Here is a 143,770-nt window from a genome sequence, read left to right as displayed (position 1 = left end):
CCATGGCACTGCTCGCACAGAGGCACAGAGACTGGGGCTGCTTGCTTGTCTTGCCCCCTCAAACTTCAAACGTATCTTATGGGGTCCGTGCCAGGCTCCTCCGGCAGCCCTGCTTCAAAAATGCGAACGTCTGCAGATATCTGGCAGCCAGAAACAGCTATCCTGGAAAGCTGTTGCTCAGCCTCATCTGCCCATGGCACTGCTTGCACAGAGGCACAGAGACTGGGGCTGCTTGCTTGTCTTGCCACATCAAACTTCACATTTATCTTAGGTGGTCCGTGCCAGGCGCCTCCGTGAGCCCTGTTGCGAAAATGAGAACGTCTGCAGATATCTCGCAGCCAGAAAGAGCTAGCCTGGAAAGCTGTTGCTCAGCCTCATCTGCCCATGGCACTGCTCGCACAGAGGCACAGAGACTGGGGCTGCTTGCTTGTCTTGCCCCCTCAAACTTGAAACGTATCTTAGGTGGTCCTAGCCAGGCTCCTCCGTTAGCCCTGTTGATAAAATGCGAACGCCTGCAGATAGCTCGCAGCCAGAAAGAGCTAGCCTGGAAAGCTGTTGCTCAGCCTCATCTGCCCATGGCACTGCTCACACAGAGGCACAGAGACTGAGGCTGCTTGCTTGTCTGGCCACCTCAAACTTCAAACGTAGCTGAGGGGGTCCGTGACGGATGCCTCCAGCAGCGCTGCTCTGAAAATGCGAACGTCTGCAGATAGCTCGCAGCCAGAAAGAGCTAGCCTCGAAAGCTGTTGCTCAGCCTCATCTGCCCATGGCACTGCTCGCACAGAGGCACAGAGACTGGGGCTGCTTGCTTGTCTTGACCCCTCAATCTTCAAATGTAGCTGAGGGGGTCCGTGCCGGGCGCCTCCGGCAGCCCTGCTCTGAAAATGCGAACGTCTGCAGATAGCTCGCAGCCAGAAAGAGCTAGCCTGGAAAGCTCTTGCTCTGCCTCATCTGCCCATGGCACTACTCACACAGAGGCACAGAGACTGGGGCTGCTTTCTTGTCTTGCCATCTCAAACTTCAAAAGTAGCTTTGGGTTCTGTGCTGGGCTCCACCGGCAGCCCGACTGTGAAAATGCGAATGTCTGCAGATATCTCGCAGCCAGAAACAGCTAGCCTGGAATGCTGTTGCTCAGCCTCATCTGCCCATGGCACTGCTCGCACAGAGGCACAGAGACTGGGGCTGCTTGCTTGTCTTGCCACATCAAACTTCACACTTAGCTTAGGTGGTCCGTGCCAGGAGCCTCCGTGAGCCCTGTTGATAAAATGCGAACGCCTGCAGATAGCTGGCAGCCAGAAAGAGCTAGCCTGGAAAGCTGTTGCTCAGCCTCATCTGCCCATGGCACTGCTCGCACAGAGGCACAGAGACTGGGGCTGCTTGCTTGTCTGGCCACCTCAAACTTCAAACGTAGATGAGGGGGTCCGTGACGGATGCCTCCAGCAGCGCTGCTCTGAAAATGCGAATGCCTGCAGATAGCTCGCAGCCAGAAAGATCTATCCTGGAAAGCTGTTGCTCAGCCTCATCTGCCCATGGCACTGCTCGCACAGAGGCACAGAGACTGGGGCTGCTTACTTGTCTTGCCACCTCAAACTTCAAACGTAGCTTTGGGTTCTGTGCTGGGCTCCTCCGGCAGCCCGACTGTGAAAATGCGAATGTCTGCAGATATTTCGCAGCCAGAAATAGCTAGCCTAGAAAGCTCTTGCTCAGCCTCATGTGCCCATGGCACTGCTCGCACAGAGGCACAGAGACTGGGGCTGCTTGCTTGTCTTGCCACTTCAAACTTCAAACGTGTCTGAGGGGGTCCGTGCCAGGCTCCTCCGGCAGCCTTGCTCTGAAAATGCGAACGTATGCAGATAGCCTACAGACAGAAATAGCTATCCTGGAAAGCTGTTGCTCAGACTCATCTGCCCATGGCACTACTCGCACAGAGGCACAGAAAGTGGGACTGCTTGCCTGTGTGGTCACCTCAAACTTCAAAAGTATATTTGGGGGTCCGTGCAGGTGCCTCCGACAGCACTGCTCTGAAAATGCGAACGTCTGCAGATAGCACACAGCCAGAAATAGCTAGCCCGGAAAGCTGTTGCTCAGCCTTATCTGCCCATGGCACTGCTCGCACAGAGGCACAGAGACTGGGGCTTCTTGCTTGTCTTGCCCCCTCAAACTTTAAACGTTTCTTACGTGGTCCGTGACGAGCGCATCCGGCAGCCTTGCTGAGAAAATGCGAACGTCTGCAGATAGCTCGCAGGCAGAAAGAGCTATCCTGGAAAGCTGTTGCTCAGCCTCATCTGCCCATGGCACTGCTCGCACAGAGGCACAGAGACTGGGGCTGCTTGCTTGTCTTGCCACATCAAACTTCAAATGTAGCTTAGGTGGTTCGTGCCGCGTGCCTCTGGTAGCCCTGCTCTGAAAATGCGAAGGTCTGCAGATAGCTGGCAGCCAGAAACAGCTATCCTGGAAAGCTGTTGCTCAGCCTCATCTGCCCATGGCACTGCTCGCACAGAGGCACAGAGACTGGGGCTGCTTGCTTGTCTTGCCACATCAAACTTCAAATGTAGCTTAGGTGGTCCGTGCCAGGCACCTCCGTGAGCCCTGTTGCGAAAATGAGAACGTCTGCAGATATCTCGCAGCCAGAAAGAGCTAGGCTGGAAAGCTGTTGCTCAGCCTCATCTGCCCATGGCACTGCTCGCACAGAGGCACAGAGACTGGGGCTGCTTGCCTGTTTTCCCAACTCAAACTTCAAACGTAGCTGAGGGGGTCCGTGGCAGGCGCATCCGCCAGCCCTGCTCTGAAAATGCGCACGTCTGCAGATAACCTGCAGGCAGAAAGAGCTATCCTGGAAAGCTGTTGCTCAGCCTCATCTGCCCATGGCACTGCTCGCACAGAGGCACAGAGACTGGGGCTGCTTGCTTGTTTTGCCACTTCAAACTTCAAACGTATCTGCGGGGGTCCATGCCAGGCTCCTCCGGCAGCCTTGCTCTGAAAATGCGAACGTATGCAGATAGCCTACAGGCAGAAAAATCTATCCTGGAAAGTTGTTGCTCAGACTCATCTGCCCATGGCACTGCTCGCACAGAAGCACAGAAAGTGGGACTGCTTGTCTGTCTGGTCACCTCAAACTTCAAAAGTATATTTGGGGGTCCGTGCAGGGGCGTCCGACAGCACTGCTCTTAAAATGCGAACGTCTGCAGATAGCTGGCAGCCAGAAAGAGCTACCCCGGAAAGCTGTTCCTCAGCCTCAGCTGCCCATGGCACTGCTCGCACAGAGGCACAGAGACTTCGGCTGCTTGCTTGTCTTGCCACCTCAAACTTCAAATGTAGTTTAGGTGGATCGTGCCGGGCGCCTCTGGTAGCCCTGCTCTGAAAATGCGAACGTCTGCAGATAGGTCGCAGCCAGAAAGAGCTAGGCTGGAAAGCTGTTGCTCAGGGTCATCTGCCCACGGCACTGCTCGCACAGAGGCACAGACAATGGGGCTGCTTGCTTGTCTGGCCACCTCAAACTTCAAACGTAGCTTTGGGTTCTGTGCTGGGCTCCTTCGGCAGCCAGACTGTGAAAATGCGAATGTCTGCAGATATCTCGCAGCCAGAAATAACTAGCCTGGAAAGCTGTTGCTCAGCCTCATGTGCCCATGGCACTGCTCGCACAGAGGCACAGAGACTGGGGCTGCTTGCTTGTCTTGCCCCCTCAAACTTCAAACGTATCTTAGGTGGTCCGTGCCAGGAACGTCCGTCAGCCCTTTTGATGAAATGTGAATGTCTGCAGATAGCTCGCAGCCAGAAAGAGCTAGCCTGGAAAGCTGTTGCTCAGCCTCATCTGCCCATGGCACTGCTCGCACAGAGGCACAGAGACTGGGGCTGCTTGCCTGTCTTCCAACCTCAAACTTCAAACGTAGCTGAGGGGGTCCGTGCCAGGCGGCTACGACAGCCCTGCTCTGAAAATGCGAACGTCTGCAGATAGCCTGCAGGCAGAAAGAGCTACCCTGCAAAGCTGTTGCTCAGCCTCATCTGCCCATGGCACTACTGGCACAGAGGCACAGAGGCTGGGGCTGCTTTCTTGTCTTGCAACCTCAATCTTGAAACGTAGTTTAGGTGGTCCGTGTCTGATGCCTCCGGCAGTCCTGCTCTGAAAATGCGAACGTCTGCAGATAGCACGCAGCCAGAAATAGCTAGCCCGGAAAACTGTTGCTCAGCCTTATCTGCCCATGACACTGCTCGCACAGAGGCACAGAGACTGGGGCTTCTTGCTTGTCTTGCCCCCTCAAACTTTAAACGTTTCTTACGTGGTCCGTGACGGGCGCATCCGGCAGCCTTGCTGAGAAAATGCGAACGTCTGCAGATAGCTCGCAGGCAGAAAGAGCTATCCTGGAAAGCTGTTGCTCAGCCTCATCTGCCCATGGCACTGCTCGCACAGAGGCACAGAGACTGGGGCTGCTTGCTTGTCTTGACCCCTCAAACTTCACACTTAGCTTAGGTGGTCCGTGCCAGGCGCCTCCGTGAGCCCTGCTCTGAAAATGCGAATGTCTGCAGATATCTCGCAGCCAGAAAGAGCTAGCCTGGAAAGCTGTTGCTCAGCCTCATCTGCCCATGGCACTGCTCGCACAGAGGCACAGAGACTGGGGCTGCTTGCTTGTCTTGACACCTCAAACTTGAAACGTATCTTATGGGGTCCGTGTCAGGCTCCTCCGGCAGCCCTGCTCTGAAAATGCGAACGTCTGCAGATATCTGGCAGCCAGAAACAGCTATCCTGGAAAGCTGTTGCTCAGCCTCATCTGCCCATGGCACTGCTCGCACAGAGGCACAGAGACTGGGGCTGCTTGCTTGTCTTGCCACCTCAAACTTCAAATGTAGTTTAGGTGGATCGTGCCGGGCGCCTCTGGTAGCCCTGTTGATAAAATGCGAACGTCTGCAGATATCTCGCAGCCAGAAAGAGCTAGCCTGGAAAGCTGTTGCTCAGCCTCATCTGCCCATGGCACTGCTCGCACAGAGGCACAGAGACTGGGGCTGCTTGCTTGTCTTGCCCCCTCAAACTTCAAACGTATCTTATGGGGTCCGTGTCAGGCTCCTCCGGCAGCCCTGCTTCCAAAATGCGAACGTCTGCAGATATCTGGCAGCCAGAAACAGCTATCCTGGAAAGCTGTTGCTCAGCCTCATCTGCCCATGGCACTGCTTGCACAGAGGCACAGAGACTGGGGCTGCTTGCTTGTCTTGCCACATCAAACTTCACATTTAGCTTAGGTGGTCCGTGCCAGGCGCCTCCGTGAGCCCTGTTGCGAAAATGCGAACGTCTGCAGATATCTCGCAGCCAGAAAGAGCTAGGCTGGAAAGCTGTTGCTCAGCCTCATCTGCCCATGGCACTGCTCGCACAGAGGCACAGAGACTGGGGCTGCTTGCTTGTCTTGCCCCCTCAAACTTGAAACGTATCTTAGGTGGTCCGAGCCAGGCGCCTCCGTTAGCCCTGTTGATAAAATGCGAATGCCTGCAGATAGCTCGCAGCCAGAAAGAGCTAGCCTGGAAAGCTGTTGCTCAGCCTCATCTGCCCATGGCACTGCTCGCACAGAGGCACAGAGACTGATTCTGCTTGCTTGTCTGGCCACCTCAAACTTCAAACGTAGCTGAGGGGGTCCGTGACGGATGCCTCCAGCAGCGCTGCTCTGAAAATGCGAACGTCTGCAGATAGCTCGCAGCCAGAAAGAGCTAGCCTCGAAAGCTGTTGCTCAGCCTCATCTGCCCATGGCACTACTCGCACAGAGGCACAGAGACTGGGGCTGCTTGCTTGTCTTGACCCCTCAATCTTCAAATGTAGCTGAGGGGGTCCGTGCCGGGCGCCTCCGGCAGCCCTGCTCTGAAAATGCGAACGTCTGCAGATAGCTCGCAGCCAGAAAGAGCTAGCCTGGAAAGCTCTTGCTCTGCCTCATCTGCCCATGGCACTACTCGCACAGAGGCACAGAGACTGGGGCTGCTTTCTTGTCTTGCCATCTCAAACTTCAAAAGTAGCTTTGGGTTCTGTGCTGGGCTCCTCCGGCAGCCCGACTGTGAAAATGCGAACGTCTGCAGATATCTCGCAGCCAGAAAGAGCTAGCCTGGAAAGCTGTTGCTCAGCCTCATCTGCCCATGGCACTGCTCGCACAGAGGCACAGAGACTGGGGCTGCTTGCTTGTCTTGCCACATCAAACTTCACACTTAGCTTAGGTGGTCCGTGTCAGGCTCCTCCGGCAGCCCTGCTTCCAAAATGCGAACGTCTGCAGATATCTGGCAGCCAGAAAGAGCTAGCCTGGAAAGCTGTTGCTCAGCCTCATCTGCCCATGGCACTGCTCGCACAGAGGCACAGAGACTGGGGCTGCTTGCTTGTCTGGCCACCTAAAACTTCAAACGTAGCTGAGGGGGTCCGTGACGGATGCCTCCAGCAGCGCTGCTCTGAAAATGCGAACGTCTGCAGATAGCTCGCAGCCAGAAAGAGCTAGCCTGGAAAGCTGTTGCTCAGACTCATCTGCCCATGGCACTGCTCGCACAGAGGCACAGAGACTGGGGCTGCTTGCTTGTCTTGCCCCCTCAAACTTGAAACGTATCTTAGGTGGTCCGAGCCAGGCGCCTCCGTTAGCCCTGTTGATAAAATGCGAATGCCTGCAGATAGCTCGCAGCCAGAAAGAGCTAGCCTGGAAAGCTGTTGCTCAGCCTCATCTGCCCATGGCACTGCTCGCACAGAGGCACAGAGACTGATTCTGCTTGCTTGTCTGGCCACCTCAAACTTCAAACGTAGCTGAGCGGGTCCGTGACGGATGCCTCCAGCAGCGCTGCTCTGAAAATGCGAACGTCTGCAGATAGCTCGCAGCCAGAAAGAGCTAGCCTCGAAAGCTGTTGCTCAGCCTCATCTGCCCATGGCACTACTCGCACAGAGGCACAGAGACTGGGGCTGCTTGCTTGTCTTGACCCCTCAATCTTCAAATGTAGCTGAGGGGGTCCGTGCCGGGCGCCTCCGGCAGCCCTGCTCTGAAAATGCGAACGTCTGCAGATAGCTCGCAGCCAGAAAGAGCTAGCCTGGAAAGCTCTTGCTCTGCCTCATCTGCCCATGGCACTACTCGCACAGAGGCACAGAGACTGGGGCTGCTTTCTTGTCTTGCCATCTCAAACTTCAAAAGTAGCTTTGGGTTCTGTGCTGGGCTCCTCCGGCAGCCCGACTGTGAAAATGCGAACGTCTGCAGATATCTCGCAGCCAGAAAGAGCTAGCCTGGAAAGCTGTTGCTCAGCCTCATCTGCCCATGGCACTGCTCGCACAGAGGCACAGAGACTGGGGCTGCTTGCTTGTCTTGCCACATCAAACTTCACACTTAGCTTAGGTGGTCCGTGTCAGGCTCCTCCGGCAGCCCTGCTTCCAAAATGCGAACGTCTGCAGATATCTGGCAGCCAGAAAGAGCTAGCCTGGAAAGCTGTTGCTCAGCCTCATCTGCCCATGGCACTGCTCGCACAGAGGCACAGAGACTGGGGCTGCTTGCTTGTCTGGCCACCTAAAACTTCAAACGTAGCTGAGGGGGTCCGTGACGGATGCCTCCAGCAGCGCTGCTCTGAAAATGCGAACGTCTGCAGATAGCTCGCAGCCAGAAAGAGCTAGCCTGGAAAGCTGTTGCTCAGACTCATCTGCCCATGGCACTGCTCGCACAGAGGCACAGAGACTGGGGCTGCTTGCTTGTCTTGCCACCTCAAACTTCAAACGTAGCTTTGGGTTCTGTGCTGGGCTCCTCCGGCAGCCCGACTGTGAAAATGCGAATGTCTGCAGATATTTCGCAGCCAGAAATAGCTAGCCTAGAAAGCTCTTGCTCAGCCTCATGTGCCCATGGCACTGCTCGCACAGAGGCACAGAGACTGGGGCTGCTTGCTTGTCTTGCCACTTCAAACTTCAAACGTATCTGAGGGGGTCCGTGCCAGGCTCCTCCGGCAGCCTTGCTCTGAAAATGCGAACGTATGCAGATAGCCTACAGACAGAAATAGCTATCCTGGAAAGCTGTTGCTCAGACTCATCTGCCCATGGCACTACTCGCACAGAGGCACAGAAAGTGGGACTGCTTGCCTGTGTGGTCACCTCAAACTTCAAAAGTATATTTGGGGGTCCGTGCAGGTGCCTCCGACAGCACTGCTCTGAAAATGCGAACGTCTGCAGATAGCACGCAGCCAGAAATAGCTAGCCCGGAAAGCTGTTGCTCAGCCTTATCTGCCCATGGCACTGCTCGCACAGAGGCACAGAGACTGGGGCTTCTTGCTTGTCTTGCCCCCTCAAACTTTAAACGTTTCTTACGTGGTCCGTGACGGGCGCATCCGGCAGCCTTGCTGAGAAAATGCGAACGTCTGCAGATAGCTCGCAGGCAGAAAGAGCTATCCTGGAAAGCTGTTGCTCAGCCTCATCTGCCCATGGCACTGCTCGCACAGAGGCACAGAGACTGGGGCTGCTTGCTTGTCTTGCCACCTCAAACTTCAAATGTAGCTTATTTGGTTCGTGCCGGGTGCCTCTGGTAGCCCTGCTCTGAAAATGCGAAGGTCTGCAGATAGCTGGCAGCCAGAAACAGCTATCCTGGAAAGCTGTTGCTCAGCCTCATCTGCCCATGGCACTGCTCGCACAGAGGCACAGAGACTGGGGCTGCTTGCCTGTTTTCCCAACTCAAACTTCAAACGTAGCTGAGGGGGTCCGTGGCAGGCGCATCCGCCAGCCCTGCTCTGAAAATGCGCACGTCTGCAGATAACCTGCAGGCAGAAAGAGCTATCCTGGAAAGCTGTTGCTCAGCCTCATCTGCCCATGGCACTGCTCGCACAGAGGCACAGAGACTGGGGCTGCTTGCTTGTTTTGCCACTTCAAACTTCAAACGTATCTGAGTTGGTCCATGCCAGGCTCCTCCGGCAGCCTTGCTCTGAAAATGCGAACGTATGCAGATAGCCTACAGGCAGAAAAATCTATCCTGGAAAGTTGTTGCTCAGACTCATCTGCCCATGGCACTGCTCGCACAGAAGCACAGAAAGTGGGACTGCTTGTCTGTCTGGTCACCTCAAACTTCAAAAGTATATTTGGGGGTCCGTGCAGGGGCGTCCGACAGCACTGCTCTTAAAATGCGAACGTCTGCAGATAGCTGGCAGCCAGAAAGAGCTACCCCGGAAAGCTGTTCCTCAGCCTCAGCTGCCCATGGCACTGCTCGCACAGAGGCACAGAGACTTCGGCTGCTTGCTTGTCTTGCCACCTCAAACTTCAAATGTAGTTTAGGTGGATCGTGCCGGGCGCCTCTGGTAGCCCTGCTCCGAAAATGCGAACGTCTGCAGATAGGTCGCAGCCAGAAAGAGCTAGGCTGGAAAGCTGTTGCTCAGGGTCATCTGCCCACGGCACTGCTCGCACAGAGGCACAGACAATGGGGCTGCTTGCTTGTCTGGCCACCTCAAACTTCAAACGTAGCTTTGGGTTCTGTGCTGGGCTCCTTCGGCAGCCAGACTGTGAAAATGCGAATGTCTGCAGATATCTCGCAGCCAGAAATAACTAGCATGGAAAGCTGTTGCTCAGCCTCATGTGCCCATGGCACTGCTCGCACAGAGGCACAGAGACTGGGGCTGCTTGCTTGTCTTGCCCCCTCAAACTTCAAACGTATCTTAGGTGGTCCGTGTCAGGCTCCTCCGGCAGCCCTGCTTCCAAAATGCGAACGTCTGCAGATATCTGGCAGCCAGAAACAGCTATCCTGGAAAGCTGTTGCTCAGCCTCATCTGCCCATGGCACTGCTTGCACAGAGGCACAGAGACTGGGGCTGCTTGCTTGTCTTGCCACATCAAACTTCACATTTAGCTTAGGTGGTCCGTGCCAGGCGCCTCCGTGAGCCCTGTTGCGAAAATGAGAACGTCTGCAGATATCTCGCAGCCAGAAAGAGCTAGGCTGGAAAGCTGTTGCTCAGCCTCATCTGCCCATGGCACTGCTCGCACAGAGGCACAGAGACTGGGGCTGCTTGCTTGTCTTGCCCCCTCAAACTTGAAACGTAGCTGAGGGGGTCCGTGCCGGGCGCCTCCGGCAGCCCTGCTCTGAAAATGCGAACGTCTGCAGATAGCTCGCAGCCAGAAAGAGCTAGCCTGGAAAGCTCTTGCTCTGCCTCATCTGCCCATGGCACTACTCGCACAGAGGCACAGAGACTGGGGCTGCTTTCTTGTCTTGCCATCTCAAACTTCAAAAGTAGCTTTGGGTTCTGTGCTGGGCTCCTCCGGCAGCCCGACTGTGAAAATGCGAACGTCTGCAGATATCTCGCAGCCAGAAAGAGCTAGCCTGGAAAGCTGTTGCTCAGCCTCATCTGCCCATGGCACTGCTCGCACAGAGGCACAGAGACTGGGGCTGCTTGCTTGTCTTGCCACATCAAACTTCACACTTAGCTTAGGTGGTCCGTGTCAGGCTCCTCCGGCAGCCCTGCTTCCAAAATGCGAACGTCTGCAGATATCTGGCAGCCAGAAAGAGCTAGCCTGGAAAGCTGTTGCTCAGCCTCATCTGCCCATGGCACTGCTCGCACAGAGGCACAGAGACTGGGGCTGCTTGCTTGTCTGGCCACCTAAAACTTCAAACGTAGCTGAGGGGGTCCGTGACGGATGCCTCCAGCAGCGCTGCTCTGAAAATGCGAACGTCTGCAGATAGCTCGCAGCCAGAAAGAGCTAGCCTGGAAAGCTGTTGCTCAGACTCATCTGCCCATGGCACTGCTCGCACAGAGGCACAGAGACTGGGGCTGCTTGCTTGTCTTGCCACCTCAAACTTCAAACGTAGCTTTGGGTTCTGTGCTGGGCTCCTCCGGCAGCCCGACTGTGAAAATGCGAATGTCTGCAGATATTTCGCAGCCAGAAATAGCTAGCCTAGAAAGCTCTTGCTCAGCCTCATGTGCCCATGGCACTGCTCGCACAGAGGCACAGAGACTGGGGCTGCTTGCTTGTCTTGCCACTTCAAACTTCAAACGTATCTGAGGGGGTCCGTGCCAGGCTCCTCCGGCAGCCTTGCTCTGAAAATGCGAACGTATGCAGATAGCCTACAGACAGAAATAGCTATCCTGGAAAGCTGTTGCTCAGACTCATCTGCCCATGGCACTACTCGCACAGAGGCACAGAAAGTGGGACTGCTTGCCTGTGTGGTCACCTCAAACTTCAAAAGTATATTTGGGGGTCCGTGCAGGTGCCTCCGACAGCACTGCTCTGAAAATGCGAACGTCTGCAGATAGCACGCAGCCAGAAATAGCTAGCCCGGAAAGCTGTTGCTCAGCCTTATCTGCCCATGGCACTGCTCGCACAGAGGCACAGAGACTGGGGCTTCTTGCTTGTCTTGCCCCCTCAAACTTTAAACGTTTCTTACGTGGTCCGTGACGGGCGCATCCGGCAGCCTTGCTGAGAAAATGCGAACGTCTGCAGATAGCTCGCAGGCAGAAAGAGCTATCCTGGAAAGCTGTTGCTCAGCCTCATCTGCCCATGGCACTGCTCGCACAGAGGCACAGAGACTGGGGCTGCTTGCTTGTCTTGCCACCTCAAACTTCAAATGTAGCTTAGGTGGTTCGTGCCGGGTGCCTCTGGTAGCCCTGCTCTGAAAATGCGAAGGTCTGCAGATAGCTGGCAGCCAGAAACAGCTATCCTGGAAAGCTGTTGCTCAGCCTCATCTGCCCATGGCACTGCTCGCACAGAGGCACAGAGACTGGGGCTGCTTGCCTGTTTTCCCAACTCAAACTTCAAACGTAGCTGAGGGGGTCCGTGGCAGGCGCATCCGCCAGCCCTGCTCTGAAAATGCGCACGTCTGCAGATAACCTGCAGGCAGAAAGAGCTATCCTGGAAAGCTGTTGCTCAGCCTCATCTGCCCATGGCACTGCTCGCACAGAGGCACAGAGACTGGGGCTGCTTGCTTGTTTTGCCACTTCAAACTTCAAACGTATCTGAGTTGGTCCATGCCAGGCTCCTCCGGCAGCCTTGCTCTGAAAATGCGAACGTATGCAGATAGCCTACAGGCAGAAAAATCTATCCTGGAAAGTTGTTGCTCAGACTCATCTGCCCATGGCACTGCTCGCACAGAAGCACAGAAAGTGGGACTGCTTGTCTGTCTGGTCACCTCAAACTTCAAAAGTATATTTGGGGGTCCGTGCAGGGGCGTCCGACAGCACTGCTCTTAAAATGCGAACGTCTGCAGATAGCTGGCAGCCAGAAAGAGCTACCCCGGAAAGCTGTTCCTCAGCCTCAGCTGCCCATGGCACTGCTCGCACAGAGGCACAGAGACTTCGGCTGCTTGCTTGTCTTGCCACCTCAAACTTCAAATGTAGTTTAGGTGGATCGTGCCGGGCGCCTCTGGTAGCCCTGCTCCGAAAATGCGAACGTCTGCAGATAGGTCGCAGCCAGAAAGAGCTAGGCTGGAAAGCTGTTGCTCAGGGTCATCTGCCCACGGCACTGCTCGCACAGAGGCACAGACAATGGGGCTGCTTGCTTGTCTGGCCACCTCAAACTTCAAACGTAGCTTTGGGTTCTGTGCTGGGCTCCTTCGGCAGCCAGACTGTGAAAATGCGAATGTCTGCAGATATCTCGCAGCCAGAAATAACTAGCATGGAAAGCTGTTGCTCAGCCTCATGTGCCCATGGCACTGCTCGCACAGAGGCACAGAGACTGGGGCTGCTTGCTTGTCTTGCCCCCTCAAACTTCAAACGTATCTTAGGTGGTCCGTGTCAGGCTCCTCCGGCAGCCCTGCTTCCAAAATGCGAACGTCTGCAGATATCTGGCAGCCAGAAACAGCTATCCTGGAAAGCTGTTGCTCAGCCTCATCTGCCCATGGCACTGCTTGCACAGAGGCACAGAGACTGGGGCTGCTTGCTTGTCTTGCCACATCAAACTTCACATTTAGCTTAGGTGGTCCGTGCCAGGCGCCTCCGTGAGCCCTGTTGCGAAAATGAGAACGTCTGCAGATATCTCGCAGCCAGAAAGAGCTAGGCTGGAAAGCTGTTGCTCAGCCTCATCTGCCCATGGCACTGCTCGCACAGAGGCACAGAGACTGGGGCTGCTTGCTTGTCTTGCCCCCTCAAACTTGAAACGTAGCTGAGGGGGTCCGTGACGGATGCCTCCAGCAGCGCTGCTCTGAAAATGCGAACGTCTGCAGATAGCTCGCAGCCAGAAAGAGCTAGCCTCGAAAGCTGTTGCTCAGCCTCATCTGCCCATGGCACTACTCGCACAGAGGCACAGAGACTGGGGCTGCTTTCTTGTCTTGCCATCTCAAACTTCAAAAGTAGCTTTGGGTTCTGTGCTGGGCTCCTCCGGCATCCCGACTGTGAAAATGCGAACGTCTGCAGATATCTCGCAGCCAGAAAGAGCTAGCCTGGAAAGCTGTTGCTCAGCCTCATCTGCCCATGGCACTGCTCGCACAGAGGCACAGAGACTGGGGCTGCTTGCTTGTCTTGCCACATCAAACTTCACACTTAGCTTAGGTGGTCCGTGTCAGGCTCCTCCGGCAGCCCTGCTTCCAAAATGCGAACGTCTGCAGATATCTGGCAGCCAGAAAGAGCTAGCCTGGAAAGCTGTTGCTCAGCCTCATCTGCCCATGGCACTGCTCGCACAGAGGCACAGAGACTGGGGCTGCTTGCTTGTCTGGCCATCTAAAACTTCAAACGTAGCTGAGGGGGTCCGTGACGGATGCCTCCAGCAGCGCTGCTCTGAAAATGCGAACGTCTGCAGATAGCTCGCAGCCAGAAAGAGCTAGCCTGGAAAGCTGTTGCTCAGACTCATCTGCCCATGGCACTGCTCGCACAGAGGCACAGAGACTGGGGCTGCTTGCTTGTCTTGCCACCTCAAACTTCAAACGTAGCTTTGGGTTCTGTGCTGGGCTCCTCCGGCAGCCCGACTGTGAAAATGCGAATGTCTGCAGATATTTCGCAGCCAGAAATAGCTAGCCTAGAAAGCTCTTGCTCAGCCTCATGTGCCCATGGCACTGCTCGCACAGAGGCACAGAGACTGGGGCTGCTTGCTTGTCTTGCCACTTCAAACTTCAAACGTATCTGAGGGGGTCCGTGCCAGGCTCCTCCGGCAGCCTTGCTCTGAAAATGCGAACGTATGCAGATAGCCTACAGACAGAAATAGCTATCCTGGAAAGCTGTTGCTCAGACTCATCTGTCCATGGCACTACTCGCACAGAGGCACAGAAAGTGGGACTGCTTGCCTGTGTGGTCACCTCAAACTTCAAAAGTATATTTGGGGGTCCGTGCAGGTGCCTCCGACAGCACTGCTCTGAAAATGCGAACGTCTGCAGATAGCACGCAGCCAGAAATAGCTAGCCCGGAAAGCTGTTGCTCAGCCTTATCTGCCCATGGCACTGCTCGCACAGAGGCACAGAGACTGGGGCTTCTTGCTTGTCTTGCCCCCTCAAACTTTAAACATTTCTTACGTGGTCCGTGACGGGCGCATCCGGCAGCCTTGCTGAGAAAATGCGAACGTCTGCAGATAGCTCGCAGCCAGAAAGAGCTAGCCAGGAAAGCTGTTGCTCAGCCTCATCTGCCCATGGCACTGCTCGCACAGAGGCACAGAGACTGGGGCTGCTTGCTTGTCTTGCCACCTCAAACTTCAAATGTAGCTTAGGTGGTTCGTGCCGGGTGCCTCTGGTAGCCCTGCTCTGAAAATGCGAAGGTCTGCAGATAGCTGGCAGCCAGAAACAGCTATCCTGGAAAGCTGTTGCTCAGCCTCATCTGCCCATGGCACTGCTCGCACAGAGGCACAGAGACTGGGGCTGCTTGCCTGTTTTCCCAACTCAAACTTCAAACGTAGCTGAGGGGGTCCGTGGCAGGCGCATCCGCCAGCCCTGCTCTGAAAATGCGCACGTCTGCAGATAACCTGCAGGCAGAAAGAGCTATCCTGGAAAGCTGTTGCTCAGCCTCATCTGCCCATGGCACTGCTCGCACAGAGGCACAGAGACTGGGGCTGCTTGCTTGTTTTGCCACTTCAAACTTCAAACGTATCTGAGGGGGTCCATGCCAGGCTCCTCCGGCAGCCTTGCTCTGAAAATGCGAACGTATGCAGATAGCCTACAGGCAGAAAGAGCTATCCTGGAAAGTTGTTGCTCAGACTCATCTGCCCATGGCACTGCTCGCACAGAAGCACAGAAAGTGGGACTGCTTGTCTGTCTGGTCACCTCAAACTTCAAAAGTATATTTGGGGGTCCGTGCAGGGGCGTCCGACAGCACTGCTCTTAAAATGCGAACGTCTGCAGATAGCTGGCAGCCAGAAAGAGCTACCCCGGAAAGCTGTTCCTCAGCCTCAGCTGCCCATGGCACTGCTCGCACAGAGGCACAGAGACTTCGGCTGCTTGCTTGTCTTGCCACCTCAAACTTCAAATGTAGTTTAGGTGGATCGTGCCGGGCGCCTCTGGTAGCCCTGCTCCGAAAATGCGAACGTCTGCAGATAGGTCGCAGCCAGAAAGAGCTAGGCTGGAAAGCTGTTGCTCAGGGTCATCTGCCCACGGCACTGCTCGCACAGAGGCACAGACAATGGGGCTGCTTGCTTGTCTGGCCACCTCAAACTTCAAACGTAGCTTTGGGTTCTGTGCTGGGCTCCTTCGGCAGCCAGACTGTGAAAATGCGAATGTCTGCAGATATCTCGCAGCCAGAAATAACTAGCCTGGAAAGCTGTTGCTCAGCCTCATGTGCCCATGGCACTGCTCGCACAGAGGCACAGAGACTGGGGCTGCTTGCTTGTCTTGCCCCCTCAAACTTCAAACGTATCTTAGGTGGTCCGTGCCAGGCACGTCCGTCAGCCCTTTTGATGAAATGTGAATGTCTGCAGATAGCTCGCAGCCAGAAAGAGCTAGCCTGGAAAGCTGTTGCTCAGCCTCATCTGCCCATGGCACTGCTCGCACAGAGGCACAGAGACTGGGGCTGCTTGCCTGTCTTCCAACCTCAAACTTCAAACGTAGCTGAGGGGGTCCGTGCCAGGCGGCTACGACAGCCCTGCTCTGAAAATGCGAACGTCTGCAGATAGCCTGCAGGCAGAAAGAGCTACCCTGCAAAGCTGTTGCTCAGCCTCATCTGCCCATGGCACTACTGGCACAGAGGCACAGAGGCTGGGGCTGCTTTCTTGTCTTGCAACCTCAATCTTGAAACGTAGTTTGGGTGGTCCGTGTCTGATGCCTCCGGCAGTACTGCTCTGAAAATGCGAACGTCTGCAGATAGCACGCAGCCAGAAATAGCTAGCCCGGAAAACTGTTGCTCAGCCTTATCTGCCCATGACACTGCTCGCACAGAGGCACAGAGACTGGGGCTTCTTGCTTGTCTTGCCCCCTCAAACTTTAAACGTTTCTTACATGGTCCGTGACGGGCGCATCCGGCAGCCTTGCTGAGAAAATGCGAACATCTGCAGATAGCTCGCAGGCAGAAAGAGCTATCCTGGAAAGCTGTTGCTCAGCCTCATCTGCCCATGGCACTGCTCGCACAGAGGCACAGAGACTGGGGCTGCTTGCTTGTCTTGCCACATCAAACTTCACACTTAGCTTAGGTGGTCCGTGCCAGGCGCCTCCGTGAGCCCTGTTGCGAAAATGAGAACGTCTGCAGATAGCTGGCAGCCAGAAACAGCTAGGATGGAAAGCTGTTGCTCAGCCTCATCTGCCCATGGCACTGCTCGCACAGAGGCACAGAGACTGGGGCTGCTTGCTTATCTTGCCACCTCAAACTTCAAACGTATCTTATGGGGTCCGTGTCAGGCTCCTCCGGCAGCCCTGCTCTGAAAATGCGAATGTCTGCAGATATCTCGCAGCCAGAAAGAGCTAGCCTGGAAAGCTGTTGCTCAGCCTCATCTGCCCATGGCACTGCTCGCACAGAGGCACAGAGACTGGGGCTGCTTGCTTGTCTTGACACCTCAAACTTGAAACGTATCTTATGGGGTCCGTGTCAGGCTCCTCCGGCAGTCCTGCTCTGAAAATGCGAACGTCTGCAGATAGCTGGCAGCCAGAAACAGCTATCCTGGAAAGCTGTTGCTCAGCCTCATCTGCCCATGGCACTGCTCGCACAGAGGCACAGAGACTGGGGCTGCTTGCTTGTCTTGCCACCTCAAACTTCAAACGTATCTTAGGTGGTCCGTGCCAGGCGCCTCCGTGAGCCCTGTTGATAAAATGCGAATGCCTGCAGATAGCTGGCAGCCAGAAAGAGCTAGCCTGGAAAGCTGTTGCTCAGCCTCATCTGCCCATGGCACTGCTCGCACAGAGGCACAGAGACTGGGGCTGCTTGCTTGTCTTGCCACCTCAAACTTCAAACGTATCTTTGGGTTCTGTGCTGGGCTCCTCCGGCAGCCAGACTGTGAAAAAGCGAATGTCTGCAGATATCTCGCAGGCAGAAAGATCTAGCCTCGAAAGCTATTGCTCAGCCTCATGTGCCCATGGCACTGCTCGCACAGAGGCACAGAGACTGGGGCTGCTTGCTTGTCTTGCCACTTCAAACTTCAAACGTATCTGAGGGGGTCCGTGCCAGGCTCCTCCGGCAGCCTTGCTCTGAAAATGCGAACGTATGCAGATAGCCTACAGGCAGAAAGAGCTATCCTGGAAAGCTGTTGCTCAGACTCATCTGCCCATGGCACTGCTCGCACAGAAGCACAGAAAGTGGGACTGCTTGCCTGTCTGGTCACCTCAAACTTCAAAAGTATATTTGGGGGTCCGTGCAGGCGCCTCCGACAGCACAGCTCTGAAAATGCGAACGTCTGCAGATAGCACGCAGCCAGAAATAGCTAGCCCGGAAAGCTGTTGCTCAGCCTCATCTGCCCATGGCACTGCTCAGACAGAGGCACAGAGACTGGGGCTGCTTGCTTGTCTTGCCCCCTCAAACTTCAAACGTTTCTTAGGTTGTCCGTGACGGGCGCATCCGGCAGCCTTGCTCCGAAATTGCGAACGTCTGCAGATAGTTCGCAGACAGAAAGAGCTATCCTGAAAAGCTGTTGCTCAGCCTCATCTGCCCATGGCACTGCTCGCACAGAGGCACAGAGACTGGGGCTACTTGCTTGTCTTGCCCCCTCAAACTTCAAACGTATCTTTGGGGGTCCATGCCGGGCACTTCCTGAAGCCCAGCTCCCAAAATACGAACATCTGCAGATAACTTGCAGTCAGAAATAGCTAGCCTGGAAAGCTGTTGCTCAGCCTCATCTGCCCATGGCACTGCTCGCACAGAGGCACAGAGACTGGGGCTGCTTGCTTGTCTTGCCACCTCAAACTTCAAACGTATCTTATGGGGTCCGTGCCAGGCTCCTCCGTCAGCCCTGCTCTGAAAATACGAACGTCTGCAGATATCTGGCAGCCAGAAACAGCTATCCTGGAAAGCTGTTGCTCAGCCTCATCTGCTCATGGCACTGCTCACACAGAGGCACAGAGACTGGGGCTGCTTGCTTGTCTTGCCACATCAAAGTTCACACTTAGCTTAGGTGGTCCGTGCCAGGCGCCTCCGTGAGCCCTGTTGCGAAAATGGGAACATCTGCAGATAGTTCGCAGCCAGAAAGAGCTAGGCTGGAAAGCTGTTGCTCAGCCTCATCTGCCCATGGCACTGCTCGCACACAGGCACAGAGACTGGGGCTGCTTGCTTGTCTTGCCCCCTCAAAATTGAAACGTATCTTAGGTGGTCCGTGCCAGGTGCCTCCGTTAGCCCTGTTGATAAAATGCGAACGCCTGCAGATAGCTGGCAGCCAGAAAGAGCTATCCTGGAAAGCTGTTGCTCAGCCTCATCTGCGCATGGCACTGCTCGCACAGAGGCACAGAGACTGAGGCTGCTTGCTTGTCTGGCTACCTCAAACTTCAAACGTAGCTGAGGGGGTCCGTGACGGATGCCTCCAGCAGCGCTGCTCTGAAAATGCGAACGTCTGCAGATAGCTCGCAGCCAGAAAGAGCTAGCCTCGAAAGCTGTTACTCAGCCCCATCTGCCCATGGCACTGCTCGCACAGAGGCACAGAGACTGGGGCTGCTTGCTTGTCTTGACCCCTCAATCTTCAAACGTAGCTGAGGGGGTCCGTGCCGGGCGCCTGCGGCAGCCCTGCTCTGAAAATGCGAACGTCTGCAGATAGCTTGCAGCCAGAAAGAGCTAGCCTGGAAAGCTCTTGCTCTGCCTCATCTGCCCATGGCACTACTCGCACAGAGGCAAAGAGTCTGGGGCTGCTTGCTTGTCTTGCCATCTCAAACTTCAAACATAGCTTTGGGTTCTGTGCTGGGCTCCTCCGGCAGCCCGACTGTGAAAATGCGAATGTCTGCAGATATCTCGCAGCCAGAAAGAGCTAGCCTGGAAAGCTGTTGCTCAGCCTCATCTGCCCATGGCACTGCTCGCACAGAGGCACAGAGACTGGGGCTGCTTGCTTGTCTTGCCACATCAAACTTCACACTTAGCTTAGGTGGTCCGTGCCAGGCGCCTCCGTGAGCCCTGTTGATAAAATGCGAACCCCTGCAGATAGCTGGCAGCCAGAAAGAGCTAGCCTGGAAAGCTGTTGCTCAGCCTCATCTGCCCATGGCACTGCTCGCACAGAGGCACAGAGACTGGGGCTGCTTGCTTGTCTGGCCACCTCAAACTTCAAACGTAGCTGAGGGGGTCCGTGCCGGGCGCCTGCGGCAGCCCTGCTCTGAAAATGCGAACGTCTGCAGATAGCTTGCAGCCAGAAAGAGCTAGCCTGGAAAGCTCTTGCTCTGCCTCATCTGCCCATGGCACTACTCGCACAGAGGCAAAGAGTCTGGGGCTGCTTGCTTGTCTTGCCATCTCAAACTTGAAACGTAGCTTTGGGTTCTGTGCTGGGCTCCTCCGGCAGCCCGACTGTGAAAATGCGAATGTCTGCAGATATCTCGCAGCCAGAAAGAGCTAGCCTAGAAAGCTGTTGCTCAGCCTCATCTGCCCATGGCACTGCTCGCACAGAGGCACAGAGACTGGGGCTGCTTGCTTGTCTTGCCCCCTCAAAATTGAAACGTATCTTAGGTGGTCCGTGCCAGGCGCCTCCGTTAGCCCTGTTGATAAAATGCGAACGCCTGCAGATAGCTGGCAGCCAGAAAGAGCTATCCTGGAAAGCTGTTGCTCAGCCTCATCTGCCCATGGCACTGCTCGCACAGAGGCACAGAGACTGAGGCTGCTTGCTTGTCTGGCTACCTCAAACTTCAAACGTAGATGAGGGGGTCCGTGACGGATGCCTCCAGCAGCGCTGCTCTGAAAATGCGAACGTCTGCAGATAGCTCGCAGCCAGAAAGAGCTAGCCTCGAAAGCTGTTACTCAGCCCCATCTGCCCATGGCACTGCTCGCACAGAGGCACAGAGACTGGGGCTGCTTGCTTGTCTTGACCCCTCAATCTTCAAACGTAGCTGAGGGGGTCCGTGCCGGGCGCCTGCGGCAGCCCTGCTCTGAAAATGCGAACGTCTGCAGATAGCTTGCAGCCAGAAAGAGCTAGCCTGGAAAGCTCTTGCTCTGCCTCATCTGCCCACGGCACTACTCGCACAGAGGCAAAGAGTCTGGGGCTGCTTGCTTGTCTTGCCCCCTCAAACTTCAAACGTAGCTTTGGGTTCTGTGCTGGGCTCCTCCGGCAGCCCGACTGTGAAAATGCGAACGTCTGCAGATATCTCGCAGCCAGAAAGAGCTAGCCTGGAAAGCTGTTGCTCAGCCTCATCTGCCCATGGCACTGCTCGCACAGAGGCACAGAGACTGGGGCTGCTTGCTTGTCTTGCCACATCAAACTTCACACTTAGCTTAGGTGGTCCGTGCCAGGCGCCTCCGTGAGCCCTGTTGATAAAATGCGAACGCCTGCAGATAGCTGGCAGCCAGAAAGAGCTAGCCTGGAAAGCTGTTGCTCAGCCTCATCTGCCCATGGCACTGCTCGCACAGAGGCACAGAGACTGGGGCTGCTTGCTTGTCTGGCCACCTCAAACTTCAAACGTAGCTGAGGGGGTCCGTGCCGGGCGCCTGCATCAGCCCTGCTTTGAAAATGCGAACGTCTGCAGATAGCTTGCAGCCAGAAAGAGCTAGCCTGGAAAGCTCTTGCTCTGCCTCATCTGCCCATGGCACTACTCGCACAGAGGCAAAGAGTCTGGGGCTGCTTGCTTGTCTTGCCCCCTCAAACTTCAAACGTAGCTTTGGGTTCTGTGCTGGGCTCCTCCGGCAGCCCGACTGTGAAAATGCGAATGTCTGCAGATATCTCGCAGCCAGAAAGAGCTAGCCTGGAAAGCTGTTGCTCAGCCTCATCTGCCCATGGCACTGCTCGCACAGAGGCACAGAGACTGGGGCTGCTTGCTTGTCTTGCCACATCAAACTTCACACTTAGCTTAGGTGGTCCGTGCCAGGCGCCTCCGTGAGCCCTGTTGATAAAATGAGAACGCCTGCAGATAGCTGGCAGCCAGAAAGAGCTAGCCTGGAAAGCTGTTGCTCAGCCTCATCTGCCCATGGCACTGCTCGCACAGAGGCACAGAGACTGAGGCTGCTTGCTTGTCTTGCCACATCAAACTTCACACTTAGCTTAGGTGGTCCGTGCCAGGCGCCTCCGTGAGCCCTGTTGATAAAATGCGCACGCCTGCAGATAGCTGGCAGCCAGAAAGAGCTAGCCTGGAAAGCTGTTGCTCAGCCTCATCTGCCCATGGCACTGCTCGCACAGAGGCACAGAGACTGGGGCTGCTTGCTTGTTTTGCCACCTCAAACTTCAAACGTAGCTGAGGGGGTCCGTGCCGGGCGCCTGCGGCAGCCCTGCTCTGAAAATGCGAACGTCTGCAGATAGCTTGCAGCCAGAAAGAGCTAGCCTGGAAAGCTCTTGCTCTGCCTCATCTGCCCATGGCACTACTCGCACAGAGGCAAAGAGTCTGGGGCTGCTTGCTTGTCTTGCCCCCTCAAACTTCAAACGTAGCTTTGGGTTCTGTGCTGGGCTCCTCCGGCAGCCCGACTGTGAAAATGCGAATGTCTGCAGATATCTCGCAGCCAGAAAGAGCTAGCCTGGAAAGCTGTTGCTCAGACTCATCTGCCCATGGCACTGCTCGCACAGAGGCACAGAGACTGGGGCTGCTTGCTTGTCTTGCCACTTCAAACTTCAAACGTATCTGAGGGGGTCCGTGCCAGGCTCCTCCGGCAGCCTTGCTCTGAAAATGCGAACGTATGCAGATAGCCTACAGACAGAAATAGCTATCCTGGAAAGCTGTTGCTCAGACTCATCTGTTCATGGCACTACTCGCACAGAGGCACAGAAAGTGGGACTGCTTGCCTGTGTGGTCACCTCAACTTCAAAAGTATATTTGGGGGTCCGTGCAGGTTCCTCCGACAGCACTGCTCTGAAAATGCGAACGTCTGCAGATAGCACGCAGCCAGAAATAGCTAGCCCGGAAAGCTGTTGCTCAGCCTTATCTGCCCATGGCACTGCTCGCACAGAGGCACAGAGACTGGGGCTTCTTGCTTGTCTTGCCCCCTCAAACTTTAAACGTTTCTTACGTGGTCCGTGACGAGCGCATCCGGCAGCCTTGCTGAGAAAATGCGAACGTCTGCAGATAGCTCGCAGGCAGAAAGAGCTATCCTGGAAAGCTGTTGCTCAGCCTCATCTGCCCATGGCACTGCTCGCACAGAGGCACAGAGACTGGGGCTGCTTGCTTGTCTTGCCACCTCAAACTTCAAATGTAGCTTAGGTGGTTCGTGCCGGGTGCCTCTGGTAGCCCTGCTCTGAAAATGCGAAGGTCTGCAGATAGCTGGCAGCCAGAAACAGCTATCCTGGAAAGCTGTTGCTCAGCCTCATCTGCCCATGGCACTGCTCGCACAGAGGCACAGAGACTGGGGCTGCTTGCTTGTCTTGCCACATCAAACTTCAAATGTAGCTTAGGTGGTCCGTGCCAGGCACCTCCGTGAGCCCTGTTGCGAAAATGAGAACGTCTGCAGATAGCTCGCAGCCAGAAAGAGCTAGGCTGGAAAGCTGTTGCTCAGCCTCATCTGCCCATGGCACTGCTCACACCGAGGCACAGAGACTGGGGCTGCTTGCCTGTTTTCCCAACTCAAACTTCAAACGTAGCTGAGGGGGTCCCTGGCAGGCTCATCCGCCAGCCCTGCTCTGAAAATGCGCACGTCTGCAGATAACCTGCAGGCAGAAAGAGCTATCCTGGAAAGCTGTTGCTCAGCCTCATCTGCCCATGGCACTGCTCGCACAGAGGCACAGAGACTGGGGCTGCTTGCTTGTTTTGCCACTTCAAACTTCAAACGTATCTGAGGGGGTCCATGCCAGGCTCCTCCGGCAGCCTTGCTCTGAAAATGCGAACGTATGCAGATAGCCTACAGGCAGAAAAATCTATCCTGGAAAGTTGTTGCTCAGACTCATCTGCCCATGGCACTGCTCGCACAGAAGCACAGAAAGTGGGACTGCTTGTCTGTCTGGTCACCTCAAACTTCAAAAGTATATTTGGGGGTCCGTGCAGGGGCGTCCGACAGCACTGCTCTTAAAATGCGAACGTCTGCAGATAGCTGGCAGCCAGAAAGAGCTACCCCGGAAAGCTGTTCCTCAGCCTCAGCTGCCCATGGCACTGCTCGCACAGAGGCACAGAGACTTCGGCTGCTTGCTTGTCTTGCCACCTCAAACTTCAAATGTAGTTTAGGTGGATCGTGCCGGGCGCCTCTGGTAGCCCTGCTCTGAAAATGCGAACGTCTGCAGATAGGTCGCAGACAGAAAGAGCTAGGCTGGAAAGCTGTTGCTCAGGGTCATCTGCCCACGGCACTGCTCGCACAGAGGCACAGACAATGGGGCTGCTTGCTTGTCTGGCCACCTCAAACTTCAAACGTAGCTTTGGGTTCTGTGCTGGGCTCCTTCGGCAGCCAGACTGTGAAAATGCGAATGTCTGCAGATATCTCGCAGCCAGAAATAACTAGCCTGGAAAGCTGTTGCTCAGCCTCATGTGCCCATGGCACTGCTCGCACAGAGGCACAGAGACTGGGGCTGCTTGCTTGTCTTGCCCCCTCAAACTTCAAACGTATCTTAGGTGGTCCGTGCCAGGCACGTCCGTCAGCCCTTTTGATGAAATGTGAATGTCTGCAGATAGCTCGCAGCCAGAAAGAGCTAGCCTGGAAAGCTGTTGCTCAGCCTCATCTGCCCATGGCACTGCTCGCACAGAGGCACAGAGACTGGGGCTGCTTGCCTGTCTTCCAACCTCAAACTTCAAACGTAGCTGAGGGGGTCCGTGCCAGGCGGCTACGACAGCCCTGCTCTGAAAATGCGAACGTCTGCAGATAGCCTGCAGGCAGAAAGAGCTACCCTGCAAAGCTGTTGCTCAGCCTCATCTGCCCATGGCACTACTCGCACAGAGGCACAGAGGCTGGGGCTGCTTTCTTGTCTTGCAACCTCAATCTTGAAACGTAGTTTAGGTGGTCCGTGTCTGATGCCTCCGGCAGTCCTGCTCTGAAAATGCGAACGTCTGCAGATAGCACACAGCCAGAAATAGCTAGCCCGGAAAACTGTTGCTCAGCCTTATCTGCCCATGACACTGCTCGCACAGAGGCACAGAGACTGGGGCTTCTTGCTTGTCTTGCCCCCTCAAACTTTAAACGTTTCTTACGTGGTCCGTGACGGGCGCATCCGGCAGCCTTGCTGAGAAAATGCGAACGTCTGCAGATAGCTCGCAGGCAGAAAGAGCTATCCTGGAAAGCTGTTGCTCAGCCTCATCTGCCCATGGCACTGCTCGCACAGAGGCACAGAGACTGGGGCTGCTTGCTTGTCTTGCCACATCAAACTTCACACTTAGCTTAGGTGGTCCGTGCCAGGCGCCTCCGTGAGCCCTGTTGCGAAAATGAGAACGTCTGCAGATAGCTGGCAGCCAGAAACAGCTAGGCTGGAAAGCTGTTGCTCAGCCTCATCTGCCCATGGCACTGCTCGCACAGAGGCACAGAGACTGGGGCTGCTTGCTTGTCTTGCCACCTCAAACTTCAAACGTAGCTTTGGGTTCTGTGCTGGGCTCCTCCGGCAGCCAGACTGTGAAAAAGCGAATGTCTGCAGATATCTCGCAGGCAGAAAGATCTAGCCTGCAAAGCTGTTGCTCAGCCTCATGTGCCCATGGCACTGCTCGCACAGAGGCACAGAGACTGGGGCTGCTTGCTTGTCTTGCCACTTCAAACTTCAAACGTATCTGAGGGGGTCCGTGCCAGGCTCCTCCGGCAGCCTTGCTCTGAAAATGCGAACGTATGCAGATAGCCTACAGGCAGAAAGAGCTCTCCTGGAAAGCTGTTGCTCAGACTCATCTGCCCATGGCACTGCTCGCACAGAAGCACAGAAAGTGGAACTGCTTGCCTGTTTGGTCACCTCAAACTTCAAAAGTATATTTGGGGGTCCGTGCAGGGGCCTCCGACAGCACAGCTCTGAAAATGCGAACGTCTGCAGATAGCACGCAGCCAGAAATAGCTAGCCCGGAAAGCTGTTGCTCAGCTCATCTGCCCATGGCACTGCTCACACAGAGGCACAGAGACTGGGGCTGCTTGCTTGTCTTGCCCCCTCAAACTTCAAACGTTTCTTAGGTTGTCCGTGACGGGCGCATCCGGCAGCCTTGCTCCGAAAATGCGAACGTCTGCAGATAGTTCGCAGAAAGAAAGAGCTATCCTGAAAAGCTGTTGCTCAGCCTCATCTGCCCATGGCACTGCTCGCACAGAGGCACAGAGACTGAGGCTACTTGCTTGTCTTGCCCCCTCAAACTTCAAACGTATCTTTGGGGGTCCATGCCGGGCACTTCCTGAAGCCCAGCTCCCAAAATACGAACATCTGCAGATAACTTGCAGTCAGAAAGAGCTAGCCTGGAAAGCTGTTGCTCAGCCTCATCTGCCCATGGCACTGCTCGCACAGAGGCACAGAGACTGGGGCTGCCTGCTTGTCTTGCCACCGCAAACTTCAAACATATCTTTGCGGTACGTGCCCGGGGCTTCATGCAGGTGTGCTCCGAAAATGCAAACGTCTGCAGATAACTCGCAGCCAGAAAGAGCTAGCCTGGAAAGTTGTTGCTCAGCCTCATCTGCCCATGGTACTGCTCGCACAGAGGCACAGAGACTGGGGCTGCTTGCTTGTCTTGTCCCCTCAAACTTCAAATGTATCTTTGTGAGTCCCTGCAGGGGGCCTGTGCGAGCCCTGCTCCGAAAACGTGAACATCTGCAGATAGCTCGCAGCCAGAAAGACCTAGCCTAGAAAGCTGTTGCTCAGCCTTATCTCCCTATGGCACTAATCGCACAGAGGCACGGAGACTGGGACTGCTTGCTTGTCTTGCCACCTCAAACTTCAAACGTAGCTTTGGGGGTCTGTGCCAGGCCCTTCCGGCAGCCCTTCTCTGAAAATGCGAACGTCTGCAGATAGCTGGTGGCCAGAAAGCGCTTGCCTGGAAAGCTGTTGCTCAGCATCATCTGGCCATGGCACTACTCGCACAGAGGCACAGAGACTGGGGCTGCTAACTTGTCTTGCCATCTCAAACTTAAAAGATAACTTAGGTGGTCTGTGCCGGGCACCTCCGGCAGCCCTGCTCTGAAATGCGAACGTCTGCAGAAGGCTCGCAGCCAGAAAGAGCTAGCCTGGAAAGCTGTTGCTCAGCCTCATCTGCCCATGGCACTGCTCGCACAGAGGCACAGAGACTGGGGCTGCTTGCTTGTCTTGCCACCTCAAACTTCAAATGTAGCTTAGGTGGTTCGTGCCGGGTGCCTCTGGTAGCCCTGCTCTGAAAATGCGAACGTCTGCAGATAGCTGGCAGCCAGAAACAGCTATCCTGGAAAGCTGTTGCTCAGCCTCATCTGCCCATGGCACTGCTCGCACAGAGGCACAGAGACTGGGGCTGCTTGCTTGTCTTGCCACATCAAACTTCAAATGTAGCTTAGGTGGTCCGTGCCAAGCAACTCCGTGAGCCCTGTTGCGAAAATGAGAACGTCTGCAGATAGCTCGCAGCCAGAAAGAGCTAGGCTGGAAAGCTGTTGCTCAGCCTCATCTGCCCATGGCACTGCTCGCACAGAGGCACAGAGACTGGGGCTGCTTGCGTGTTTTCCCAACTCAAACTTCAAACGTAGCTGAGGGGGTCCGTGGCAGGCGCCTCCGCCAGCCCTGCTCTGAAAATGCGAATGTCTGCAGATAACCTGCAGGCAGAAAGAGCTATCCTGGAAAGCTGTTACTCAGCCTCATCTGCCCATGGCACTACTTGCACAGAGGCACAGAGACTGGGGCTGCTTGCCTGTTTTCCCAACTCAAACTTCAAACGTAGCTGAGGGGGTCCGTGGCAGGCGCCTCCGCCAGCCCTGCTCTAAAAATGCGCACGTCTGCAGATAACCTGCAGGCAGAAAGAGCTATCCTGGAAAGCTGTTGCTCAGCCTCATCTGCCCATGGCACTGCTCGCACAGAGGCACAGAGACTGGGGCTGCTTGCTTGTCTTGCCACCTCAAACTTCAAACGTATCTTATGGGGTCCGTGCCAGGCTCCTCCGGCAGCCCTGTTCTGAAAATGCGAACATCTGCAGATATCTGGCAGCCAGAAACAGCTATCCTGGAAAGCTGTTGCTCAGCCTCATCTGCTCATGGCACTGCTCACACAGAGGCACAGAGACTGGGGCTGCTTGCTTGTCTTGCCCCCTCAAACTTGAAACGTATCTTAGGTGGTCCGTGCCAGGCGCCTCCGTTAGCCCTGTTGATAAAATGCGAACGCCTGCAGATAGCTGGCAGCCAGAAAGAGCTATCCTGGAAAGCTGTTGCTCAGCCTCATCTGCCCATGGCACTGCTCGCACAGATGCACAGAGACTGAGGCTGCTTGCTTGTCTGGCTACCTCAAACTTCAAACGTAGCTGAGGGGGTCCGTGACGGATGCCTCCAGCAGCGCTGCTCTGAAAATGCGAACGTCTGCAGATAGCTCGCAGCCAGAAAGAGCTAGCCTCGAAAGCTGTTACTCAGCCCCATCTGCCCATGGCACTGCTCGCACAGAGGCACAGAGTCTGGGGCTGCTTGCTTGGCTTGCCATCTCAAACTTCAAACGTAGCTTTGGGTTCTGTGCTGGGCTCCTCCGGCAGCCCGACTGTGAAAATGCGAATGTCTGCAGATATCTCGCAGCCAGAAAGAGCTAGCCTGGAAAGCTGTTGCTCAGCCTCATCTGCCCATGGCACTGCTCGCACAGAGGCACAGAGACTGGGGCTGCTTGCTTGTCTTGCCACCTCAAACTTCAAACGTATCTTATGGGGTCCGTGTCAGTCTCCTCCGGCAGCCCTGCTCTGAAAATGCGAACGTCTGAAGATAGCTGGCAGCCAGAAACAGCTATCCTGGAAAGCTGTTGCTCAGCCTCATCTGCCCATGGCACTACTCGCACAGAGGCACAGAGACTGGGGCTGCTTGCTTGTCTTGCCACATCAAACTTCAAATGTAGCTTAGGTGGTCCGTGCCAAGCAACTCCGTGAGCCCTGTTGCGAAAATGAGAACGTCTGCAGATAGCTCGCAGCCAGAAAGAGCTAGGCTGGAAAGCTGTTGCTCAGCCTCATCTGCCCATGGCACTGCTCGCACAGAGGCACAGAGACTGGGGCTGCTTGCGTGTTTTCCCAACTCAAACTTCAAACGTAGCTGAGGGGGTCCGTGGCAGGCGCCTCCGCCAGCCCTGCTCTGAAAATGCGCACGTCTGCAGATAACCTGCAGGCAGAAAGAGCTATCCTGGAAAGCTGTTACTCAGCCTCATCTGCCCATGGCACTACTTGCACAGAGGCACAGAGACTGGGGCTGCTTGCCTGTTTTCCCAACTCAAACTTCAAACGTAGCTGAGGGGGTCCGTGGCAGGCGCCTCCGCCAGCCCTGCTCTAAAAATGCGCACGTCTGCAGATAACCTGCAGGCAGAAAGAGCTATCCTGGAAAGCTGTTGCTCAGCCTCATCTGCCCATGGCACTGCTCGCACAGAGGCACAGAGACTGAGGCTGCTTGCTTGTCTGGCTACCTCAAACTTCAAACGTAGCTGAGGGGGTCCGTGACGGATGCCTCCGGCAGCCCTGCTCTGAAAATGCGAACGTCTGCAGATAGCTCGCAGCCAGAAAGAGCTAGCCTGGAAAGCTCTTGCTCTGCCTCATCTGCCCATGGCACTACTCGCACAGAGGCACAGAGTCTGGGGCTGCTTGCTTGGCTTGCCATCTCAAACTTCAAACGTAGCTTTGGGTTCTGTGCTGGGCTCCTCCGGCAGCCCGACTGTGAAAATGCGAATGTCTGCAGATATCTCGCAGCCAGAAAGAGCTAGCCTGGAAAGCTGTTGCTCAGCCTCATCTGCCCATGGCACTGCTCGCACAGAGGCACAGAGACTGGGGCTGCTTGCTTGTCTTGCCACCTCAAACTTCAAACGTATCTTATGGGGTCCGTGTCAGTCTCCTCCGGCAGCCCTGCTCTGAAAATGCGAACGTCTGCAGATAGCTGGCAGCCAGAAACAGCTATCCTGGAAAGCTGTTGCTCAGCCTCATCTGCCCATGGCACTGCTCGCACAGAGGCACAGAGACTGGGGCTGCTTGCTTGTCTTGCCGCATCAAACTTCACACTTAGATTGGGTCGTCCGTGCCAGGCGCCTCCGTGAGCCCTGTTGTGAAAATGAGAACGTCTGCAGATAGGTCGCAGCCAGAAAGAGCTAGCCTGGAAAGCTGTTGCTCAGCCTCATCTGCCCATGGCACTGCTCGCACAGAGGCACAGAGACAGGGGCTGGTTGCTTGTCTTGCCCTCTCAAACTTGAAACGTTTCTTACGTGTTCCGTGACGGGCGCATCCGGCAGACTTGCTGAGAAAATGCGAACGTCTGCAGATAGCTCGCAGGCAGAAAGAGCTATCCTGGAAAGCTGTTGCTCAGCCTCATCTGCCCATGGCACTGCTCGCACAGAGGCACAGAGACTGGGGCTGCTTGCTTGTCTTGCCACCTCAAACTTCAAATGTAGCTTAGGTGGTTCGTGCCGGGTGCCTCTGGTAGCCCTGCTATGAAAATGCGAAGGTCTGCAGATAGCTGGCAGCCAGAAACAGCTATGCTGGAAAGCTGTTGCTCAGCCTCATCTGCCCATGGCACTGATCGCACAGAGGCACAGAGATAGGGCTGCTTGCTTGTCTTGCCACATCAAACTTCACACTTAGCTTTGGTGGTCCGTGCCAGGTGCCTCCGTGAGCCCTGTTGCGAAAATGAGAACGTCTGCAGATAGGTCGCAGCCAGAAAGAGCTAGGCTGGAAAGCTGTTGCTCAGCCTCATCTGCCCATGGCACTGCTCGCACAGAGGCACAGATAATAGTGCTGCTTGCTTGTCTGGCTACCTGAAACTTCAAACGTAGCTTTGGGTTCTGTGCTGGGCTCCTTCGGCAGCCAGACTGTGAAAATGCGAATGTCTGCAGATAGCTCGCAGCCAGAAAGAGCTAGCCTGGAAAGCTGTTGCTCAGCCTCATCTGCCCATGGCACTGCTTGCACAGTGGCACAGATACTGGGGCTGCTTGCTTGTTTTGCCACTTCAAACTTCAAACGTATCTGAGGGGGTCCATGCCAGGCTCCTCCGGCAGCCTTGCTCTGAAAATGCGAACGTATGCAGATAGCCTACAGGCAGAAAAATCTATCCTGGAAAGTTGTTGCTCAGACTCATCTGCCCATGGCACTGCTCGCACAGAAGCACAGAAAGTGGGACTGCTTGTCTGTCTGGTCACCTCAAACTTCAAAAGTATATGTGGGGGTCCGTGCAGGGGCATCCGACAGCACTGCTCTTAAAATGCGAACGTCTGCAGATAGCTAGCAGCCAGAAAGAGCTAGCCTGGAAAGCTGTTGCTCAGCCTCATCTGCCCATGGCACTGCTCGCACAGAGGCACAGAGATTTGGGCTGCTTGCTTGTCTTGCCCCCTCAAACTTCAAACGTATCTTTGGGGGTCCATGCCGGGCACTTCCTGAAGCCCAGCTCCCAAAATACGAACATCTGCAGATAACTTGCAGTCAGAAAGAGCTAGCCTGGAAAGCTGTTGCTCAGCCTCATCTGCCCATGGCACTGCTCGCACAGAGGCACAGAGACTGGGGCTGCTTGCTTGTCTTGCCACCGCAAACTTCAAACATATTTTTGCGGTACGTGCCCGGGGCCACATGCAGGTGTGCTCCGAAAATGCAAACGTCTGCAGATAACTCGCAGCCAGAAAGAGCTAGCCTGGAAAGTTGTTGCTCAGCCTCATCTGCCCATGGTACTGCTCGCACAGAGGCACAGAGACTGGGGCTGCTTGCTTGTCTTGTCCCCTCAAACTTCAAATGTATCTTTGTGAGTCCCTGCAGGGGGCCTGTGCGAGCCCTGCTCCGAAAACGTGAACATCTGCAGATAGCTCGCAGCCAGAAAGACCTAGCCTAGAAAGCTGTTGCTCAGCCTTATCTCCCTATGGCACTAATCGCACAGAGGCACGAAGACTGGGGCTGCTTGCTTGTCTTGCCACCTCAAACTTCAAACGTATCTTTGGGGGTCTGTGCCAGGCCCTTCCGGCAGCCCTTCTCTGAAAATGCGAACGTCTGCAGATAGCTGGTGGCCAGAAAGCATTTGCCTGGAAAGCTGTTGCTCAGCCTCATCTGCCCATGGCACTACTCGCACAGAGGCACAGAGACTGGGGCTGCTAACTTGTCTTGCCATCTCAAACTTAAAAGATAGCTTAGGTGGTCCGTGCCGGGCACCTCCGGCAGCCCTGCTCTGAAATGCGAACGTCTGCAGAAGGCTGGCAGCCAGAAACAGCTATCCTGGAAAGCTGTTGCTCAGCCTCATCTGCCCATGGCACTGCTCGCACAGAGGCACAGAGACTGGGGCTGCTTGCCTGTTTTCCCAACCCAAACTTCAAACGTAGCTGAGGGGGTCCGTGGCAGGCGCCTCCGCCAGCCCTGCTCTGAAAATGCGCACGTCTGCAGATAACCTGCCGGCAGAAAGAGCTATCCTGGAAAGCTGTTGCTCAGCCTCATCTGCCCATGGCACTGCTCGCACAGAGGCACAGAGACTGGGGCTGCTTGCCTGTTTTCCCAACTCAAACTTCAAACGTAGCTGAGGGGGTCCGTGGCAGGCGCCTCCGCCAGCCTTGCTCTGAAAATGCGAACGTATGCAGATAGCCTACAGGCAGAAAAATCTATCCTGGAAAGTTGTTGCTCAGACTCATCTGCCCATGGCACTGCTCGCACAGAAGCACAGAAAGTGGGACTGCTTGTCTGTCTGGTCACCTCAAACTTCAAAAGTATATTTGGGGGTCCGTGCAGGGGCGTCCGACAGCACTGCTCTTAAAAAGCGAACGTCTGCAGATAGCTGGCAGCCAGAAAGAGCTACCCCGGAAAGCTGTTCCTCAGCCTCATCTGCCCATGGCACTGCTCGCACAGAGGCACAGAGACTGGGGCTGCTTGCTTGTGTTGCCACCTCAAACTTCAAATGTAGTTTAGGTGGATCGTGCCGGGCGCTTCCGGCAGCCCTGCTCTGAAAATGCGAACGTCTGCAGATCGCTGGTGGCCAGAAAGAGCTAGGCTGGAAAGCTGTTGCTCAGGGTCATCTGCCCACGGCACTGCTCGCACGGAGGCACAGACAATGGGGCTGCTTGCTTGTCTGGCCACCTCAAACTTCAAACGTAGCTTTGGATTCTGTGCTGGGCTCCTTCGGAAACCAGACTGTGAAAATGCGAATGTCTGCAGATAGCTCGCAGCCAGAAATAACTAGCCTGGAAAGCTGTTGCTCAGCCTCATGTGCCCATGGCACTGCTCGCACAGAGGCACAGAGACTGGGGCTGCTTGCTTGTCTTGCCCCTTCAAACTTCAAACGTATCTTAGGTGGTCCGTGCCAGGCACGTCCGTCAGCCCTTTTGATGAAATGTGAATGTCTGCAGATAGCTCGCAGCCAGAAAGAGCTAGCCTGGAAAGCTGTTGCTCAGCCTCATCTGCCCATGGCACTGCTCGCACAGAGGCACAGAGACTGGGGCTGCTTGCCTGTCTTCCAACCTCAAACTTCAAACGTAGCTGAGGGGGTCCGTGCCAGGCGGCTACGACAGCCCTGCTCTGAAAATGCGAACGTCTGCAGATAGCCTGCAGGCAGAAAGAGCTACCCTGCAAAGCTGTTGCTCAGCCTCATCTGCCCATGGCACTACTCGCACAGAGGCACAGAGACTGGGACTGCTTTCTTGTCTTGCCACCTCAATCTTGAAACATAGTTTAGGTGGTCCGTGTCTGATGCCTCCGGCAGTCCTGCTCTGAAAATGCGAACGTCTGCAGATAGCACACAGCCAGAAATAGCTAGCCCGGAAAACTGTTGCTCAGCCTTATCTGCCCATGACACTGCTTGCACAGAGGCACAGAGACAGGGGCTTCTTGCTTGTCTTGCCCTCTCAAACTTTAAACGTTTCTTACGTGGTCCGTGACGGGCGCATCCGGCAGCCTTGCTGAGAAAATGCGAACGTCTGCAGATAGGTCGCAGCCAGAAAGAGCTAGGCTGGAAAGCTGTTGCTCAGCCTCATCTGCCCATGGCACTGCTCGCACAGAGGCACAGAGACTGGGGCTGCTTGCTTGTCTTGCCACCTCAAACTTCAAACGTATCTTAGGTGGTCCGTGCCAGGCGCCTCCGTTAGCCCTGTTGATAAAATGCGAACGCCTGCAGATAGCTGGCAGCCAGAAAGAGCTAGCCTCGAAAGCTGTTGCTCAGCCCCATCTGCCCATGGCACTGCTCGCACAGAGGCACAGAGACTGGGGCTGCTTGCTTGTCTTGACCCCTCAATCTTCAAACGTAGCTGAGGGGGTCCGTGCTGGGCGCCTCCGGCAACCCTGCTCTGAAAATGCGAACGTCTGCAGATAGCTCGCAGCCAGAAAGAGCTAGCCTGGAAAGCTCTTGCTCTGCCTCATCTGCCCATGGCACTACTCGCACAGAGGCACAGAGTCTGGGGCTGCTTGCTTGTCTTGCCATCTCAAACTTCAAACGTAGCTTTGGGTTCTGTGCTGGGCTCCTCCGGCAGCCTGACTGTGAAAATGCGAATGTCTGCAGATATATCGCAGCCAGAAAGAGCTAGCCTGGAAAGCTGTTGCTCAGCCTCATCTGCCCATGGCACTGCTCGCACAGAGGCACAGAGACTGGGGCTGCTTGCTTGTCTTGCCACCTCAAACTTCAAACGTATCTTATGGGGTCCGTGTCAGTCTCCTCCGGCAGCCCTGCTGTGAATATGCGAACGTCTGCAGATAGCTGGCAGCCAGAAACAGCTATCCTGGAAAGCTGTTGCTCAGCCTCATCTGCCCATGGCACTGCTCGCACAGAGGCACAGAGACTGGGGCTGCTTGCTTGTCTTGCCACATCAAACTTCACACTTAGATTAGGTGGTCCTTGCCACGCGCCTCCGTGAGCCCTGTTGCGAAAATGAGAACGTCTGCAGATAGCTCGCAGCCAGAAAGAGCTAGGCTGGAAAGCTGTTGCTCAGCCTCATCTGCCCATGGCACTGCTCGCACAGAGGCACAGAGACAGGGGCTGGTTGCTTGTCTTGCCCTCTCAAACTTGAAACGTTTCTTACGTGGTCCGTGACGGGCGCATCCGGCAGCCTTGCTGAGAAAATGCGAATGTCTGCAGATAGCTCGCAGGCAGAAAGAGCTATCCTGGAAAGCTGTTGCTCAGCCTCATCTGCCCATGGCACTGCTCGCACAGAGGCACAGAGACTGGGGCTGCTTGCTTGTCTTGCCCCCTCAAACTTCAAATGTAGCTTAGGTGGTTCGTGCCGTGTGCCTCTGGTAGCCCTGCTCTGAAAATGCGAACGTCTGCAGATAGCTGGCAGCCAGAAACAGCTATCCTGGAAAGCTGTTGCTCAGCCTCATCTGCCCATGGCACTGCTCGCACAGAGGCACAGAGACTGGGGCTGCTTGCTTGTCTTGCCACATCAAACTTCACACTTAGCTTAGGTGGTCCGTGCCAGGCGCCTCCGTGAGCCCTGTTGCGAAAATGAGAACGTCTGCAGATAGGTCGCAGCCAGAAAGAGCTAGGCTGGAAAGCTGTTGCTCAGCCTCATCTGCCCATGGCACTGCTCGCACAGAGGCACAGACAATAGGGCTGCTTGCTTGTCTGGCCACCTCAAACTTCAAACGTAGCTTTGGGTTCTGTACTGGACTCCTTTGGCAGCCAGACTGTGAAAACGCGAACGTCTGCAGATAGCTCGCAGCCAGAAAGAGCTAGCCTGGAAAGCTGTTGCTCAGCCTCATCTGCCCATGGCACTGCTCGCACAGAGGCACAGAGACTGGGGCTGCTTGCTTGTCTTGACCCCTCAAACTTCAAACGTAGCCTTCAGGGTCCGTGCCGGGCGCCTCCAGCAGCCCTGATCCGAAAATGCGAACTTCTGCAGATAGCTCGCAGCCAGAAAGAGCTAGCCTGGAAAGCTGTTGCTCAGACTCATCTGCCCATGGCACTGATCGCACAGAGGCACAGAGACTGGGGCTGCTTGCTTGTCTTGCCCCCTCAAACTTCAAACGTATCTTAGGTGGTCCATGCAGTTCACATTCCGCAGCCCTGCTCTGAAAGTGCAAACGTCTGCAGATAGCTCGCAACCAGAAAGAGCTAGCCTGGAAAGCTGTTGTTCAGCCTCATCTGCCCATGGCACTGCTCGCACAGAGGCACAGAGACTGGGGCTGCTTGCTTGTCTTGCCACCTCAAACTTCAAACGTAGCTTAAGTGGTCCGTGCCGGGGGCCTCCGGCAGCCCTGCTCTGAATATGCGAACGTCTGCAGATAGCTCACAGCTTAACAGGAAGAATGATGCAGGGAGTTGGAAACGTAAGAATGAGTCATTCCTTCCTTTTCCCCACCGTTGTGTGAGCAGGAGCGGAGTGTATTTCCGCAGGCATTTGTGACCAGCTGCCGTTCGCTTAACGCACTTTCCATGGGACTCGCACCACAGATGGGGAAGATACTGCGGAAACGTCACCTGCTGTGCTTACACGTGACAGGCAGTGATGGTCTGGGGCTGTGACAGCCCTGAGGTGGCGGTCCTCGCTGCTGCAGAAAGCCAGCAGCAGGCAGTTAATACAGAGTTGTTGCAAAGTGTTTCCTCCTCATCCCTCTCAAATGAATAGAGACAGTGTTTATTAGGGAACTCGGTCACCAAGACGTGTGGGTTTTTTATTCTTTCAACCCTCAGACTTACGGCAAGAGCTAGCAGTACGGGAGAGGCAACAAGAAGTCACCCTAAATTCAGCGCCCAGTTCTCCGACTGTAGACTGTGAAAAGATGGATTCGGCTGCCCAGGCATCTCTCTCCTTGTCAGCTACACCTGTTGGAAAAGGATTGGAAAATAGTTTTCCTTCCCCAAAAGGTATAATTTGTAGAAACTGTGTCTAGTTGTTAGGCAGTACCTGCATCTTGTTAACAAACAATTTCAGGCCAGGTGCTTGTTGGTGAACTTGAAGTAAGTGTAGGTAGGTGTGGATCCCACCTGCATTGGATCAGGTGTGTTTAAATCCTGGGGCAGCATCAGGTGCATTTAAGGAGTATAATCAGTAAAGAGCATGGAGAAGCAGGACGGTGAAGCTTAGATACTGCTTTTACCGGGGCAAGGGTTTGTGCTCTGCAGTGGATGCCTGCAGCAGAGCTCTGAAGACCTTTGAGATCGCAGGGAAGTGCAGTGGCTGATATTTCTGCTTAAATGTGGAGCAGCAGTGGTGAGTAAATGGTGGGCAGTAATTCAAACAGTCTAGACTGCCCCTGTTACAACACATACTTTTTGGGGGTCTTGTTTTCTCTATGAGGCAGCAGGGTGTTAGTCCAGTCCGCTTCCCTGTCTGGAAGGCTCTGGACAACTGCAAGGATTAATACGTTATTTTTCAAATTAGAAAGAATAGATTCCAGGGGAAGCTCTGGCTGGATTAGATGGATTGCGGGCAATAGCCTTGCAGATGGAGAGTGCGAGAACTCTGTGTGTAGTTCTAATGGGAAAGAGGGCAGTGGACAGGAATTAAGCTTTTTCGTTTTTCCATGGCTAGTGATCATGTAGTCTGCGTGTTATTGTGGGGTAATTTTGTGAATAGCCTGCAGTAGGATTTTAGATTTACTTTTTTACGTTGGAGTTGATTTATTGAAATTGAAACAAACAAAAAAAAAACCAAATAAAAAAACCTGTGGAGAAGTGCAGCAGGTAATAAAATGTGTCTGTGTTTGCAGCTATACCAAATGGAATTGGTACCAGCCCCCTTACTCCTTTGGCTAGAATATCTGCGCTCAACATTGTGGGAGATCTGTTGCGGAAAGTGGGGGTGAGTGCTCTGAACTGAAGTATTCCTGTCTCGGTGGGGTTGTCACTGAGCTTTCATCCTTGTGCACAATCACAAGGTCTTGGCCTGTGCTGTAGTTTCCAAAGCATCCATATTCAGTGTTTAGTATGTGATAATGTATTTTTTTTAATGATCTTGATTTGTAAAGCATATTACTAAGGTTCTGATTCCAACTTTGGGTGATGAAATTCATATTTGGAGTAAGAAGTTTCTCAAGCACTTTGGTGTATGGGGTTAGACACTGTCAGCCACTTGTTCTTACCTCAGGTGTGGCCTGTGGCTTCCTCTCTAGTGAGACCCAGATGCAGAACTGGCACTCAGACTCTGGGTGCCTGCTGCACAGTAACTGTGTGTCATGGGAGGGGAGCTGAGATCATGCCTGGGGAGATCTGCAACAGGTGCTGAAAACAGAAAAAAAAGTAGAAGCCTGTGATAAGAAAGTGAGAAAATAAATCAGGAGAAAGCCAAATGTTCCCATCTGTAGTTGATGGGGAAGTGAAATGCGTGAGCCTTTAAAGGGATTACCACAATAAGCAAGGAAGAAGTGGTTTAAACATCTGTTACAGTGTTGTTTAGGATGCATGGCTTTCCAGTTGAATGAAGGCGACTCTTGAGTTATGAGAAGCTTGTTGACGTGCCTCAGTGGCTGCTGTTCTGAGTGGAAGCATGGGTAGCCTCCGTGTCTCGCCGCCGGTGCTGGCTTTCCTCTGTCTCTTGTGGTTAGCACTGAGAACAGCAATAGCTGCAGTACAGACAGTTGTTTTAGCAAAGTTTGAAATTAAAAATTAACTCATTGTTCATGTTTGGAGTCGGTGAGCTCGTAGCTGGTTTGAAAGGGCAGCAGGATAACTCGGGGTTATGGAGTGACATGTTTAAAATGGGATCATTGTGAGTAAGAGTCTGCAGGGGATTTTGAGAGCTTAAGCACAATCCCGTGTGATTACTCTGCAAGGACAGGAAATGCCAAATAAGCATGCTTGTTCCCAGCCTGCTCCGAGACACACGCTCTGCCACTGGTACAAAATTCCAGCTCATGCATTTGTTCATTAATGATTAGAGGATGTTTAGGATTTCTGTGGCTTTGGCTACTCATAAGATGCCTCATCCTGAGCCTCAGACTCCATTTCTCTGCAAGAAGTTTCCCCTCAGCTTTCTTGCATGCAGCTGAGATAGAGTCACTTGGCACAGATCACACAGGCTATTTCCAGCTGATAGGTGCTTTGAGACCAAGAGGTAGGTAGTTATCTATATCTCACAGGGTCACAGAATGGTGGGGGTTGGAAGGGACCTCTGTGGGTCACCCGGTCCAGCCCCCTGCCGAAGCAGGGTCACCCAGAGCAGGCTGCACAGGACCTTGTCCAGGAGGGTTTGAGTATCTCTAGAGAAGGAGACTCCACAGCCTCTCTGGGTAGCCTGTTCTAGTGCTCTGTCACCCTCAGAGTGAAGAAGTTGTTCTTCATGTTCAGCTGGAACTTCGTATTCTTCAATTTGTGCCTGTTGCCCCTTGTCGCTGGGCACCACTGAAAAGAATCTGGCCCCATCCTCTTGACACCGACCCTGAAGATGTTTCTAGGCAGTTATAAGGTCCCCTCTCTGCCTTCTCTTCTCCAGGCTGAACAAGCCCAGCTCCCTTAGCCTTTCCTCGTAGGAGAGATGCTCCAGTCCCCTCACCATCTTAGCAGCCCTCCGCTGGACTCTCTCCAGTAGCTCCTCATCTTTCTTGAACTGGGGAGCCCAGAACTGGACAGAGTACTGCAGATGGGGCCTCACTAGGACCAAGTAGAGGGGAAGGAGAACCTCCCTCGACCTGCTGACCACAATATATCTGCCTATATAGCCACCGAGTAAGCTTGCATGGATTTCTAGAACACTGTGTAGTGTTCACTTACTTGTGATAGCATGCCAGTGTCTTATCAGTGGAATATTTTTCTACGTGGAATGGGACCAAGCCCCGTGTTTGGGGAGATGAGGTTTTGTCTCCTCTGTATGCATTTGCAAGTGTATGAATGCTCCCATGCGCAGGGTGGATGTAATAAATTGTTGCAAGGACTTTCTGCTAGACCGGACTGCCATTGAAGCAAAGCCTCAGTTTGTGACAGACAGCAGAAAGGGCAGGGGGTGTGCTGCAGTGAAGGAGAGAATCAGGATTTTGGCCTCCCTTCTGGCAAGAGTCAGCAGATGAGGCAGAGACTGTCACCTTGTACAGGGGAACAAGATCTCACCAGGCTTGCTGCGCAGTAGTACAGATGAGGTACAGACCACAGAGACAGGCTTAGTTGCTGCCTTGGGTTCCTCATCTGATGCTGTAGCACTTCTTGTTCTGAAGCATACCAATGGCACTTAAGAAACTGGCTTTGTTTTGCAGGCCAAGATTGAGAAAGAAATGCTAGAAGGCATTGCCCTGGAGAAAAAAATTCGAATTTCCAAATACAAAGTCCCAAATACAAAGTCCCTGGCAAAACTTGAGGATTCTGCTTTAGGCTCTGTCTTAGACTTCTGATTAGCTTATGCCAGCCTTACTGCAGCTGCTGAAGCAGGAAGTTTTGGTAACTTCTGCTAGGAATTGGCTTCCTTATTTTAGGTAATTAATTGAGTGTTGATATGTTGTAAAATCTGAGCCCTGATGGAACTGAGTCACGCGTGGCAGTCTGCGTCAGCGTCTCGTTGTGTGGGTTTCCTTTGTGGTTGGATGACAGAGAAAATGACAGCTTTGTTCCCATTCAGTTCAGCTTTCGCCAAAGGTGATCACACTGGGTTCCTGATCGTGGTGATCTTGGGGTCATGACAAAGCCTGAACTTGAGCAGCAAAATACTTCCTCTTAATGGTATTACTTTTTTGACATCATTTTTTTTTTCCCCTTTCACAGGCCTTAGAATCCAAATTAGCTGCTTGCAGAAATTTTGCAAAGGACCAGGCATCACGGAAATCCTACATTTCAGGGAATGTTAACAGCGGCGTGATGAACAGCAATGGCACGAAGTACCCTCATCCGGGACATACTTCTTTCTTTGACAAAGGGTAAGTAACGATATGCTTTTATCCTGAAAGGGAGTGTGTTTCAGGATGCTACTTGGAGCAGAAGTTATTCTTGGTTTGTCTTTAGCCCACCACAGCTTTCATCCTATAGGACAAATAAATTGTGGAGCCAGTCTCAAGGGGATGGGGAGGGTGACAGTGCTGATTTCTGTAAAGCAAAGAGCAAAGCAAGCGTGATATTCTCGTAGCTGGCAGGGTGTCAGTGCCTGTCCTGTCCCTCTGCTGCCGAATCTCTTGGCAGCTGCATCTCAGGTAATAAAAAAATCAACCGAGGCAGCAAACCTGCTGGTGAAGTGAACGTGCCCTTTGAAAGGATCTCAAGTAAGTAGCGGTGGAGTTGCCATAGCTACTGGTGTGCTCACACGGGGGAAGTACGTGATGGCAAATCTGGAGGTTCCCTTGGTGAGAACAGCTGAGTGCAGGCAGCAAATGCTCGCTTGGAGGGTGGTGCCCTGTTTGCTGTACTTCCCCCTCTATGAGGGGAAAAAGAAAACGTCATTAAGGGCATAGTTCTGGCTGATCGAGGGAGCAACTGCTTCCCTGCTGTCTGTGCTGTGCGTCAGCCGTGAAGCCAGAAACTGCTTTCACAGGAGAAACGACCCCGTGTGTCTCCCGTGACTCGCCCGTGGTCAGGACTTTCCGCACATCCTCAATACAGAATTTATTTTGGAGAAGTAAATGAGCAGTTGCCGACCTGAAGAGTGCCGTATACAGAGCAGACAAGCTGAGCTTCCTACAATCATCCTCGTTTGAGCTGAATTGTGTTGCTACGTGGGTAGCGGGACAAGTTGCATCTTAGAAACTGGTATTCAGAGTTTTTTTAGAGTCACTGTTGTTTGCTGGTTTTGGAAAAGAAGAGTTTGGAGACATAACAAAGTCAGTGTCCTGTGCAAATCGGACAGACTTTTGGGTCGTCTGGGCACTGCAAGGCTGGCTGGGGTCTGTGCATCACCACGGCAGCTCACACTTGCAGGGCACGGGCGATATTTGAGGTACAAGCTGTCAGGGTAGTTGCTAGGGAGAGATTATAGCTGTTCTTAGGAGGCAGCATGGCTATATCGTTGTGGTGTGACAAATAAGCTGATTGCTGTGTGGGGTGGGGTCACTTTTAATTATCTGGGTTGTCATCACACTTGCTATCTGGGCTGGCTGCCTGTAGTTACCAGCAGGTTGTAGCTGAAAAAGGTTTAGAAACCCACCCTCCTGAAAACTAACATCTACAGCAGAGCTGGAGGATGTTAGTGGGCTAGAAAAGGGGGTGGAAATGACTGACGTCCTTATCGGCAGGTTGTTAGAGATCCCTGCTGCCCTGTCCTCCTCCTCTGCGCGCCCACATTCTGTTGACAGCGGATGGCCCGTGCCTCTTCCCCGCATCGGCTCCTGCTCAATCTTGCTGCCCCTGTGGAGGTCTCTGAGTGCTGGGGCTGATCGCAGTGTCTGTGCTGGGCACGCGTCTCCGTGGCTGCCGTGTAAAACCTGTACAACTTTGCACGTGTAAGCTGAACCGAGCTCTGAACCGCAATGTGGTCAGCCCCATCACGTCCGCACGCTGCAGCAGCCGCCCAGCTCCAGCCGCGCTGGCAGGAGTCGGACTTGGAGCATGCGGCGGTGGCTGGGTACGAGGGGCTGAGGCAAGGCATGCCTTGCTTATCCCCTCTCCTCCTCTCTCCCCAGCCCCTGTACTCTCCTCCCTGCCCCTCATTGTTGCTGGAGCCTGAAACAGCCACATGTGATTGTAGATGCCATCCCATCTGCAGCCGCTGCCTAAAGAGCAGCCTGTTGTTGGGTGGTGGGAATGGGACAGAGGTAACTCAGCTGCAGCATTACATTTCCACTTACTTTCCTTCCTCTGCCATTTTGTTGGTTAAAGTGTTTGGCCAGTCTCCATCTCCTGTCAAACATCTGCTCTTTGCTTGCTGAGCGGAGCTGAGCAGGCAGCCAAAGACAGCGATGGGCAGGAGCTGACATAGGGGAGCGTCACTTTAGCAGAGGCCTGGAGGACAGCTGGGCCCGCAGCGAGGCTTTGCTGGGGAATTGGAAGAGTCAGGACTTGCCTACATTTTCAAAACTCAGTGTCTGCTGTGAGATTAGATTCCTGCAGACTTGTTCCTTCAGGAATGTGCTGTTACTGTTCGGATGCCCAGGCATGGCAGAACAGCACCTGAGGATGTTCTCGAATAGATACTTGTTTTTTTTGGTGTTGTACTATTTCTTAATTGGTTATTAACTTCGATCCAGTTGGGGAACAAAATGGCTCTGACTTTGATGGGCTCTGCAGAGCCTTGGCACTTGAGCAGCAGAGCTGAGGCAGCATGTGAGCCAGCATGTAGTGTTTGTTGCTTGAGGCATGAACTCCGTGTTCACTGCTCCCCCACTCCCCTGCCTGCACTCTTATCAAAGTCCTTGTAGATGGTGTTTATGCTTAGGTTATTTTGGTCAATCTGCTGGGCTTTGTTTTATTCAAACAAGCTCAGATTTGAATGTGAGAAACACCTCTGCTTGCACACTTGTAGCAGTCCCGTGAAGCACGTAGGGATATTTACACAGTGCACACAGTTACCCCAACCCTGATCATAATACATCAGGCAGTGAAAGCAGGGCGGTCTTCCCGTTCCCTAGTCCTCCTTATGAAAAAGTTTTCCTGGAAAGAGGGACGTGTGGGTACCTCGGATGCAGGTGAGTAATCCCATGTCCTGTAACGTGCTTTGCAATGCTCCAGGGTTTTATCTGGGTCACGCGCTTGCGGCCGTGGAGTATGGTGGGAGTGCTGGTTGTCGCTGAAATAGGACCCCTCGTCTGCCCGGGCAGAGGTGGAAGGGGAGAGGTCTGGTGAGGTTCAGCTGAACACCTTTGCTTTGCCCCATTCCTTGCGTCCAGGGTTATGGCCAAGAACGTCTTTATCGTGTGCATAAACTGTTTCAATTTTTCTCCACTAGGCGTGAAAAGGTCGTATTCCCCACCTTGGTCATGGGTAAATGAATTCATTTGCAATGATAAGCTGCATGCCTTTTAACTCGGTGCTTGGAGGTGCCGAGTCGGTGGTTGTGCTAACTGCATGGGGTAGTTCTCTCAGTGTTACAAACTAATGGTCCATGATCAAAGCCTGAGGCCGCAATCCCTCTCTTTCTCCTTACTTTAGATAAACTCCTCTGCTGCTGTGACCTGTTGCAAACATAAGATTGAGTGCTGCTTGCTTTCTTGATCTAATCAATAGTTCTTCAAATACATGCATGGTTCTGATTGAATCAGTCACATCAGAGATACAGGATGAAGTATCCCTGCTGTTAATTTAGTGAATTTTGAAAGTTAGTTTGCCCTTTGGTTGTGTTTTTCCTGAGACGTTTCGTTGCTGTCGTCTTGTAGTTGCTCGGTTGCCGTGGTTCTGGCCGATGGGAAAGCCAACAAAGGCACAAATGTGCTGGGAGCCGGCCAGGGTTGCAGAGCAGAGGCGGAGGACGGTGTGATCAGCAGCGTGCGCGTCGAGACAGCAGTGCTCCAGCTCGGTGCCACCGTCCCTGCCCGCCACAGCCATGCCAGCTGGAAGCAGCCTGCGCAGACCCCGGGGTCCCGGGCTCTGTGGGGGGATCCTGGGCACAGGGGCTCGGTGCAGGCACCACCTCCAGCATGCAAGGGTCTGGCTCGTCTCCCTCATCTGCCTCTCGAGGGAGCGCGGAGGGTTCCCTGTGCTGTCGAAAGGTGCAGGTCCCTGTCAGCTTCATCTGCCACAGCCTTGTCCCCATCTTCCTCCTTGCATCTCCGTGCTGGGCGTTCCTCTGCCTCCTTGTGCTGTTACTGCTGCTTGGGTGTGTTTCAAAGCACTGCCCTGCCTGAAAACTCCCTTTTCCTCTTGTTTTATTGGGGGGCTGCTCTCCAAGCATGCTTTGAGCCCATCCATTTACTCCTCAGCCTGGGCTATTCAGCAACAGGAGAATTTTCTGCTGAGGCTTTGTTGGATACTTAGACTTGAGAGAGTCTTGGAGATAAGGTGCCAAGCACAAAATACAGCTTGGAATAAAGATTAATATGTAAAAATCTGTCTTTAGCAATCACAGGGCAGAGAGAGCAGTTGGAAACGGGCACAAGGTCCACGCCACTGCAGGGGCAGGCAGTCAGGAGCATCCATCAGAAACCACTGCTGGGGCTGTTCCCAGCAGGGACTGGGGCTTCGGCTCCCTGTGAAGCACCCCTGAGCCCAGTTTCTTAGGAAGCCCAGAGCAAGGGCGCAGCGCAGGCCCCACAGAGTGGGTCGGGTCTGAGGGATGGCGAAATGAGGCAGAAGCAGCAGGCAAGTGATCTGGCTGGGATTAATGGCTGCGGGCAGGTCTCCAGGCTGTTGGGCAGCGTCAGCTCCGTGCAGGAGCCCCGCACCTGTGTCAGGCCTGGGCAGAGCGGTTGAAGGCTGGAGGGATGCGTGTGCTCCTCCCGGCACTGTCGGAGACCTTGGAGACCGGGCGCAAGGACTTCTCTTCCCCGCTCTCCTCTGGGAGGTTAGCCAGGAGTCATCCAGCATACTTTATTTGTTATTTTTCTCAGTTCCTCTGTTTAATGTATTTTAATTTCACAGAATCACAGAATGGTAGGGGTTGCAAGGGACCTCTGTGGGTCTCCAGCCCAACCCCCTGCCCAAGCAGGGTCACCCAGAGCAGGCTGCACAGCACCGCATCCAGGCGGGTCTGGAATATCTCCAGAGAAGGAGACTCCACAGCCTCCCTGGGCAGCCTGGGCCAGGGCTCCGTCACCCTCAGAGGGAAGAAGTTCGTCCTCGTGTTCAGCTGGAGCTTCCTCTGCTTCAGTCTGTGCCCGTTGCCCCTTGTCCTGTCGCTGGGCACCTACTTACTGCAGGGGGTTGGGCTAGATGGCCTCTGAAGGTCCCTTCCAACCCAAACCATTCTGTGAAAGAGCAGCCCGGAGTTTAGTGCAGGAAACGTGACAGAGCTGTAGAGCTGGGCTTGAACGCATCTCATCAGACCTGAGCACACCCAGGCTGCTGACGTGCAATGCCACTTTTCTCTGATCCTTTCAGAAGGGAGCAAAGTACCACGTTTTAATCCAGTTTGGGTTGGTTTTTTTTTGTTGTTGTTTGGTTTTTTTTCCCCCCCCGTCCTACTTGTCAGAGGTGCTTCCGAGCTGTTAACTAATTTGCAGAGTCGTGTCAGGATCAGGTTGGCTTCATGGCCCATCATCCAAATGGAGACAGTGAGATACGTCTGCCCCTGAGCTTCTTCCAGCAGCTTTTTACTGCGTGCAGCCAGGGAGGCACCTCCCTGTATCAAGGCAATGTTCAAATGGGAGTTGAAGTTTCCAGCTCAATGGGGAGGAGGTGGGAAAGGTGGTTTCTCCCTGCTCTGAGCCAGGCTGTGCTAGTGTGGGTGTTTAACAGCGAGGCTTTCGACACGGTTTCCCATAACATCCTTCTAGGGAAGCTCAGGAAGTGTGGACTGGAGGAGTGCTCGGTGCGGTGGATTGAGAACTGACTGAATGGCAGAGCTCAGCGGGTTGTCATCAGTGGTGCTGAGTCTAGTTGGAGGCTGGTAACTAGTGGTGTCCCCCAGGGGTCAGTATTGGGCCCAGCCTTGTTCAACTTCTTCATCAATGACCTGTATGAAGAGACTGAGTGTGCCCTCAGCAAGTTTGCTGATGACAACAAACTGGGAGGTGTGATAGACACACCGGAAGGCTGTGCTGCCATTCAGCGTGACCTGGACAGGCTGGAGAGCTGGGCAGAGAGGAACCTGATGAGGTTCAACAAGGGCAAGTGCAGGGTCCTGCACCTGGGGAGGAACAACCCCAGGCACCAGTACAGGCTGGGGCGGACCTGCTGGAGAGCAGCTCTGTAGAGAGGGACCTGGGTGTCCTGGTGGATGACAGGGTGACCATGAGCCAGCAGTGTGCCCTGGGTGCCAAGAAGGCCAATGGGATCCTGGGGTGCATCAAGAGGAGTGTGGGCAGCAGGGCGAGGGAAGTTCTCCTTCCCCTCTACTCTGCCCTGGTGAGGCCCCATCTGGAGTACTGTGTCCAGTTCTGAGCACCCCAGTTCAAGAAAGATGAAGAGCTACTGGAGAGAGTCCAGCGGAGGGCTACGAGGATGGTGAGGGGACTGGAGCCTCTCTCCTACGAGGAGAGGCTGAGGGAGCTGGGCTTGTTCAGCCTGAAGAAGAGAAGGCTGCGAGGGGACCTTATAAATGCCTACAAATATCTGCAGGGTGGGTGTCAGGAGGACGGGGCCAGACTCTTTCCAGTGGTGCCCAGCGACAGGACAAGGGGCAACGGGCACAAACTGAAGCAGAGGAAGTTCCAGCTGAACACGAGGAAGAACTTCTTCCCTCTGAGGGTGACGGAGCCCTGGCCCAGGCTGCACAGGGAGGCTGTAGAGTCTCCTTCTCCGGAGATATTCCAGCCCCGCCTGGACGCGGTGCTCTGTAGCCTGCTCTGGGTGACCCTGCTTGGGCAGGGGGTTGGACTGGGTGGCCCACAGAGGTCCCTTCCAACCCCCACCATTCTGAGATTCTATGGGGAAAGAAAACAGCCTGACTCCCTGCTGCAGTGAGCTGCGTTACCATGGGAATCTGTTCTTGCTAGCGACTGTCGGGATTTTAGCTCTTCATGGAAGGAGCTTGTGACTGCCCAGTGCAACGGCAGCAGCCTCTGGGGTTGCTGGCGGGGTTTTTTCATCCCTGACGCAGGAGCTGCAAGGTCACCGGTGAATGTGCGCAGCACAGGAACGGGAGTGCGGAAACTGCGCTGCTCTGCCCGGGGATGCAGTCGTGAGCCACCGCGCGTGGGCTGGTGGCATCTCGGTCCCGTGGGCAGTGACGGCAGCGAGCGGGATGTGCTCCGTGGAGTGGACGCAGCCTGGGACCCCGGAGCTGCCGGTTCCTGGCTTGGCTACGAGCTCGTCAGGAGAGCCCTCGGCTTCTCTTCCTTCTTGCTTCTACTCACCGCAGCTGTGGGCAGCAGAGGCTGTCTCCTCAGGTGTCCCCTCTCCCAAACGTAGCTCTGCCAGGAGGGATCTCAATGGCATCTTCTGGGGTGCCGGTGGTTCGGGCGAAGCTGGTGAAGGGCTGCAGAGGCAGCACTTGGGACCCAGCAGACGTCGAGGTAGGGACCTTGCAGGGCTGGGGGAGTTCTCCCTCGCCTTTGTTATTACAAACCCGACTGTGAGGGCAGGGTGCTGGTTCTGGGACAACAGTGGGGGTGGACGTGTTGTCCTGATATGGGGATGCCATCGCTTCTGGTTGTCAAGGCTGTGGTGGTGGTGATGATCAGCAGATGGTGAGCCTGGGCAGACGCTGTGTGTTGAGCCTGATCACAGAAGATCTGCCAAAGCCAGAACAGAGTAGAGATGGAAAAGCTGTCAGACCCATGTTCTCCTCTCGCAGCCCACCAGCACCCGTGAAGAGGGGAGGGGAGCTGGCCGTGGGGAGCGAGCCTGCAGCGCTGCTGTGCCTGGCCCCTCAGCTGCCCAGAGCCCGGCGTGGGGGCCTGGGGTCTGCGCAGGAGCTCTTTGTCCTCCTGGGTTGGTCATCAGGCAGCACCCACCACCTCCAGGCAGCGGGGTGAGCACCCACCTGTGCCTGTCCCTGGCTGCGGGTGGGCGCAACCATGGGAGCCCTGTTGTGGTCACAGTGGCCTTGCAGCCATCGTACAGCCAGGGTGAGGTGAGAGAGGAGGAGAGGGGTCTGTTCTCCAGCTGCTGGGGCCGGGAGGGGTGAGCGGTGCCATCTCCTGGGGCTCATCACTTACCGGCCTGTCTCTTCTTGCTCCTCAGGGCAGTAAACGGCTTTGATCAAGGTCCCCTCGGACTGGGAGCCTCTCGACCGTCCTCGGCGCCTGGCATGCTCCCCCTGAGCATATGAGCCCACAGGAGGTCGTGTTCGGACTTGCGGATGCTTTTCTCAGCCCACCACGAGAAGAACTGCTCCCGATTTCTGCCCATTCCTGCCCCGCTGGAACATGACCTGCACCCTGCTGCCCGAGGAGACCCTGAGCTCATGGCCCTCCATGTCACATTAATACAGTTTGTTTTCTCCTGTCGCTGTAGCGGACGTTCTCTGCCTTGGCCCCACACCCCGCGCTGCTCAAGCTGCCACCTGCAGTGCTCCGTTTCACGGGCTGCAGGAGTCTTTCTCGGCCTGGCGGTCCTCAGCCCCTCACCGTATCTCTTCTCTAACTTAGGTTTGGCAGCGTTTCTCCCTGCCTGCTCCAGCATCCTGCTGCTCAGGACAGGCAGCTGCTGCCCTCCCGGTAAGGCTCAGACCTCAGACCCCTGGCTGAGGCTGCGCCGCGGCTCTTTGGACAGGAATCAGGTCCATGACTCAGTTACCGCAGCTTAATAAATCACTGCGGGGCCAGTGCGTGGCCGTGTGTTGGAGTGGGCATGGGAGGCTGAGCTGCGCGGCCCTACGGGGGGGAGGGACGGAGGGGCTGGGGGCACGGGGTGACGGTCCCGTGCTCAGCACTCGTCAGTCAGAACATCGCCTGCCTTGCTGGGTGCTGGCGTGGCTGAGCCGTGCTGAAGCGGCCCCTCGGCGCTCCCCCACCCGTGCAGCAACGCAGCGAGCGGCTGGAGCGTGCTCCCGGTGCCTTCGTCAGGCAAGCATTCACGCACTGCCACACCGGGAACTCCGCCGGAGCGTTAGGAAGCCACAAATCCACAAAGCCCGCTCCTGGGACTCCGCCACCACCCCACCCCTGTTCCGATCCGTGTAATATAGGACTGGATCTCACAGCGTCACCTGCGCGCTTCTGCGACAGTGTTGGGCGACTGCGTGTACCTCGTGGGTCTTTCGAGCAACGTGTTTGTGAGAGTTCTCTGTCCGTGTGCCTCGGAGTCGGTGGATTTTATACAAAGAACCAGCAAACCCAGCCGGGGTTTGATCTGTGGGTTTAGAAATCTTCATTCCCGCTCGGGGCCGTCGCGTTCACTTGGCTCTGCAGCTCCAAGCTGGTTTATTTACAAGTGCTGAGAAAAAAACCATCGGCCCCAGCAGAGGGGAGGCGGGAAGCCCCCCCCTTGCCGTCAGGGTTTGTATGGTCGTCCTTTCCTGTGCATCCTCTGCTGCATTTGACTGTTTACATTTGTTTTATTGTACATAGGTTTGTAAACATAATTATCTTTGCCGAAGATCTTTGTACATAACTTGGGCTTTGTAGCTTTATTTATTCGAAATCTATATGGCATGTTGCAGTAGGACAGTGTACCATACCACCGTGGTGACACAGATCGTGAAGGGGTTTTCAAAAAAAACCCAAACCCAAATTACCGCCATCTTCCAAAAATATAGGTCTTTTAATGTGAAATCAGTGGATTTTGCAGAACTGGTGGCAGTGGCCGTGGTTTTGTCACGTAGCGATGCTGCTGTGCGTCGCTGCGAAGCGCTTGCTGCCTTTCCCTTGCAGTGTTACCTCCCCCTTCCCTCTGCGCAGAGAGGGGAGCGGCGGCTGAGCAAGTGCCTTCCCTCCATGGCACCGACTGTCTTGGACCTCAAGATGTGATTTTTGGGAAGAGCCTGCAAAGCGACGGAGGCCTCCAGCTCCCGCCAGAGCCCCAGTGCCATGCAGGGGGAGGCCACACAGCTCCCCCCACCCTGGGACCAGCTCCCTCCTTGGGGGAGCAGGAACACCCTCCCCTTAAAAAATCCCCAGTAAGAGGATGCTGTTCTTGCACAGAGCCTGGGCCTTCTGCATGTTCATGGAACCATAGGATGGTCTGGGTTGGAAGGGACCTTACAGGTCATCCAGGTCCAGCCCCCCATGTCATGGGCAGGGGTCCCTTCCACCAGCCTGGGGTGCTCCAAGCCCCCTCCAACCTGGCCTTGAACCCTGCCAGGGAGGAGGCAGCCACAGCTTCTCTGGGCAGCCTGGGCCAGGGCCTCACAACCCACAGAGTGGAGAATTTCTTTCTCACGTTCAATCAAACCCTCCCTTCTTGCAGCTTGAAGCCATCACTCCTTGACCTATCACTCCATGCCCTTGTCACAAGACCCTCTCCAGCTCTCTCGCAGGTCCCTTCAGGCGGCTCTAAGGTGTCCCCGGAGCCTTCCCTTCCCCAGGCTAAACAGCCCCAGCTCTCCCAGCCTTTCCTCCCAGCAGAGGGGTTCCAGCCCTCAGATCATTGCTGGGGCCTCCTCTGGCCCCGCTCCACCAGCTCCAGGTCTGTCCTGTGCCGAGGGCTCCAGAGCTGGATGCAGGGCTCCCACGGAATCACAGAGTGGTCGGGGTTGGAAGGGACCTCTGTGGGTCATCTGGTCCAACCCCCCCCCCCCCCGCCGAAGCAGGGTCTGTAGCCATCCATGACAGCATGCCAGTCATGCGAGCTGTCCCACCACATTTCTGTGATGACGACCTAGCTGTCCTGCTGTACAATGGCTTCCAGCTCCTCCTGTTTATTGCCCATGCTACGTGCATTAGTGTAGATGCGCTTGAGCTGGGCTGTCGATCTCCCCCTGACCCTGCCATGACACACCTGAGCTCATCCCTAGTGATGTGATCCCCCTTGGAACCTTGTTTAAAGCCCTCTCAGTGAAATCCTTTTTCCCCTTTGAGACAGCTGTACTCCGTCTGTCCCCAGCAGGCCCGGTGCTGTGTGCACCTCCCCATGATCAAAGAAGCCAAAATTCAACCGATGGCACCAGTCCCTGAGCCACCTGTTAACCGGGTGAGCTTTCCTCCCCTTTCAATGCTGTTCCCTGCCACTGATGGGATGGAGGAAAACACCACCTGTGCCCCCGATCCCTCGACCAGTGCCCTGAAGTCCCCTTTGATGGCCTTGGGACTTCTCTCCGCGATCTTTTCCCCGCCAACCTGCATTACCAAGAGGGGGTAACAGTCAGAGGACCACACCAGACCAGGGAGTTTCCAAGCAACATCCCTGACTCGGGCCCCAGGGAGGCAGCAGACTTCCCTTGGGATGGGTCCTGTCAGCAGATCGGGCCCTCTGTTCCCCTCCGCAGGGAATCGCCTGTGACAGTTACCCTCCATTTTTTTCTTAGCTGAGGCAGCCGTAATGCATGGGGCTGACCGACTCATGCTGGGCAACCTCCTGGTTGGAGCTTCACCCGCGTCCTCATCAGCCGGGCCCTCACATTCCCAAGCCCCATACCCCTGGGGGGTCTCACCAGCGTGGGGCAGAGAGGCAGAATCCCCCCCTTGCCCTGTGAGCACACACGGCTGGGTCGTGTCCAGCTTCTCACCCAGCAGCACCCCAAGCCTTTCTCCTCAGGGCTGCTCTCGCTCCCATTCTCTGCCCAGCCTGTGTTTGTGCCTGGTAGTGGCCCAACCCCTGCCCTGAGGTATGGAAGCCATGAGAGAGGCAGGGAAAAGCCCTTCAGCAGCCCCTGCCCCCTCCCCAGTATGGTCCTCACAGCAGGAGGAGCAGCAGCCACTGCCTTGAAGGAGACACCTGAGGTAACGGTACCCCTGACTGAACTGGGTTCCAGGAGCGGGTGCCTGGGATCAGCTCTGGTCCCCAGCAGCCCTTCGGTGCTGGAGGATCCCTCAGCCCAGGCTTGCTGGGACCAGAGGGACCACTGACAGCAGCCCTGGACTGTAGAGCCCAGGCAGGGGCTTCCTGCTCTCCCCCACCCCTCTCCTCTCACTCCAGTTTTAAGCCCACCATCTCCCTGCTCCTATCAGCTCCCCACGCTGGTCCACCTTCTCTGTGCAGGGACCAGCCCCAGGGCACCAGTGCCAGCCTTGGCCTTCACAGAATCACTGAATCACAGAATAGTAGGGGTTGGAAGGGACCTCTGTGGGTCATCTAGTCCAACCCCCCTGCCGAAGCAGGGTCACCTACAGTAGGCTGCACAGGATCTTGTCCAGGCGGGTCTTGAATATCTCCAGAGAAGGAGACTCCACAACCTTCCTGGGCAGCCTGTTCCAGTGCTCCGTCACCCTCAGAGGGAAGAAGTTCTTCCTCATGTTCAGACGGAACTTCCTGTGCCTCAGTTTGTGCCCATTGCCCCTTGTCCTGTCACTGGGCACCACTGAAAAGAGCTTGGCCCCATCCTCCTGACACCCACCCTTCAGATATTTGTAGGCATTTATAAGGTCCCCTCGCAGCCTTCTCTTCTTCAGGCTGAACAAGCCCAGTTCCCTCAACCTCTCCTCGTAGGGGAGATGCTCCAGTCCCCTCACCATCCTCGTAGCCCTCCGCTGGACTCTCTCCAGTAGCTCTTCATCCTTCTTGAACTGGGGAGCCCAGAACTGGACACAGTACTCCAGATGAGGCCTCACCAGGGCAGTGTAGAGGGGAAGGAGAACCTCCCTTGTCCTGCTGGCCACGCTCTTCTTGATGCACCCCAGGATCCCATTGGCTTTCTTGGCAGCCAGGGCACACTGCTGGCTCATGGTTAACCTGTCGTCCACCAGGACACCCAGGTCCCTCTCCGCAGAGCTGCTCTCCAGCAGGTCCACCCCAAGCCTGTACTGGTGCATGAGGTTGTTCCTCCGCAGGTGCAGGACCCTGCTCTTGCCCTTGTTGAACCTCATCAGGTTCCTCTCTGCCCAGCTTTCCAGCCTATCCAGGTCACGCTGAATGGCAGCACAGCCTTCTGGTGTATCTACCACACCTCCCAGTTTGTTGTCGTCAGCAAACTTGCTGAGGGTACATTCTAACTCTTCATCCAGGTCGTTGATGAAGAAGTTAAACAAGACTGGGCCCAGTACTGACCCCTGAGGGACACCACTTGTCACCAGCCTCCAACTAGACTCAGCGCCGCTGATGACAACCCTCTGAGTTCTGCCATTCAGTCAGTTCTCAATCCACCGCACCGAGCACTCATCCAGCCCACACTTCCTCAGCTTCCCCAGAAGGATATCATGGGAGACTGTGTCGAAAGCCTTGCTGAAGTCAAGGTAGATAACATCCACGGCTCTCCCTTCGCCTACCCAGCCAGTCATGTCATCGTAGAAAGCTATCAGATTGGTATAAATGGCCTTACCCAACGCCATCACTGCCTTGGGCCAGGGGAGCAGGTACTGCACACTGGGACCTCCGAAACAGGAGATTCCACCGCCCAGCAGAAAGCCCAGACCCCGCTGAAGGCAGCCATGGGGCCTCTGCCTGGGTCCCAGCCCTGCAGGTCAGCAGGAGGGGACTTTGGACTCTAATGGCAACACAAAGGCTCAGCCCTGACCAGGCCATTTACACTGTGTTTAGGTCAAAAGAGATAAAAAACCCTGAGCAAACAAAAGAGGAAGAAGGGTAAATGCAGCTTCCAGTCATATTCTTCTTTATTAAGGTCTACGCCAGCCTCAGGAGATAGCTCTTCCTGTAAGTAAACAGAGCAGGCGGTCACATCTATAATGAATAAATTTATTGTCTTACAAAAATCATTGTCTAGAAATATGGGTATACAAGAAAACAAGATATTTGCAGTCAGATGCCTGGTGGTCAACAGCCAGTTTGATTAAAAGTATCCAAACACACACAACAAAACCTTTGTGACAGATGTTAAAGCTTTTAACCAAAAAAGGAAATCCACGGTTTTTGAGTATGTGGCAGAGGAAGGTTCCTAGTTAACACTGATTCATTGTCACTAATATCAATAACACCACTTGGACTAGAGAGGTACGTGATATGAAGCACAGTCAAAATGAATACATTAAATCATTGTTATATAGGCAAATTATATATGTAACATTGTCTTAGTACTGTAGTGTCTAAGGCACTTTCTGTAATGTCAGTTTTTCAGCTATTTAAACAAAAAGAATGCTAACTACTCGCTGTAATACTGTTCAAAATAAAAAAAAAAAACAAAACACAACAACAACAAAAAGGATTCACATCCACTGGCATGTCAACTCCTAGGCAGGCAACATCCGTCGCTGAACCCCTGTCACCACTGGCTCCGCACCCGCCCCGCGCGGCCCCGGAGCCGCTCCCGCCGGAGCCACCGCACCGCCTCGGCCTCCATGCACCGTGTAGCCGCTCGGCTCTGCGGCTTGAAGGCTAACTCACTCGGCCCTAAATTAATAAATTAATTTCGCCTGCATTGTCTGTTTATTTTCCACTGGTGTTCACATTATAGTAGCCTTAATATATACACAGATCTGTCGGGTGTGGTGATAGCAGGTCTCTACAAACGCAGAAGTACTGTACAGATGAGGAACGGCGACGCTGTTTCAGTTTGCCCGTACTGCAGGAACGCTAACTGATGAAGCAGGTGCTGAGAACACTTCAAAAGGATATTGCAGGTTAAAAATGGACGCTATTCGTTCATCCCTACATCTCCCTCTAACACTTCCCAAGGCCTTTTCACAGTTCACTCGCTGATTGTGTGCTGATCACAACAATTAGGAGAAAAGAAAAAATAATACAGGTGCAGTTTGGTCTTCAATGATCCACCAGACTCGATACAGCCACGGGCCGCCTGAGCACAGGAGAAACGGAAGGATGCTGTCTGTACAACAAAGCATGCATAGTCATGACGACGGGTCTGCCCCAACCACCTACCCTCTGGAAATGAAGTTTCCGTGTTGATAAAAAAAAAAGTTCGATCCTTCACATGATGCTTTATAAAATGGCTATACAATGAGTATCTGGAAAATAGATGCACTGAACAGAGACAACTCCATTTTATTTACTACAGAAAAAAAGCAGTTGTAACTATATCTGAAGCAGGGTACAGTATGGTGAGGCTGGAGAGCCTTAAGACATAGTTGACCTAGGATAAGTAACATTGTAGCATGCCGACATCTCGTAAGGCAGATTGATGGCCACAAGGCAGTTGGGTGGTCAGGAAAGTCCTCCTCCTCCTGCCGACTGTTGTGTCAAAGGTCTCTGCATGCAAACGGTGTGACGGGGCTCTACTCGGCGGGCGCCGGCTGCGCTTCGTTCACGTCGCTGCCTTTGCTCTCCGCGTCGTCGTCCGAGAGCTCCAGCGAGGCCCCTTCGATGTGCAGCTGGCGTCTCCCGGATCGGCTCGAGGAGAAGGTGATGGGGCCCCCCCTCCTGCGAACAGCAACCAGACAATCCATGAAGGGTCGTGGCTCGCCCACAGCCCACGGCCCCATGCTGGTGGCTGCTCTGGGAAGACCTCTGCACTGAACCATGGGGGAAGAGTTTGCCCCCAGCCACGGGGCAAATTTCACACACAGGGTCTTGAAACCCCTTCTCTGACCAAGGAGAAGACAGGCTGTGCGCAAACATTCCGGTATTCTGGTATTCCTGCTTAGCGCGTACCATCATCTTAATTTTGCAAGTCCCAAGCAACCTAAAATATTGCCTCTGTACAAGCACCGAGCACAGACCAAGTCCTAAACAGAGCAGGGTCTCTAAAATAATACCAACTACTCGTTTGTGCAGCGCTGCGCTGCACCCCTCCTGCCGCTCCTATAAGCCTCTCTCTACCCCCGAGATGGTTTTGTTCTGCAGCAACCTCACCACTGCTGTCTCCCATCTGTATTCGGTAGAGACCTTGATCTCCAAGAGCTGCTCTCAAGGAAAATGCTGAGACATTCCCACTGGAGTGGGTATGGGAAAAAAAGGGATTGGTACCAGCCACTGGAAAAATCACAGAATCACAGAATGGTGGGGGTTGGAAGGGACCTCTGTGGGTCACCCAGCCCAACCCCGCTGCCCAAGCAGGGTCACCCAGAGCAGGCTGCACAGCACCGCGTCCAGGCGGGGCTGGAATATCTCCAGAGAAGGAGACTCCACAGCCTCCCTGGGCAGCCTGGGCCAGGGCTCCGTCACCCTCAGAGGGAAGAAGTTCTTGCTCGTGTTCAGCTGGAACTTCCTCTGCTTCAGTTTGTGCCCATTGCCCCTTGTCCTGTCGTTGGGCACCACTGGAAAGAGTCTGGCCCCGTCCTCCTGACACCCACCCTGCAGGTATTTATAAGCATTTCTAAGGTCCCCTCGAACCCTTCTCTTCTCCAGGCTGAACAAGACAAGCTCCCTCAGCCTCTCCTCGTAGGAGAGATGCTCCAGTCCCCTCACCATCCTCGTAGCCCTCCGCTGGACTCTCTCCAGTAGCTCCTCATCTTTCTTGAACTGGGGAGCCCAGCACTGGACACTGCACTCCAGATGGGGCCTCACCAGGGCCGTGTAGAGGGGAAGGAGAACCTCCCTCGACCTGCTGGCCCACACTCCTCCTAATGCACCCCAGGATCCCATTGGCCTTCTTGGCACCCAGGGCACCGCTGCTGGCTCATGGTTAACCTGTCGTCCGCCAGAACACCCAGGACCCTCTCGGCAGAGCTGCTCTCCAGCAGGTCCGCCCCAGCCTGTACTGGTGCCTGGGGTTGTTCCTCCCCAGGTGCAGGACCCTGCACTTGCCCTTGTTGAACCTCATCAGGTTCTTCTCTGCCCAACTCTCCAGCCTGTCCAGGTCTCGCTGAATGGCAGCACAGCCTGCCGGTGTATCTACCACTCCTCCCAGTTTGGTGTCATCAGCAAACTTGCTGAGGGTACACTCCATCTCTTCATCCAGGTCACTGATGAAGTTAAACAAGACTGGGCCCAGTACTGACCCCTGGGGGACACCACTAGTTACCGGCCTCCAACCAGACTCGGCGCCGCTGATGACAGCCCTCTGAGCTCTGCCATTCAGCCAGTTCTCAATCCACCGCACCGAGCACTCATCCAGCCCACACTTCCTGAGCGGAACATCCCTAACACCAGCAGCGCCACAGCTGCATACTCACCAAGGATGCACTGTGGAGAGTCTGTGGGCACACGAGGGCTCAGACAAACCCTGCCCACCGCCACTGGCACCACCTACCTTAGCCTGTTCTTCAGGGTGCTGACCTCCCGGCTCAGGCCCTCGTTAGCCTCTGTGGCATCGTCCAGCTCACGCTGAAGTTTACGTCGGGAAGCATTTGCACGTGTGGCTTCCTCTTCAGCCTCCTCCAGCTGGCGTTTGAGCTGCTTCATTCTGGCATTTGCCTTTTCCATCTGAAATATAAACCCAGGGACTCAGGATCAAACTAGACAGCTGCAACGCCACGACCAGGAGTTAGCCAACGTCCTGTCCACCCAGCCACTCCAGCTGGAGATGAACCAACACAGCCTCACTGCAGACTGCAGCCCGGGCTCCTGGAAACACTGCAGAGCTCCTGGGTCTGGGAGACCAGGGTGCGTAACGGACCATCACATCAGAGCTATCACGGGGAGGTTTTGACCACTGGGAACTACTCTAGTGGTTTAGTCATCAAGATAGATTCCCCAACATCTTTTCATTAACATGCTTCTTAGCAAGCCCTTCCTACTTAAAGTATGGTTTTATTTACCTTTTCTGAGAAATAGGCCTCAAAAGCTAAGCCCTTCCACCTACCTGCTCCTTGTACTGGTCTGCGTGTCGACGCTCATCCTCCACCTGCATGAAGACTTCCTTCAATTTCTTCTCCGTACGACGGACCAGTTTGTTAGCAGCTGCTCTTTCCCTAGAATAATCAAAAGCCGTCATTTGTCCCAGTACTTGAAGGCCAGGAAGACAAAATCTGTTCCTTCTGAAAGGCTCTCACCTCTTGGTGTAACTGATACTTGAGTTCTCCTAACACGCCTGCCACCATCAACAGCAGCAACAGTTTTAGCGTGCTGGTGGTTGGCTGGGATGCAGCTTTGAAAACATGAAGCCTTAGCACTGGAGCAATACCAGTATGGTATGCAGGCTCAAAAGAGGGATATAAAGGTGCTTCTTACAGAGTTATTGCTAACCAGTAACATGTTCCTCTCATAGAGCCAAAAGCACAAAAAGAACAAAGATTGTTATAAGACCTTCAGATTCTGGGAGGAACTAGCTTAAAAAAAATACATATATTTGGAGCACCAAGATGACAAGGATAGACAGGAAGAGCTCACTGCAGAAAGACTTCTGCAGAGTACAGAATTCATCTCAACCAACTAAAGCTGTCACACCTAAGCTCTTCAACTGGCTTCCTCTAACCAAAGAGACCAGGTGTCTCAAGGCGATGTTTCATCTTGTCTCAAGAAACTTCTGCATCACCTTGTGCATCCTGGGACTACCAGTCAACATATTCACCTGGTTAATGTCCAGAGTTAATTCAGCAGCTTTAGTTACGGAGCAAATAGTTTCTGAAAATTTCAACCCCAGTTACTTTGCAGCTGTCTTGTCAAAATGTGTCCCCCAAACAGTAGGTTTCCTGATCAGAAACCCCAATGCCTTTGCCAGAAGCTCGTATCTCAGCCCTACAAAAACCTAAGGCACAGAGGTTTCAGACATGGCAAACACAAGCAAACAGATTTTTTTTTTTCTTTTTCTCCTTACTTGACTTCCTGCTCAAGCTGTTCTTCTAGCTGCACAATCTTGGCTTCTAGAGTAGAAATTGTTGCCTTGAACTTCGACTTCACAGATCCCTCCAGTTCCCGCAACTTGGCTTTCAGCTCTTTGTTCTGCCTTTCTAGCTGCTGCCGTGCATTTTCACTCTTCTGGGCAGCACTCCGCTCCCCAGCTAGCTCAGAATTCAGCGTGTCAACCTTTCAGAGGAGAAGGATAGAAGATCATTTGGTGCTATTCAGATCCTCCACTTATCTGCACACTGAAACATAGATTGCCCCTACAGCATTGCCACCAATGGACTCACCTGCAATGTGGTCTTTCGGAACCGCTCATTGAGAAGATCCATGTTGCTCTGCTCTTCCTCGAGCTCTTCCTCCAACTGTGCAATCTGAGCTTCCAGCCGGCGCTTCTCATCCAGCAGCACTGACCTAGAAAAGAAGTATTTTGGGTCAAGACACACTCAGATCTGATACAAAGCAACTGGCTATTTTGCTTTTGATACTTTAGACATTCCAAACTGTAACGAGAAGCTACTGTGTAAGCAATTCTCTTCGTAACAAGAAGGAATTTTTATCGGGACAACAGGTCAATACAGAAATTGCAAGCAGGCTACCAAGAACTGCAGCTGCTGGTGCCTGAAGTTCTTCAGATGCACAATTAATACATTTGATGACTCACTTTCCCGAAGCGCTGTTTGCAGTCTCATCAGCCAACTCATCCCTTTCTTGCTCAGCATGACGACGAGCTCTTTCAGACGAAGCAAACTCCTGTGAAGGTTTAGGAAATATTCATTACAGCATTAGGAATCTCAAAACTTCTGCAAACAATTGTGCCTTCTAATAACTTCTGGGAGATTCTGTGAAGTGTGATATCGCCGAGGTCTTTTAATGGATAAACAGAACCAACAGCTGTAAAAGCTAGGAGGACGCATCACCTTGATCTTTCCCTCCCGTAACTGCCACATGACTACTATGAATTTACTTCTCCCCGTCCCCTGAAAAGGCCAGTAACATTCAAGCCCTAAGCAGGAGGAGAAAACCGTTCTGTCACATGCTCTAATTCATTAAGTATAACGTGGGCACTAAATTAAGCAAATTTTTTAGGTTCCTACAGAGTACGTAGCATGACTGAAAGCAAAATATAGAAAATGAATTTTTAGCACAAAAGTATAACAGCGCTGAATCTTGTATTGTGAAATTGTATTGAGTGGTAGAAACACCCAGACATTCACCAAGAAAGACACAATCTAATGCACTGCAAGTGCAAGACTGACAAGTTTGAAGTCTGTGAAAGAATGACATGGAGAAGCTCTAGTAAGTTGTAGATAAAAGTCTCAAACATTAAGTGCAGTGTAAGCTGAGTGATTGCTTCAACCTTTGCAGCTAACAGGGCAAAAAGAGGCCGTCTCTCACACAAGGCAATTCTGTTGCCTTCAAACCTCAAACGTTTAACCTTGTGGCAGACAACGGAGATAATCGGAGATAAGTGACAGCGATACGTAGCACGACTCGGAGCTCTTACATGAATTGCCAACAATGAGGGAACAGATGCCCGTAAAAGAAAGGGATGAGGACCTCAGATAGCAGAGAGATAAACCTCCACAGACTTAAATGGTCCACTGAGGTACTGGAGAGATTGTTAGGTTTTTATATACTTCCAGTGACCAGTTTTAGTACTGACACTGTGCACCACAGCTTCCAGAGACTCTCAAACCACCTTGCAAATTTTAGTGAGGCTTGAAATCTGTTTAAGCAGTAGTAAGGCTTCCCTGCTACCCAGGCAGGGAAAGGAAGTCCAGACTACTAGAAGGATTCCTACAAAGCTATAAGAAGCTCACTAATGACCTGGGGCAGTGAGGAAGAGAAACATCTCCAGGCTCCCACTTTTCTGTTCAACTCACTGGATGGCTTTTTACTTTTTTTTTTTTTTTTTTAAAAACAAACAGACTCTGGCCTTCCCCTTTTCTCTAGAAAGAAAACCAGATTTCTTGGATTTCAATCTCACCTCTTGGAGCTGGAGTATTTCTGCTTCAAGACCTTTGAGCTTCTTTTCACTTTCTTTGGACTGTGCAAAGATCTCATCTCTGGATGCACGGGCTTCTTCTAGCTCCCGCTGGTAGTCTTTCATTTGAGCCTGTAGTTGGAGAGCAGAGGAAAGAATAAGCCATGATACTGCAGGACAACCACAAGATTTATTAGTAGCTCTGAAGCTTTTTTGCCCTTAGGAGGCAAGACCTTCCTCCTAAAGTGGCTTCATTCCACTTAAATATATTTATTTTCAGTTCTTATTTTCATAGAATTATAGAATGGTTTGGGTTGGACAGGACCTTTAAAGATCAGAGTTCTATCCCTCTGCCACGGGCAGAGACACCTTCCAGGCTGCTCAAAGCCCCATCCAACCTGGCCTTGAACACTGCCAGGGAGGGGGCAGCCACAGCTTCTCTGGGCAACATGGGCCAGTGCCTCATCACCCTCAGAGTGAAGAATTTCTTTCTTATATCCAATTTAAAGCTACCCTCTTTCAGTCTAAACCCTTCATTTTCTCATCTTTCCATCACTCACTCCTCATCAGAAATATCCCATTAGAAGACTTCACTTCATTTATTAGTATATTTCTTGTAGGAAAAAACCTCTAGTAGAGGTAGTAGAGATACCTTTGTAGTAGATAGGTAATGCTCTTGCAATTGTCTTGGAAAAAAAACAAACCTATTTACTTAAATTGACTGATAAAACCTATTACAAGTACTCAAGGTAAGAAACTTCTCAGTGTAGAAGTACCACAATTCACCATTTTGCACATATAACGTAGAAGCACATATCCTTCCCGTAAGACACTTAACACAGACTGATATCTTAATTCACACAAGTTTGACTTCAGATGCTAAAAGAATAAAGCTGGAGAAACTGCATTGAAGTTGTACCTGCATCTTCACAATACCACTAGTCATGAGACCACTTATTTCAGGTGCTTGCATGAAAGTGTACAGAGATCAGGTATGAACTCTGTAACTGACTCAGCCTCTGGGAATAGAGAAGCCGCTACTGCTAGGTACCAGCATTTCTTGCTTTAATCTCCATTCCCTTCTCATCCAGCGCCTGGACCAAGTTCCAAAATTGCCCTCATTCAGTTGAAGTAGGATTGCCAAGGAATAGAGTGGACAGGGCAGAAAGGCAATGCAGTTTGCTCTGTGCTTTACATGGTCTTGCCACGGCCTCATACTCCTGCAGCTTTGGGCCATGGCACTGAAAGCCTTGGGAAAACTGACCTCTACTAAAGACGGAGTATTTCTCTGGGAATGGGAAATAAATCCTTGACACAAGTACTGGATTCTTCTTGCCAATCTAAAAAGAATAGGCATCTTGGAGCTTTTTCAAAGCAACTAAAATTTTCTCCTCCTATTTCTCTGGAGCATTTTTGGCTTCCTCAACTAGACGAAGTAGCAATCAGCAAGAGCTGAGCTGAAATCAGTAAATTCAAAGATACAAACAACCATAAATTTTAAAGATTCAGCCTCAAAAGCAATCCTCAGTAAATCCTTATGCAAAGCGTTGAAAATGATGACTATTGAATAGAAGTACGTGGGGGACAATCTTAACTCCTTAGCAACAAAAGGATGAGAGGAGTTTTGAGCGGCTGATAAGTTCAGGCCAGATACTGTGACGTGTGCCAGCATAGCTGAGTCTGATACTCCTTCTTGCCTTCACACTACAAATGCATGTAACGAAAAGCAGCACCCTTGACAGACTGTCAGCAGGAGGGAAAGCAGCTCAGCTGATTTGCTGTGCCTACCTGGAGCTTACGCAGCTGTTTGATTGCTTCTTCTCGAGCCTTGTTTGCAGCTTCTATCTGACCTTCCAGGTCTTTCATATCCATCTCCATTTTCTTCTTGGCTGCCACAGCAAGAGCCCTCTGTTTGCGCTCATCTTCCAGTTCTGCCTCCAGCTCTCGCACCTGTGAAATCAAGGGATTTAACAGGCTCAAGCTCCAGGAACAGAGCAAACACAAAATCCTAACAAAATGGCTGATGAATCCGAAAGGCCTTTGCAGATCAGAATTAGCATTACTCGATTCGAAGAGCCTACAGAACTCAAGCTACATGGGAAGACACTGCAGACGGCAAAAAAATCCACAAACTGGAAGCAGAGATCTCTGAACTGACAAAAGGAAAATAAAGAAAAGAGCTCAGCGTCTGAAGTATTTCCATTTCATCTGTTCAGCTACTTCATGATCAGCTTCTGGCCCAGTACATCTGTCTACATTTAGGTATGACTTGGGGGCAGATGTTGCTAATTCTGATCAAACCACTAAGAGGAAAATACGACATAGAATCACCAGACATTCTCAAGGAAAAAAAAAAGAAATAATTCTCTTTGAAACAGATGTGCTACTAGAATGTATACACCAACAACTTTTCTTTTTTTCAAAAGAAAACAGAGAAGCAAAGTATCTAAGAAAGCAACTAACAAGAACTAAGATGAACTCATACAACAATAAAAGTGAGCCAGAAGTGCCACAGGTTACCAACATGAAGGAATACGTTTCTTTTGAATCAAGCCTCCCTCCTCATGCCAGGTCAGGAGCTCTTGTCCAGTGCAAGACAATAGCAATTCAGCATTGCAGGGAACTTCAAAAGCCTTCCAGGTTAATGCTTTTATTTATTTCTAGGAGATCTCTATACAGGTGATTCTCAGTAAGTTTTTGTTTTCTTGTGATAAATCTTGAAATATTAGGTGCTTTTTCCTTAAAGCTTTAGAAATGTTAATTTAGATCTATCTTCTCCTACAAGCATGAAATTTTAAAGGCATTTCTTTAGAATTGTAGTATCATAAAGCAGATCTGAAGAGACTCAAGTCTGGCAAATCTGGAATCTTTGCTAAGTTTTTCATTTAAGAAACTGTTCACTTAATTCAGTCTTGTTTAACTTCTTCATCAACGACCTGGATGAAGAGTTAGAATGTACCCTCAGCAAGTTTGCTGGCGACACCAAACTGGGAGGTGTGGTAGATACACCTGAAGGCTGTGCTGCCATTCAGCGTGACCTGGATAGGCTGGAAAGCTGGGCAGAGAGGAACCTGATGAGGTTCAACAAGGGCAAGTGCAGGGTCCTGCACCTGGGGAGGAACAACCCCATGCATCAGTACAGGCTTGGGGTGGACCTGCTGGAGAGCAGCTCTGCGGAGAGGGACCTGGGTGTCCTGGTGGACGACAGGTTAACCATGAGCCAGCAGTGTGCCCTGGCTGCCAAGAAAGCCAATGGGATCCTGGGGTGCATCAAGAAGAGAGTGGCCAGCAGGATGAGGGAGGTTCTCCTTCCCCTCTACACTGCCCTGGTGAGGCCTCATCTGGAGTACTGTGTCCAGTTCTGGGCTCCCCAGTTCAAGAAAGGTGAAGAGCTACTGGAGAGAGTCCAGCGGAGGGCTACAAGGATGGTGAGGGGACTGGAGCATCTCCCCTACGAGGAGAGGCTGAGGGAGCTGGGCTTGATCAGCCTGAAGAAGAGAAGGCTGCGAGGGGACCTTATAAATGCCTACAAATATCTGAAGGGTGGGTGTCAGGAGGATGGGGCCAAGCTCTTTTCAATGGTGCCCAGTGACAGGACAAGGGGCAATGGGCACAAACTGAGGCACAGGAAGTTCCGTCTGAACATGAGGAAGAACTTCTTCCCTCTGAGGGTGACGGAGCACTGGAACAGGCTGCCCAGGAAGGTTGTGGAGTCTCCTTCTCTGGAGATATTCAAGACCCGCCTGGACAAGATCCTGTGCAGCCTACTGTAGGTGACCCTGCTTCGGCATGGGGGGTTGGACTAGATGACCCACAGAGGTCCCTTCCAACACCTACTATTCTGTGATTCTGTGATTCTGTGATTGCAGTCTTTCAGTCTATGTCGGCATCCATGGATTTGTTGCTGTACAGCAAACAGGACGGGCTTGAAGGACACCCATGCAGCAACAGCCAAATCTACTTGCATGTTGAGTGCTTTGGAGGCAAGGTACAGTTGAATTGGAGGACCATCACTGGCACACTAACATTAACAGTGGCTAATCCACAACAAGACCTATTGTCTTGTTGGTAAAGATCCGTGCTTGGGACTTCTATAGGATGGGATCTTTAAGCACAGAGTTTTATTTTCCTGGTAGCAAGTTCTCAAAGCCATAGAGCTTTGTCAAAAGATCATCACGCCCTTCCCACTATGAAGCACAGTAAGATACATACTTGTTTAACCAGCATCCTCTTTTTCTCTTCATTCTGTTCATCTCTGGCTTGCAGATCTCTCTCAAACTGGGCTTTCATAGCTTGCATGTTCACCTCCAAACGAAGTTTAGCATCTTCTGTGGCCTGCAGTTCATCTTCCAGTTCCTCAAGCTGAGTCCTCATCTCTTCAACCTGTTGCTCTAAAGTTCTTTTTGATTTCTCCAGTTCATGGACCTAAGCCACAAACATTAATTAGACCCTCTCAAAATCAGCAGTTAACAGCAAAAGTAGACATTATATGAACTCAGTACACTACACTTTGTGATGCTCCAAACTGGACAATCAGAACAGGGAGAGCAGCATCTCTAAGATACAGATTAGAGAACCAAACAAACATCCGTGCAGATGAATGGAGAGATGAGCTGTGCAATATTCACAGAGAAAAAGTAGTAGTAGTAAGACAAGCTCTTAAATCCAGCACAAGTGCCATTAGGCATTTGGCCAGCAACTGCTGCTCTCCAAGTCTTCACATCTTTTGAACAGGCCTCATCTTAATAGAGACCACCCTCTTGTTCTGAGCATTAATTCCTCCAGAACTTTGGGTTACAAGTCAGCCTCAAAACGTTCCATATTTGTGTCAAAAACACTTCTCCAACCAGGGAATTTTCCTGTGTTGTTCCCTGTGCAGTTCATAACAAAATAGGGTGTGGAAAGTTACTTACATTTTTGCCCACATCATCTTTCGAGCTCATTAAGTCTTCCATATCTGCCCGCAACTGTTTGTTCTGCCTTTCAAACTCTTCCTTAGCTTCCAGGGCTTCTTCCAAAGCCCGAGCCAGAGACAGTGCTTTGGTTTCCTTCTCCCTTGCCTCTGCTTCAGCACGATCTCTTTCCTCTGCATATCTGGCAGAAATGTTCTTTTCTTCTGCCAGCATCTGAATATAAGAAATAATTAATCCATCTCATCAGTTCTATAATCAGGTCCTTCCTGCCTCAGAGGTGTTTTAGTCACAGAAGTGGTTAATGCTCTGAGTTTAACTGGCATTCAGAAGCTGTCTAGTCTCTCAGTCTTGATCCAAAGGCTAGTAAGAAAACAGCTACAGCTACTCTGGAATGAGGTGAGGAAAGCAAGCTGCTAATAAAGATGAAATAATTTTCCTATTATTTCCATCGTTCAGTCTTCACACCCTTTCTTAGTCTATCCTGAGGGATTACAATAATAGTCTGAAGTTTTTGTTCCAACAGAATTTCTTTTTTGTATATAAAGAGCTTATTACTTGATCTAACAAGACTCCAAGATGGCATTTAGCTCACTGAAATTAGAAGCAACAAGTTACTCCTAACAAAGGCCAAGCTGCTTCCAAAAGATTTATCAATCAACACAAACAAGATGCCATTTAAAAATCATAGAAATCAGCAAGATGACAGGAAACTAGACTACCTGATCAAACAACTTCTGCTTTTTCTCCAGGTTAGAAACAATCTGGCGCTGATGATCTAGGTCTACCATCAAGTCATCCAGCTCTTGCTGCAGGCGATTCTTTGTCTTTTCCAGTTTGTCATAAGCCATTGCCTTCTCCTCTAGGCGTTGGCTTAAGGACTCCGCGTCCTTCAGTAATTTCTTTTTGTTTTCCTCCAAGCCTTCAATGGTTCCCAAGTCATCATCTACCTTTTTCTTAGCATCAGCCAACTGAAATTAAATAAAAGAAAATAATGTTCCTTGGTACATCATGAAAAGGAAAGAAAGGCAACAAGTCAAAAATACAAAACTAGGTGTTATTGCTAGCTAGAGTAACACAAAAATTATGAGCTAACAGGAGTCCAAGTAGGGGAAAGTCCTGTCCACTGCAGTTAGTTGTACTGGTCACTATGGCAATTGAGAAAGTCCATGGAAAACTTTATTCCAAAGTGTGGTCGAGCATACGTGCAAGTTACATGACATTTTTCCAAGAGGTTTAGGACACCAATTCATCTCACCTGGAACGTGCAGCCCTTACAGAAGTCTTGCCATGTGCAACAGCTTACCTGTGATTGTAAGGCAAGCATCTGTTTCTCCAAATTCTTTCTGGCCTCCTCTTCCTCTTCCTGCTGCTCTTGCAGGTTGTTCTTCTCCTCTTCCAGCTGCCTAATCCTACTGCTCAGGTTGAGTTTCTGGCGGGTTTCTTCCTGAAGCAGCTCCTGTTACACAAACAGGCATATTCAAAGTTCAGTTTGGTTCATAGCGTGTTAAGTGTGGCCTTGGCCCACCACCCTCCGTTACTCTACTTGGAGGTTCAGGTTTGATTATTTTTCTCTCAGCAGTTTTGTACAACGACATGCTTATGAAGCCATCCGTAATTTGGGTTTTCAAAAAGGTACTGCTCAGTCATTTGGGGCACACTTAAGCCTTTATGAAGCGTATTTCTCAGAGAATCCATGCCACTGTCTGTTCATAGAAGCCAATGGATGATACTTTTCTATCTTCAAAGGGACAAGCACAGCAGTTGCCTTCAAAATATATCTTTCTTTTCCGACAAGCATATAGAGTCCCTATTTTAAACCACCTGAGACGAATATATGGCAACAAATCCTGCAATGACAGCATGCTTTCAAGATTCACTGCATAGCTTAAATGTAAAGGTCAGTTTAAAGACAGCTGTAATTTGGCAGTGGAAACTTCTGTCATAACCGAGACTAATGAAAAGTGTAACCACCAGCCCTCTCTTCCCCCACCCTGTTCCTCACAGAACTCTCCAACTGTAATGAACATTACTCAAATAGTCACCATTAGCATTTTTATACATGGGAAAAAAAAAAAGAGTATATTTAAGTGATGAATACATGTATCAAGCTGCATTATTTAACCCAAAAAGCAAACACTGGCAGTTTCAACAACTTAAGCTGAAGTCAGTAAAGAACTTCAGCCTAAGTCAGTAAAAGACAGGGTATTGTCCCTCGTGCCTTTCACACACCCCAAGGACCTTATTTGCATTAACATCCTACTTGGAAAGGTTTTTTTGACTTAATACTTATCTCCCACAGAGACTAAGAAATAAAAAAGAGAAACTGAAAGGCTACAGTCTATCAAGCAGTAAATCTTAGATAATGAAAAACTGGCTCCACATGTAGCTGAGCAATCATCATACATCGCATTTCACTGGACTTCAATAGGAAATACAGCTTCTACCCGTGGGGCTTTCCAAACCATGTGTGGCCATCATCAATCAGTACATTTTTGCTCAAGCCTACAAATGAGCTCAGCCCACTCTACTCAACTCCACATCCAAGCCAAAAACCTGTAGGCCAGCTGTCAGCAGAGCCTCCTACAGGATTTGGTCTCCAAAATGGGAAGCCATCTACTTCAAAGCCACTGTGATTCTTACATAGTCCAAAAAGTTCAGGATTCATGTCATGGCTCTCCAGCTATCTGAGGTGTGTCACCACTTTCAAGCCCCTCAAGTACACGAGTACATGACTGAGATCGCCTCCCACATCAACTACAGTCCCCGTTCCTGTAGACCTAGCTGCATCTTTGATAGTCATTCCTCCTAGCCACTTCTGTATATGGTTAAAGCTTTTACTTTCTTGTGTATAGTTCAGCAGTTTAGGAATTCCATACAGCCTTACCTGCAGCTTGTTAGCTTTCTCCGCCAGCTCCACCCTCACTCTTTCTCCTTCTGTGACCCTAGCAGTTAGCTCTTGCATCTGAGCATCGAGCTTCTTCCTCTTATGTTCAGACTCTGCCTTGACCTGCTGCAGTACCTTCACTTCACAGGCCAACTCCTTGTTGTCGGACTCTAGGCCTTGCTTGTTTTTTTCAAGATTTGCTTTGAACTAGGAAAAACAAAAGGGAAGAACTTCAACACTTTTTTACATATCAATAAAGTTTTCTGCTAAAAATATTCAGTCCAGCAAATCAGGATTATAAGCTCAAAGATAAAACCACTGCTCAGCAAGTTGTAAGTAGGGAGCATTTAAAATCCTGCTGTGTAACATTTTGCATATGTTAGCCAAAAAAATTAAGGTAATGCAAGTTAATCCACTCTCAGATATCACAGGTAACAGCGAGGACCAGAAGATATTTCTATGAATTCAGTAAGATCTGGGATGTCAGTGCTGTAAAAGGACCATGTGAGTAGCACTGAGCAGGAAGGAATGTGCCCATTAACAGATCAGCATGGCTCATCTCACAGAAATAAAAGGAAAGATATCAGCTACAGCTGCCCTGATTTTAGTAGGCATAGCAGCCTGGAAGTGCATAATAAAGCACTTTTCACCACTGCACTGACATTTGTCAAAAACCTTTTTAAAAAGGTAGTAATTGCCATAAGGGATGTTTAAGTGCCATTCTTACTATATTGCCAGAACTGACAATCTTATCACAGGAACTTTGTTTAAGATTGTAGGGTATTTTTCTGTCTTTTTATGCTCTTATTGAGAATATTTAATGAATAAGGAGCACAGGAAACACGTAAGATTTTCAGGTGAATAAACTATAATTTCCATCAGGTTTAACTACTATATTTCTCACGTAGTATTTTAAACTAAGGAGGCTTCTGAAATATTCCTACACAAAAATATTACTACAGTATATGAACTGTCCACACCTATATCTGTGAATGACTAGAAATAAAATTTTACAAGCTAGAGATACTTTTTTTTTTTTTTTTGGCAGTGTTGGATTAATTCTACTTCTGAACAAAGACACTGAAGCTGCACTGGTAGGAACCACGTTGTCCAGGTGTGCCGCTTCCTCTGCTCTGGCAGGGGTTACCAGAGACACAATATAACTCTGCAAATCAGCAAGATACTCCACAGATATCTAGCACTGGAGGTCACGGTACAAGCACAAAGTGAAGAGTGGCTGGAAGAACTTTTACGCTACCGGTACTCACAGTTTGTTATTTGTGAGTGTCGACATTACAATTACCTTATTTGGAACCATTCCGCAGTTCGCTTAGGCAGAGAACTGCTTTTCACCAAATAAGCACATAGGCTGCTCGAGAATTCCCACAAAAGACTACATCAATTTATCTCTAGGTGCACTGTTTCCAGGTCTAACAAACACTTTTAGATAGTCTTGGCATCTATCTGAAAAGTTGCTATATCTTCAAACCAGCAGGATATATTTGATTCAACTGCAGTAGTTAAGTATGTACAGAGGACAATTTAGATCTGCAGATATCACTGGAAGTGACCACGCCACTTATGTTACTTATAAAAGTCCTGAAGCTGAAAAATGTATTTCTGTAATTAATTTTCTGCTCACCCTTTTGGCCTGTTCCAGTTGTTCAGAGAGCTCTTCCAGGGCAGTAGCATGCCTCTGCCTGATTTCCTGGATCTGTGCTTCATGGTTTTTGGTTTCCTCTTCAATTGCTTTCTTCAGTTCAGCCACCTCCTGCTCTCGCTTTGTCCTAGAGGAAGCATCAATAGTTATCAAAAATCAACATTTTAGTCTTTTGTAAATTCAAGGTGAATTTTAATGGTGCCTGCTTATACAGACACATGATCCTACCTCAGCTCTTGCTGTGCTGCAGTGGTATCCAAGGTATCTTCTTGTTCAGTTTTTAAAGCCTCCAGCTCTTCACTTAAATCTCTTTTCTGCTTTTCCGCCTTGATGCGAGATGTCTTCTCCTCCTTTTTTTGTCTTCTCCTTTTTTTTTGTCTTCTTTTTTTTGTCTTCTCCTCCTTTTTTAAGCACTCTATGGAAGTAAAGGATTATATTTATAAGCAATTTTTTCCTGTTGTTATCCTCAGAAGGTTCAGGGGCAGGGCGATGGGACAGCAAGAAGGGTGGGAAGTTTAATATACACTGTGTCAATTCTTTCTCCAGACTGCAGCTGGAAGGGTGACTGGGAAAGATGAAATAGCAAAGTAGAACTGCATGATTCAGATAGAAAGTCAAGAAAAAGTCAATGACTGGAGAAAAAAGTTTGAAGTAAGGTAACAAACATAATCCCATGTTGACAGAAAAATAAGGAATAGAATCTAACAGAAGAGCAGTTTGAGCTGCTCGGCCAGGTGATCGCAGACATCAGGATTCAAAAATGAAGAACTACAGACTGGAAAAAATTATGGCTTGCGTAGTTGTGGAAGGGCTAGGCTAGACTCCAAAAGGTCTACTGGAAAATAGTGTAACTTAAAGAAAACTTGGATAAACAATTTTTGCAAGTATCTGTACCACTAACTCACATCCCATTGATATTTAGCAAGACTTTGCAACCCTGATAGCCTCCAGTAATTTCCTTGTGTAGCCAAGATACTCCTGCCCTAAGGTATTTCTTTGTGAAAACCATCCAGTTATCAGTGCCCTAGCAATAAAATACATTTAGATGATCTGCCTGTGGTCTGATTAAGATAGTTATTGGCTGCATTGTCTACAGGTAGCTAATGACCAGGTATGTAATATATTGAAGTCACAGGAAGGTTTTGCTTAGCATAGCATTAGCACAATTCAACATCTAATAGAATAAATGTAAGTTGTTAGACTTGTTCAATACTTTGTGGGTTCTCAGTGCAGGGGTTTCTCACACCCCTCCTAAGCCTGCTACAAGATCAGGACATCTTCTACATGGAAACGGAGCCATATTCAAGAATCATATCTTAGAGCTACCGAGGGGTATTTGGGATTTTCCAGACAATCTAAAGTAACATTGTTTTTCTCTAAACAGCTCCTCATTCAAAAAAAAAAATAGCACTTTTCTCTGTTTTTACATTCTATTTCTGGCAGGTGACAGAAGAGTGTCATAAGACACAATTTCGCAATGGGGAAAACTCACAGTAAACTGAATTAGTGGGGGTTTTTTTGGGTTTTGTGGGTTTTTGTTGCCCCCCCCCCCAAATTTCAGTACTTACCAGTGTCAAGACCCTAGCAGAGTGACCTTCATGGCTTCTTGAATTGTCTCAAAGAGTATCATTTTACTGTGCTTTACTAGCCAAGCAGTTGCATGCCTTATATTTAAGCTTTAATTTCCATTTCTAAGGTCATCAGTCTGGGAACAGCACCATAACCAACCACATCTGTCAAGTATCTTCAGAAACACTAGTCCCAATTTAAGTACACAACTACTCAAGCATTATTTTCCAATGAGTACAGCTTACTTATGCCCATCTTAAAGACCCTGAATAGGCTTTTTAAATAAAAGGTACATCAATCATCTATTATTCATATTACTTCAATACCTTCCTACACAGATAAGACTAAACTTTGGTATTTTTCCATAAGCGCATCATTATTAAAATATGTAGCAAGACAGCCCATAACAGTAAGTGAAAAAAATATTTCCAAATTAGGGCAGATAGCAACATTGCCTTATATTTTGCAACTTTGGCTTGGCAGTTTATTAATGTTGCACAATACCTATTTACAACCATAAGTAATTAAAAAACCCACCATAACATCATGAAAGGTTACATATAGGGCTAATTCAGTCGTGACAACACAGGCAAAACAATCAGAAATAAATGGCCAAAGAAATTGAACCATTTTAGATAAACAAAGCATCAAGAAAGGCAGAACAATTCGGATTTGCTTATTCAAAAAATATTAGAAGACTAATGAATGCCTACTAACATTTTTCCAGAAATATGTTGTTCTAATGTGTTATTATAGAAAAGTGTAGCGCCTTCCCAAGAGACAGGTGTTTTACCTTGTTACTAAGGGATGCATGCAACAACATGAATTTCTGGAGCGTATCATTAAATAAAATGGATTCTCAAAAATGAAAAGCTAACAAATTAAACACGAGAAAGACTGAGCAGCCAAATGCAACAAGGCTTGCAAGCAATAAATTATTCTTTCAAGATTTAGATAAAAGCAACAGCTATTAAGGTATCTACATAGAAGGTTACACTTAGCAGACTGGACCAGATACTGCATACACAGTAATAAGTGATCCACTCCTTTCTCGCATGATGTACAACCTGTTAACAGGCAAATGTAGCAAGAACAAACCTTCCAAATCAGTGATCATCATTTCCTGCTTGTTCTTGAGTTTGGCCAAGTTTTTGGCCTTTTCTTCTTCTTCAGCCAGCTGAGAAGTACATTCAGCAATTGGATCCTCCATCAGCTTCTTTTCCTAGCCATGAGAAAGGGGAGAAAGAATAACTTCTACAATAGAATTTGAATCACAGAATCACAGAATTGTAGGGGTTAGAAGGGACCTCTGTGGGTCACCCAGTCCAACAACCCTGCCGAAGCAGGGTCACCCAGACCAGGCTGCACAGGACCACGTCTAGGCAGGTCTTGAATATCTCCAGAGAAAGAGACTCTGCAACAATAGTCTCTAAGCAACACAAATAACTGAATATACAAAATCCATACAGAGGTCTCATACACCAGATATAATACAGATTTCATTTCAAGTGACTGACCTGTCAATACTACGGATCAACTGGAACCGTACAGAGACATGAACACTTGTTTTCCAAGAAAGCGAGACTTGGAATTGAACACACAGGAGGTCTGGTTTTAGCACAGCATTTGTTTTACACTTTTGGAACTCTGTTTGCAATGAACAACAGTAGCTATGATAAACACTGTTTCCAGCTCTTAGGTTTGGAAGACCCATGGAATTGGAAAGAATGCATGGCAAATATCTCCCTTTTAAAGCTCTCAGTGTCTCAGCTTCCACTTGGTCAAACCCCACAAGTCTTCAGGCGCAAACTCTATAGATAACGCAACAGCAGCCTGAAATGCTTTGAGAGCTATCACTTGGTACTACCATCACTTAAGAGCAGAATCTCCACCACGCATACTGGTCTCACCTTCAGAAATTTGGAATTTTGGTCCTCCAACAAACAGAAAGGGGGGATTGCAAGACAAGCAAGACTTCAGTTAGTCAGACTGGCCGGGCCTCCGGCAGCCCTGCTTTCCACAATTTTGACAAACAACAACAAAAATAAACCCACAACACCAAGTAACTGTCTCGACAGCCTTAGTCACTGCAAGGTGTTTTTGTATGGATAAGATCATCACTATTTTTCAAAAATCAAAAAGGTTATGAAAGAACCAAGAGGAAAGCAATACTTACAGAGCCTGTGGCTTTGTTTTTGCCCTGCACTTCAAGTACTTAAGAAAGGCAATCCTACAATCGAGACAGAAGCTTGCTTTCAAGAATTACCGTCCACATGAGAAGCAAAGTCTTAAAAAACTGGAATACCTTTAACTTTTGCCAGAAAAAAGGGTAAATGGAACATGAGTGTAATAAAGCAAAACAGAAAAATCCCCAAAATCCAAATTTGCAGTTTCTGCAGAAACGCAGAAATTTTCAATTCCCCTATTCCCTTGTCTCAGTCAGCAAATTTAACAATCTTGAGCTTCACACCGGAGAGCCTAGGGAGAAAACGCGGTGGTGAAACTCAGACCACAAGAAATTTTCACACCAAGACAGACGCACACTTCTTCCGTTTATGTCTACTAATTTAAATAACTAGCAACTAGCACTGTTTTAGTGAAGAATAACAGGTTTTGACAGAGTTCTGTAAAGCAGCTAGCAAAGGTTTAGTTTACTCAGCTAAGTGATGTGAATTTTGCAAAGCTGCATCATACCTGCTCAGAAAACAACTCAGGATCTAAAAATAAGGTTAGATGTTTCAGTATGAAGCTACCGCTCCTTCCGAAATCACTGGAGAAGGATAGGTACACCTGGGAACTTAAGAGGCATTTCTTTTGCTTATCTTCAGACAGGATAGACTGCTTCCTGAGGGTGTCCATTTCTGTCCTCACTTAGAAACAGAACGGAACATAATCAGACACACACTTAACTTCTGTGTTTCAATTAGGGCAGTTAAAGCTCATCTGGGAAATCCTCACCAAGGGGAGCTTCAGTCTGAATGAGCCTACCCATGATCCTGTACTTCAAAGCCAATTATATTTCTTCTGAAATTCATAAAACAGATTAAACAATTTAGTATTTCAGCTACAAAGGCAAATGCAGTCACTGAAAGCCATCATTAACCTGCAAGTACCAGTAATTATGTTACGGTTGAACTCGATGACCTTAAAGGTCTTTTCCAGCTTAAGTGATTCTATGCTTCTATTTCTGAAGCTTAAAACGGCACCACCTAGAAACCTGAATTTTAGTGACAATAAGAGTGGGTTTGGGATGTGAAGGCTTTGAGGAGCAGGGAAGTGAACAAAAGTCTAATTCCATTCACCTGAACCAGAGGTACACAGTACCAGAATGCCTAGAACTGGATACAGCGGTGGTAGATGGATGCAGTTATTTATAGAACTTTACTTCACACACTACCACGATGGAACACACCTGCCCATTTCAGGTATCTGACCATGAATAGGGTCCAGGTATGGCCACAGTCCAGCTTAGAGTACCCCCTTAACCTCACGCAGCCTGGAGAACCTGCAGATTCATGGCAGCCCCCAGGCAGTGAGTGACAACCAGCACTTTTCCTTCTTTTGGAAAGCTGTGTATGCAAACTTTTTTTTAGTTATTTCTACATTTTGCACTGACTTCCCTCCCCATTCAAAAACACAAAGTTTCTAAACTAAAGCAGAGCCCAAGAGTCAGAATTAGGACTCATTACTTAACCATATTAAAGCAGCTCTAACACATGCATTAACACGATTTCATTCTTTTCTCTCTTTCCCATGCCACTTAGTGCACACAGGATTGATGAGCCACAAAGCCAAGTAGTTTAGAAGACTCTGTTTACTCCCTACCCTCCTTGCTTAATCTGTCAAAAACCCTCTCTGGACACATGAGCCTCCCCCTCCACTCACCAGTTACCTGTCCTTGTTCTCTTCCTCACCCTTTCATTCTAAATAACCTTTTCTCCACACCACCTGAGTCTACAGAGGAATAATTGAGAGCAAAGGCAAGAGAGGCTCCTATGCTGGCCTAGGAGCATGGGATAGCTGACCAGACCAACAGACACCAGTGTGGGTCCCCTTTGGTCTGAGATGCCCAGGCTAAAGCACAATGGTTGCCTTTAGAAAGCTGGTCCATGTATGACCTGGTTAACAACCGAATAAACCACAATATGCCTGGTGCAGATAAAATATTCAGATTTACTGGTAAAGTTCTTAACACTACCACCCCACTCCCCCCAAATTCATTAGAGCGCAGATGTGTTGGATGTGAAGCTAAAGCTTCCAGTTATTTACAACAGATATCTTCCATCTTTTCTCCCTTGCTACGCACCAACTAGAACTGTACACGTGGTAGTTCTGATGCTCAACCAAGCACACTGCAGACAAGGATTCAGGCTCACTTTCATTCCACCTTCAATCTATAGATGAGCCTGTTCATAACTCACTGCCATGCGCTTCTCTCTGCTCTCCATCACCTGGCTCTAGAAAGCCCAGACTCAATTCCTAATTGAAGGGACTACCCTAGTCTCACCTAGCTCTGCCAAGTCCCACAAGCACTAAAGCTTCTCTTCTACCTTTTTACCACCACCACCCACCCACGCTTCCTAGCACTGTGCCCAAGACAATACCTTTAACATTCTTTGTGATTAAACAGAAATGAGACAGTGTGGCTACAGATTCAAACACTCAAAAACTAGGAAACGTTAGTATTCAGGCTGTTCGGCGCTGTAATTCCACCCTCCGTGGTTACACTGTGTTACTGGCTCCGTTCCCCACAGGACCCCTGCGTGGGGATGACGTGCCAAGGGCTACGCAGGACTCCTCTGCAGGCACACAGCCACCAGCTGTGATGAAACAGGGCGGCTGGGAAAGAAAAGTGTCACAGACAAACAGCTGAATGCCAGACACAAGAAGGCTGTTGAAGGGATGAGTAGAGCTCCTATGTGATGCTCCTTGCGTAAGCCAAACATTTCACAGCCAGTGCCGCTGGAGAACGTACATGGTGAGCATTTGTGGCATGGCAGACCATTACTGTTACTCTGGCCATGGCCTGAGGTGTCAAACTGGGGGCTGCGTTTGTTTGTAATACTTCTACAGCACCCTGTAAAGGTTTGCCTGTCAGGCAAAAGAGACAAAGTCAACCCTACACTTCAGAATGGTGTCGGGAAGATAATTATTCATTCATCAGCATACAAATTGTTCATAAAAAAAAATCCATGCAACTTTCATAAGTCTCAGTAATATGCATAGCACTGATAATTATTCGTTACAGGATGGATAAAAGTAAACCCATGACTTGCTGTCTATTTAACAAGCCTGTTTAGCATCATCTTTGTGCACAGGTCAGTGCAAAGGCTGTACAGATGGATACTACGGATCACCACCAGCCCTCTACAGTTTTCTAATGTATATGTGAACAGGAACAAGTTAGGGCTGCTTAAATATAACCAATTCTGACACTTCCTAACTTTTGAGTGTTAGGTGTGTAGATTAGACATTCTTCATCTGCAGTATATAAATAAAAATTAATTGTTACAGAAGCGAGACTCATTTGTATTTTCAAAACGGTTTAGGTTATGTGAACATTTTGCATTTTTCATAAACATATACTTAATTCAGTGCTTACTATAGCAGTGCATTGAATGAAGCGCACAATCAAAGTATCAAACTTCTATTCAGGACACTACCCTATTCTTTTTACTGTGTCTGAACTATGTTTTACAAAGAATAAAAACTTTTCCAGTCTTCATCGTGACAGTCTTCGATGGCTCACGAAGCAGCTGATTACACCCACCATCTTAAACTCCTGTCCCATTTGATCACGCTGCTAAGTAGAGAATTAGATTCCAGTTCAACCAGCAACTTAAACAGAATTAGCCAGCACTGCATTAGACTGAGCAACTCATCCTTCCCTTCACCAACATCTTCCACCCCAGCTTTTTTCTGTGCCTTCACTTCCTATCAGTTATGCAGCCACGCAACAAACAGAGGAAACTTGTTTCATCTAAAGCCAGATGGACTTCATTTCTTCCCCATGAGGGTGATGAAACACTGGTCCAGGTTGCCCAGAGAAGCTGTGGCTGCCCCCTCCCTGGCAGGGTTCAAGGCCAGGTTGGATGGAGCTGTGAGCATCCTGGTCTGGTGGAAGATGTCCCTGCTGATGGCAGGGAGGTTGGAACCAGGTGATCTTTAAGGTCCTTTCCAACCCAAACCATTCTATGATTCTATGACTTTCAGAACAGTAGTTTGAGCCTGCACTCTCCAAGCCCAGTGAGTGGCCACAGGAATTGTTACGATGACAAAACTCAAAAAGGGGACTACTTTTAGCACAGGTACTGGCACAAAGTGCTTATGGAAACACAGCCAAACAAAGAAGGAGTACTTTTTAAAGCCCTATTTTTGACTGTTTAAGTGGTTAAGCACAAGAAAAGTTTTGCAGAAAGGTTGTATAATCTTCATCACACAAGGTTTTCAAAACTCAGCTTTAAAGGGAAGCATATTTTGAAAGGAGGCTCGACAAGAGGCTCACAGAAGTCTCTTCAACCTGGTGCATTCCAAGCTGTCAATAGTGTGTTTAGAAGTACTTGGTATACAAACTCTGTGTAGTTCCATTCTCTGCATAATTCCCTTCCCCCAAAAAAAGTTGTAGGCAATTATACTCCTGTAGAAATTTTAAAAACACTAGTTTTGTTCAAGGCTGCACAACCATAAATCCAAGAATATTTATAAATCAAAACCCACACAGAAAACAAGTTCTGAAGGATGACTTTCTAAATAGCATTCTGCAGAGCCATGTATTCCCCTAGCACATGACAATGCTAATGCTGCCGACACTCCAGTCACAGCATCCTCCTAAGGCCTCCAAATCTATCTGCAGAGCAATCTTCCCCTCTCTCCAGCTTCAAATTCTTGCTTTTTTTTCTTCACAGACTGGTCAAAAGTCCTCTCCTGGTTTTCTAGGAGTTTGAGTCTTGACACATTCCAGAATATCTTAATATTAAGTGTTATACACTAGAAATTACAGAAGCTGATGCTTCTGATTCTGATATAGCTTGAAAACTTCCAACCACATACGCCAGTATCGAATATAGCAAGCCACTTGCTTCTAGCAAGTTGAATTAATATTCCACTGCAAAGAGATCCAAGTGCTCATAGCAACAGATATTCAAACCCATCCATATCTTGTAAAGCAAAATATTGATAAAAACTCATTGTGAATTTTGAAGTCTAGCAGTAAATCTGAAGAATGTTCTACATAAATCAGTTAGTGACAAGTTACGAAAAAACCCAAGACTCTGACATAAGTGCATATGCTTTTGTCTGTAATGTACTAAAACTAGAGCTTTTTATTAGCTGCTCGCTTGTAGACGTATCAAGTCTACAGCAGTTTTGAAGCTTGATGATTCTTCTTATCTACAAGATAATTTTTGAAAGAACAGAAAGCTTGTTCACAAATATAGTACTGAAAACTGCATCTGTGGGAACTAAATTCAGTAAGACTTGCCCAATTTAATTAAATTTTTGGAAAACTGGCATACACTGCGTCAGAAAGCTTTGATACCGTTCCTAGTTACAATGGTTGCATAAAGCCTTTAGTTTCAGAAGAGAAGTTAAACAGCTAACATCAACTGGAAATTTTAATGTAACTGCTCATTTCAGCCCCTACTAAAGAGAAAATAACGGTTGAGAAAATTATGTGGGTTACATTACAGCTTATCTTTAATAAAAAAGTTATGGTTTTTTTAAATGCAAAGATGGTGGTTTTCAAAAAGAACAATAAACAAATGATAAAATATCCCAACTTACGGGAATATTATGGTCCTTTCTTCCTTTATGGGAGGAAGCAATATGAGCAAGGTATTGAATAACCTTCTTTGTGTTTTCAGTCTTCCCAGCACCAGATTCACCTCTGCAAAACATTTCAGACATTTTCCTCAAAACTGATTTTCAACAACTTATGAAACCTTTGTTTAAAGCAACCTGATTTCATTCCATTTACGGCTTTGACTACACAACAGACCTTCACTGTCTAGAACAAAAAGCACTGATGTTGCAGGGAACTACATGGTGTTTGTTTAAAATACTTTCTTCATCCTAAAGATCATCTTAGCATTAAGATGTTGATACAATGCATCACATTAGTGTGATTAAAAGCTTTTTGCTATGTGCCTGAATTCCTGTGTTACCTTAAGTAACAAGAAACAGCCCTGTCCTCTGCCTTGATCACAAGTCCAGAGACAGATTTATTCAGAGTGCAGAGACATATATATTAGTTTTCTTAAAATCATTATACACACACACTTTTATATTTAGCATCATTTTAATATATTGTATATACCAGGAGCTGGTTATGAGTATTACCAAGTTGATGGAAACATTCAGTATCTTTAGAAGCCAGTTTCAAAGTACAGTAAAACATATTTTAAAGAAACAGATTCTTTGCACTGCTTATCACACACTCTTAACTAGTTAAAAATATATTTCTGGCCATACGGCTACATGAATTCATTAAGAAATGAATTTATTAGTGCAGAGTGGTACAGTACAGAGATAAATAAAGACAGCAAATGCACATTTACTTCTTAAGACAGAGGTAGAGTTAAAGCAGAACGTGTTTAGACAGAATTTATTGTAGTGTTTACATACATGATATTGTAGGCAGGAAGCGTGACCAAGTTCATATCACTATAATTACAAATGATGTTACTACAGCTCTTTTTAAAAAAATAAAAATTAGGTCTTGTCTTCAGATAAGTCCAGGCACATCAATGGGATTACCAGGTCTCACTTAGCCATGATTAACTGGCAGTAAATTACTGGAGAAAGATCCCATTTCAAGCGAGACAGTGACTGCCACTAGCAGCTCTGATGGGTGTGAAGCAGAAACGCATTTCATTAGAGGGATTTGTGTGGAAAAAGTCAAAGTAGTTCCGTCATTCAACAGTCCTTCCGAAATTAAAGGTTGGAAACCAACTACTTTAAGAATGACAAGTGTACATTTTGCATGCTTGCATATTTCTCAGCTAAGATACTCAGAACAGCAATGTTAATTTAGCAGGGGGAGTTTAAGCACATTCTTACAGTCTTCACCTTTCTCCACCATGCTGCATACGTCAGTTTTGCAGCTAGTCTGCATTCACTTGGGTATTTAGTACCTTCAGACCTGCACTTCTTGATCAGATAGGCAGCTTAGAAGCATCCCTATCCTTACATTACACTTAACCTCTGCAAAAATGAGACAATATAGCACTTGAAATTTTAACTTTGCATATACAGAAAGGATATCACCCCAGAAAGGATATCACCCCAGAAAGGATATCACCCCAGATGTTCAAAGAGAATGGACTCTAAAACAATCTCATTTCTTCTTACCTTCCAACCCTCTCAAATGATGGAAAGCCCACGGGACAGCTGCGCTAGCAGAGGTGACCTCTCGCTATGAGGTGGCCATATGTGCACTCCTCCACCCATGAGCAAGCAGCAATGGAGACTGAGGGAGTGCACTCACAGCAGCTTAGCAAACCCATCACGGAAAAGTAGCCTACAAGAGCTAGGTACAAACTTCAGGTGAAACAGCTTATCTGTTTGACCTGACAGAACAGTATCAGTCCCTAGGTTTTGCAGGAGAAAACTTTTAACTGAGAACACTAAAAAAAAAAGTTGATTCTGCAGACAAGCTATGGGATATTTATCACAGCCTCAGTTACCAAGTTGTGGCCTGCAATACTAGAGGGTTAATCAAGGCACCTGATTTTATTGATGGCATACATCAATAAAACAGACCCGCTTTCTCGGACCGCACGGGCGCCGCACGCTCCCAAAGTCTCAGAAGCAACTACATCGACCTGTCCAAAACCATTTTGTTCCATTGTTCCTCATAAGACAAACATCACTGAAAAATAATACAGAATACCAGAGATTAAAAATCACTGTGCTCAATTAGTCAAAACTTTCCAGTGATTGAGAGAGTAGTTCCTTGAAACTTGTTGACTATGCTAGCTTTACTCATTGCATGGGAAAACTTGGAAGGTATTACTTGAAGAGCTGGTTACAAAGAAGATTACTCTGAGAATTAGCTAATGGATAACTCGGTTTCCTTTTTGCCAAGATACCATCGATGTGCAACACAAACTGGGTGTACTTTGGGACCGCTACAAGTGGAAGAACACACTTTGACTCTTAATGAACAATCCCATTTCTACCCAGGCCAGAGTCTCCACATACAAGACAAATGTGAAGACTGACAAGCAGGAATAAAAGACCTCAGGTGCCAATACAGTCTCCCTTTTACTACAGTGTTTACTTTAACATAATTCATGACTTCAAGCAATATAATAATATAATAAAAGCAGTCTTGCCTGTTTCTAGATGTGTATTAAAATATGCTTAATGCTAAAACTATTCTAGCAGATAAGAGAAGCAAGAAGAGTAGTACAGCAAAATAGACATTTATGTTTTAAAACAATACCGTTTGTTCTAACTGTCATCAGAGCTTGGGAAAGCATTATTAGTTTTGCCTTTAAAATTGCACAAAATCTTTTCTGCCAAATCATAGAAACAAAGTTTATCAAAATTTAAAGGAGGAAAATCTACTCTGACACATCCAGTGACGAGAAAATAGTAGAATAAATACAGTCCAGATGTCGACTTTCTAGAAGGGCAGCACACATTGGAAGAGTCCAGTAATCAACAGGATTTTCTGGCATACGCACCAGTAAAGCTTCATACAGCACAGGAAGGTCGAAAGCTTGCAATACGTTCCTTTTGCTAAAAAGCCTTTAAATCTAATAGTGATTTTTTTTTTTTCCTCGAGAAAGTCTTTATGCAAGTTCTCATTCAAAAGCAATGCTAATGGATGTTATCATCCTAGTTCTCCTCTCCCTGGAGCTTACAAGTATGCCAAATATTTCCTGCAGGACAGAGTGTTAGATAGCTCTGCTGCCATATACTATAAAAGAATTAGAAGATTTAGGATTAAGTCCTTTTCATTTACAGAAATAATGACATCTGCATACTTTAGTTCTTTCCTAGGAGTGCAAACACACAGATTATAAAAATAAATTAAAATCTGCCTCTATCAACCTGCCCAACAAAGGTAAACTCTTAGTAACACTATGTACAATATTTATGGAATGGAGATTGTATCACGAAGGTAAAGATTAACTTTTTCAAAACCTTGTTTTAATACAACTCAATGAATATGTTACCATAAATTAAACAACCAAAACCCTTGGCTGAGATCCTAGCCTTACTTCAGTCAATGGCAGCTTTGCTAATGACTTCAGTAAGGTCGTAATTTCACCTGCTTTATTTCAGTCTCAATTCCACTACCAGTAGAAACAAAACCTTCCCAGCCCGAATTCAAATGCTGTATCAACTCCAGCCAGGGGCTACGGCAAACAGCGCATCCAAGCAAGCAAACCGTCCTTAGCAATAGCCTAAAGCTGGAGGTACAAGATTATTCCATCAATTAACTGAAGGATCTCTCCATTACAAACTACGTTACAGAGACAGGTCAAGGAAAGTCTGACAGTCGCTGGTAAATTGATGCAGTATCTAGAATTAAAGCTTTTTTCCCTAGAGCAGCAAAAGCTTCTGATCTGAAGCAGCTTCAAACACATTTAAAATACAAAAAGCTCAGCTGGCATAAGCACTTTGAAGTTTCTACAGGGTTTTAAATTCATTGCGTGTAAAGCTATATATGAGTCCTTTCCAATAAAGGAAAGTACTTTTCAGGCAAATTTATCTCAGCTACAATTTGGTTAGCAAAAATTAGTGACTGACTTCTCAACCAGCTGCAATTTCCCCCCCAAGCAACTTGAGCCCAGATCTTGCACAGAAGTAAAAGGCATTTCCTCTGCTGAACAGATCACCATCGAGAAAACAAGTAAAGCAAACATAGCGGGAGAGGACTCGCAGGTCGTAAAGCAGGAACGGAAGCCAGTCTTCTGACTTCCAGGAGAACAGCATGCTCTTCCCATGCGGCCCACTTCTAATGGCAGTTGTTATTCCACGAACAGGTCAAACGCCTGCCTGGGAAAGACACTGTTCTAAAGGAAAACGGTAGCAAAACAGTTGCTTCTCTTATTGTCAGGCAGGTTTGCAACATCTGCACATGTTCTTGTGACAGCTACAGTGTTTTGGTTTCGGCTGCTGCCGGCAACAAAAGCGCCACGGGGCCCTCCCTCCCCCCCGCCGCGGTGCGGAGGAGAATGGAAAGAAAACAGGCAGAAAACCGGTGGGTCGGGATAAGGGCAGTGTAACAGAACAGCAAACAGAGGGAAACAGGAACAACAAGGATACAGATAAGGAGAAAACACGACAAACAACAGACCCGCTCTCTTGGACCGCACCGGCGCCGCACGCTCCCGAGCCGCGAGAGGGTTCTCACCGAGCCGCCCCCCCCACCGGAACCCAGTGTGACGTCACAGGGTATGGAACACCGGGCTCTGTTTGGCCAGGTGGGGTTAGCCCCCACCCCCCGGCTGTGCCCCTTCCTGGAGTCCGGTGAAAATTAACCCTGTCCTGGCCGAACCCAGGACATACAGCACTCAGCACTGGCAGGACAAGGCAACACCACCACCTCTTCCTGAACTGGTAAATGAGTTTCTGGATTTTAGGGAAGTCTAACTAGTTTGAAATTCCTTACTGAAATCGCACTGCGAGAACTGGCACCCTTCCACCACAACACAGCTAGCCGTTAATGTCACTAGCAGATCAGGGGCTCCGCAGAACGTGCAGTGTAGTGCTGCGAGTCACGTAGACAGAAGGACACAAAATGACACATGCAAAGAAAGCTTTAAAATTCAAAGACAGACTTCTCTTCCTCTTGCTACCTTTGCACAAAATCTACTGCAAGCTAACAATATTTGCAAAGATAAACATCTGGAGTATATTAGGATGGTCAGAAGCAGCTAGTGTCATCTGTCCCATTACAGATCATATCTGTGACTTAAATTGCTGAAAAACTGTTTCGGTTTCGGCTGCCGCCGGCAACAAAAGCGCCACGCGGCCGCCCCTCCCCCCACCGGCGTGCGGAGGAGAATGAAAAGAAAGAGGCAGAAACTGGTGGGTCGGGATAAGGGCAGTTTAACAGAACAGCAAACAGAGGGAAAACAGGAACAACAATGATACAAATAAGGAGAAAACACAACAACGAACCGTACAACCCAGACAGCCGCTCTCCCGAAACAGGACCGACGCTGCGTCCCCCCAAGCCGCGAGTGCCTTCCCGCCGCCCCGCCCCCCCCCACCGGAACCCAGCATGACGTCACAGGGTATGGAACACCGGGCTCTGTTTGGCCAGGTGGGGTCAGCCCCCACCCCCCGGCTGTGCCCCTTCCTGGAGTCCAGTGAAAATTAACCCTGTTCTGGCCAAACCCAGGACATTATCCACCCCTTATTCCATACCATCTACGTCATGCCCAGGTCCCCCGTTGTCCAGTTGATCACCACCATTTCTCCTGTCTCCAGATATCATTCCCTTAGTCTATGGATCATCACTCTAAAGTATCCATTGAGTTCATTTAATCCATGACTTTGGGCTCCATCTGTCGTAATGGTCTTCTGTGGCAGGAGAGGTGATGTGTGGTGGTGGGCGGTCACTTGCTGCATCCGGAGCTCACGGCTGATGTATCTGGTGCGGCCCGTGCCCACAGTCTGCAGGAGATGTTGATCTTGATGAAGTTGCTGGATGCCAGTTGTTGAAAACCAGGTCCAATTCCATCATCGCTGTGCTCTCCTAGGTTTTCATCGAAAAAGTCCATCCTTCTTTAATCAGGATGATTCTTACTATGCTACTACTGGTACAAAATATAACAATTATAACAGTGATAACAGACAGTGACAGGGTTATTTAACAATTAACTTTATACAATTTATTTATGGACTATTTTCGCCCAAAATCAAATCCCCATGAGGTACACATCGGACTTCCCCATCCTTCCGCATTACCCACCAGGTACACCCAGGTCCTTGAGCAAAGGCAATCCGGCGGACGGGCTTGCCTTTGCCCGAGGCAGGACTAACCCAAACCGTCTTCCCTAACATGTTCCGCACGTGCACTACAGGGACTTTATCTCCTTCTACGGGGCACTGAGGTTTTGACTGGGCAGGACCAGGCTGGTTGGTGGATCCCCGGTTGTTAACCAACCAGGTGACCTTTGCTAAATGGGGATCCCAATTTTTGAAAGTCCCACCCCCCATTGCCCTCAGATAGGTTTTTTAGCAGCCCTGTACCGCTTGATCTTTCCAGAGGCTGGTGCATGGTAGGGGATGTGATACACCCACTCAATACCGTGTTCTTTGGCCCAGGTGTCTATGAGGCTGTTACGAAAATGAGTCCCGTTTTCTGACTCAGTTCTTTTGGGGGTGCCATGTCACCACAGTACTTGTTTTTCAAGGCCCAGGATGGTATTCCGGGCGGTGGCATGGGGCACAGGGTAGGTTTCCAGCCATCCGGTGGTGGCCTCCAACATTGTGAACACATAGCGCTTGCCTTGGCGGGTTTGTGGCAGTGTGATGTAGTCAATCTGTCAAGCCTCTCCATATTTATATTTTAGCCATCGTCCTCCATACCACTGAGGCTTTACCCGCTTGGCTTGCTTGATTGCAGCGCATGTGTCACATTCATGGATAACCTGTGCGATGGTATCCATGGCCAAGTCCACCCCTCGGTCACGAGCCCATCGGTATGTCGCGTCTCTTCCTTGGTGGCCCGAGGTGTCATGGGCCCACCGAGCTATAAAGAGTTCACCCTTATGTTGCCAGTCCAGATCCACCTGAGCCACTTCAATCTTAGCAGCCTGATCTACCTGGTGGTTGTTTTGATGTTCCTCAGTGGCCAGACTCTTAGGGATGTGAGCGTCCACGTGACGGACTTTTACAACCAACTGCTCCAGCCGGGCAGCAATATCTTGCCACAATGGGGCAGCCCAGATAGGTTTGCCTCTGCGCTGCCAGTTGTTCTTGTTCCATTGCTGCAGCCACCCCCACAAGGCATTGGCCACCATCCAAGAGTCGGTGTAAAGACAGAGCACTGGCCACTTCTCTCGACTGGCAATGTCTAAAGCCAGCTGGATGGCTTTCACCTCTGCAAACTGGCTGGACTCACCTTCTCCCTCAGCAGTTTCCGCGACTTGTTGTGTAGGGCTCCATACAGCAGCCTTCCACCTCCGTGCTTCCCCACAATGCGACAGGACCCATCCGTGAACAGGGCATACTGTTTCTCATCTTCTGGCAGGTGGTTATACAGTGGGGCCTCTTCAGCACGTGTCACCTCCTCCTCTGGCGATGCTCCAAAATCTTTACCTTCTGGCCAGTCCATGATTACCTCCAGAATTCCTGGGCAACTGGAGTTTCCCATTTGGGGGCGATGGGTGATCAGCGCGACCCACTTACTCCAAGTAGCATCAGTGGCATGATGCGTAGAGGGGACCCTCTCTTTGAACATCCAGCCCAAGACCGGCAACCGTGGTACTAGGAGGAGCTGTGCTTCAGTGCCCACCACTTCTGAAGCACCTCGAACGCCTTCATATGCTGCCAGAATCTCTTTTTCAGTGGGAGTATAGCGGGCCTCGGATCCTTTGTATCCCCGGCTCCAAAACCCCAGGGGTCGACCTCGAGTCTCCCCTGGTGCTTTCTGCCAGAGACGCCAGGTTGGGCCATTCTCCCCGGCTGCGGTGTAGAGCACGTTTTTAACATCTTGCCCTGACCGGACTGGACCAAGGGCTACGGCATGAACTATCTCCTGTTTAATTTGTTCAAATGCCTGTCGTTGCTCAGGGCCCCATTCAAAATCATTCTTCCTCCCGGTCACGTGGTACAGAGGACTTACAATCTGGCTGTAATTTGGGATGTGCATCCTCCAAAAACCCACAACACCCAGGAAGGCCTGTGCTTCCTTTTTGCTGGTTGGTGGAGACATAGCTGCTATTTTGTTGATGACATCCATTGGGATTTGACGGCGCCCATCCTGCCATTTTATTCCTAAAAACTGGATCTCTTGAGCAGGTCCCTTGACTTTACTTCGCTTAATGGCGAAACCGGCTTTCAGAAGGATCTGAACTATTTTCTCCCCTTTCTCAAAAACCTCCTCCGCTGTGTCGCCCCATATAATGATGTTGTCGATGTACTGCAGATGTTCTGGAGCTTCACCCTTTTCCAGTGCAGTCTGGATTAGTCCATGGCAAATGGTGGGACTGTGTTTCCACCCCTGGGGCAGTCGATTCCAAGTGTACTGGATGCCCCTCCAGGTGAAAGCAAACTGTGGCCTGCACTCTGCTGCCAAAGGGATGGAGAAGAATGCATTAGCGATGTCAATTGTAGCATACCACTTGGCTGCCTTTGACTCCAGCTGATAATGAATTTCTAGCATGTCTGGCACGGCAGCACTCAGCGGTGGTGTGACTTCATTCAGGCCACGGTAGTCTATTGTCAGTCTCCACTCTCCAGTAGATTTTCTCACTGGCCATATGGGACTATTAAAGGGTGAGTGAGTTTTCATGATCACTCCTTGACTCTCCAGTTGACGGATCAGCTGATGAATGGGGAGAAGGGAGTCTTGGTTGGTACGATACTGTCGCCGGTGCACCGTTGTGGTCGCGATTGGCACCTGTTGTTCTTCAACCCTCAGCAACCCCACAACGGAAGGATCCTCCGAGAGACCAGGCAAAATGGACAGCTATTTAATTTCTTCCGTCTCCACAGCAGCTATGCCAAAAGCCCACCGATACCCCTTTGGGTCCTTGAAATAGCCTCTCCTAAGATAGTCTATCCCAAGGATGCACGGAGCCTCGGGGCCAGTTACAATGGGATGCTTCTGCCAGTCCTGCCCAGTGAGGCTCACTTCAGCCTCCAGTACACTCAGCTCTTGGGACCCCCCTGTCACTCCCGAAATGCAAATGGACTCTGACCCTTTGAACTCTGATGGCATTAAAGTACACTGTGCAACAGTGTCCACTAGAGCTTTATACTCTTGTGGATCTGACGTGCCAGGCCACCGAATCCACACCGTCCAATAAACACGGTTGTCCCTTTCCTCCACCTGGCTTGAGGCAGGGCCCCTCTAATCCTCGTCAGAGAATTTACTGCTCACTTGCTGTAAGAATGACTTGGAGGTCCCCTCCAGAGGATCGGAATCAAGGTCAAACTATCTACCTGGTCTGGAGAGCTGGCTTCTGGAAACTGGAGCAGCATTTTTCCTAACCGAATCCCCTTTTGTGATTGTTTTACCTCGCAACTCACGGACTCGTGCCTCTAGACTTGAGGTGGGTTTTCCATCCCACTTCCTCATGTCCTCTCCGTGGTCACGCAGGTAGAACCACAGGGTGCCCCAGGGTGTATAGCCTCTGTATTCCCTCTCCTGAGCAGAGTAACGCCTGCCCCTAATAGCTGAGACACTGGCCCGTACAGGTGGGGAGTAGGACGTATTCCTGTCTAGTCGCTTGACCAGTTTCTCCACAGCTGAGACAAGGGAGGAAGAGGGGCTTTCCTCGTATTGGCGGAGTCTGACAGCCACCTCATCCACTGTTGGTGCCTCCTTACCTTTCCAGTTTACAACTGCCAGTGAGTTGGCATATGAGGAGGGTGCGCTCCGCACAAACTTCCTCCACATGGATTGTGAGCACTGGAATTCATCTGGGTCTGTGGGTACCTGCTCATTGTCTGTGTCACAGTAAACCAGCTCCCGCACAGCTAATTCCCTCAAGTACTGAATACCCCTTTCCATATTGGTCCACTTGCCAGGATAGCATACAAAATCGTCACTGAAGGGGTACCTCTCCCTCATGCCTGACAGAAGTCTCCTCCAAAGGCTGAGGATTTGTTCCTTTTTCCCAATGGCCTTGTCAATGCCCCCATCCCTGGCCAGGGATCCCAGCTGCTTGGCTTCCTTGCCCTCTAACTCCAAGCTGCTGGCCCCGTTATCCCAGCACCGCAGCAGCCAGGTGACAATGTGCTCGCCTGGGTGGTGGCTGAAATCTTTCCGCATGTCTCGCAGTTCGCCCAGGGACAGGGACCGGGTGATGATCTCTGTCTCTATCTCCTGTGATGACCCTGGCTTATCGTCATCCCTCCTGGAGCGATCTGCTCTCTTTGCGTCTTTCTTTAGTTTTACAGGGGCGGCTGCTACTGGCACAGGTTGGTCATTGGGCTCAGCCGCGATGCCTGCAGCTGGAGCTGGGGCTGCAGCAGCTACCGTGCCTGTCGGGGAAACCGAGGCAGACCCTGCAGCTGTGGCTGCAGCAGCCGTGGTGCCGGTCGGGGGGGCTGTGACTGCCTGCTGGGCTGGAGGGGCTGCAGGGCCGGCTAGGGGTGCAGCGCCAGTGCCTGCTGCTTCGTTTCCCCCCCCTTCCCCTTTAAGGCACTGAACAGTGTTGAACACGGAAGCTCGGTAGGCGTGGGCCAGACCCCAGCACATTGAGGTGATCTGTGTCTCTCTGGAGTTCCCAGGGTGGCAGCACACTTTTTGCAGATATTTTACTAGTTTGTCCGGATTCTGTATTTGCTCAGGGGTGAGTTTAAAACACACCGGGTGTGCCCAATGCTCTAGACACCTGCACATGCTGTCCCACACACCCAGCCACTCACAGCTATCCGGCCCCGGCGCAGGTCTCTGCAGGATGTTCTTAACGACTTGCTTAACCCTAAACAAAACCCAGAACCCGTTCAGGAGGCAGAACAAAAGGAGAGTGCTGCCCTGAGCATCCCACGGGTACTCAAAATTCTCAAAAGCATTTAGGACCAGCCTGAGGAAGAGAGGGGGGGCGAAAGAGTGGGGGAAGGTATCCCCTTCGGTTTTCCCCACAGATTGGGTATGATTATTAACAAAATCTAAGACATAGGATCCGAGGTACGGAAATGACCGCAGTGCCGCATGCAAATACAAGACTAATTTCATGCACAGTGATGTTATCATATCATAAGTCGATATCGTACAGTACAGCAAAATCATCATCCTGATCTTTTTTCCCGAGGTAACAAACAGCACGGCGGCAAACACATACAGCAAGTAAGGATTTACGTAGCACAGATATTTGATCAAAGTTAGAAACATTTTTACCGGCGACTTTAACTAGCACAGTAAATGCGTATAATAAATTTTAACAAAATCTATGAAAGCAGTTTTAACACCCGCTGCTCAGCCCTGCCGTTATCCCCGCTCCACGTCTGGGTGCCAATTTAATGTTTCGGTTTCGGCTGCCGCCGGCAACAAAAGTGCCACGCGGCCGCCCCTCCCCCCCGCCGACGTGCAGAGGAAAATGAAAAGAAAAAGGCAGAAACTGGTGGGTCGGGATTAGGGCAGTTTAACAGAACAGCAAACAGAGGGAAACAGGAACAACTACGGTACAAATAAGGAGAAAACACAACAACGAACCGTACAACCCAGACAGCCGCTCTCCCGAACAGCACCGGCGCCAAGCACTTGGCCCCCCAAGCCGTGAGTCCCTATCCGCTGCGCAGCCCCCCCCACCGGAAGCCAGCGTGATGTCACATGGTATGGAATACCGGGCTCTGTTTGGCCAGGTGGGGTCAGCCCCCACCCCCCGGCTGTGCCCCTTCCTGGAGTCCAGTGAAAATTAACCCTGTCCTGGCCAAACCCAAGACATCGGGACACCTACATCAGGCTGCACAGGATCTTGTCCAGGCGGATCTTCAATATCTCCAGAGAAGGAGACTCCACAACCTTCCTGGGCAGCCTGTTCCAGGGTTCCGTCACCCTCAGAGGGAAGAAGTTCTTCCTCATGTTCAGACGGAACTTCCTGTGCCTCAGTTTGTGCCCATTGCCCCTTGTCCTGTCACTGGGCACCACTGAAAAGAGCTTGCCCCCATCCTCCTGACACCCACCCTTCATATATTTATAAGCATTTATTAGGTCCCCTCGCAGCCTTCTCTTCTTCAGGCTGAACAAGCCCAGCTCCCTCAGCCTCTCCTCGTAGGGAACATGTTCCAGTCCCCTCACCATCCTTGCAGCCGTCCACTGGACTCTTTCCAGTAGCTCCTCATCTTTCTTGAACTGGGGAGCCCAGAACTGGACACAGTACTCCATTAGAGGCCTCACCAGGGCAGTGTAGAGGGGAAGCAGAATCTCCCTCGTCCTGCTGGCCACACTCTTCTTGATGCACCCTAGGATCCCATTGGCTTTCTTGGCAGCCAGGGCACACTGCTGCCTCATGGTTAACCTGTCGTCCACCAGGACACCCAGGTCCCTCTCCGCAGAGCTGCTCTCCAGCAGGTCCACCCCAAGCCTGTACTGATGCATGGGGTTGTTCCTCCCCAGGTGCAGGACCCTGCACTTGCCTTTGTTGAACCTCATCAGGTTCCTCTCTGCCCAAATTTCCAGCCTATCCAGGTCACGCTGAATGGCAGCACAGCCTGCCGGTGTATCTACCACACCTCCCAGTTTGGTGTCGTCAGCAAAGTTGCTGAGGGTACATTCTAACTCTTCATCCAGGTCGTTGATGAAGAAGCTAAACAAGACTGGGCCCAGCACTGACTCCTGAGGGACACCACTAGTTACCAGCCTCCAACTAGACTCAGCGCCACTGATGACAACCCTCTGAGTTCTGCCATTCAGCCAGTTCTCAGTCCACTTCACTGACCACTCATCCAGCCCACACTTCCTGAGCATCCCTAGGAGGATATTATGGGAGACAGTGTCGAAAGCCTTGCTGAAGTCAAGTCAACACAACAGAACACAACACGTGAGAACACATCAGAACACAACAGAACACAACAAAACACTACAGATGAAAAAACATCAGAACACGTCACAACACAACAGAACACAACAGAACACAGCAGAACACTACACATGAGAACACAAGAGAACACAACAGAACACAAAAGAGCACAACAGAACACAAAAGTACACAACAGAATAGAATACTACACATGAGAACACAGCAGAACAAAACCGAAAAAAACAGAACAAAACAGAACAGTACACATGAGAACACATCACAAAACAACAGAACACAAAAGATCACTACACATCAGAACAGAACAGAACACAGCAGAACACAGCAGAACACAACAGAATACATAAGAAAACAATAGAACACAATAAAAAAACCCAGAACACTAAATATGAGAACACAACAGAACACAAGAGAACACAACAGAACGCAACAAAACACAACAGAACGAAACAGAACACTACATGTGAACAGAAGAGAACACAAAAGAGCACAAGAGATCACAACAGAACACAACAGAATAGTACACATGAGAACACAATAGAACACAACAGAACACGTCAGAACACAGCAGAACACAACAGAAAACAACAGAACACAACAGAAAACAACAGAACACTACACATGAGAACACATCAGAACACAACAGAAGACACAGAACACAACAGAACACCACTGAACACAACAGAACACAACACGAGAAGACAGCAAAACACAACAGAACACTACAGAACACAAGAGAACACTACACATAAGAACACATCAGAACACAGCAGAACACTACAGAACACAACAGAACACATCAGAACACAGCAGAACACAACAGAAAACAACAGAACAAAACAGAACAAAACAGAACACTACACATCAGAACACAACAGAACGCTGCAGAACACAAGAGAACACAACACATTAGAACACAACAGAACACAGCAGAACACAGCAGAACACAAAAGAATACATCAAAACACAACAGAACACAACAAAAAACAACAGAACACTAAACATGAGAACACATGAGAACACATCAGAACACAACAGAACACAGCAGAACACAACACAATATTACAGAACACAGGAGAACACTACACGTAAACACAAAAGAGCACAAGAGATCACAACAGAACAGAACAGAACACTACACATGAGAACACAACAGAACAGTACACATGAGAACACATCAGAACACCAGAGAACACAACAGAACACAATATAACACAACAGAACACATCAGAACACAGGAGAACAATATAAATGAGAACACAAGAAAACATATCAGAACACAATAAAACACGTCAGAACACATAAGAACACAACAGAAAAAAAACAGAACACAGCAGAACACAACAGAACACAGCAGAACACAACAGAACACAGCAGAAGGAAACAGAAAAAAACAGAGCACTACAGGTGAACACAAGAGAATACAACAGAACACTGCACATCAGAACACAACAGAACACAAAAGAACACCACAAAAAACAACAGAACACTAAACATGAGTACACACCAGAACACAGGAGAACACAACAAAATATCACAAAATGCAAGAGAATACTACATGTGAACACAACAGGAGAGAAGAAAGAAAGAAAAGAGAATTAATTGCTTGGACAGGTTGCAAAAAAAATATATACGTATTTCCTCAGGGATAGGTTCATAGCTATGTACAATTTCCCTATGTTCAAACAAAAAATTAATTCAAATAGTGTTACATGTCATTACAGAAACTGTATATCTGATGTTTCCTTCTTCAGTAGTTATCCCTAAACAAATATTCTTCTGTGCTAAACACATATGCTTCCAGTATTAGGGCATGTAGATCGCAGCCAGAAGAGGTTTACCTGAAAAGATGTTGCTCAGCCTCATCTGCCCATAGCACTGCTCGCACAGAGGCACAGAGACTGGGGCTGCTTGCTTGCCTTGCCCCCTTAAACTTCAAAAGTACCTTTGGGGGTACATGCCAGGCGCCATTCGCAGCACTGCTCCAAAAATACGAACGTCTGCAGATAGTTGGCAGCCAGAAAGAGCTAGCCTGGAAAGCTGTTGCTCAGCCTCATCTGCCCATGGCACTGCTCGCACAGAGGCACAGAGACTGCATCTGCTTGCTTGTCTTGCCACCTCAAACTTCAAACGTAGCTTAGGTGGTCCGTGTCGGACGTCTCCGGCAGCCGTGCTCTGAAAATGCGAACGTCTGCAGATAGATTGCAGCCAGAAAGAGCTAGCCTGGAAAGCTGTTGCTCACCCTCATCTGCCCATGGCACTGCTCGCACAGAGGCACAGAGACTGGGGCTGCTTGCTTGTCTTGCCCTCTACAACTTCAAACGTAGATTTGTAAGTTCGTGCAGGGGGCTCTGGCACCCTGCTCCAAAAATACGAACGTCTGCAGATATCTCGCAGGCAGAAAGAGCTATCCTGGAAAGCTGTTGCTCAGCCTCATCTGCCCATGGCACTGCTCGCACAGAGGCACAGAGACTGGGGCTGCTTGCTTGTCTTGCTCCCTCAAACTTCAAACGTAGCTTAGGTGGTCCGTTTCAGGCGTCTCCGGCAGCCCTGCTTTCAAAATGCGAACGTCTGCAGATTGCTCGCAGCCAGAAAGAGCTAGCCTGGAAAGCTGTTGCTCAGCCTCATCTGCCCATGGCACTGCTCGCACAGAGGCACAGAGACTGGGGCTGCTTGCCTGTCTTGCACCCTCAAACTTCAAAAGTATCTTAGGTGGTGCGTGCTGGTAACCTACTGTAGCCCTGCTCTGAAAATGCGAACGTCTGCAGATAGCTCGCAGGCAGAAAGAGCTAGCCTGGAAAGCTGTTGCTCAGCCTCATCTGCCCATGGCACTGCTCGCGCAAAGGCACAGAGACTGCAGCTGCTTGCTTGTCTTGCCATCTCAAACTTCAAACGTATATTTGGGGGCACATATGAGGCGCCATTCGAAGCACTGCTCCCAAAATACGAACGTCTGCAGATAGCATGTAGCCAGATAGAGCTAGCCTGGAAAGCTGTTGCTCAGCCTCATCTGCCCATGGCACTTCTCACACAGAGGCACAGAGACTGGGGCTGCTTGCTTGTCTTGTCCCCTAAAACTTCAAACGTAACATTCGCGTTCCGTGCCGGGCGCCTCCAGCAGCCCAGATCCGAAAACGCGAACGTCTGCAGATAGCTCGCAGCCAGAAAGAGCTAGCATGGAAAGCTGTTGCTCAGCCTCATCTGCCCATGGCACTGCTCGCACAGAGGCACAGAGACTGGGGCTGCTTGCTTGTCTTGACCCCTCAAACTTCAAACGTAGCCTTCAGGGTCCGTGCCGGGCGCCTCCAGCAGCCCTGATCCGAAAATGCGAACTTCTGCAGATAGCTCGCAGCCAGAAAGAGCTAGCCTGGAAAGCTGTTGCTCAGCCTCATCTGCCCATGGCACTGCTCGCACAGAGGCACAGAGACTGGGGCTGCTTGCTTGTCTTGCCACCTCAAACTTCAAACGTATCTTAGGTGGTCCATGCAGGGCACATCCGGCAGCCCTGCTCTGAAAGTGCAAACGTCTGCAGATAGCTCGCAACCAGAATGAGCTAGCCTGGAAAGCTGTTGTTCAGCCTCATCTGCCCATGGCACTGCTCGCACAGAGGCACAGAGACTGGGGCTGCTTGCTTGTCTTGCCACCTCAAACTTCAAACGTAGCTTAAGTGGTCCGTGCCGGGGGCCTCCGGCAGCCCTGCTCTGAATATGCGAACGTCTGCAGATAGCTCACAGCTTAACAGGAAGAATGATGTAGGGAGTTGGAAACGTAAGAAGGAGTCATTCCTTCCTTTTCCCCACCGTTTTTTGAGCAGGAGCGGAGTGTATTTCCGCAGGCATTTGTGACCAGCTGCCGTTCGCTTAACGCACTTTCCATGGGACTCGCACCACAGATGGGGAAGATACTGCGGAAACGTCACCTGCTGTGCTTACACGTGACAGGCAGTGATGGTCTGGGGCTGTGACAGCCCTGAGGTGGCGGTCCTCGCTGCTGCAGAAAGCCAGCAGCAGGCAGTTAATACAGAGTTGTTGCAAAGTGTTTCCTCCTCATCCCTCCCAAATGAATAGAGACAGTGTTTATTAGGGAACTCGGTCACCAAGACGTGTGGGTTTTTTATTCTTTCAACCCTCAGACTTACGGCAAGAGCTAGCAGTACGGGAGAGGCAACAAGAAGTCACCCTAAATTCAGCGCCCAGTTCTCCGACTGTAGACTGTGAAAAGATGGATTCGGCTGTCCAGGCATCTCTCTCCTTGTCAGCTACACCTGTTGGAAAAGGATTGGAAAATAGTTTTCCTTCCCCAAAAGGTATAATTTGTAGAAACTGTGTCTAGTTGTTAGGCAGTACCTGCAGCTTGTTAACAAACAATTTCAGGCCAGGTGCTTGTTGGTGGACTTGAAGTAAGTGTAGGTAGGTGTGGATCCCACCTGCATTGGATCAGGTGTGTTTAAATCCTGGGGCAGCATCAGGTGCATTTAAGGAGTATAATCAGTAAAGAGCATGGAGAAGCAGGACGGTGAAGCTTAGATACTGCTTTTACCGGGGCAAGGGTTTGTGCTCTGCAGTGGATGCCTGCAGCAGAGCTCTGAAGACCTTTGAGATCGCAGGGAAGTGCAGTGGCTGATATTTCTGCTTAAATGTGGAGCAGCAGTGGTGAGTAAATGGTGGGCAGTAATTCAAACAGTCTAGACTGCCCCTGTTACAACACATACTTTTTGGGGGTCTTGTTTTCTCTATGAGGCAGCAGGGTGTTAGTCCAGTCCGCTTCCCTGTCTGGAAGGCTCTGGACAACTGCAAGGATTAATACGTTATTTTTCAAATTAGAAAGAATAGATTCCATGGGAAGCTCTGGCTGGATTAGATGGATTGCGGGCAATAGCCTTGCAGATGGAGAGTGCGAGAACTCTGTGTGTAGTTCTAATGGGAAAGAGGGCAGTGGACAGGAATTAAGCTTTTTCGTTTTTCCATGGCTAGTGATCATGTAGTCTGCGTGTTATTGTGGGGTAATTTTGTGAATAGCCTGCAGTAGGATTTTAGATTTACTTTTTTACGTTGGAGTTGATTTATTGAAATTGAAACAAACAAAAAAAAAACCAAATAAAAAAACCTGTGGAGAAGTGCAGCAGGTAATAAAATGTGTCTGTGTTTGCAGCTATACCAAATGGAATTGGTACCAGCCCCCTTACTCCTTCGGCTAGAATATCTGCGCTCAACATTGTGGGAGATCTGTTGCGGAAAGTGGGGGTGAGTGCTCTGAACTGAAGTATTCCTGTCTCGGTGGGGTTGTCACTGAGCTTTCATCCTTGTGCACAATCACAAGGTCTTGGCCTGTGCTGTAGTTTCCAAAGCATCCATATTCAGTGTTTAGTATGTGATAATGTATTTTTTTTAATGATCTTGATTTGTAAAGCATATTACTAAGGTTCTGATTCCAACTTTGGGTGATGAAATTCATATTTGGAGTAAGAAGTTTCTCAAGCACTTTGGTGTATGGGGTTAGACACTGTCAGCCACTTGTTCTTACCTCAGGTGTGGCCTGTGGCTTCCTCTCTAGTGAGACCCAGATGCAGAACTGGCACTCAGACTCTGGGTGCCTGCTGCACAGTAACTGTGTGTCATGGGAGGGGAGCTGAGATCATGCCTGGGGAGATCTGCAACAGGTGCTGAAAACAGAAAAAAAAGTAGAAGCCTGTGATAAGAAAGTGAGAAAATAAATCAGGAGAAAGCCAAATGTTCCCATCTGTAGTTGATGGGGAAGTGAAATGCGTGAGCCTTTAAAGGGATTACCACAATAAGCAAGGAAGAAGTGGTTTAAACATCTGTTACAGTGTTGTTTAGGATGCATGGCTTTCCAGTTGAATGAAGGCGACTCTTGAGTTATGAGAAGCTTGTTGACGTGCCTCAGTGGCTGCTGTTCTGAGTGGAAGCATGGGTAGCCTCCGTGTCTCGCCGCCGGTGCTGGCTTTCCTCTGTCTCTTGTGGTTAGCACTGAGAACAGCAATAGCTGCAGTACAGACAGTTGTTTTAGCAAAGTTTGAAATTAAAAATTAACTCATTGTTCATGTTTGGAGTCGGTGAGCTCGTAGCTGGTTTGAAAGGGCAGCAGGATAACTCGGGGTTATGGAGTGACATGTTTAAAATGGGATCATTGTGAGTAAGAGTCTGCAGGGGATTTTGAGAGCTTAAGCACAATCCCGTGTGATTACTCTGCAAGGACAGGAAATGCCAAATAAGCATGCTTGTTCCCAGCCTGCTCCGAGACACACGCTCTGCCACTGGTACAAAATTCCAGCTCATGCATTTGTTCATTAATGATTAGAGGATGTTTAGGATTTCTGTGGCTTTGGCTACTCGTAAGATGCCTCATCCTGAGCCTCAGACTCCATTTCTCTGCAAGAAGTTTCCCCTCAGCTTTCTTGCATGCAGCTGAGATAGAGTCACTTGGCACAGATCACACAGGCTATTTCCAGCTGATAGGTGCTTTGAGACCAAGAGGTAGGTAGTTATCTATATCTCACAGGGTCACAGAATGGTGGGGGTTGGAAAGGACCTCTGTGGGTCACCCGGTCCAGCCCCCTGCCGAAGCAGGGTCACCCAGAGCAGGCTGCACAGGACCTTGTCCAGGAGGGTTTGAGTATCTCTAGAGAAGGAGACTCCACAGCCTCTCTGGGTAGCCTGTTCTAGTGCTCTGTCACCCTCAGAGTGAAGAAGTTGTTCTTCATATTCAGCTGGAACTTCGTATTCTTCAATTTGTGCCTGTTGCCCCTTGTCGCTGGGCACCACTGAAAAGAATCTGGCCCCATCCTCTTGACACCGACCCTGAAGATGTTTCTAGGCAGTTATAAGGTCCCCTCTCTGCCTTCTCTTCTCCAGGCTGAACAAGCCCAGCTCCCTTAGCCTTTCCTCGTAGGAGAGATGCTCCAGTCCCCTCACCATCTTTGCAGCCCTCCGCTGGACTCTCTCCAGTAGCTCCTCATCTTTCTTGAACTGGGGAGCCCAGAACTGGACAGAGTACTGCAGATGGGGCCTCACTAGGACCAAGTAGAGGGGAAGGAGAACCTCCCTCGACCTGCTGACCACAATATATCTGCCTATATAGCCACCGAGTAAGCTTGCATGGATTTCTAGAACACTGTGTAGTGTTCACTTACTTGTGATAGCATGCCAGTGTCTTATCAGTGGAATATTTTTCTACGTGGAATGGGACCAAGCCCCGTGTTTGGGGAGATGAGGTTTTGTCTCCTCTGTATGCATTTGCAAGTGTATGAATGCTCCCATGCGCAGGGTGGATGTAATAAATTGTTGCAAGGACTTTCTGCTAGACCGGACTGCCATTGAAGCAAAGCCTCAGTTTGTGACAGACAGCAGAAAGGGCAGGGGGTGTGCTGCAGTGAAGGAGAGAATCAGGATTTTGGCCTCCCTTCTGGCAAGAGTCAGCAGATGAGGCAGAGACTGTCACCTTGTACAGGGGAACAAGATCTCACCAGGCTTGCTGCGCAGTAGTACAGATGAGGTACAGACCACAGAGACAGGCTTAGTTGCTGCCTTGGGTTCCTCATCTGATGCTGTAGCACTTCTTGTTCTGAAGCATACCAATGGCACTTAAGAAACTGGCTTTGTTTTGCAGGCCAAGATTGAGAAAGAAATGCTAGAAGGCATTGCCCTGGAGAAAAAAATTCGAATTTCCAAATACAAAGTCCCAAATACAAAGTCCCTGGCAAAACTTGAGGATTCTGCTTTAGGCTCTGTCTTAGACTTCTGATTAGCTTATGCCAGCCTTACTGCAGCTGCTGAAGCAGGAAGTTTTGGTAACTTCTGCTAGGAATTGGCTTCCTTATTTTAGGTAATTAATTGAGTGTTGATATGTTGTAAAATCTGAGCCCTGATGGAACTGAGTCACGCGTGGCAGTCTGCGTCAGCGTCTCGTTGTGTGGGTTTCCTTTGTGGTTGGATGACAGAGAAAATGACAGCTTTGTTCCCATTCAGTTCAGCTTTCGCCAAAGGTGATCACACTGGGTTCCTGATCGTGGTGATCTTGGGGTCATGACAAAGCCTGAACTTGAGCAGCAAAATACTTCCTCTTAATGGTATTACTTTTTTGACGTCATTTTTTTTTTCCCCTTTCACAGGCCTTAGAATCCAAATTAGCTGCTTGCAGAAATTTTGCAAAGGACCAGGCATCACGGAAATCCTACATTTCAGGGAATGTTAACAGCGGCGTGATGAACAGCAATGGCACGAAGTACCCTCATCCGGGACATACTTCTTTCTTTGACAAAGGGTAAGTAACGATATGCTTTTATCCTGAAAGGGAGTGTGTTTCAGGATGCTACTTGGAGCAGAAGTTATTCTTGGTTTGTCTTTAGCCCACCACAGCTTTCATCCTATAGGACAAATAAATTGTGGAGCCAGTCTCAAGGGGATGGGGAGGGTGACAGTGCTGATTTCTGTAAAGCAAAGAGCAAAGCAAGCATGATATTCTCGTAGCTGGCAGGGTGTCAGTGCCTGTCCTGTCCCTCTGCTGCCGAATCTCTTGGCAGCTGCATCTCAGGTAATAAAAAAATCAACCGAGGCAGCAAACCTGCTGGTGAAGTGAACGTGCCCTTTGAAAGGATCTCAAGTAAGTAGCGGTGGAGTTGCCATAGCTACTGGTGTGCTCACACGGGGGAAGTACGTGATGGCAAATCTGGAGGTTCCCTTGGTGAGAACAGCTGAGTGCAGGCAGCAAATGCTCGCTTGGAGGGTGGTGCCCTGTTTGCTGTACTTCCCCCTCTATGAGGGGAAAAAGAAAACGTCATTAAGGGCATAGTTCTGGCTGATCGAGGGAGCAACTGCTTCCGTGCTGTCTGTGCTGTGCGTCAGCCGTGAAGCCAGAAACTGCTTTCACAGGAGAAACGACCCCGTGTGTCTCCCGTGACTCACCCGTGGTCAGGGCTTTCCGCACATCCTCAATACAGAATTTATTTTGGAGAAGTAAATGAGCAGTTGCCGACCTGAAGAGTGCCGTATACAGAGCAGACAAGCTGAGCTTCCTACAATCATCCTCGTTTGAGCTGAATTGTGTTGCTACGTGGGTAGCGGGACAAGTTGCATCTTAGAAACTGGTATTCAGAGTTTTTTTAGAGTCACTGTTGTTTGCTGGTTTTGGAAAAGAAGAGTTTGGAGACATAACAAAGTCAGTGTCCTGTGCAAATCGGACAGACTTTTGGGTCGTCTGGGCACTGCAAGGCTGGCTGGGGTCTGTGCATCACCACGGCAGCTCACACTTGCAGGGCACGGGCGATATTTGAGGTACAAGCTGTCAGGGTAGTTGCTAGGGAGAGATTATAGCTGTTCTTAGGAGGCAGCATGGCTATATCGAGTTGTGGTGTGACAAATAAGCTGATTGCTGTGTGGGGTGGGGTCACTTTTAATTATCTGGATTGTCATCACACTTGCTATCTGGGCTGGCTGCCTGTAGTTACCAGCAGGTTGTAGCTGAAAAAGGTTTAGAAACCCACCCTCCTGAAAACTAACATCTACAGCAGAGCTGGAGGATGTTAGTGGGCTAGAAAAGGGGGTGGAAATGACTGACGTCCTTATCGGCAGGTTGTTAGAGATCCCTGCTGCCCTGTCCTCCTCCTCTGCGCGCCCACATTCTGTTGACAGCGGATGGCCCGTGCCTCTTCCCCGCATCGGCTCCTGCTCAATCTTGCTGCCCCTGTGGAGGTCTCTGAGTGCTGGGGCTGATCGCAGTGTCTGTGCTGGGCACGCGTCTCCGTGGCTGCCGTGTAAAACCTGTACAACTTTGCACGTGTAAGCTGAACCGAGCTCTGAACCGCAATGTGGTCAGCCCCATCACGTCCGCACGCTGCAGCAGCCGCCCAGCTCCAGCCGCGCTGGCAGGAGTCGGACTTGGAGCATGCGGCGGTGGCTGGGTACGAGGGGCTGAGGCAAGGCATGCCTTGCTTATCCCCTCTCCTCCTCTCTCCCCAGCACCTGTACTCTCCTCCCTGCCCCTCATTGTTGCTGGAGCCTGAAACAGCCACATGTGATTGTAGATGCCATCCCATCTGCAGCCGCTGCCTAAAGAGCAGCCTGTTGTTGGGTGGTGGGAATGGGACAGAGGTAACTCAGCTGCAGCATTACATTTCCACTTACTTTCCTTCCTCTGCCATTTTGTTGGTTAAAGTGTTTGGCCAGTCTCCATCTCCTGTCAAACATCTGCTCTTTGCTTGCTGAGCGGAGCTGAGCAGGCAGCCAAAGACAGCGATGGGCAGGAGCTGACATAGGGGAGCGTCACTTTAGCAGAGGCCTGGAGGACAGCTGGGCCCGCAGCGAGGCTTTGCTGGGGAATTGGAAGAGTCAGGACTTGCCTACTTTTTCAAAACTCAGTGTCTGCTGTGAGATTAGATTCCTGCAGACTTGTTCCTTCAGGAATGTGCTGTTACTGTTCGGATGCCCAGGCATGGCAGAACAGCACCTGAGGATGTTCTCGAATAGATACTTGTTTTTTTTGGTGTTGTACTATTTCTTAATTGGTTATTAACTTCGATCCAGTTGGGGAACAAAATGGCTCTGACTTTGATGGGCTCTGCAGAGCCTTGGCACTTGAGCAGCAGAGCTGAGGCAGCATGTGAGCCAGCATGTAGTGTTTGTTGCTTGAGGCATGAACTCCGTGTTCACTGCTCCCCCACTCCCCTGCCTGCACTCTTATCAAAGTCCTTGTAGATGGTGTTTATGCTTAGGTTATTTTGGTCAATCTGCTGGGCTTTGTTTTATTCAAACAAGCTCAGATTTGAATGTGAGAAACACCTCTGCTTGCACACTTGTAGCAGTCCCGTGAAGCACGTAGGGATATTTACACAGTGCACACAGTTACCCCAACCCTGATCATAATACATCAGGCAGTGAAAGCAGGGCGGTCTTCCCGTTCCCTAGTCCTCCTTATGAAAAAGTTTTCCTGGAAAGAGGGACGTGTGGGTACCTCGGATGCAGGTGAGTAATCCCATGTCCTGTAACGTGCTTTGCAATGCTCCAGGGTTTTATCTGGGTCACGCGCTTGCGGCCGTGGAGTATGGTGGGAGTGCTGGTTGTCGCTGAAATAGGACCCCTCGTCTGCCCGGGCAGAGGTGGAAGGGGAGAGGTCTGGTGAGGTTCAGCTGAACACCTTTGCTTTGCCCCATTCCTTGCGTCCAGGGTTATGGCCAAGAACGTCTTTATCGTGTGCATAAACTGTTTCAATTTTTCTCCACTAGGCGTGAAAAGGTCGTATTCCCCACCTTGGTCATGGGTAAATGAATTCATTTGCAATGATAAGCTGCATGCCTTTTAACTCGGTGCTTGGAGGTGCCGAGTCGGTGGTTGTGCTAACTGCATGGGGTAGTTCTCTCAGTGTTACAAACTAATGGTCCATGATCAAAGCCTGAGGCCGCAATCCCTCTCTTTCTCCTTACTTTAGATAAACTCCTCTGCTGCTGTGACCTGTTGCAAACATAAGATTGAGTGCTGCTTGCTTTCTTGATCTAATCAATAGTTCTTCAAATACATGCATGGTTCTGATTGAATCAGTCACATCAGAGATACAGGATGAAGTATCCCTGCTGTTAATTTAGTGAATTTTGAAAGTTAGTTTGCCCTTTGGTTGTGTTTTTCCTGAGACGTTTCGTTGCTGTCGTCTTGTAGATGCTCGGTTGCCGTGGTTCTGGCCAATGGGAAAGCCAACAAAGGCACAAATGTGCTGGGAGCCGGCCAGGGTTGCAGAGCAGAGGCGGAGGACGGTGTGATCAGCAGCGTGCGCGTCGAGACAGCAGTGCTCCAGCTCGGTGCCACCGTCCCTGCCCGCCACAGCCATGCCAGCTGGAAGCAGCCTGCGCAGACCCCGGGGTCCCGGGCTCTGTGGGGGGATCCTGGGCACAGGGCCTCGGTGCAGGCACCACCTCCAGCATGCAAGGGTCTGGCTCGTCTCCCTCATCTGCCTCTCGAGGGAGCGCGGAGGGTTCCCTGTGCTGTCGAAAGGTGCAGGTCCCTGTCAGCTTCATCTGCCACAGCCTTGTCCCCATCTTCCTCCTTGCATCTCCGTGCTGGGCGTTCCTCTGCCTCCTTGTGCTGTTACTGCTGCTTGGGTGTGTTTCAAAGCACTGCCCCTGCCTGAAAACTCCCTTTTCCTCTTGTTTTATTGGGGGGCTGCTCTCCAAGCATGCTTTGAGCCCATCCATTTACTCCTCAGCCTGGGCTATTCAGCAACAGGAGAATTTTCTGCTGAGGCTTTGTTGGATACTTAGACTTGAGAGAGTCTTGGAGATAAGGTGCCAAGCACAAAATACAGCTTGGAATAAAGATTAATATGTAAAAATCTGTCTTTAGCAATCACAGGGCAGAGAGAGCAGTTGGAAACGGGCACAAGGTCCACGCCACTGCAGGGGCAGGCAGTCAGGAGCATCCATCAGAAACCACTGCTGGGGCTGTTCCCAGCAGGGACTGGGGCTTCGGCTCCCTGTGAAGCACCCCTGAGCCCAGTTTCTTAGGAAGCCCAGAGCAAGGGCGCAGCGCGGGCCCCACAGAGTGGGTCGGGTCTGAGGGATGGCGAAATGAGGCAGAAGCAGCAGGCAAGTGATCTGGCTGGGATTAATGGCTGCGGGCAGGTCTCCAGGCTGTTGGGCAGCGTCAGCTCCGTGCAGGAGCCCCGCACCTGTGTCAGGCCTGGGCAGAGCGGTTGAAGGCTGGAGCGATGCGTGTGCTCCTCCCGGCACTGTCGGAGACCTTGGAGACCGGGCGCAAGGACTTCTCTTCCCCGCTCTCCTCTGGGAGGTTAGCCAGGAGTCATCCAGCATACTTTATTTGTTATTTTTCTCAGTTCCTCTGTTTAATGTATTTTAATTTCACAGAATCACAGAATGGTAGGGGTTGCAAGGGACCTCTGTGGGTCTCCAGCCCAACCCCCTGCCCAAGCAGGGTCACCCAGAGCAGGCTGCACAGCACCGCATCCAGGCGGGTCTGGAATATCTCCAGAGAAGGAGACTCCACAGCCTCCCTGGGCAGCCTGGGCCAGGGCTCCGTCACCCTCAGAGGGAAGAAGTTCGTCCTCGTGTTCAGCTGGAGCTTCCTCTGCTTCAGTCTGTGCCCGTTGCCCCTTGTCCTGTCGCTGGGCACCTACTTACTGCAGGGGGTTGGGCTAGATGGCCTCTGAAGGTCCCTTCCAACCCAAACCATTCTGTGAAAGAGCAGCCCGGAGTTTAGTGCAGGAAACGTGACAGAGCTGTAGAGCTGGGCTTGAACGCAGCTCATCAGACCTGAGCACACCCAGGCTGCTGACGTGCAATGCCACTTTTCTCTGATCCTTTCAGAAGGGAGCAAAGTACCACGTTTTAATCCAGTTTGGGTTGGTTTTTTTTTGTTGTTGTTTGGTTTTTTTTCCCCCCCCGTCCTACTTGTCAGAGGTGCTTCCGAGCTGTTAACTAATTTGCAGAGTCGTGTCAGGATCAGGTTGGCTTCATGGCCCATCATCCAAATGGAGACAGTGAGATACGTCTGCCCCTGAGCTTCTTCCAGCAGCTTTTTACTGCGTGCAGCCAGGGAGGCACCTCCCTGTATCAAGGCAATGTTCAAATGGGAGTTGAAGTTTCCAGCTCAATGGGGAGGAGGTGGGAAAGGTGGTTTCTCCCTGCTCTGAGCCAGGCTGTGCTAGTGTGGGTGTTTAACAGCGAGGCTTTCGACACGGTTTCCCATAACATCCTTCAAGGGAAGCTCAGGAAGTGTGGACTGGAGGAGTGCTCGGTGCGGTGGATTGAGAACTGACTGAATGGCAGAGCTCAGCGGGTTGTCATCAGTGGTGCTGAGTCTAGTTGGAGGCCGGTAACTAGTGGTGTCCCCCAGGGGTCAGTACTGGGCCCAGCCTTGTTCAACTTCTTCATCAATGACCTGTATGAAGAGACTGAGTGTGCCCTCAGCAAGTTTGCTGATGACAACAAACTGGGAGGTGTGATAGACACACCGGAAGGCTGTGCTGCCATTCAGCGTGACCTGGACAGGCTGGAGAGCTGGGCAGAGAGGAACCTGATGAGGTTCAACAAGGGCAAGTGCAGGGTCCTGCACCTGGGGAGGAACAACCAAAGGCACCAGTACAGGCTGGGGCGGACCTGCTGGAGAGCAGCTCTGCAGAGAGGGACCTGGGTGTCCTGGTGGATGACAGGGTGACCATGAGCCAGCAGTGTGCCCTGGGTGCCAAGAAGGCCAATGGGATCCTGGGGTGCATCAAGAGGAGTGTGGGCAGCAGGGCGAGGGAAGTTCTCCTTCCCCTCTACTCTGCCCTGGTGAGGCCCCATCTGGAGTACTGTGTCCAGTTCTGAGCACCCCAGTTCAAGAAAGATGAAGAGCTACTGGAGAGAGTCCAGTGCAGGGCTACGAGGATGGTGAGGGGACTGGAGCATCTCTCCTACGAGGAGAGGCTGAGGGAGCTTGTCTTGTTCAGCCTGAAGAAGAGAAGGCTGCGAGGGGACCTTATAAATGCCTACAAATATCTGCAGGGTGGGTGTCAGGAGGACGGGGCCAGACTCTTTCCAGTGGTGCCCAGTGACAGGACAAGGGGCAACGGGCACAAACTGAAGCAGAGGAAGTTCCAGCTGAACACGAGGAAGAACTTCTTCCCTCTGAGGGTGACGGAGCCCTGGCCCAGGCTGCACAGGGAGGCTGTAGAGTCTCCTTCTCCGGAGATATTCCAGCCCCGCCTGGACGCGGTGCTCTGTAGCCTGCTCTGGGTGACCCTGCTTGGGTAGGGGGTTGGGCTGGGTGGCCCACAGAGGTCCCTTCCAACCCCCACCATTCTGAGATTCTATGGGGAAAGAAAACAGCCTGACTCCCTGCTGCAGTGAGCTGCGTTACCATGGGAATCTGTTCTTGCTAGCGACTGTCGGGATTTTAGCTCTTCATGGAAGGAGCTTGTGACTGCCCAGTGCAACGGCAGCAGCCTCTGGGGTTGCTGGCGGGGTTTTTTCATCCCTGACGCAGGAGCTGCAAGGTCACCGGTGAATGTGCGCAGCACAGGAACGGGAGTGCGGAAACTGCGCTGCTCTGCCCGGGGATGCAGTCGTGAGCCACCGCGCGTGGGCTGGTGGCATCTCGGTCCCGTGGGCAGTGACGGCAGCGAGCGGGATGTGCTCCGCGGAGTGGACGCAGCCTGGGACCCCGGAGCTGCCGGTTCCTGGCTTGGCTACGAGCTCGTCAGGAGAGCCCTCGGCTTCTCTTCCTTCTTGCTTCTACTCACCGCAGCTGTGGGCAGCAGAGGCTGTCTCCTCAGGTGTCCCCTCTCCCAAACGTAGCTCTGCCAGGAGGGATCTCAATGGCATCTTCTGGGGTGCCGGTGGTTCGGGCGAAGCTGGTGAAGGGCTGCAGAGGCAGCACTTGGGACCCAGCAGACGTCGAGGTAGGGACCTTGCAGGGCTGGGGGAGTTCTCCCTCGCCTTTGTTATTACAAACCCGACTGTGAGGGCAGGGTGCTGGTTCTGGGACAACAGTGGGGGTGGACGTGTTGTCCTGATATGGGGATGCCATCGCTTCTGGTTGTCAAGGCTGTGGTGGTGGTGATGATCAGCAGATGGTGAGCCTGGGCAGACGCTGTGTGTTGAGCCTGATCACAGAAGATCTGCCAAAGCCAGAACAGAGTAGAGATGGAAAAGCTGTCAGACCCATGTTCTCCTCTCGCAGCCCACCAGCACCCGTGAAGAGGGGAGGGGAGCTGGCCGTGGGGAGCGAGCCTGCAGCGCTGCTGTGCCTGGCCCCTCAGCTGCCCAGAGCCCGGCGTGGGGGCCTGGGGTCTGCGCAGGAGCTCTTTGTCCTCCTGGGTTGGTCATCAGGCAGCACCCACCACCTCCAGGCAGCGGGGTGAGCACCCACCTGTGCCTGTCCCTGGCTGCGGGTGGGCGCAACCATGGGAGCCCTGTTGTGGTCACAGTGGCCTTGCAGCCATCGTACAGCCAGGGTGAGGTGAGAGAGGAGGAGAGGGGTCTGTTCTCCAGCTGCTGGGGCCGGGAGGGGTGAGCGGTGCCATCTCCTGGGGCTCATCACTTACCGGCCTGTCTCTTCTTGCTCCTCAGGGCAGTAAACGGCTTTGATCAAGGTCCCCTCGGACTGGGAGCCTCTCGACCGTCCTCGGCGCCTGGCATGCTCCCCCTGAGCATATGAGCCCACAGGAGGTCGTGTTCGGACTTGCGGATGCTTTTCTCAGCCCACCACGAGAAGAACTGCTCCCGATTTCTGCCCATTCCTGCCCCGCTGGAACATGACCTGCACCCTGCTGCCCGAGGAGACCCTGAGCTCATGGCCCTCCATGTCACATTAATACAGTTTGTTTTCTCCTGTCGCTGTAGCAGACGTTCTCTGCCTTGGCCCCACACCCCGCGCTGCTCAAGCTGCCACCCGCAGTGCTCTGTTTCACGGGCTGCAGGAGTCTTTCTCGGCCTGGCGGTCCTCAGCCCCTCACCGTATCTCTTCTCTAACTTAGGTTTGGCAGCGTTTCTCCCTGCCTGCTCCAGCATCCTGCTGCTCAGGACAGGCAGCTGCTGCCCTCCCGGTAAGGCTCAGACCTCAGACCCCTGGCTGAGGCTGCGCCGCGGCTCTTTGGACAGGAATCAGGTCCATGACTCAGTTACCGCAGCTTAATAAATCACTGCGGGGCCAGTGCGTGGCCGTGTGTTGGAGTGGGCATGGGAGGCTGAGCTGCGCGGCCCTACGGGGGGGAGGGACGGAGGGGCTGGGGGCACGGGGGTGACGGTCCCGTGCTCAGCACTCGTCAGTCAGAACATCGCCTGCCTTGCTGGGTGCTGGCGTGGCTGAGCCGTGCTGAAGCGGCCCCTCGGCGCTCCCCCACCCGTGCAGCAACGCAGCGAGCGGCTGGAGTGTGCTCCCGGTGCCTTCGTCAGGCAAACATTCACGCACCGCCACACCGGGAACTCCGCCAGAGCGTTAGGAAGCCACAAATCCACAAAGCCCGCTCCTGGGACCCCGCCACCACCCCACCCCTGTTCCCATCCGTGTAATATAGGACTGGATCTCACAGCGTCACCTGCGCGCTTCTGCGACAGTGTTGGGCGACTACGTGTACCTCATGGGTCTTTCGAGCAACGTGTTTGTGAGAGTTCTCTGTCCGTGTGCCTCGGAGTCGGTGGATTTTATACAAAGAACCAGCAAACCCAGCCGGGGTTTGATCTGTGGGTTTAGAAATCTTCATTCCCGCTCGGGGCCGTCGCGTTCACTTGGCTCTGCAGCTCCAAGCTGGTTTATTTACAAGTGCTGAGAAAAAAACCATCGGCCCCAGCAGAGGGGAGGCGGGAAGCCCCCCCCTCGCCGTCAGGGTTTGTATGGTCGTCCTTTCCTGTGCATCCTCTGCTGCATTTGACTGTTTACATTTGTTTTATTGTACATAGGTTTGTAAACATAATTATCTTTGCCGAAGATCTTTGTACATAACTTGGGCTTTGTAGCTTTATTTATTCGAAATCTATATGGCATGTTGCAGTAGGACAGTGTACCATACCACCGTGGTGACACAGATCGTGAAGGGGTTTTCAAAAAAAAACCCAAACCCAAATTACTGCCATCTTCCAAAAATAAAGGTCTTTTAATGTGAAATCAGTGGATTTTGCAGAACTGGTGGCAGTGGCCGTGGTTTTGTCACGTAGCGATGCTGCTGTGCGTCGCTGCGAAGCGCTTGCTGCCTTTCCCTTGCAGTGTTACCTCCCCCTTCCCTCTGCGCAGAGAGGGGAGCGGCGGCTGAGCAAGTGCCTTCCCTCCATGGCACCGACTGTCTTGGACCTCAAGATGTGATTTTTGGGAAGAGCCTGCAAAGCGACGGAGGCCTCCAGCTCCCGCCAGAGCCCCAGTGCCATGCAGGGGGAGGCCACACAGCTCCCCCCACCCTGGGACCAGCTCCCTCCTTGGGGGAGCAGGAACACCCTCCCCTTAAAAAATCCCCAGTAAGAGGATGCTGTTCTTGCACAGAGCCTGGGCCTTCTGCATGTTCATGGAACCATAGGATGGTCTGGGTTGGAAGGGACCTTACAGGTCATCCAGGTCCAGCCCCCCATGTCATGGGCAGGGGTCCCTTGCACCAGCCTGGGGTGCTCCAAGCCCCCTCCAACCTGGCCTTGAACCCTGCCAGGGAGGAGGCAGCCACAGCTTCTCTGGGCAGCCTGGGCCAGGGCCTCACAACCCACAGAGTGGAGAATTTCTTTCTCACGTTCAATCAAACCCTCCCTTCTTGCAGCTTGAAGCCATCACTCCTTGACCTATCACTCCATGCCCTTGTCACAAGACCCTCTCCAGCTCTCTCGCAGGTCCCTTCAGGCGGCTCTAAGGTGTCCCCGGAGCCTTCCCTTCCCCAGGCTAAACAGCCCCAGCTCTCCCAGCCTTTCCTCCCAGCAGAGGGGTTCCAGCCCTCAGATCATTGCTGGGGCCTCCTCTGGCCCCGCTCCACCAGCTCCAGGTCTGTCCTGTGCCGAGGGCTCCAGAGCTGGATGCAGGGCTCCCACGGAATCACAGAGTGGTCGGGGTTGGAAGGGACCTCTGTGGGTCATCTGGTCCAACCCCCCCCCCCCCCCGCCGAAGCAGGGTCTGTAGCCATCCATGACAGCATGCCAGTCATGCGAGCTGTCCCACCACATTTCTGTGATGACGACCTAGCTGTCCTGCTGTACAATGGCTTCCAGCTCCTCCTGTTTATTGCCCATGCTACGTGCATTAGTGTAGATGCGCTTGAGCTGGGCTGTCGATCTCCCCCTGACCCTGCCATGACACACCTGAGCTCATCCCTAGTGATGTGATCCCCCTTGGAACCTTGTTTAAAGCCCTCTCAGTGAATCCTTTTTCCCCTTTGAGACAGCTGTACTCCGTCTGTCCCCAGCAGGCCCGGTGCTGTGTGCACCTCCCCATGATCAAAGAAGCCAAAATTCAACCGATGGCACCAGTCCCTGAGCCACCTGTTAACCGGGTGAGCTTTCCTACCCTTTCAGTGCTGTTCCCTGCCACTGATGGGATGGAGGAAAACACCACCTGTGCCCCCGATCCCTCGACCAGTGCCCTGAAGTCCCCTTTGATGACCTTGGGACTTCTCTCCGCGATCTTTTCCCCGCCAACCTGCATTACCAAGAGGGGGTAACAGTCAGAGGACCACACCAGACCAGGGAGTTTCCAAGCAACATCCCTGACTCGGGCCCCAGGGAGGCAGCAGACTTCCCTTGGGATGGGTCCTGTCAGCAGATCGGGCCCTCTGTTCCCCTCCGCAGGGAATCGCCTGTGACAGTTACCCTCCATTTTTTTCTTAGCTGAGGCAGCCGTAATGCATGGGGCTGACCGACTCATGCTGGGCAACCTCCTGGTTGGAGCTTCACCCGCATCCTCATCAGCCGGGCCCTCACATTCCCAAGCCCCATACCCCTGGGGGGTCTCACCAGCGTGGGGCAGAGAGGCAGAATCCCCCCCTTGCCCTGTGAGCACACACGGCTGGGTCGTGTCCAGCTTCTCACCCAGCAGCACCCCAAGCCTTTCTCCTCAGGGCTGCTCTCGCTCCCATTCTCTGCCCAGCCTGTGTTTGTGCCTGGTAGTGGCCCAACCCCTGCCCTGAGGTATGGAAGCCATGAGAGAGGCAGGGAAAAGCCCTTCAGCAGCCCCTGCCCCCTCCCCAGTATGGTCCTCACAGCAGGAGGAGCAGCAGCCACTGCCTTGAAGGAGACAACTGAGGTAACGGTACCCCTGACTGAACTGGGTTCCAGGAGCGGGTGCCTGGGATCAGCTCTGGTCCCCAGCAGCCCTTCAGTGCTGGAGGATCCCTCAGCCCAGGCTTGCTGGGACCAGAGGGACCACTGACAGCAGCCCTGGACTGTAGAGCCCAGGCAGGGGCTTCCTGCTCTCCCCCACCCCTCTCCTCTCACTCCAGTTTTAAGCCCACCATCTCCCTGCTCCTATCAGCTCCCCACGCTGGTCCACCTTCTCTGTGCAGGGACCAGCCCCAGGGCACCAGTGCCAGCCTTGGCCTTCACAGAATCACTGAATCACAGAATAGTAGGGGTTGGAAGGGACCTCTGTGGGTCATCTAGTCCAACCCCCCTGCCGAAGCAGGGTCACCTACAGTAGGCTGCACAGGATCTTGTCCAGGCGGGTCTTGAATATCTCCAGAGAAGGAGACTCCACAACCTTCCTGGGCAGCCTGTTCCAGTGCTCCGTCACCCTCAGAGGGAAGAAGTTCCTACTCATGTTCAGACGGAACTTCCTGTGCCTCAGTTTGTGCCCATTGCCCCTTGTCCTGTCACTGGGCACCACTGAAAAGAGCTTGGCCCCATCCTCCTGACACCCACCCTTCAGATATTTGTAGGCATTTATAAGGTCCCCTCGCAGCCTTCTCTTCTTCAGGCTGAACAAGCCCAGTTCCCTCAACCTCTCCTCGTAGGGGAGATGCTCCAGTCCCCTCACCATCCTCGTAGCCCTCCGCTGGACTCTCTCCAGTAGCTCTTCATCCTTCTTGAACTGGGGTGCTCAGAACTGGACACAGTACTCCAGATGAGGCCTCACCAGGGCAGTGTAGAGGGGAAGGAGAACCTCCCTTGTCCTGCTGGCCACGCTCTTCTTGATGCACCCCAGGATCCCATTGGCTTTCTTGGCAGCCAGGGCACACTGCTGGCTCATGGTTAACCTGTCGTCCACCAGGACACCCAGGTCCCTCTCCGCAGAGCTGCTCTCCAGCAGGTCCACCCCAAGCCTGTACTGGTGCATGAGGTTGTTCCTCCGCAGGTGCAGGACCCTGCTCTTGCCCTTGTTGAACCTCATCAGGTTCCTCTCTGCCCAGCTTTCCAGCCTATCCAGGTCACGCTGAATGGCAGCACAGCCTTCTGGTGTATCTACCACATCTCCCAGTTTGTTGTCGTCAGCAAACTTGCTGAGGGTACATTCTAACTCTTCATCCAGGTCGTTGATGAAGAAGTTAAACAAGACTGGGCCCAGTACTGACCCCTGAGGGACACCACTTGTCACCAGCCTCCAACTAGACTCAGCGCCGCTGATGACAACCCTCTGAGTTCTGCCATTCAGTCAGTTCTCAATCCACCGCACCGAGCACTCATCCAGCCCACACTTCCTCAGCTTCCCCAGAAGGATATCATGGGAGACTGTGTCGAAAGCCTTGCTGAAGTCAAGGTAGATAACATCCACGGCTCTCCCTTCGCCTACCCAGCCAGTCATGTCATCGTAGAAAGCTATCAGATTGGTATAAATGGCCTTACCCAACGCCATCACTGCCTTGGGCCAGGGGAGCAGGTACTGCACACTGGGACCTCCGAAACAGGAGATTCCACCGCCCAGCAGAAAGCCCAGACCCCGCTGAAGGCAGCCATGGGGCCTCTGCCTGGGTCCCAGCCCTGCAGGTCAGCAGGAGGGGACTTTGGACTCTAATGGCAACACAAAGGCTCAGCCCTGACCAGGCCATTTACACTGTGTTTAGGTCAAAAGAGATAAAAAACCCTGAGCAAACAAAAGAGGAAGAAGGGTAAATGCAGCTTCCAGTCATATTCTTCTTTATTAAGGTCTACGCCAGCCTCAGGAGATAGCTCTTCCTGTAAGTAAACAGAGCAGGCGGTCACATCTATAATGAATAAATTTATTGTCTTACAAAAATCATTGTCTAGAAATATGGGTATACAAGAAAACAAGATATTTGCAGTCAGATGCCTGGTGGTCAACAGCCAGTTTGATTAAAAGTATCCAAACACACACAACAAAACCTTTGTGACAGATGTTAAAGCTTTTAACCAAAAAAGGAAATCCACGGTTTTTGAGTATGTGGCAGAGGAAGGTTCCTAGTTAACACTGATTCATTGTCACTAATATCAATAACACCACTTGGACTAGAGAGGTACGTGATATGAAGCACAGTCAAAATGAATACATTAAATCATTGTTATATAGGCAAATTATATATGTAACATTGTCTTAGTACTGTAGTGTCTAAGGCACTTTCGGTAATGTCAGTTTTTCAGCTATTTAAACAAAAAGAATGCTAACTACTCGCTGTAATACTGTTCAAAATAAAAAAAAAAAAAACAAAACACAACAACAACAAAAAGGATTCACATCCACTGGCATGTCAACTCCTAGGCAGGCAACATCCGTCGCTGAACCCCTGTCACCACTGGCTCCGCACCCGCCCCGCGCGGCCCCGGAGCCGCTCCCGCCGGAGCCACCGCACCGCCTCGGCCTCCATGCACCGTGTAGCCGCTCGGCTCTGCGGCTTGAAGGCTAACTCACTCGGCCCTAAATTAATAAATTAATTTCGCCTGCATTGTCTGTTTATTTTCCACTGGTGTTCACATTATAGTAGCCTTAATATATACACAGATCTGTCGGGTGTGGTGATAGCAGGTCTCTACAAACGCAGAAGTACTGTACAGATGAGGAACGGCGACGCTGTTTCAGTTTGCCCGTACTGCAGGAACGCTAACTGATGAAGCAGGTGCTGAGAACACTTCAAAAGGATATTGCAGGTTAAAAATGGACGCTATTCGTTCATCCCTACATCTCCCTCTAACACTTCCCAAGGCCTTTTCACAGTTCACTCGCTGATTGTGTGCTGATCACAACAATTAGGAGAAAAGAAAAAATAATACAGGTGCAGTTTGGTCTTCAATGATCCACCAGACTCGATACAGCCACGGGCCGCCTGAGCACAGGAGAAACGGAAGGATGCTGTCTGTACAACAAAGCATGCATAGTCATGACGACGGGTCTGCCCCAACCACCTACCCTCTGGAAATGAAGTTTCCGTGTTGATAAAAAAAAAAGTTCGATCCTTCACATGATGCTTTATAAAATGGCTATACAATGAGTATCTGGAAAATAGATGCACTGAACAGAGACAACTCCATTTTATTTACTACAGAAAAAAAGCAGTTGTAACTATATCTGAAGCAGGGTACAGTATGGTGAGGCTGGAGAGCCTTAAGACATAGTTGACCTAGGATAAGTAACATTGTAGCATGCCGACATCTCGTAAGGCAGATTGATGGCCACAAGGCAGTTGGGTGGTCAGGAAAGTCCTCCTCCTCCTGCCGACTGTTGTGTCAAAGGTCTCTGCATGCAAACGGTGTGACGGGGCTCTACTCGGCGGGCGCCGGCTGCGCTTCGTTCACGTCGCTGCCTTTGCTCTCCGCGTCGTCGTCCGAGAGCTCCAGCGAGGCCCCTTCGATGTGCAGCTGGCGTCTCCCGGATCGGCTCGAGGAGAAGGTGATGGGGCCCCCCCTCCTGCGAACAGCAACCAGACAATCCATGAAGGGTCGTGGCTCGCCCACAGCCCACGGCCCCATGCTGGTGGCTGCTCTGGGAAGACCTCTGCACTGAACCATGGGGGAAGAGTTTGCCCCCAGCCACGGGGCAAATTTCACACACAGGGTCTTGAAACCCCTTCTCTGACCAAGGAGAAGACAGGCTGTGCGCAAACATTCCGGTATTCTGGTATTCCTGCTTAGCGCGTACCATCATCTTAATTTTGCAAGTCCCAAGCAACCTAAAATATTGCCTCTGTACAAGCACCGAGCACAGACCAAGTCCTAAACAGAGCAGGGTCTCTAAAATAATACCAACTACTCGTTTGTGCAGCGCTGCGCTGCACCCCTCCTGCCGCTCCTATAAGCCTCTCTCTACCCCCGAGATGGTTTTGTTCTGCAGCAACCTCACCACTGCTGTCTCCCATCTGTATTCGGTAGAGACCTTGATCTCCAAGAGCTGCTCTCAAGGAAAATGCTGAGACATTCCCACTGGAGTGGGTATGGGAAAAAAAGGGATTGGTACCAGCCACTGGAAAAATCACAGAATCACAGAATGGTGGGGGTTGGAAGGGACCTCTGTGGGTCACCCAGCCCAACCCGCTGCCCAAGCAGGGTCACCCAGAGCAGGCTGCACAGCACCGCGTCCAGGCGGGGCTGGAATATCTCCAGAGAAGGAGAGAGAAGGAGACTCCACAGCCTCCCTGGGCAGCCTGGGCCAGGGCTCCGTCACCCTCAGAGGGAAGAAGTTCTTGCTCGTGTTCAGCTGGAACTTCCTCTGCTTCAGTTTGTGCCCATTGCCCCTTGTCCTGTCGTTGGGCACCACTGGAAAGAGTCTGGCCCCGTCCTCCTGACACCCACCCTGCAGGTATTTATAAGCATTTCTAAGGTCCCCTCGAACCCTTCTCTTCTCCAGGCTGAACAAGACAAGCTCCCTCAGCCTCTCCTCGTAGGAGAGATGCTCCAGTCCCCTCACCATCCTCGTAGCCCTCCGCTGGACTCTCTCCAGTAGCTCCTCATCTTTCTTGAACTGGGGAGCCCAGCACTGGACACTGCACTCCAGATGGGGCCTCACCAGGGCCGTGTAGAGGGGAAGGAGAACCTCCCTCGACCTGCTGGCCCACACTCCTCCTAATGCACCCCAGGATCCCATTGGCCTTCTTGGCACCCAGGGCACCGCTGCTGGCTCATGGTTAACCTGTCGTCCACCAGGACACCCAGGTCCCTCTCCGCAGAGCTGCTCTCCAGCAGGTCCACCCCAAGCCTGTACTGGTGCATGAGGTTGTTCCTCCGCAGGTGCAGGACCCTGCTCTTGCCCTTGTTGAACCTCATCAGGTTCCTCTCTGCCCAGCTTTCCAGCCTATCCAGGTCACGCTGAATGGCAGCACAGCCTTCTGGTGTATCTACCACACCTCCCAGTTTGTTGTCGTCAGCAAACTTGCTGAGGGTACATTCTAACTCTTCATCCAGGTCGTTGATGAAGAAGTTAAACAAGACTGGGCCCAGTACTGACCCCTGAGGGACACCACTTGTCACCAGCCTCCAACTAGACTCAGCGCCGCTGATGACAACCCTCTGAGTTCTGCCATTCAGTCAGTTCTCAATCCACCGCACCGAGCACTCATCCAGCCCACACTTCCTCAGCTTCCCCAGAAGGATATCATGGGAGACTGTGTCGAAAGCCTTGCTGAAGTCAAGGTAGATAACATCCACGGCTCTCCCTTCGCCTACCCAGCCAGTCATGTCATCGTAGAAAGCTATCAGATTGGTATAAATGGCCTTACCCAACGCCATCACTGCCTTGGGCCAGGGGAGCAGGTACTGCACACTGGGACCTCCGAAACAGGAGATTCCACCGCCCAGCAGAAAGCCCAGACCCCGCTGAAGGCAGCCATGGGGCCTCTGCCTGGGTCCCAGCCCTGCAGGTCAGCAGGAGGGGACTTTGGACTCTAATGGCAACACAAAGGCTCAGCCCTGACCAGGCCATTTACACTGTGTTTAGGTCAAAAGAGATAAAAAACCCTGAGCAAACAAAAGAGGAAGAAGGGTAAATGCAGCTTCCAGTCATATTCTTCTTTATTAAGGTCTACGCCAGCCTCAGGAGATAGCTCTTCCTGTAAGTAAACAGAGCAGGCGGTCACATCTATAATGAATAAATTTATTGTCTTACAAAAATCATTGTCTAGAAATATGGGTATACAAGAAAACAAGATATTTGCAGTCAGATGCCTGGTGGTCAACAGCCAGTTTGATTAAAAGTATCCAAACACACACAACAAAACCTTTGTGACAGATGTTAAAGCTTTTAACCAAAAAAGGAAATCCACGGTTTTTGAGTATGTGGCAGAGGAAGGTTCCTAGTTAACACTGATTCATTGTCACTAATATCAATAACACCACTTGGACTAGAGAGGTACGTGATATGAAGCACAGTCAAAATGAATACATTAAATCATTGTTATATAGGCAAATTATATATGTAACATTGTCTTAGTACTGTAGTGTCTAAGGCACTTTCGGTAATGTCAGTTTTTCAGCTATTTAAACAAAAAGAATGCTAACTACTCGCTGTAATACTGTTCAAAATAAAAAAAAAAAAACAAAACACAACAACAACAAAAAGGATTCACATCCACTGGCATGTCAACTCCTAGGCAGGCAACATCCGTCGCTGAACCCCTGTCACCACTGGCTCCGCACCCGCCCCGCGCGGCCCCGGAGCCGCTCCCGCCGGAGCCACCGCACCGCCTCGGCCTCCATGCACCGTGTAGCCGCTCGGCTCTGCGGCTTGAAGGCTAACTCACTCGGCCCTAAATTAATAAATTAATTTCGCCTGCATTGTCTGTTTATTTTCCACTGGTGTTCACATTATAGTAGCCTTAATATATACACAGATCTGTCGGGTGTGGTGATAGCAGGTCTCTACAAACGCAGAAGTACTGTACAGATGAGGAACGGCGACGCTGTTTCAGTTTGCCCGTACTGCAGGAACGCTAACTGATGAGGCAGGTGCTGAGAACACTTCAAAAGGATATTGCAGGTTAAAAATGGACGCTATTCGTTCATCCCTACATCTCCCTCTAACACTTCCCAAGGCCTTTTCACAGTTCACTCGCTGATTGTGTGCTGATCACAACAATTAGGAGAAAAGAAAAAATAATACAGGTGCAGTTTGGTCTTCAATGATCCACCAGACTCGATACAGCCACGGGCCGCCTGAGCACAGGAGAAACGGAAGGATGCTGTCTGTACAACAAAGCATGCATAGTCATGACGACGGGTCTGCCCCAACCACCTACCCTCTGGAAATGAAGTTTCCGTGTTGATAAAAAAAAAAGTTCGATCCTTCACATGATGCTTTATAAAATGGCTATACAATGAGTATCTGGAAAATAGATGCACTGAACAGAGACAACTCCATTTTATTTACTACAGAAAAAAAGCAGTTGTAACTATATCTGAAGCAGGGTACAGTATGGTGAGGCTGGAGAGCCTTAAGACATAGTTGACCTAGGATAAGTAACATTGTAGCATGCCGACATCTCGTAAGGCAGATTGATGGCCACAAGGCAGTTGGGTGGTCAGGAAAGTCCTCCTCCTCCTGCCGACTGTTGTGTCAAAGGTCTCTGCATGCAAACGGTGTGACGGGGCTCTACTCGGCGGGCGCCGGCTGCGCTTCGTTCACGTCGCTGCCTTTGCTCTCCGCGTCGTCGTCCGAGAGCTCCAGCGAGGCCCCTTCGATGTGCAGCTGGCGTCTCCCGGATCGGCTCGAGGAGAAGGTGATGGGGCCCCCCCTCCTGCGAACAGCAACCAGACAATCCATGAAGGGTCGTGGCTCGCCCACAGCCCACGGCCCCATGCTGGTGGCTGCTCTGGGAAGACCTCTGCACTGAACCATGGGGGAAGAGTTTGCCCCCAGCCACGGGGCAAATTTCACACACAGGGTCTTGAAACCCCTTCTCTGACCAAGGAGAAGACAGGCTGTGCGCAAACATTCCGGTATTCTGGTATTCCTGCTTAGCGCGTACCATCATCTTAATTTTGCAAGTCCCAAGCAACCTAAAATATTGCCTCTGTACAAGCACCGAGCACAGACCAAGTCCTAAACAGAGCAGGGTCTCTAAAATAATACCAACTACTCGTTTGTGCAGCGCTGCGCTGCACCCCTCCTGCCGCTCCTATAAGCCTCTCTCTACCCCCGAGATGGTTTTGTTCTGCAGCAACCTCACCACTGCTGTCTCCCATCTGTATTCGGTAGAGACCTTGATCTCCAAGAGCTGCTCTCAAGGAAAATGCTGAGACATTCCCACTGGAGTGGGTATGGGAAAAAAAGGGATTGGTACCAGCCACTGGAAAAATCACAGAATCACAGAATGGTGGGGGTTGGAAGGGACCTCTGTGGGTCACCCAGCCCAACCCGCTGCCCAAGCAGGGTCACCCAGAGCAGGCTGCACAGCACCGCGTCCAGGCGGGGCTGGAATATCTCCAGAGAAGGAGAGAGAAGGAGACTCCACAGCCTCCCTGGGCAGCCTGGGCCAGGGCTCCGTCACCCTCAGAGGGAAGAAGTTCTTGCTCGTGTTCAGCTGGAACTTCCTCTGCTTCAGTTTGTGCCCATTGCCCCTTGTCCTGTCGTTGGGCACCACTGGAAAGAGTCTGGCCCCGTCCTCCTGACACCCACCCTGCAGGTATTTATAAGCATTTCTAAGGTCCCCTCGAACCCTTCTCTTCTCCAGGCTGAACAAGACAAGCTCCCTCAGCCTCTCCTCGTAGGAGAGATGCTCCAGTCCCCTCACCATCCTCGTAGCCCTCCGCTGGACTCTCTCCAGTAGCTCCTCATCTTTCTTGAACTGGGGAGCCCAGCACTGGACACTGCACTCCAGATGGGGCCTCACCAGGGCCGTGTAGAGGGGAAGGAGAACCTCCCTCGACCTGCTGGCCCACACTCCTCCTAATGCACCCCAGGATCCCATTGGCCTTCTTGGCACCCAGGGCACCGCTGCTGGCTCATGGTTAACCTGTCGTCCACCAGGACACCCAGGTCCCTCTCCGCAGAGCTGCTCTCCAGCAGGTCCACCCCAAGCCTGTACTGGTGCATGAGGTTGTTCCTCCGCAGGTGCAGGACCCTGCTCTTGCCCTTGTTGAACCTCATCAGGTTCCTCTCTGCCCAGCTTTCCAGCCTATCCAGGTCACGCTGAATGGCAGCACAGCCTTCTGGTGTATCTACCACACCTCCCAGTTTGTTGTCGTCAGCAAACTTGCTGAGGGTACATTCTAACTCTTCATCCAGGTCGTTGATGAAGAAGTTAAACAAGACTGGGCCCAGTACTGACCCCTGAGGGACACCACTTGTCACCAGCCTCCAACTAGACTCAGCGCCGCTGATGACAACCCTCTGAGTTCTGCCATTCAGTCAGTTCTCAATCCACCGCACCGAGCACTCATCCAGCCCACACTTCCTCAGCTTCCCCAGAAGGATATCATGGGAGACTGTGTCGAAAGCCTTGCTGAAGTCAAGGTAGATAACATCCACGGCTCTCCCTTCGCCTACCCAGCCAGTCATGTCATCGTAGAAAGCTATCAGATTGGTATAAATGGCCTTACCCAACGCCATCACTGCCTTGGGCCAGGGGAGCAGGTACTGCACACTGGGACCTCCGAAACAGGAGATTCCACCGCCCAGCAGAAAGCCCAGACCCCGCTGAAGGCAGCCATGGGGCCTCTGCCTGGGTCCCAGCCCTGCAGGTCAGCAGGAGGGGACTTTGGACTCTAATGGCAACACAAAGGCTCAGCCCTGACCAGGCCATTTACACTGTGTTTAGGTCAAAAGAGATAAAAAACCCTGAGCAAACAAAAGAGGAAGAAGGGTAAATGCAGCTTCCAGTCATATTCTTCTTTATTAAGGTCTACGCCAGCCTCAGGAGATAGCTCTTCCTGTAAGTAAACAGAGCAGGCGGTCACATCTATAATGAATAAATTTATTGTCTTACAAAAATCATTGTCTAGAAATATGGGTATACAAGAAAACAAGATATTTGCAGTCAGATGCCTGGTGGTCAACAGCCAGTTTGATTAAAAGTATCCAAACACACACAACAAAACCTTTGTGACAGATGTTAAAGCTTTTAACCAAAAAAGGAAATCCACGGTTTTTGAGTATGTGGCAGAGGAAGGTTCCTAGTTAACACTGATTCATTGTCACTAATATCAATAACACCACTTGGACTAGAGAGGTACGTGATATGAAGCACAGTCAAAATGAATACATTAAATCATTGTTATATAGGCAAATTATATATGTAACATTGTCTTAGTACTGTAGTGTCTAAGGCACTTTCGGTAATGTCAGTTTTTCAGCTATTTAAACAAAAAGAATGCTAACTACTCGCTGTAATACTGTTCAAAATAAAAAAAAAAAAACAAAACACAACAACAACAAAAAGGATTCACATCCACTGGCATGTCAACTCCTAGGCAGGCAACATCCGTCGCTGAACCCCTGTCACCACTGGCTCCGCACCCGCCCCGCGCGGCCCCGGAGCCGCTCCCGCCGGAGCCACCGCACCGCCTCGGCCTCCATGCACCGTGTAGCCGCTCGGCTCTGCGGCTTGAAGGCTAACTCACTCGGCCCTAAATTAATAAATTAATTTCGCCTGCATTGTCTGTTTATTTTCCACTGGTGTTCACATTATAGTAGCCTTAATATATACACAGATCTGTCGGGTGTGGTGATAGCAGGTCTCTACAAACGCAGAAGTACTGTACAGATGAGGAACGGCGACGCTGTTTCAGTTTGCCCGTACTGCAGGAACGCTAACTGATGAAGCAGGTGCTGAGAACACTTCAAAAGGATATTGCAGGTTAAAAATGGACGCTATTCGTTCATCCCTACATCTCCCTCTAACACTTCCCAAGGCCTTTTCACAGTTCACTCGCTGATTGTGTGCTGATCACAACAATTAGGAGAAAAGAAAAAATAATACAGGTGCAGTTTGGTCTTCAATGATCCACCAGACTCGATACAGCCACGGGCCGCCTGAGCACAGGAGAAACGGAAGGATGCTGTCTGTACAACAAAGCATGCATAGTCATGACGACGGGTCTGCCCCAACCACCTACCCTCTGGAAATGAAGTTTCCGTGTTGATAAAAAAAAAAGTTCGATCCTTCACATGATGCTTTATAAAATGGCTATACAATGAGTATCTGGAAAATAGATGCACTGAACAGAGACAACTCCATTTTATTTACTACAGAAAAAAAGCAGTTGTAACTATATCTGAAGCAGGGTACAGTATGGTGAGGCTGGAGAGCCTTAAGACATAGTTGACCTAGGATAAGTAACATTGTAGCATGCCGACATCTCGTAAGGCAGATTGATGGCCACAAGGCAGTTGGGTGGTCAGGAAAGTCCTCCTCCTCCTGCCGACTGTTGTGTCAAAGGTCTCTGCATGCAAACGGTGTGACGGGGCTCTACTCGGCGGGCGCCGGCTGCGCTTCGTTCACGTCGCTGCCTTTGCTCTCCGCGTCGTCGTCCGAGAGCTCCAGCGAGGCCCCTTCGATGTGCAGCTGGCGTCTCCCGGATCGGCTCGAGGAGAAGGTGATGGGGCCCCCCCTCCTGCGAACAGCAACCAGACAATCCATGAAGGGTCGTGGCTCGCCCACAGCCCACGGCCCCATGCTGGTGGCTGCTCTGGGAAGACCTCTGCACTGAACCATGGGGGAAGAGTTTGCCCCCAGCCACGGGGCAAATTTCACACACAGGGTCTTGAAACCCCTTCTCTGACCAAGGAGAAGACAGGCTGTGCGCAAACATTCCGGTATTCTGGTATTCCTGCTTAGCGCGTACCATCATCTTAATTTTGCAAGTCCCAAGCAACCTAAAATATTGCCTCTGTACAAGCACCGAGCACAGACCAAGTCCTAAACAGAGCAGGGTCTCTAAAATAATACCAACTACTCGTTTGTGCAGCGCTGCGCTGCACCCCTCCTGCCGCTCCTATAAGCCTCTCTCTACCCCCGAGATGGTTTTGTTCTGCAGCAACCTCACCACTGCTGTCTCCCATCTGTATTCGGTAGAGACCTTGATCTCCAAGAGCTGCTCTCAAGGAAAATGCTGAGACATTCCCACTGGAGTGGGTATGGGAAAAAAAGGGATTGGTACCAGCCACTGGAAAAATCACAGAATCACAGAATGGTGGGGGTTGGAAGGGACCTCTGTGGGTCACCCAGCCCAACCCCGCTGCCCAAGCAGGGTCACCCAGAGCAGGCTGCACAGCACCGCGTCCAGGCGGGGCTGGAATATCTCCAGAGAAGGAGACTCCACAGCCTCCCTGGGCAGCCTGGGCCAGGGCTCCGTCACCCTCAGAGGGAAGAAGTTCTTGCTCGTGTTCAGCTGGAACTTCCTCTGCTTCAGTTTGTGCCCATTGCCCCTTGTCCTGTCGTTGGGCACCACTGGAAAGAGTCTGGCCCCGTCCTCCTGACACCCACCCTGCAGGTATTTATAAGCATTTCTAAGGTCCCCTCGAACCCTTCTCTTCTCCAGGCTGAACAAGACAAGCTCCCTCAGCCTCTCCTCGTAGGAGAGATGCTCCAGTCCCCTCACCATCCTCGTAGCCCTCCGCTGGACTCTCTCCAGTAGCTCCTCATCTTTCTTGAACTGGGGAGCCCAGCACTGGACACTGCACTCCAGATGGGGCCTCACCAGGGCCGTGTAGAGGGGAAGGAGAACCTCCCTCGACCTGCTGGCCCACACTCCTCCTAATGCACCCCAGGATCCCATTGGCCTTCTTGGCACCCAGGGCACCGCTGCTGGCTCATGGTTAACCTGTCGTCCGCCAGAACACCCAGGACCCTCTCTGCAGAGCTGCTCTCCAGCAGGTCCGCCCCAGCCTGTACTGGTGCCTGGGGTTGTTCCTCCCCAGGTGCAGGACCCTGCACTTGCCCTTGTTGAACCTCATCAGGTTCTTCTCTGCCCAACTCTCCAGCCTGTCCAGGTCTCTCTGAATGGCAGCACAGCCTGCCGGTGTATCTACCACTCCTCCCAGTTTGGTGTCATCAGCAAACTTGCTGAGGGTACACTCCATCTCTTCATCCAGGTCACTGATGAAGTTAAACAAGACTGGGCCCAGTACTGACCCCTGGGGGACACCACTAGTTACCGGCCTCCAACCAGACTCGGCGCCGCTGATGACAGCCCTCTGAGCTCTGCCATTCAGCCAGTTCTCAATCCACCGCACCGAGCACTCATCCAGCCCACACTTCCTGAGCGGAACATCCCTAACACCAGCAGCGCCACAGCTGCATACTCACCAAGGATGCACTGTGGAGAGTCTGTGGGCACACGAGGGCTCAGACAAACCCTGCCCACCGCCACTGGCACCACCTACCTTAGCCTGTTCTTCAGGGTGCTGACCTCCCGGCTCAGGCCCTCGTTAGCCTCTGTGGCATCGTCCAGCTCACGCTGAAGTTTACGTCGGGAAGCATTTGCACGTGTGGCTTCCTCTTCAGCCTCCTCCAGCTGGCGTTTGAGCTGCTTCATTCTGGCATTTGCCTTTTCCATCTGAAATATAAACCCAGGGACTCAGGATCAAACTAGACAGCTGCAACGCCACGACCAGGAGTTAGCCAACGTCCTGTCCACCCAGCCACTCCAGCTGGAGATGAACCAACACAGCCTCACTGCAGACTGCAGCCCGGGCTCCTGGAAACACTGCAGAGCTCCTGGGTCTGGGAGACCAGGGTGCGTAACGGACCATCACATCAGAGCTATCACGGGGAGGTTTTGACCACTGGGAACTACTCTAGTGGTTTAGTCATCAAGATAGATTCCCCAACATCTTTTCATTAACATGCTTCTTAGCAAGCCCTTTCTACTTAAAGTATGGTTTTATTTACCTTTTCTGAGAAATAGGCCTCAAAAGCTAAGCCCTTCCACCTACCTGCTCCTTGTACTGGTCTGCGTGTCGACGCTCATCCTCCACCTGCATGAAGACTTCCTTCAATTTCTTCTCCGTACGACGGACCAGTTTGTTAGCAGCTGCTCTTTCCCTAGAATAATCAAAAGCCGTCATTTGTCCCAGTACTTGAAGGCCAGGAAGACAAAATCTGTTCCTTCTGAAAGGCTCTCACCTCATGGTGTAACTGATACTTGAGTTCTCCTAACACGCCTGCCACCATCAACAGCAGCAACAGTTTTAGCGTGCTGGTGGTTGGCTGGGATGCAGCTTTGAAAACATGAAGCCTTAGCACTGGAGCAATACCAGTATGGTATGCAGGCTCAAAAGAGGGATATAAAGGTGCTTCTTACAGAGTTATTGCTAACCAGTAACATGTTCCTCTCATAGAGCCAAAAGCACAAAAAGAACAAAGATTGTTATAAGACCTTCAGATTCTGGGAGGAACTAGCTTAAAAAAAATACATATATTTGGAGCACCAAGATGACAAGGATAGACAGGAAGAGCTCACTGCAGAAAGACTTCTGCAGAGTACAGAATTCATCTCAACCAACTAAAGCTGTCACACCTAAGCTCTTCAACTGGCTTCCTCTAACCAAAGAGACCAGGTGTCTCAAGGCGATGTTTCATCTTGTCTCAAGAAACTTCTGCATCACCTTGTGCATCCTGGGACTACCAGTCAACATATTCACCTGGTTAATGTCCAGAGTTAATTCAGCAGCTTTAGTTACGGAGCAAATAGTTTCTGAAAATTTCAACCCCAGTTACTTTGCAGCTGTCTTGTCAAAATGTGTCCCCCAAACAGTAGGTTTCCTGATCAGAAACCCCAATGCCTTTGCCGGAAGCTCGTATCTCAGCCCTACAAAAACCTAAGGCACAGAGGTTTCAGACATGGCAAACACAAGCAAACAGATTTTTTTTTTTCTTTTTCTCCTTACTTGACTTCCTGCTCAAGCTGTTCTTCTAGCTGCACAATCTTGGCTTCTAGAGTAGAAATTGTTGCCTTGAACTTCGACTTCACAGATCCCTCCAGTTCCCGCAACTTGGCTTTCAGCTCTTTGTTCTGCCTTTCTAGCTGCTGCCGTGCATTTTCACTCTTCTGGGCAGCACTCCGCTCCCCAGCTAGCTCAGAATTCAGCGTGTCAACCTTTCAGAGGAGAAGGATAGAAGATCATTTGGTGCTATTCAGATCCTCCACTTATCTGCACACTGAAACATAGATTGCCCCTACAGCATTGCCACCAATGGACTCACCTGCAATGTGGTCTTTCGGAACCGCTCATTGAGAAGATCCATGTTGCTCTGCTCTTCCTCGAGCTCTTCCTCCAACTGTGCAATCTGAGCTTCCAGCCGGCGCTTCTCATCCAGCAGCGCTGACCTAGAAAAGAAGTATTTTGGGTCAAGACACACTCAGATCTGATACAAAGCAACTGGCTATTTTGCTTTTGATACTTTAGACATTCCAAACTGTAACGAGAAGCTACTGTGTAAGCAATTCTCTTCGTAACAAGAAGGAATTTTTATCGGGACAACAGGTCAATACAGAAATTGCAAGCAGGCTACCAAGAACTGCAGCTGCTGGTGCCTGAAGTTCTTCAGATGCACAATTAATACATTTGATGACTCACTTTCCCGAAGCGCTGTTTGCAGTCTCATCAGCCAACTCATCCCTTTCTTGCTCAGCATGACGACGAGCTCTTTCAGACGAAGCAAACTCCTGTGAAGGTTTAGGAAATATTCATTACAGCATTAGGAATCTCAAAACTTCTGCAAACAATTGTGCCTTCTAATAACTTCTGGGAGATTCTGTGAAGTGTGATATCGCCGAGGTCTTTTAATGGATAAACAGAACCAACAGCTGTAAAAGCTAGGAGGACGCATCACCTTGATCTTTCCCTCCCGTAACTGCCACATGACTACTATGAATTTACTTCTCCCCGTCCCCTGAAAAGGCCAGTAACATTCAAGCCCTAAGCAGGAGGAGAAAACCGTTCTGTCACATGCTCTAATTCATTAAGTATAACGTGGGCACTAAATTCAGCAAATTTTTTAGGTTCCTACAGAGTACGTAGCATGACTGAAAGCAAAATATAGAAAATGAATTTTTAGCACAAAAGTATAACAGCGCTGAATCTTGTATTGTGAAATTGTATTGAGTGGTAGAAACACCCAGACATTCACCAAGAAAGACACAATCTAATGCACTGCAAGTGCAAGACTGACAAGTTTGAAGTCTGTGAAAGAATGACATGGAGAAGCTCTAGTAAGTTGTAGATAAAAGTCTCAAACATTAAGTGCAGTGTAAGCTGAGTGATTGCTTCAACCTTTGCAGCTAACAGGGCAAAAAGAGGCCGTCTCTCACACAAGGCAATTCTGTTGCCTTCAAACCTCAAACGTTTAACCTTGTGGCAGACAACGGAGATAATCGGAGATAAGTGACAGCGATACGTAGCACGACTCGGAGCTCTTACATGAATTGCCAACAATGAGGGAACAGATGCCCGTAAAAGAAAGGGATGAGGACCTCAGATAGCAGAGAGATAAACCTCCACAGACTTAAATGGTCCACTGAGGTACTGGAGAGATTGTTAGGTTTTTATATACTTCCAGTGACCAGTTTTAGTACTGACACTGTGCACCACAGCTTCCAGAGACTCTCAAACCACCTTGCAAATTTTAGTGAGGCTTGAAATCTGTTTAAGCAGTAGTAAGGCTTCCCTGCTACCCAGGCAGGGAAAGGAAGTCCAGACTACTAGAAGGATTCCTACAAAGCTATAAGAAGCTCACTAATGACCTGGGGCAGTGAGGAAGAGAAACATCTCCAGGCTCCCACTTTTCTGTTCAACTCACTGGATGGCTTTTTACTTTTTTTTTTTTTTTTTAAAAACAAACACACTCTGGCCTTCCCCTTTTCTCTAGAAAGAAAACCAGATTTCTTGGATTTCAATCTCACCTCTTGGAGCTGGAGTATTTCTGCTTCAAGACCTTTGAGCTTCTTTTCACTTTCTTTGGACTGTGCAAAGATCTCATCTCTGGATGCACGGGCTTCTTCTAGCTCCCGCTGGTAGTCTTTCATTTGAGCCTGTAGTTGGAGAGCAGAGGAAAGAATAAGCCATGATACAGCAGGACAACCACAAGATTTATTAGTAGCTCTGAAGCTTTTTTGCCCTTAGGAGGCAAGACCTTCCTCCTAAAGTGGCTTCATTCCACTTAAATATATTTATTTTCAGTTCTTATTTTCATAGAATTATAGAATGGTTTGGGTTGGACAGGACCTTTAAAGATCAGAGTTCTATCCCTCTGCCACGGGCAGAGACACCTTCCAGGCTGCTCAAAGCCCCATCCAACCTGGCCTTGAACACTGCCAGGGAGGGGGCAGCCACAGCTTCTCTGGGCAACATGGGCCAGTGCCTCATCACCCTCAGAGTGAAGAATTTCTTTCTTATATCCAATTTAAAGCTACCCTCTTTCAGTCTAAACCCTTCATTTTCTCATCTTTCCATCACTCACTCCTCATCAGAAATATCCCATTAGAAGACTTCACTTCATTTATTAGTATATTTCTTGTAGGAAAAAACCTCTAGTAGAGGTAGTAGAGATACCTTTGTAGTAGATAGGTAATGCTCTTGCAATTGTCTTGATAAAAAACAAACCTATTTACTTAAATTGACTGATAAAACCTATTACAAGTACTCAAGGTAAGAAACTTCTCAGTGTAGAAGTACCACAATTCACCATTTTGCACATATAACGTAGAAGCACATACTTATCCTTCCCGTAAGACACTTAACACAGACTGATATCTTAATTCACACAAGTTTGACTTCAGATGCTAAAAGAATAAAGCTGGAGAAACTGCATTGAAGTTGTACCTGCATCTTCACAATACCACTAGTCATGAGACCACTTATTTCAGGTGCTTGCATGAAAGTGTACAGAGATCAGGTATGAACTCTGTAACTGACTCAGCCTCTGGGAATAGAGAAGCCGCTACTGCTAGGTACCAGCATTTCTTGCTTTAATCTCCATTCCCTTCTCATCCAGCGCCTGGACCAAGTTCCAAAATTGCCCTCATTCAGTTGAAGTAGGATTGCCAAGGAATAGAGTGGACAGGGCAGAAAGGCAATGCAGTTTGCTCTGTGCTTTACATGGTCTTGCCACGGCCTCATACTCCTGCAGCTTTGGGCCATGGCACTGAAAGCCTTGGGAAAACTGACCTCTACTAAAGACGGAGTATTTCTCTGGGAATGGGAAATAAATCCTTGACACAAGTACTGGATTCTTCTTGCCAATCTAAAAAGAATAGGCATCTTGGAGCTTTTTCAAAGCAACTAAAATTTTCTCCTCCTATTTCTCTGGAGCATTTTTGGCTTCCTCAACTAGACGAAGTAGCAATCAGCAAGAGCTGAGCTGAAATCAGTAAATTCAAAGATACAAACAACCATAAATTTTAAAGATTCAGCCTCAAAAGCAATCCTCAGTAAATCCTTATGCAAAGCGTTGAAAATGATGACTATTGAATAGAAGTACGTGGGGGACAATCTTAACTCCTTAGCAACAAAAGGATGAGAGGAGTTTTGAGCGGCTGATAAGTTCAGGCCAGATACTGTGACGTATGCCAGCATAGCTGAGTCTGATACTCCTTCTTGCCTTCACACTACAAATGCATGTAACGAAAAGCAGCACCCTTGACAGACTGTCAGCAGGAGGGAAAGCAGCTCAGCTGATTTGCTGTGCCTACCTGGAGCTTACGCAGCTGTTTGATTGCTTCTTCTCGAGCCTTGTTTGCAGCTTCTATCTGACCTTCCAGGTCTTTCATATCCATCTCCATTTTCTTCTTGGCTGCCACAGCAAGAGCCCTCTGTTTGCGCTCATCTTCCAGTTCTGCCTCCAGCTCTCGCACCTGTGAAATCAAGGGATTTAACAGGCTCAAGCTCCAGGAACAGAGCAAACACAAAATCCTAACAAAATGGCTGATGAATCCGAAAGGCCTTTGCAGATCAGAATTAGCATTACTCGATTCGAAGAGCCTACAGAACTCAAGCTACATGGGAAGACACTGCAGACGGCAAAAAAATCCACAAACTGGAAGCAGAGATCTCTGAACTGACAAAAGGAAAATAAAGAAGAGAGCTCAGCGTCTGAAGTATTTCCATTTCATCTGTTCAGCTACTTCATGATCAGCTTCTGGCCCAGTACATCTGTCTACATTTAGGTATGACTTGGGGGCAGATGTTGCTAATTCTGATCAAACCACTAAGAGGAAAATACGACATAGAATCACCAGATATTCTCAAGGAAAAAAAAAAGAAATAATTCTCTTTGAAACAGATGTGCTACTAGAATGTATACACCAACAACTTTTCTTTTTTTCAAAAGAAAACAGAGAAGCAAAGTATCTAAGAAAGCAACTAACAAGAACTAAGATGAACTCATACAACAATAAAAGTGAGCCAGAAGTGCCACAGGTTACCAACATGAAGGAATATGTTTCTTTTGAATCAAGCCTCCCTCCTCATGCCAGGTCAGGAGCTCTTGTCCAGTGCAAGACAATAGCAATTCAGCATTGCAGGGAACTTCAAAAGCCTTCCAGGTTAATGCTTTTATTTATTTCTAGGAGATCTCTATACAGGTGATTCTCAGTAAGTTTTTGTTTTCTTGTGATAAATCTTGAAATATTAGGTGCTTTTTCCTTAAAGCTTTAGAAATGTTAATTTAGATCTATCTTCCCCTACAAGCATGAAATTTTAAAGGCATTTCTTTAGAATTGTAGTATCATAAAGCAGATCTGAAGAGACTCAAGTCTGGCAAATCTGGAATCTTTGCTAAGTTTTTCATTTAAGAAACTGTTCACTTAATTCAGTCTTGTTTAACTTCTTCATCAACGACCTGGATGAAGAGTTAGAATGTACCCTCAGCAAGTTTGCTGGCGACACCAAACTGGGAGGTGTGGTAGATACACCAGAAGGCTGTGCTGCCATTCAGCATGACCTGGATAGGCTGGAAAGCTGGGCAGAAAGGAACCTGATGAGGTTCAACAAGGGCAAGTGCAGGGTCCTGCACCTGGGGAGGAACAACCCCATGCATCAGTACAGGCTTGGGGTGGACCTGCTGGAGAGCAGCTCTGCGGAGAGGGACCTGGGTGTCCTGGTGGACGACAGGTTAACCATGAGCCAGCAGTGTGCCCTGGCTGCCAAGAAAGCCAATGGGATCCTGGGGTGCATCAAGAAGAGAGTGGCCAGCAGGATGAGGGAGGTTCTCCTTCCCCTCTACACTGCCCTGGTGAGGCCTCATCTGGAGTACTGTGTCCAGTTCTGGGCTCCCCAGTTCAAGAAAGGTGAAGAGCTACTGGAGAGAGTCCAGCGGAGGGCTACAAGGATGGTGAGGGGACTGGAGCATCTCCCCTACGAGGAGAGGCTGAGGGAGCTGGGCTTGATCAGCCTGAAGAAGAGAAGGCTGCGAGGGGACCTTATAAATGCCTACAAATATCTGAAGGGTGGGTGTCAGGAGGATGGGGCCAAGCTCTTTTCAATGGTGCCCAGTGACAGGACAAGGGGCAATGGGCACAAACTGAGGCACAGGAAGTTCCGTCTGAACATGAGGAAGAACTTCTTCCCTCTGAGGGTGACGGAGCACTGGAACAGGCTGCCCAGGAAGGTTGTGGAGTCTCCTTCTCTGGAGATATTCAAGACCCGCCTGGACAAGATCCTGTGCAGCCTACTGTAGGTGACCCTGCTTCGGCATGGGGGGTTGGACTAGATGACCCACAGAGGTCCCTTCCAACCCCTACTATTCTGTGATTCTGTGATTCTGTGATTGCAGTCTTTCAGTCTATGTCGGCATCCATGGATTTGTTGCTGTACAGCAAACAGGACGGGCTTGAAGGACACCCATGCAGCAACAGCCAAATCTACTTGCATGTTGAGTGCTTTGGAGGCAAGGTACAGTTGAATTGGAGGACCATCACTGGCACACTAACATTAACAGTGGCTAATCCACAACAAGACCTATTTTATTGTTGGTAAAGATCTGTGCTTGGGACTTCTATAGGATGGGATCGTTAAGCACAGAGTTTTATTTTCCTGGTAGCAAGTTCTCAAAGCCATAGAGCTTTGTCAAAAGATCATCACGCCCTTCCCACTATGAAGCACAGTAAGATACATACTTGTTTAACCAGCATCCTCTTTTTCTCTTCATTCTGTTCATCTCTGGCTTGCAGATCTCTCTCAAACTGGGCTTTCATAGCTTGCATGTTCACCTCCAAACGAAGTTTAGCATCTTCTGTGGCCTGCAGTTCATCTTCCAGTTCCTCAAGCTGAGTCCTCATCTCTTCAACCTGTTGCTCTAAAGTTCTTTTTGATTTCTCCAGTTCATGGACCTAAGCCACAAACATTAATTAGACCCTCTCAAAATCAGCAGTTAACAGCAAAAGTAGACATTATATGAACTCAGTACACTACACTTTGTGATGCTCCAAACTGGACAATCAGAACAGGGAGAGCAGCATCTCTAAGATACAGATTAGAGAACCAAACAAACATCCGTGCAGATGAATGGAGAGATGAGCTGTGCAATATTCACAGAGAAAAAGTAGTAGTAGTAAGACAAGCTCTTAAATCCAGCACAAGTGCCATTAGGCATTTGGCCAGCAACTGCTGCTCTCCAAGTCTTCACATCTTTTGAACAGGCCTCATCTTAATAGAGACCACCCTCTTGTTCTGAGCATTAATTCCTCCAGAACTTTGGGTTACAAGTCAGCCTCAAAACGTTCCATATTTGTGTCAAAAACACTTCTCCAACCAGGGAATTTTCCTGTGTTGTTCCCTGTGCAGTTCATAACAAAATAGGGTGTGGAAAGTTACTTACATTTTTGCCCACATCATCTTTCGAGCTCATTAAGTCTTCCATATCTGCCCGCAACTGTTTGTTCTGCCTTTCAAACTCTTCCTTAGCTTCCAGGGCTTCTTCCAAAGCCCGAGCCAGAGACAGTGCTTTGGTTTCCTTCTCCCTTGCCTCTGCTTCAGCACGATCTCTTTCCTCTGCATATCTGGCAGAAATGTTCTTTTCTTCTGTCAGCATCTGAATATAAGAAATAATTAATCCATCTCATCAGTTCTATAATCAGGTCCTTCCTGCCTCAGAGGTGTTTTAGTCACAGAAGTGGTTAATGCTCTGAGTTTAACTGGCATTCAGAAGCTGTCTAGTCTCTCAGTCTTGATCCAAAGGCTAGTAAGAAAACAGCTACAGCTACTCTGGAATGAGGTGAGGAAAGCAAGCTGCTAATAAAGATGAAATAATTTTCCTATTATTTCCATCGTTCAGTCTTCACACCCTTTCTTAGTCTATCCTGAGGGATTACAATAATAGTCTGAAGTTTTTGTTCCAACAGAATTTCTTTTTTGTATATAAAGAGCTTATTACTTGATCTAACAAGACTCCAAGATGGCATTTAGCTCACTGAAATTAGAAGCAACAAGTTACTCCTAACAAAGGCCAAGCTGCTTCCAAAAGATTTATCAATCAACACAAACAAGATGCCATTTAAAAATCATAGAAATCAGCAAGATGACAGGAAACTAGACTACCTGATCAAACAACTTCTGCTTTTTCTCCAGGTTAGAAACAATCTGGCGCTGATGATCTAGGTCTACCATCAAGTCATCCAGCTCTTGCTGCAGGCGATTCTTTGTCTTTTCCAGTTTGTCATAAGCCATTGCCTTCTCCTCTAGGCGTTGGCTTAAGGACTCCGCGTCCTTCAGTAATTTCTTTTTGTTTTCCTCCAAGCCTTCAATGGTTCCCAAGTCATCATCTACCTTTTTCTTAGCATCAGCCAACTGAAATTAAATAAAAGAAAATAATGTTCCTTGGTACATCATGAAAAGGAAAGAAAGGCAACAAGTCAAAAATACAAAACTAGGTGTTATTGCTAGCTAGAGTAACACAAAAATTATGAGCTAACAGGAGTCCAAGTAGGGGAAAGTCCTGTCCACTGCAGTTAGTTGTACTGGTCACTATGGCAATTGAGAAAGTCCATGGAAAACTTTATTCCAAAGTGTGGTCGAGCATACGTGCAAGTTACATGACATTTTTCCAAGAGGTTTAGGACACCAATTCATCTCACCTGGAACGTGCAGCCCTTACAGAAGTCTTGCCATGTGCAACAGCTTACCTGTGATTGTAAGGCAAGCATCTGTTTCTCCAAATTCTTTCTGGCCTCCTCTTCCTCTTCCTGCTGCTCTTGCAGGTTGTTCTTCTCCTCTTCCAGCTGCCTAATCCTACTGCTCAGGTTGAGTTTCTGGCGGGTTTCTTCCTGAAGCAGCTCCTGTTACACAAACAGGCATATTCAAAGTTCAGTTTGGTTCATAGCGTGTTAAGTGTGGCCTTGGCCCACCACCCTCCGTTACTCTACTTGGAGGTTCAGGTTTGATTATTTTTCTCTCAGCAGTTTTGTACAACGACATGCTTATGAAGCCATCCGTAATTTGGGTTTTCAAAAAGGTACTGCTCAGTCATTTGGGGCACACTTAAGCCTTTATGAAGCGTATTTCTCAGAGAATCCATGCCACTGTCTGTTCATAGAAGCCAATGGATGATACTTTTCTATCTTCAAAGGGACAAGCACAGCAGTTGCCTTCAAAATATATCTTTCTTTTCCGACAAGCATATAGAGTCCCTATTTTAAACCACCTGAGACGAATATATGGCAACAAATCCTGCAATGACAGCATGCTTTCAAGATTCACTGCATAGCTTAAATGTAAAGGTCAGTTTAAAGACAGCTGTAATTTGGCAGTGGAAACTTCTGTCATAACCGAGACTAATGAAAAGTGTAACCACCAGCCCTCTCTTCCCCCACCCTGTTCCTCACAGAACTCTCCAACTGTAATGAACATTACTCAAATAGTCACCATTAGCATTTTTATACATGGGAAAAAAAAAAGAGTATATTTAAGTGATGAATACATGTATCAAGCTGCATTATTTAACCCAAAAAGCAAACACTGGCAGTTTCAACAACTTAAGCTGAAGTCAGTAAAGAACTTCAGCCTAAGTCAGTAAAAGACAGGGTATTGTCCCTCGTGCCTTTCACACACCCCAAGGACCTTATTTGCATTAACATCCTACTTGGAAAGGTTTTTTTGACTTAATACTTATCTCCCACAGAGACTAAGAAATAAAAAAGAGAAACTGAAAGGCTACAGTCTATCAAGCAGTAAATCTTAGATAATGAAAAACTGGCTCCACATGTAGCTGAGCAATCATCATACATCGCATTTCACTGGACTTCAATAGGAAATACAGCTTCTACCCGTGGGGCTTTCCAAACCATGTGTGGCCATCATCAATCAGTACATTTTTGCTCAAGCCTACAAATGAGCTCAGCCCACTCTACTCAACTCCACATCCAAGCCAAAAACCTGTAGGCCAGCTGTCAGCAGAGCCTCCTACAGGATTTGGTCTCCAAAATGGGAAGCCATCTACTTCAAAGCCACTGTGATTCTTACATAGTCCAAAAAGTTCAGGATTCATGTCATGGCTCTCCAGCTATCTGAGGTGTGTCACCACTTTCAAGCCCCTCAAGTACACGAGTACATGACTGAGATCGCCTCCCACATCAACTACAGTCCCCGTTCCTGTAGACCTAGCTGCATCTTTGATAGTCATTCCTCCTAGCCACTTCTGTATATGGTTAAAGCTTTTACTTTCTTGTGTATAGTTCAGCAGTTTAGGAATTCCATACAGCCTTACCTGCAGCTTGTTAGCTTTCTCCGCCAGCTCTACCCTCACTCTTTCTCCTTCTGTGACCCTAGCAGTTAGCTCTTGCACCTGAGCATCGAGCTTCTTCCTCTTATGTTCAGACTCTGCCTTGACCTGCTGCAGTACCTTCACTTCACAGGCCAACTCCTTGTTGTCGGACTCTAGGCCTTGCTTGTTTTTTTCAAGATTTGCTTTGAACTAGGAAAAACAAAAGGGAAGAACTTCAACACTTTTTTACATATCAATAAAGTTTTCTGCTAAAAATATTCAGTCCAGCAAATCAGGATTATAAGCTCAAAGATAAAACCACTGCTCAGCAAGTTGTAAGTAGGGAGCATTTAAAATCCTGCTGTGTAACATTTTGCATATGTTAGCCAAAAAAATTAAGGTAATGCAAGTTAATCCACTCTCAGATATCACAGGTAACAGCGAGGACCAGAAGATATTTCTATGAATTCAGTAAGATCTGGGATGTCAGTGCTGTAAAAGGACCATGTGAGTAGCACTGAGCAGGAAGGAATGTGCCCATTAACAGATCTGCATGGCTCATCTCACAGAAATAAAAGGAAAGATATCAGCTACAGCTGCCCTGATTTTAGTAGGCATAGCAGCCTGGAAGTGCATAATAAAGCACTTTTCACCACTGCACTGACATTTGTCAAAAACCTTTTTAAAAAGGTAGTAATTGCCATAAGGGATGTTTAAGTGCCATTCTTACTATATTGCCAGAACTGACAATCTTATCACAGGACCTTTGTTTAAGATTGTAGGGTATTTTTCTGTCTTTTTATGCTCTTATTGAGAATATTTAATGAATAAGGAGCACAGGAAACACGTAAGATTTTCAGGTGAATAAACTATAATTTCCATCAGGTTTAACTACTTTATTTCTCACGTAGTATTTTAAACTAAGGAGGCTTCTGAAATATTCCTACACAAAAATATTACTACAGTATATGAACTGTCCACACCTATATCTGTGAATGACTAGAAATAAAATTTTACAAGCTAGAGATACTTTTTTTTTTTTTTTGGCAGTGTTGGATTAATTCTACTTCTGAACAAAGACACTGAAGCTGCACTGGTAGGAACCACGTTGTCCAGGTGTGCCGCTTCCTCTGCTCTGGCAGGGGTTACCAGAGACACAATATAACTCTGCAAATCAGCAAGATACTCCACAGATATCTAGCACTGGAGGTCACGGTACAAGCACAAAGTGAAGAGTGGCTGGAAGAACTTTTACGCTACCGGTACTCACAGTTTGTTATTTGTGAGTGTCGACATTACAATTACCTTATTTGGAACCATTCCGCAGTTCGCTTAGGCAGAGAACTGCTTTTCACCAAATAAGCACATAGGCTGCTCGAGAATTCCCACAAAAGTACTACATCAATTTATCTCTAGGTGCACTGTTTCCAGGTCTAACAAACACTTTTAGATAGTCTTGGCATCTATCTGAAAAGTTGCTATATCTTCAAACCAGCAGGATATATTTGATTCAACTGCAGTAGTTAAGTATGTACAGAGGACAATTTAGATCTGCAGATATCACTGGAAGTGACCACGCCACTTATGTTACTTATAAAAGTCCTGAAGCTGAAAAATGTATTTCTGTAATTAATTTTCTGCTCACCCTTTTGGCCTGTTCCAGTTGTTCAGAGAGCTCTTCCAGGGCAGTAGCATGCCTCTGCCTGATTTCCTGGATCTGTGCTTCATGGTTTTTGGTTTCCTCTTCAATTGCTTTCTTCAGTTCAGCCACCTCCTGCTCTCGCTTTGTCCTAGAGGAAGCATCAATAGTTATCAAAAATCAACATTTTAGTCTTTTGTAAATTCAAGGTGAATTTTAATGGTGCCTGCTTATACAGACACATGATCCTACCTCAGCTCTTGCTGTGCTGCAGTGGTATCCAAGGTATCTTCTTGTTCAGTTTTTAAAGCCTCCAGCTCTTCACTTAAATCTCTTTTCTGCTTTTCCGCCTTGATGCGAGATGTCTTCTCCTCCTTTTTTTGTCTTCTCCTTTTTTTTTGTCTTCTTTTTTTTGTCTTCTCCTCCTTTTTTAAGCACTCTATGGAAGTAAAGGATTATATTTATAAGCAATTTTTTCCTGTTGTTATCCTCAGAAGGTTCAGGGGCAGGGCGATGGGACAGCAAGAAGGGTGGGAAGTTTAATATACACTGTGTCAATTCTTTCTCCAGACTGCAGCTGGAAGGGTGACTGGGAAAGATGAAATAGCAAAGTAGAACTGCATGATTCAGATAGAAAGTCAAGAAAAAGTCAATGACTGGAGAAAAAAGTTTGAAGTAAGGTAACAAACATAATCCCATGTTGACAGAAAAATAAGGAATAGAATCTAACAGAAGAGCAGTTTGAGCTGCTCGGCCAGGTGATCGCAGACATCAGGATTCAAAAATGAAGAACTACAGACTGGAAAAAATTATGGCTTGCGTAGTTGTGGAAGGGCTAGGCTAGACTCCAAAAGGTCTACTGGAAAATAGTGTAACTTAAAGAAAACTTGGATAAACAATTTTTGCAAGTATCTGTACCACTAACTCACATCCCATTGATATTTAGCAAGACTTTGCAACCCTGATAGCCTCCAGTAATTTCCTTGTGTAGCCAAGATACTCCTGCCCTAAGGTATTTCTTTGTGAAAACCATCCAGTTATCAGTGCCCTAGCAATAAAATACATTTAGATGATCTGCCTGTGGTCTGATTAAGATAGTTATTGGCTGCATTGTCTACAGGTAGCTAATGACCAGGTATGTAATATATTGAAGTCACAGGAAGGTTTTGCTTAGCATAGCATTAGCACAATTCAACATCTAATAGAATAAATGTAAGTTGTTAGACTTGTTCAATACTTTGTGGGTTCTCAGTGCAGGGGTTTCTCACACCCCTCCTAAGCCTGCTACAAGATCAGGACATCTTCTACATGGAAACGGAGCCATATTCAAGAATCATATCTTAGAGCTACCGAGGGGTATTTGGGATTTTCCAGACAATCTAAAGTAACATTGTTTTTCTCTAAACAGCTCCTCATTCAAAAAAAAAAATAGCACTTTTCTCTGTTTTTACATTCTATTTCTGGCAGGTGACAGAAGAGTGTCATAAGACACAATTTCGCAATGGGGAAAACTCACAGTAAACTGAATTAGTGGGGGTTTTTTTGGGTTTTGTGGGTTTTTGTTGCCCCCCCCCCCAAATTTCAGTACTTACCAGTGTCAAGACCCTAGCAGAGTGACCTTCATGGCTTCTTGAATTGTCTCAAAGAGTATCATTTTACTGTGCTTTACTAGCCAAGCAGTTGCATGCCTTATATTTAAGCTTTAATTTCCATTTCTAAGGTCATCAGTCTGGGAACAGCACCATAACCAACCACATCTGTCAAGTATCTTCAGAAACACTAGTCCCAATTTAAGTACACAACTACTCAAGCATTATTTTCCAATGAGTACAGCTTACTTATGCCCATCTTAAAGTCCCTGAATAGGCTTTTTAAATAAAAGGTACATCAATCATCTATTATTCATATTACTTCAATACCTTCCTACACAGATAAGACTAAACTTTGGTATTTTTCCATAAGCGCATCATTATTAAAATATGTAGCAAGACAGCCCATAACAGTAAGTGAAAAAAATATTTCGAAATTAGGGCAGATAGCAACATTGCCTTATATTTTGCAACTTTGGCTTGGCAGTTTATTAATGTTGCACAATACCTATTTACAACCATAAGTAATTAAAAAACCCACCATAACATCATGAAAGGTTACATATAGGGCTAATTCAGTCGTGACAACACAGGCAAAACAATCAGAAATAAATGGCCAAAGAAATTGAACCATTTTAGATAAACAAAGCATCAAGAAAGGCAGAACAATTCGGATTTGCTTATTCAAAAAATATTAGAAGACTAATGAATGCCTACTAACATTTTTCCAGAAATATGTTGTTCTAATGTGTTATTATAGAAAAGTGTAGCGCCTTCCCAAGAGACAGGTGTTTTACCTTGTTACTAAGGGATGCATGCAACAACATGAATTTCTGGAGCGTATCATTAAATAAAATGGATTCTCAAAAATGAAAAGCTAACAAATTAAACACGAGAAAGACTGAGCAGCCAAATGCAACAAGGCTTGCAAGCAATAAATTATTCTTTCAAGATTTAGATAAAAGCAACAGCTATTAAGGTATCTACATAGAAGGTTACACTTAGCAGACTGGACCAGATACTGCATACACTGTAATAAGTGATCCACTCCTTTCTCGCATGATGTACAACCTGTTAACAGGCAAATGTAGCAAGAACAAACCTTCCAAATCAGTGATCATCATTTCCTGCTTGTTCTTGAGTTTGGCCAAGTTTTTGGCCTTTTCTTCTTCTTCAGCCAGCTGAGAAGTACATTCAGCAATTGGATCCTCCATCAGCTTCTTTTCCTAGCCATGAGAAAGGGGAGAAAGAATAACTTCTACAATAGAATTTGAATCACAGAATCACAGAATTGTAGGGGTTAGAAGGGACCTCTGTGGGTCACCCAGTCCAACAACCCTGCCGAAGCAGGGTCACCCAGACCAGGCTGCACAGGACCACGTCTAGGCAGGTCTTGAATATCTCCAGAGAAGGAGACTCCGCAACAATAGTCTCTAAGCAACACAAATAACTGAATATACAAAATCCATACAGAGGTCTCATACACCAGATATAATACAGATTTCATTTCAAGTGACTGACCTGTCAATACTACGGATCAACTGGAACCGTACAGAGACATGAACACTTGTTTTCCAAGAAAGCGAGACTTGGAATTGAACACACAGGAGGTCTGGTTTTAGCACAGCATTTGTTTTACACTTTTGGAACTCTGTTTGCAATGAACAACAGTAGCTATGATAAACACTGTTTCCAGCTCTTAGGTTTGGAAGACCCATGGAATTGGAAAGAATGCATGGCAAATATCTCCCTTTTAAAGCTCTCAGTGTCTCAGCTTCCACTTGGTCAAACCCCACAAGTCTTCAGGCGCAAACTCTATAGATAACGCAACAGCAGCCTGAAATGCTTTGAGAGCTATCACTTGGTACTACCATCACTTAAGAGCAGAATCTCCACCACGCATACTGGTCTCACCTTCAGAAATTTGGAATTTTGGTCCTCCAACAAACAGAAAGGGGGGATTGCAAGACAAGCAAGACTTCAGTTAGTCAGACTGGCCGGGCCTCCGGCAGCCCTGCTTTCCACAGTTTTGACAAACAACAACAAAAATAAACCCACAACACCAAGTAACTGTCTCGACAGCCTTAGTCACTGCAAGGTGTTTTTGTATGGATAAGATCATCACTATTTTTCAAAAATCAAAAAGGTTATGAAAGAACCAAGAGGAAAGCAATACTTACAGAGCCTGTGGCTTTGTTTTTGCCCTGCACTTCAAGTACTTAAGAAAGGCAATCCTACAATCGAGACAGAAGCTTGCTTTCAAGAATTACCGTCCACATGAGAAGCAAAGTCTTAAAAAACTGGAATACCTTTAACTTTTGCCAGAAAAAAGGGTAAATGGAACATGAGTGTAATAAAGCAAAACAGAAAAATCCCCAAAATCCAAATTTGCAGTTTCTGCAGAAACGCAGAAATTTTCAATTCCCCTATTCCCTTGTCTCAGTCAGCAAATTTAACAATCTTGAGCTTCACACCGGAGAGCCTAGGGAGAAAACGCGGTGGTGAAACTCAGACCACAAGAAATTTTCACACCAAGACAGACGCACACTTCTTCCGTTTATGTCTACTAATTTAAATAACTAGCAACTAGCACTGTTTTAGTGAAGAATAACAGGTTTTGGCAGAGTTCTGTAAAGCAGCTAGCAAAGGTTTAGTTTACTCAGCTAAGTGATGTGAATTTTGCAAAGCTGCATCATACCTGCTCAGAAAACAACTCAGGATCTAAAAATAAGGTTAGACGCTTCAGTATGAAGCTACCGCTCCTTCCGAAATCACTGGAGAAGGATAGGTACACCTGGGAACTTAAGAGGCATTTCTTTTGCTTATCTTCAGACAGGATAGACTGCTTCCTGAGGGTGTCCATTTCTGTCCTCACTTAGAAACAGAACGGAACATAATCAGACACACACTTAACTTCTGTGTTTCAATTAGGGCAGTTAAAGCTCATCTGGGAAATCCTCACCAAGGGGAGCTTCAGTCTGAATGAGCCTACCCATGATCCTGTACTTCAAAGCCAATTATATTTCTTCTGAAATTCATAAAACAGATTAAACAATTTAGTATTTCAGCTACAAAGGCAAATGCAGTCACTGAAAGCCATCATTAACCTGCAAGTACCAGTAATTATGTTACGGTTGAACTCGATGACCTTAAAGGTCTTTTCCAGCTTAAGTGATTCTATGCTTCTATTTCTGAAGCTTAAAACGGCACCACCTAGAAACCTGAATTTTAGTGACAATAAGAGTGGGTTTGGGATGTGAAGGCTTTGAGGAGCAGGGAAGTGAACAAAAGTCTAATTCCATTCACCTGAACCAGAGGTACACAGTACCAGAATGCCTAGAACTGGATACAGCGGTGGTAGATGGATGCAGTTATTTATAGAACTTTACTTCACACACTACCACGATGGAACACACCTGCCCATTTCAGGTATCTGACCATGAATAGGGTCCAGGTATGGCCACAGTCCAGCTTAGAGTACCCCCTTAACCTCACGCAGCCTGGAGAACCTGCAGATTCATGGCAGCCCCCAGGCAGTGAGTGACAACCAGCACTTTTCCTTCTTTTGGAAAGCTGTGTATGCAAACTTTTTTTTAGTTATTTCTACATTTTGCACTGACTTCCCTCCCCATTCAAAAACACAAAGTTTCTAAACTAAAGCAGAGCCCAAGAGTCAGAATTAGGACTCATTACTTAACCATATTAAAGCAGCTCTAACACATGCATTAACACGATTTCATTCTTTTCTCTCTTTCCCATGCCACTTAGTGCACACAGGATTGATGAGCCACAAAGCCAAGTAGTTTAGAAGACTCTGTTTACTCCCTACCCTCCTTGCTTAATCTGTCAAAAACCCTCTCTGGACACATGAGCCTCCCCCTCCACTCACCAGTTACCTGTCCTTGTTCTCTTCCTCACCCTTTCATTCTAAATAACCTTTTCTCCACACCACCTGAGTCTACAGAGGAATAATTGAGAGCAAAGGCAAGAGAGGCTCCTATGCTGGCCTAGGAGCATGGGATAGCTGACCAGACCAACAGACACCAGTGTGGGTCCCCTTTGGTCTGAGATGCCCAGGCTAAAGCACAATGGTTGCCTTTAGAAAGCTGGTCCATGTATGACCTGGTTAACAACCGAATAAACCACAATATGCCTGGTGCAGATAAAATATTCAGATTTACTGGTAAAGTTCTTAACACTACCACCCCACTCCCCCCAAATTCATTAGAGCGCAGATGTGTTGGATGTGAAGCTAAAGCTTCCAGTTATTTACAACAGATATCTTCCATCTTTTCTCCCTTGCTACGCACCAACTAGAACTGTACACGTGGTAGTTCTGATGCTCAACCAAGCACACTGCAGACAAGGATTCAGGCTCACTTTCATTCCACCTTCAATCTATAGATGAGCCTGTTCATAACTCACTGCCATG

The sequence above is a fragment of the Opisthocomus hoazin genome, chromosome 33 (genome assembly GCF_030867145.1).
Source record: "Opisthocomus hoazin isolate bOpiHoa1 chromosome 33, bOpiHoa1.hap1, whole genome shotgun sequence".
Lineage (NCBI taxonomy): Eukaryota > Metazoa > Chordata > Aves > Opisthocomiformes > Opisthocomidae > Opisthocomus > Opisthocomus hoazin.
Note: the sequence above shows the minus strand (reverse complement) of the source record.